The 119,219-nt window shown below is 41.2% G+C and overlaps 5 protein-coding genes and 1 long non-coding RNA gene across 10 annotated transcripts in view; 4 read left to right on the forward strand and 2 right to left on the reverse strand.

Moving 5' to 3' along the window:
* Positions 1–284, forward strand: part of LOC116722149 (kidney mitochondrial carrier protein 1) — an 8,353-nt gene extending 8,069 nt beyond the window's left edge. The window contains exon 9 of the mRNA XM_032566329.1: positions 1–284. This exon is cut by the window's left edge and continues 843 nt beyond it. The gene's annotated coding sequence lies outside the window, so the exon portion shown is untranslated.
* Positions 285–26,659: 26,375 nt separating this feature from the next.
* Positions 26,660–38,267, forward strand: ednrba (endothelin receptor Ba). The gene is made up of 8 exons (XM_032566314.1): positions 26,660–26,907; positions 28,157–28,653; positions 30,631–30,743; positions 32,081–32,285; positions 32,815–32,964; positions 34,002–34,135; positions 34,236–34,344; positions 35,423–38,267. Exons 2-8 carry the CDS (start codon positions 28,249–28,251, stop codon positions 35,558–35,560), a joined length of 1,254 nt encoding a protein of 417 aa, XP_032422205.1. The 5' UTR covers positions 26,660–26,907; positions 28,157–28,248; the 3' UTR covers positions 35,561–38,267.
* Positions 38,268–47,854: 9,587 nt separating this feature from the next.
* LOC116722133 (ETS-related transcription factor Elf-1-like) lies at positions 47,855–66,220 on the forward strand. Of its 4 annotated transcripts, XM_032566306.1 has the most exons (9): positions 47,855–47,947; positions 48,030–48,121; positions 56,264–56,621; positions 56,709–56,832; positions 60,356–60,463; positions 60,595–60,750; positions 60,837–60,911; positions 63,638–63,833; positions 64,312–66,220. In XM_032566306.1, the coding sequence occupies exons 3-9, from the start codon at positions 56,562–56,564 to the stop codon at positions 64,928–64,930; spliced, it is 1,338 nt and encodes a 445-aa protein (XP_032422197.1). In that variant the 5' UTR covers positions 47,855–47,947; positions 48,030–48,121; positions 56,264–56,561; the 3' UTR covers positions 64,931–66,220. The 4 variants fall into 4 exon arrangements, with proteins under 4 accessions (XP_032422197.1, XP_032422196.1, XP_032422199.1 ...); XM_032566305.1 differs by lacking the exons at positions 47,855–47,947; positions 48,030–48,121 and having other exon boundaries at positions 55,084–56,621; XM_032566308.1 differs by lacking the exons at positions 47,855–47,947; positions 48,030–48,121; positions 56,264–56,621; positions 56,709–56,832 and adding an exon at positions 58,622–58,758.
* Positions 66,221–69,581: 3,361 nt separating this feature from the next.
* On the forward strand, positions 69,582–102,271 carry sugt1 (SGT1 homolog, MIS12 kinetochore complex assembly cochaperone). 2 transcript variants are annotated; one of them, XM_032566320.1, is made up of 13 exons: positions 69,582–69,713; positions 69,810–69,858; positions 71,046–71,136; positions 71,737–71,806; positions 72,686–72,756; positions 76,661–76,714; positions 77,816–77,844; positions 78,036–78,058; positions 79,972–80,068; positions 81,959–82,066; positions 94,381–94,471; positions 96,645–96,817; positions 101,669–102,271. In XM_032566320.1, the coding sequence occupies exons 1-13, from the start codon at positions 69,700–69,702 to the stop codon at positions 101,768–101,770; spliced, it is 972 nt and encodes a 323-aa protein (XP_032422211.1). In that variant the 5' UTR covers positions 69,582–69,699; the 3' UTR covers positions 101,771–102,271. The 2 variants fall into 2 exon arrangements, with proteins under 2 accessions (XP_032422211.1, XP_032422212.1); XM_032566321.1 differs by having other exon boundaries at positions 69,597–69,713; positions 69,813–69,858.
* Positions 74,789–76,509, reverse strand: LOC116722160 (uncharacterized). The gene is made up of 3 exons (XR_004339718.1): positions 75,615–76,509; positions 75,444–75,522; positions 74,789–75,350 (listed from the first exon to the last, which is right to left on the reverse strand). It is a non-coding gene; the product is annotated as an uncharacterized LOC116722160 (long non-coding RNA).
* Positions 102,272–103,996: 1,725 nt separating the features above from the next.
* LOC116722145 (leukocyte cell-derived chemotaxin 1) lies at positions 103,997–118,853 on the reverse strand. The gene is made up of 7 exons (XM_032566326.1): positions 118,578–118,853; positions 118,303–118,443; positions 113,458–113,598; positions 112,897–113,010; positions 108,235–108,385; positions 107,301–107,413; positions 103,997–105,627 (listed from the first exon to the last, which is right to left on the reverse strand). Exons 1-7 carry the CDS (start codon positions 118,647–118,649, stop codon positions 105,403–105,405), a joined length of 957 nt encoding a protein of 318 aa, XP_032422217.1. The 5' UTR covers positions 118,650–118,853; the 3' UTR covers positions 103,997–105,402.
* Between the last annotated feature and the right edge of the window lie 366 nt (positions 118,854–119,219).

A 119,219-nucleotide genomic window follows, 5' to 3' on the forward strand; every position in this document is an offset into this window, starting at 1 on the left:
TGTTACATCCGTCACTTAAAAAAAAGTCATCACGTATGCAGACGATATGTAAACTTGCATATACATTTCACTGGGTCAGATCAGGCGATTCCCGTCACTGCTTCAACAGACCGATTGTTCACTCCGTGCTATTCCTTCGTACTGTATTTAAACGCTTTAAGCTTTCGTCGGAAAGGAATGTGTATGCTGCTTCTGCCAAAGTGTAAGCCGGTGTCATTTTTGTAATAAGTTTATTTCAATGCAGCCGTGGACTTGTATATTGAAAATAAAAAGCGTGAATTGTAGCCGCTTTGGTTTGGTGTGTGACTGGATGCAATTGTTGGCTATTTAGGACAGCCACTAAAACGAAAAAAGTCACTACACATGCAGATGATGTGTAAACCTGCAAGATATGTGATCTTTTCCCTCATTCTCCATGGGTTAAACTCTTCCTGTTTAGATCAATTAGAATAACAAATTATTTTCCAAAAGCCCAAATAATGGTCAAGACTATTAAATTTTTGGAGTTTACATAGATTTTATTCACTTTTGATATGGTGTTGTCCTATAAACTTAATCTTTTTTATTATTTGACAACCTTCTCGCAATAGTTTGCTGGACTCTTGGACCGTTCCTCATGACAACTAATATAACGGAGTCTGGTTTGTTGAATGCCTTTTCAACTCTATCCAAAAGTTTCCTATACAATACAATTGACTCAAATTTATTCTTTTGTCCTTTATTTGTTATTTAGTAACACTCCTCTAAAAGTATATTTACATGCAGCTTTACTGAAATCCAGCCTCGGGCATTCAATGTAAAAGGGGGGGGAAAGTGCTGTCTGTTTGGCTTTTACAGCCACCACAGTGTGGCGCTGTGGGCCCACACACACTCAGCCGCTGCTACTCGACCCAGATGTTAACACCAAGTGCTGTTTGAAGCTTTCCAAATTCCCAGCTCTCAACTTTGAGGCCACAAAACTAGCACAATTGTGTTTCAGAGGGATTACTTTTTCTTTTTTTTTCTAGTCTCTTCTCTTCAAGCACGCTCATGTTTCATGCAGCATAGCGCAAACATGAATTTTTCAGGGGGGATTTAAGATGTAATTGTTTTATTTCCGTGGTTTAAATTCCCAGTTTTCCTTCGTGTGAGCTGTTCTGAGGAGACGACGGGAAGCTCCGGGGAGCCGAGCGGGAAGCGTCGCGTGGATCCGTGGCTCGCTGTTTTATTTAGGGGTACGGTGTGGTTGGAGGGGGTGTCAGCTTGGGACTTATTACTCGTGTGCGAGCTGTTACTGTCACATCTTCCTCATCTGAGCCCCCATGGGTTACACTGCTGCTGCTGGGAGGGAGAGACTCTCAAACCGCTGCTTCGACGCCAAAACTTACTATTCACGGCACTTTCCAGCCTGTTTTCCAAACTCCACGTGTGAGCTGTGTCAAATAATGGCGGAAGAACATTTCACGCTGCCAGTGAGGTGAGCTGCGGAGGGAAAAAAAAGAGAGAGAAAGGAATTAAAATGCGTGTGCCCAGATTGGGGCGTCCATAAATAGGCAGCACAGCTTTCTGCCTGGCATCGTGTCCCTCTATGAGCTGGACCAGTGCGCCCACAGGGGATTCCAGCAGTCAGACATCCTCCATTATGGGTATTATTTGTTGCCTGGCCTAAAGGCACAAGGGAAGCGGCAGTATTGTGTTGTAGGGATCAGAGTAAGCTTTTATGTCTGAGGAATAAGGCTGTACTCTGGCCTTTTTATATGCTTTTTCTTTTTTTTTTTTAGGGGTTGTTTTGTCATTTGTAGAGGCTGGAGACGAAGCGGATGTGTGGATAAATGTGCAAACAAGGAAGTACATTTATCACAGTCCAGCTGAGGGAAGGACTGTGCCTTTTTGACTGTATAGTGCTGACAAAGACAAAAATCACTACTTAGCCTTTCCTTTTGCTCATCTTTTGAAAGTTTTTTCCATCCTCATTATTCCATTTATTCACTGGCGTTATGATGATCTAGTGCCCTATTTTTTGTTAATTATCTTTTTATAAAAAATAATTTTGTATTTGCATATTTAAATTAAAAAAAATATATAAGTAACTATTTTCAGCTGATGCTGAATCCTTGGCTGCTGGAGGAGAAGATGATATTGTCTTCCTGAGAAACGCGGCCGCTGGTAGGCCACAGACGACGGAGTTATAAAACAACTCTGTGCCACGGTCTGCTCTTCACTGTTTCTATGGTAAACATGTTGATGCCTTGCATTGCTACACGGGGCCCATGAGGACAAAGCTCAGCTGAAGTGGGGACTTTAGAAAAGAGGAGGGGAGTTGGCAGAGATCAGAATTCACGCTGAAGCAGCTCTTCAACCTAACAAAACATTCAGAAAATAATTAGTCTCCGATGAGTGTTAAATATAGTTGACGTTGGCAGCTGGTTAGTAAAAAGACTGAAGACAAAACAAAACAAATCCAGTGGATTCCAGCCTTTGTTTGTTCCCATACGAGTGTGTTCACCTACTGGCAGACTTTTCTGTGGAACGTAACTTCACATTATCTGTGTAAAATCCACCTACTGCTAGAACTTCTTGTTTAGTATTTCTGAAAAATTCAAAAGGAATCTGTAGTTAGGAAGCTATCTAGGTATTATAGTACTTGACTTTATTGGCTGGCATTTGGAAAGCAGCCAATCCAGAAGCGGTATTTATTTTCCGTGGTGCTGATTGGCTAAAGTATGAGCAGAGATAAGGACCACTATGTCTAGCTAACAGTAGTTAGTTTATCTCTATTAGTAGTTAAGCTAACTGTAGTTGAGCCAAGATGGTTTACCTTAATATAACTAGATTAAGGTAAATTGGTATTTGAACTACTAAAACAAGCAGCTACAAACATTTTTAGAGGAAATCTCAAGGATTTGTGGATTTTAGCTAACAATGGCTGTAGAGGTCCATTATTAATGCACATTTTTTGGTGTGTCGTGGAATTGCTTAGTTTGGCAAATCAACACGTAAAGGCTCAAAATGGACACTTAAGATGAATCTTGTGACTACTAGGCCTCCAAATGAATCCCAAATCTTGAGGTAGGGGCAGGTTACTTACAGGCTACCATCTTCATAGTCTGAACGTACCCCGTAGATACACCACAGATAGCATCTAAGTGAGCTGTAAGGGCAGTTTAAAAAGTCAGCTCGTATTGAAAGTCCCTCCTCTTAAACCAGGGGTGTGCAAAGTCAGTCCTCAAGGTGGCGGTACCCTTCATGTTCTAGATCTCTCCCTGGTTCTATACACCTGAGTCAAATGATGACTCGCTAACCGGCCTCTGCAGGAACATTGGCATGCAGAAGAGGTAGTAACTACCAGAGTGTTGAATCAAGAAGGATCTTGAGGACTGACTTTGTACATTCCTGTCTTAAACAATGCCATAGATATTCACCTTGCAGTATATTGCAACTTATACAAGGTGCGGTTTGTACCTCTGTACAACAGACTAGCTGCATAGACACACCATCATCTTGCTCTTGGTTCAAATTCTAAAATGTTTTATTTGATACAGTGGTACTGTGGACAACTGGACAACTACATGGAGACCCTTGAAATTCTTGCAAAAGAAAAAATTATGACTCATAATGCTGTTCATCAAATGTTTCTAAACAGACAATTAAGAAATTGCAGCTATAGGACAATGTTCCTGTTATATTGCTCGGAGACGGTACAATCCTTTAGTTTCCACGGCCAAACAAAGCTGCAAAAACAATTGTACCTCTTGATGTTCCTATGACTGAACTCAGTCCCACGTTGTTTGTTTGATGAATCCACCATAAAAGCTAGAAGCATATACCTTGAGTTGCGTCTCTTTTTACTGCTCCAACTATTTGAGAAAGGTCAACTAGGTTTTTGAATCGTGCAACCCTTAACTGTTCTCGGGACCCTAATCTCGGCCAACACCCCCCTCTTCCAAGCAAACAGCCAGCAGACCCCTTATTCACAGAACAGTCGACCTACATTTTGCACACCAGTGGCAGAGGACGGGGGCCCCCGGGGGACAGGATCACAAGGATGAGCCGCTGGTAATGCCTCTCCATTGTTTCATTAAGATGACAGCAGGCCAACACAGTGCATGCTGAAGAAGATAAAGTAAGGGGAGATTATTTGTTGTGCAGTCTGGCATTCTGCATCCTTTGCTCCCGTGATCAAAGAAGTTCCCGTTATGTTGTGTCAGACCCAGATAAAAGTGAAGGTGGTTGATGTTTCCCTTTCTCCCTTTCCTAAAGATGCTCTCCACCTTCAAGGACTTGTGGCAAGATGTGTTGAGAAAACGTAATTCCAGCAAATGAACACTAGGCAGAGCCCATGCGCTTTCTTCTTGCTCAGTCGGGCAAACAGAGACATAAAAACAACCCCGACCTCCATACACTCACTTTGCGCAACCCAACCCAGTCAACGTGCCCCTCATCAATGTCCCACCCTCTGATAGGAATCAAGCATTTAGATATTCACCGGTATTAGTTTTCTTGGACTCCTGATTTAAAATTCCCTCCCCTCAGGCACGGCACGCCAATACTTCTTGCTCAAATCGCACAATAATACACACACCCACACACACGCACGCCCTCACACACACCTACACACACACAGGGGCCCTGTGATGTGAGTCAGTTCTCCTCAGTTGGAGAGGTGAAAGACTCGTTCGGGGGATACAAATGTGCTGATGGCGCGTCACGCCAGACGGAGTCAGCAGAGAGATCAGGAGAAAACTTTATAAGAACTCGGCCGACGTGAAAGCTGTGATGTGTGTGAAGAAAGAGAATAGAAGATGACAGGAGGAGCAGGGATTGGTGGGAAAGACGGGAGCATGCAACACATGTCCTGATTCTCTGTCATATCATCAGTACAACGCCTAGCAGACAGTAGCAGAAAATGTTGTACTAAGGACTCCTTATGGGGCTATCTGATTCTGTATCACTGATTTGTCTTGTGTAAAATTTTGGTCTTCATCAATTTAATAAAACAGCATTTCAGCTGATGCGCATTTCAAGATACATATGTGCTGTTCTTTTTTCCCCCCACAGAATCCTGATTATCTGTTATATAACTTAACCAGTCGATCGTTAATAATTGTTTTTGGCCATCCAAAAGCTTCTGGCAAAGTTCTCGCTGGATATTTGACCACTTGACTTGGCAGAAATGGTATAGTTACATTTAAACTGGATGATCTCCTGGAATTGACCAGGGCACAGTCTGTACATTTCCAACAGGGTTTACATAGGGGCCATTCCAGAAGCTTGATGTTAGCCTGATTTATTCATTCAAAACCTGTGTTTTGGACGTGTGTTTTGGACCTTTTTGTGTATGTATCCAAGTATAACCCATATTTTTGGCGTAAGATGAAAGGCCAATTGATTACGATGTCCAAGAACAACTCTGGAACCATCATGCCAATCATAAACTGGAAACTGTGCCATCTTTTGCATCGAAGAGAGTTTTACATCGTCACGGTCTATGAGGATGCTGACAGAGAAAGCAGCTCCCGCTCTCAAAAGCTAAGGCGCAAAATTCAAATTGTTTCTGGAGAAAGGTTTCTGGTCAGACAAGAAAAAGACGGAGTTATTTATTTCTGATTTTCATGTCCCTTCCCCCATCCTTCAGCACATTTTGAGCACTTGTTTCATATCACACCTATGCAGTTGATATTCCGTTGTACGTCTGTTTTAGACCTCATAAGGAATTGAAACCTTATGCTACAAAATAAAAAATAAATAGACTGTGTAAAACAAAATCTCACCTAGAATCAGCACACAGCTTCAGTTATCATAGATAGCAACTAACAATCTGTCTCCAAATCTGAACATTCAGAGTCACATAAAGACTTTAAAAGTCAGCCTTTTATCACCTGAAGAACATTTCTGGGATTAAAGAACTAATGTCCCAGCACAACCTAGAGAAACTTATCCATGCGATTATCTTCAGTCGCATTGATTACCTTTGACCTCTCAGGTCTTCTGGTTCTGGTCTTGTTGCTAAATTGTACCACACAAATAAACTTGATTGATTAATTGATGCCTGTTTAAATGTGTGTATGATGTAACCGATTGTATCACTGGGTTCTACCACATCGTTTGTTTTCTTTAGAGTAACCATTTGAGTTGCACTGTAGCAAAGGATTTATTTTGCAGACCACATTTAATTATGTGGATGAGTTTGTAAATTAGAATACTAATCTAAATATTCCAGTTTCTTTGTTGTTTGGTTTCACCTGTTTTATCATGGTATGGTCTAATGGAGTGCAGGTGTGTTGCCAATTTGGTATAAAACCAGAAAGACTTTGGCTACTCAGGTTGGATGTCAGAAAACAAAGACCAAAAGAACTTGGAACTGGCTGGTGATGCGGCTTTCTTTTTTTAATTCCCCATTTTGATGTTTCGATGTTTAATGTCTTAAGTTTTCTTCTTAAGACACTTTGTGATCCATGTCTGAAAAAGTGCTGCCAAGAAGGAAAAAATGTTTCTAGTCAAGATGAAGCTTTAAATCAGACATCACAATAGCAACCACAAAACAGTGAAGGAATTGTATTGGTGAATGACACAGAGTGAGCGGAGGAATCCAGAAGTGTCTCTAAAGTCTTCTACTTAACTTCAAATAAACATGTAGACGGCTTGACGTTTGGACACAGCAGGGAGTTCCAACCAGGCGATGATCCCAAACACATCAAAACTGGGAAGAAAGCTCCTGGAATGACCCCTAACAACCTTGATGGAAATGTATTTACTGAGCTTAACAGCCAGATCTGCAGCAGTAAACTGACTGCTTTTAATGAGCGCCACCGTTTCAGATAAGAGTGGACTGGCATGCTGGCAGAAATATGCCAAAAATGTGTTGATGAAGACAAAAAAAACGTACGCAGTTTCTCAGCAAGTTGCTGGGGATGCAATTCATTGCTAGATGTTTGCACGGTTGAGCCAAAAGTGATTCATTATTTATTTGTTCCTGAGAGAAAATGAGACAGACATCTCTCAAAAATTAAAACAGTGTAAAAAGAGTATCAGCTTCAGAATGTCAGAAGTTATTGATACCCTCCTTAAAATTTAATCAGTGGGGGGCTGGGGGGAATCCTTCATTGGCAACCCCTTCTCTTAATAACTGAGCAGCTTTTGGCATGTTTCTTTGTTATTCTAATTATCAGTCTTTGGTGGTGAGCTCCAAGTCCTTGAGGTTGGAAGATATCACCCTAATTTTTACAGATTCTGTGTTATATTCACGTAAGGACTTTGGCTTACCCAATTCAAATTGGTAAAAATTAATACCGAAGAAAGATGAAATTAAATTAAATCTAAATCTTGTCAGAGTATGAATAATTTTTGGTTTAACTATTGACCCCTTGCACGTGACGTCACGCTCTTCAGAAACCTGCCCAATCCTCCATGATGGACATCAAAACAACCAACGAGCCTGCTAACTAGTAGTCCAATGTCGCTTTTATTTAGTGCATGATCGACTGCACAGACTGTCGTCTTCTTTCCCCTTTCAATGAGGACAGAAAACAACAACGGATAGCAGCCGTCAATCATAACAACTGGCAGCCCTCGGTGTTATTTGTGAATTTACAGTGAACATTCTTTACAAGGTAGGAAGATTAACGTTCACGTAAGAAAAACGCAATCAAATATCTCACTATGAAGAAACTACACGTCTAATCACTAGTAGCCATGGAGAAAATGCCCCACCGTAACGTAGCCTAGCATATACGACAAAAACTGGTTAGCATCTAGACTTTTCTCTGCTCCGGTGTACGGGAAAACATCGTTTGTGAAATATTGGTATAAACCATGTGGAGTGTAGGCGATCAACGTGATGACGGACGAGGTATGGGTCGGTTGTTAAGCTAGTTTCTTCCAATTTTTGTAAACATTGCGGTCTATGAGCCCCAACTAGGTCAACTGCCTCCACAGACAAATTAGCTCGACTTGAACAAGTAGAAACACCACAGCCATACTGGAAACGTCCATTCAGTATTCCCGTCCCTCACTTCTGACGTCCGTCATGGCGCCTCGACGATGTAAAGTCAACATAAATATTGTAGGCTATGAATCTAACATTGATGTCTCGTCTGTGTGAATGAGGGGAAAATCCACAATATGTTTAAAACACACGCAACAAAGTTTGGACTTAATATCACAGCTTTTGCTTCTATAACCCAGGAAGTGCTGTTGCCATGGTGGCGGTCCAAGTGATGTTTTCCCGTCATGGCACAGAGATTCTTCATGCTCAGAACGTGCCGTCTGGTGCATGTCTTCTCTAAAAATGCTCGTCCAACTCAACTGTGACCAACATTGAAATTTCAGTCAGGGGCTCCATGACTCGGAGAGATCCACAAAATGTGTCTCTTATGACTTTCCCATGGCAGCCGGCACGCAGGAAAATCTATGCAATTTGTCGTTTGGCTACAGTGTGTTCTGCATGTCTATTCTCCATTATGTAAAAAAAAAAAAAAAAAATCCAGTCAAAGTGCTCATCTCTTTCCCTGCGGCAAAAGAGAGAGAGAGAGAGAGAGAGGGAGCTTCTGTATCCGGCAGGAATCACTGCAGTTCTCCTCTCTTATCTTGGCGACCCAAAGAAATGAATGATCAGTCAGGAGCGTTCAGAACTCAGCTGCTCGGGGGTAAGGGAGGGGTCGACTTGGACCGCGAGGAGGGGGGAAAGACACGGCTTCTGTTTTAAGTCGTCTCACTGGTGTCTGTCAGCCTTCGTACAGATCTTTTAGAAGTCCCCGGAGCTTCTCTTAGCTTGAATAACAAGTTTTTTTCCTCCCGTTCCTCCAAAGGACACGGCGGAAGCTCTGAGCAAGACAGGAAGGAATGGAAAACAGTTTCCATAAACCTCATGTTAAATCTAGATTTTGGGTTATTTCAACACACTTTCGCATGTTGGTAACAGTTCAAATCTGTTTTTATTATTATTATTATTATTATTTAACAGTGTCTCAATGTCAGGAACCAAACACAAGCTTGTGATCCAAATGGCTTTGGTGGCCTGAGGCACAGGAAAGTAAGTAGAAAGTAAGCAGACTGGCATGCGCCATGAATATGCAGTAGCTGCAGGCATCCACAAGCGCATTTGAAAACCAGGGAGTATAAAGACGGGGTGACCTTTACGAGGAAACAGGCGAGGTGACGGGGAAGAGAAGCGCAACTGGTGAAACAATACGAAGAATAAATTGATCCTTGTGATGTGTTCAAGCTGTTATTAGGGCTCGGGACCCTAAAAAGTAGAAGTGCAGCTGTTCGTTGTGGACCTCAGAGGTTTGTTAACAGAACATTATTGGAGAAAACATCATGGAAGCCGGCAGAGAGGGCACAGAGAAAGCTGTGAAGAGGTTTAAGTCAGGGTTAAGTTATAAAACACGGAGCACGGCATGGCAGAGAGGAAACTGAAGTGGGAACATCTTGTTGGCGCAACAACTATTACATGTGCAGCCCATAAATCCTGGTGTTCATGAAAGCACGGTAAAACTATTGCTTAAAAAGACAACCTTCAACAAGATTCAAGCAGTGTAAGAGACACATCCATAAACATGCAGTCGGAACTACAATGGAAAAGTTTAAGAATATGTTCTTATAGGAATTTAAAGATTCAAAGACATATAAATGTCTTCTTAAGGCAATTGGTTGCACTCAAAGAGAAGGGGGTTGAATACTTTTGCACACTGCATTTTTCAGTTTTTTTTTTTTGTTGTAAAAAATGTTTTGAATCATGTACAATTTTCTTTCTACTTCACAATTGCATGCCGCTTTGTGTTGGTATTTCACACCAAATTCCAATGAAATACATTTATGTTTGTGGTTGTAATGAGAAAATGTGGAAAAAGGTCAAGAGGTATAAATATTTTTGCAAGCCACTGTAAGAAAATATACATATACTGTATATACATATAGGATTTCTCTCAGTGTATTATAAGCCTGGAGGGTGACCAGGCTTTACTTGTGCCCCCACCAGGCTTAGAATTGTTAATTTATCTTACTTTTTTCTTTTTTTTATTATTATTGCCTTTTAAAAAAAAAACCTTTATAGTTGGTGTTTAGGTATTAATCTTCCAGTCTTCCAAAACTGCATAACTGTCAAGTGATATTTTCAAATTTTCTGTCAACTTTAAACCTTTATTAAGGCCGCCCTAAAGCCCAGAGCTTAGCAAGTTTTCTGGGGGAACCCCTTTATTCATTAGAAAATACTGTATATGTATTTTGTTACATATATATTTGTCTAATATAAAAACAAAAAATGGCCTAGTCAAGGTCCAGATCAAAATCCAATCAGGAAATTGTGAAATGCTGTTCACAAATCCTAACCACCCCATGTAGAAGTTTGTAGTTGTGGAAAAGATCCAGAACAATCTGCAGTGAAATCTTTCAGCGTGTTTCCAACCTGCTGCTCTAAAACTGAACTGAACTGAAATTAGGAACTAGTTTTAGGTGTAAGGAGACTTATTGTAAGCCTCCTCGCTCCTCCTGTGATTCTTCCGCACAGCAATAAGTTGCGCCTTAGGAACCAGGAGTTCATGTTGGCGTACGAGATGAGCTCTGCAAGTGTGACAAGCTGAAATTGAAGCACAAGAGAGGCAGTATAAGTCTTATCTAAACCGTTATAAGAGTCACATGTTCTCCGAAGGCATGAGGCTTCACATCACCCTGTAATCTGCTGAAGGAACAATCGCTGCACTGTTGCCTTCAGAGCGTCGGGCTCATCACATCTTCTCCTCCTCTGCCTTCCCCTCCGGACGCTGACACAACCTGGGCTCGGACCGAGATCTTCCAGAGGTGACCTCCTGCAGCGACGTCGCTCCCGTTCGCCTCCAGATGACCTCCTCCTCCTCTTCCTCCTCCTCTTCCCATGGCGACTGCGCTCGGTTCGCAGGCGTCGCTTTGTAAATAACCAGCAGTCATGTGAAGCTATAAAAAAAAAAAATAATAACAGTCGTGTCACAAGTGGAGAGGAGTTTAGGGTTGCGCTGCCTTTTAAGTGGCTTTAAAAAAAAATTGATAAATAAGACGACAGCAAGAAAAAGGACCTCCTTTTTAGTCCGACACAGATGAACAAACCCTGACAGCGACGGGATTTATGGAAAACTGCCGATGAGGTCGCAACACCAATTACGCTTTTACACAATATTGCCTCAGCCGCCTGACCTCTGGGTACGCAGAGCGGAGGGTGATATTTAGGGGTTTGAGTTGCTTTTTTTCTTTTCATGATGAACACACTCGCATACACACACTCGGGAGTGTAAAGCTCAGTCTGTTGGTCTCATGTCTGCTGCGACGTTGTAATGTTTAATCGGGTTTTACAGGCAAACGGAGGCGACTCGGTGAGAGGCTTCAATGTGAAACTTTTAAGAGGCTTCACCTTTAAGGATTTTGCAACCATATACTGTAATTATCACATTACAACCCCACTTAATATGTCAACTTTGCGCTATTAGCTACGTGGAACGACCAACAGACGGTTAATTGAAGTCAGCTGTCAAATCCAACTTTATTGTTCCTTTGAGGAGGTGAACGTCTATTAAAGTAATTGTTGCTGAGACGCAAATACCAAAGTTACAGGAAGGATGCTAGGAGGCTTGTAAAGGTAGAAGGTTGAATTAATGCAATGTGGACATTTTATTTAATCTGGAAGAGAACTTCGGATTTGGAAAACATTTATTTTCCATCAACACGACGACGCCGAAGCGTCCATCTACAGATGCAATGAAATGGTTTGAAGGCAACAGGGTGGATGTTCTAGTCAAAGCCCAGATTTCAGTTTGATAAAGAATTTGTGGAAGGACTTGAAAAGGGCCGTGAACAGTTGATCCCCATACAGCAAGACACGCAAGAACAAAAGGAGCAAAACTGCAAAGTCCAAACGTGTCCATGCTGCAACCATAGGCGCCGGAAGAGGGAGGGCCAGGGGGTCATTGGCCCCCCCACTTTACGGCCCTGCCCTGCCCTGCCCGTCCGCTGGTCCCGCCAGACATTTACCCAGGCTGCACACAACTCTGACGATCTGTGACTGACATCTCTCTGTGTTTATATGCAGACAGAGGCACAGATAAAACCCACAGCATTGAGATCTGGACCAAATCTAGAGCTCCAGATCGGATAACAGTCACCCGGAGGTTTACGCACATGCGGCAGCTTCGGGTCGGGTTGGGATCATGAACCGGTCTGACAAATGAGAAAAGGCTTGGACTCTGATCCGGTCCAGGTCTGAACCAATTCTGCATTTGTCACCATTTATAGAACTGTGATGATGTTTTCTTTCTAATGCCGTTGGGGTAAAAAAAAAAAAGGACATCGGGCCCATGTCCGTTTACGGGTCCGGACCAAATGCTCACCCACACTTTGCCTGCAACTGCAGCCAAAGACGCATCAACTGAATATTGAGTTGAAGTCTGTGAGTACTTATGCAATCACTTATTTTGCATAGGCTTCCAACGTGCCGATGCACCAGAGCAGCAGCTGCACGGCTCAATGTCCGTTATCGGATCATAGGCCGATTAAGAGTTTCCAACAGACTGGCACTACTGCAAATCCACCTCATCCTCGTCGACCACTCCAGCACCAGATCACCACATCCGGCTCGTCCATCTGCGGGATCGGCTAAGACCAGCCACTCACACAGCTGATGAGACTATTGGTCTGCACAACAGACGCATCACACCTCAGACTGTCCGTAACCACCTACGAGAAGCCAACTTGGTCAGAATCAAATTCCTCAACATGACCCCTATCATGTTCAAAGGACTGTCAGTCCGCTGCAAATGGCCAGAGCACGATGCTCTCACTGCAGATCTGAAGATCAGTAATTACTGAAAATATATTTGGAGTTTCTCTACATATTGCGTAACCCAAGTGTTCATAAAACTCTTACTGACATGTTTATAGTTTTGTTCAGCGCGTAGCTCACACTGCTAAGTGACTGAACTGTATGATATGAATTCATTCAGTTTTAACATCATGGAGTGAACTTAGAACAAGTTCTTGAAAACCGTGAACTGGCACAAGAGACAGAAAGCTTCAAAGCTACATTAGCCAACATTAGCATCAATAGCAGCTAACAGTTAGCTATAGCCAAACGAATATATCATAAATTCTGCTACAAATGATGTAAAAAATTTTATGTCAAGGATTTCTCAGTGTACAATGCCTCAGGACAATTCAAGAACTGCTTCCTGTCTTACTTTAAAGGAATTATTACTTTGACAAAATGCGGGGTGTCGGGTGTAGCAACAGCTAACACTTAGCTTAACGTTATGTGCAAAACAGCAGCACGTTTCAAAAAATGAGGACAGTTTCTAGCTTTTTTTGTCACCATTACAAATGTGTTGATATTGAGCCAAAGTACAAAATACAGTATATATCAGCAAATTTGTTATTAAACTTTATAAAGCGAGGGAAGGGGATTATCAGTGTGTTCAAAACATTTTTCTGCACTGAATCACCAGGTGTTGAATTTGTCTGACATGCAGTCATATTTAGTAAATTAGATTATGCACTCCAGAATTAAAGGTTTGATAAGATCAGCATGCGTTTGACTTGAGGGTTCTTTTCATTTCAGAAATGAAAAGAACCCTTTGATAATATTCCGATTTATTGAATATGACAATAAATTGTATTGAAAGCTGCAGTTATAAATTATTTATACGGTGTCCTGCTAGTTTGCAATCTAATTGAATCTGGGTCGGAGGTTGTACTGCACAACCTTTATTTTACTAGTAGAGTCGCACTGTTAAAGGAAAAGAAATACAATATTGTCATCTTCTAGTACTTTGCATCAAAAACAATTAGAAAACCCCAGCGGTTTCCCGACTTGCAACCAGAAGCTCAACTCATGCGTGACTTTATTTTCCACTCTAAAGCGCCAGGTGGGTTCGAGAGAACCAATTTGTTTCTGTGGATTCTTTCTGCAGTTGGCCACATTTTTCCAAACCGTTTCAAAGAGAAACCCTACAAATTCAAAGCAGAACACCCGCTATCTCAGGCAAACTCTGCAAACCAAACTGGATACCCCTGATGACAGACTGTGCTGGATGTGTGCGAAACTGACAGCCGGGGACTCCTCGGAGCTGCTCCACACCATGTGAAGACCATTATGCGTTAAGTTTCTCTGCAAGGAGGATAATTAGTGTAATAACTTCTTTTTAAACGGTTTAATTCCCGTGAAGGTTTCACTAAAGGACAAGAGACCGAGATGGAGACTCAAGGAGGAATTTAATTAGTAAAAAAAAATCACATTTTCGCACAGCAATTTTTCTACACTGTAACTCCCCCCTTCACAAGCCTTAAGGTCTGGAAAACAACTCGACAGAGGGAAAAGAATCACTCTTTTGCTGCTCTCCCCCAGCCGGATCAGAGTACTTTGTTATCTCCAGAATGACATTGGCGGTGGTCTTGACCTCAGTCAAGGTGCAGATTTGTCATACACCAGCTGATAAAAATGCTGGAGGGTCTCTTGTTTGTGTTATGAGTGTCAGGGTGTTGCATCGAGTGAGTCCAGCATCTTTTCGCCAGGGAGGAAAAGGAGGAGAAACAAAGAAAATATCCTTAAAGGAGACTGAGAAGAGATTATTTATATATATAAAATATACTGTATATATATATATATACACACACACACACCGTGTTCCAAGTTATTATGCAAATTGGATTTAAGTGTCATAAAGATACTTTTTTTTTGTTGTGCTATTAAATTTATAGATGGTATTGTGAGTTAGGGCTCTTTGAATCACTATAACTAATTTTAGAGAGCTGGTTGATTAGCTTGTCTGGTGAGCTCAATTAAAGGAAATCTACTCCAGAAGGATGTTCCACATTGTTAAGCAGGCCACAGGTTTCAAGCAATATGGGAAAGAGAAAGGATCTCTGCTGATGAAAATCATCAGATAGTGTAGTGCCGTATGACAAGATATGAAAACATTAGATATTTAACAAAAACTGAAGCGTTGTCGTACTGTGAAGAGATTTGTGATTCAGAACAAAGATGGGTTTGTACAGATAAAGGCATAATGAGGAAGGTTTCTGTTAGACAAATTCATCGGATTCAGAGAGCAGCTGTTAAAATGCCCCAACAAAGCAGCAAACAGTTATTTAAGCTGCTGGAGCCTCTGGAACCTCAAGGTGGAGGATCCTCCAGAGGCTTGCGGTGCATGAATCTACTATTCAGCCACCACTAACCAGAGCTCACAAGCAGAACCGGTCCCAGTGGGCCCAGCTGTACATGAAGATTAATTTTCAAACAGACTTGTTCACTGATGTTCTGTGCAACCCTGGATGGTCCAGATGGATGCAGTGGTGGATTGGTGGTGGACGGCCACCACGTCCCAACACGGCTGTGATGTCAGCAAGGTGGTGGTGGAGTCATGCTTTGGGCCGAAATCATGGGGAGAGAATCATTGGTCGGCCAATTCAGAGTTCATGAAGGTGTGAAAATGACCTCAGCAAAGTATATGGACTTTCTGACTGATCACTTTCTTTCATGGTTCAAAAAGAAGAGCAGAACCTTCAGTAGCAAAATCATCTTCATGCATGACAATAAATGCTGCAAGGAATACCACTGTGTCATTGGCTGCTGTGGGCATAAAAGGGGAGAAACTCATGGTGTGACCTCTGACCCCAACCCTATTGAGAACCTTTGGAGTTTCCTCAAGCAGAAGATCTGAGGGTGGAATGCAGTTCATATCAAACCAGCAGCTCTGGGAAGGTTTTCTGACATCCTGCAAAGAAATTCAAGCAGAAACTTTCCACAAACTCACAAGTTCAATGGATCAAGAATTGTGCAGGTGATATCTAACAGACCTATGTTAACATGTAACTCGGTCTGTTAAGATGTTTTTGATTGAAATAGCTTTTGATTTTAGTACATGTGACCACTTAATGCTGCGCATTCAAAGAATGACCGTTTTCAGTTCTTTATTATCCATAAAATGTTTAGAAAATCTGCTGTGCATAATAATTTGGAACATTTTGCATTTTGAGTTTTTGATTTCTGAAAAAAATACTGTTCTCATGGGGAGCTTTGTTCAGTAAAATTTGATTTATACTGTAATAGTTCATGACTTGAAAATTATACTGACCATCATTTGCATTGACCATTTAAGAAGTATATACATATATATATATATATATATACACACACAGGCGCAGGTAGATTCACTAAGCTGGTGAACAAAGGAAGACAGAGTAGCTTGACCGTAAAATTAAGCAAATTGGGGCAAGAGTGTAAAGAAAATGGATGGATGGAGTTTTGAAAATAAATCACTAAGTGGAAACACGTCAATTTTCAAGAAACTCACTTTTTTTAATAAGAGGTTGGTTGGTTCAATAGGTTGGTTGGTTATGTCAAAATTAGTGTACTTCGCAATGGAGACACTTTTTTTTCGCATCACACGAGTCACTTAATCAACAGCCGGATGTTACTTCTGGCGGAAATGACGAAGAAGAAGATGACAGGAAGTGGTTGGAGGATGATGGCGCAGCTTGATTTTTAATGACTTATTTCGTCAACAAACTTTCTCATCTGTGATTTTAATTATGTTTATTATTTAATTGAATGGAATGAAATTGTAATTGCGAAATTGTGGTTTTTCCACTGTAGCGGAATATTGACAAAGCTTTGTGCACATTTGTATCGGAAACACAGCTTTGACTCGGACATATAGGAGAAGGGATGCATCCAAAAGTTGCAAGACTGATGCTCGTGAGGACCGGACTTGGGCACTGCTGGTCAAGGAGGATACATCGAGATTTGAGGTTGTACCAGAGGAACAATGGATTCTACATAAATAAAGGTTGATAAAGTAGACCACATTTTGGTTTTGGTCTCAGTTTCCTGCCTCTGTGACGCCTGATGGCATACACATGCTCAGCAGTCGCAGATGTACACAAGTAGCACTCAGTGGTTTTCATCTCAGCACCCCCATCATCAATGAGTAGCAACCGCAACCTAGCAACAGAGAAATATTGTTCAGTGATCGTTGAATTTCACGTGCTCTTCATGGTGAAGTCTTTATTTGTGGTGCCTTTTGAGACTTCGGCAGACTTCCTCGCCGTGAGCGCCGCTGTTCCCACATTCAGCTTCAGACAGCAGAGAAACTCATAGGAGTACATCGTGCTGATGTCAAGTGGGGGCATGAAGAAAGGGGGAAAAGACAACGAGGAAGATGGCTTGAGGGGGCACAAACAAAGCAACACACACGCACCTCATGCAGAGGGAAATGGCACAATGACACAAACAAGCACATCCGCTGCAACCCAGGATTTCTGGAGGGTCGCAGTTTAGTCACTTCATCTGAGTCCCTTGTTGAAGATAGGAGTTTCAAAAGGCCACAGCAGGGCCGGCCCAACCCTCCATGGGGCCCTAAGCGAAATGTGGTTTTGGGGCCCTCTAGTTCTGCTAACAATGTGGACTGGCTGCAATCAGCAGTTCGATCATTAGATCATTCACACACCTGCTATAAACTTATTGCATATCTGGCAGTGCTGATTACATTATATACATTGAGAAGTATTATTACAGTGAGAAGTTTGACTGACAGACCGGCCCACCAGGTCAGGTCTGAATGTTTACAGTTAACAATATTCACCTCACTGTTGCCAACTCAGCGACTTTCTTGCTACATTTAGCAACATTTCAGACAAAAAAAAAAAAAAAAATATATATATATATATATATATATATCAACTAAAATCAAAATCGGCAGGTCAGGTTCTTTAAAGATCCGGGGATCGGCCAGAAAACTGCAACCGGTGCAGCCGACATTCTTTGATTAAATAAATTTCTCTTCAGCGTTACTCCTAAAACTTTATTTTATACCAGGTGAGTCTTTCTCCCCTGAGAATGTGGACCGGTACCGGTACCGGTACTGGTACTGATTCTGAGCCTTCAAATGATTTTAACAAAAGTTTCACATAACTTAGAAGTTGATGTAAAAAAAATGTTTGTTTTAGCCACAAAATGACTTTGCTCAGTGGCAAACAGCAAATCACAAACTACAGCATAGAGCAGCTCATCGATGTAGCAGCCATGTAGCCTGAGGTAAAAACATTTTGCTAGACGATGTCAAACATTGAGAAGTTTTCATTATTATCAAACGTTTTCAAACACACGTTGTGAAGCCAAAATACCCCAGAAATATACAGAGAAAACCATGAGAATCAACTCATTTAAAGTTTAAACTCAGTTTCACACAAACACAAAGACCCTAGAATAAATGTTTGGCTGTTGAACTGGACCGTTCCACGTCGCTATCAAGCTAATTTTCTATTAGCAGCTTTACAAATATTTTACATTACATTACCAAGGCACATTTATCTTGGCTTTTTTTCTCCCTCCCTGAAGGATAAGTCCTTTTTGAGACATTGTTTTGCTAACTTAACTTCTGACCGGAGCTTTGGACGTTTGGATGCACTCATGTTACCGGCAATGCGGTACCTACCGCGGCCACCAGGGGCCCCCAATAGCAATTCTTTTTTTTAAAAAAACTTTTTATCAATAAAATAATAATTTCTACAAACATTATCAAATATATATTATTGTAAAAACAAATCACTTCGTGGTGAAATTGTGTGTTTTTGATATTACAATGACAGAAATTATTACCAAAAAAATAATAAATCAGCTCCCCTGAGCGGGCCCCTTAGTGGCCCTTAGCGGCTGCTTAGTTTGCTTATGCCTTGGGCCGGCCCCAGCCTCTGTTTCTGTCACCAAAAAGACGGAAGAATCAACCCCTGGAGAAGGTTTGAGGGAATAAAGACACAGGGTAGAAAGACAGGAAGACGCCATGGAAAGATAACATGTGGCAAGCAAAAGGAGGATGAGGAGATACACTAAGAAAGAAAACATAGCACCCAGTGGCAACCAGCCTATGTCGGCCATTTGTCCATATGGCTGACATATGGCCATGATTGCATGGTATCATAGGCACTTGACACCATTTGATGGATATCAACTTGATACAATTGGGTAATTACCCACTCGTATCATCAATGTGGATAATTACCCCTCTTATCAGCGTAAGCTACCTTCGTCACAACGTCTTTCACTTTTGTTTGGGGGTTGACAATGCGCACCAGAACATGTTGATCTCTAGTAAAGAGGACCTCTGATCACCGGACATTGTCATGGTGTTTATTTTAATCTACAGTAGTTTGAGCAGGTGGATGTGATGACTTCTCAAAGGTGAACCGGACATGTCACGACAACTCTTTGATACCACCTTCTTCTGGTAATATCGCGTTTTTATTCAGTGAATATTTCAACTTTATTGTTATTATTAATATAAGTTATCCTTGTAATTTCAACAAAATATATCTGAGTCTGGCCATAACACGTCACCATAATGAACTGAATATTTCATAAGGATGCTAATTTCTTTACATGACCTTATGGACAGATCTAGTTTCAGCTGTGTGTTACTTTGTGTTGGGAAATACTATAAATTGCAATGTGGTTTATTAAAGTTTATTGCTATCTGGCGACAGCTTCTGAAATGTTTTAAGGGACAGAAAGGTGTTGATGTTGGTGTTAGGGTTAGCTATTTATAGCAATATAATCATCTCATTTCAGCCAGGTATCAGCAAGATAATAAAGTAGAGATTTAATATTCAATTGCCTTTTCCTTTAGAAAAGTGGAAAAACTGTAAGTCTGTGTTTTCAAATGCTTTAAAGGATGCAAAAGTAGGTTAAAGCCAGTTACTGATCTAAAGAAGGTCAACACTGAAAACCTATTGAAGTACAAGTAAAAAATAAAGAAAAGTTATAAGAACCATTCATCTGTCATGAAGCATCCCTTGACCAATGGTGGAAACAAAAAGGACACAGTGAACTCAAGGCTAAGATAGAATAATTTAAAAAAAAAGAGAAAATGCTTCAGAAGACATTTTTCTACAGCTAAACTAAAGAGGCAGTCAATTACCTCCTATTAACCTTCCACTCAATTCACAAGGCCGCGGGGCGCAGGCCGCTGAACTTTTCCTGCCCCATAAGAACAGAAGAAGACACACACAAATACACTGCATCTAAAACACTTATAGTGCTGCCGTAAATTAATATGACCTGCTTCCAACAGAGCCGAGCTCTGTGGGTCCATTGTGTCTTACTTTTTAGCCTGCGAGATGTCCTCACGTCCACACTGACGGCTGTGAATCCCTGCTTGTTCGAAAACAATTCGCCTCTTTGTGCTCACATGGACCCAGGGTGATTTTCTGCCTTTGGAGCAGCAAGCTGAGAGGTGTTACAAGAGACGCGGGAAGATCTCTGAAGATCAACGGGGGCAAGTCAGATGTCCCAGTTTAAAGAACAAGGCGACGACTGAACCGGTCGAAGTGGAAGCGTTCTTGGCTTTCGGTTGTCAACACTGTTTCTTTCTCTTTTAAATTACGGCATTAAGGAGGCACTTGAAAGAGGATGATGATGAAAGACTGTTGTTAATATAAAAAGGCAGTAAAACAGGAGTGACAAAAGTACCCCAGTTAATCGAGGCCGTCTCTGATTTACATCTCACTGTTTCCTCGAGGTTTTCAAAAGCTCCTGGATTGGCTTTTGAGGTGCTCAAAAAAAACTTTTTTTTTTTTAATCTACCGTTTATAAGGTCAATACAGAGCTAATTGACGTGGACGTAGAGGTAATTAGTCGCAGCAAAACACAAGAACAAGAAACAAGAAAGCATCTTTGCTTAAGCGGAACATCAGAAGTGCAGTCGGGAACATTTATGTAACTCCCAGTTTAAATTGAAGTAGATAACACTGAACCAGGAACAACGGCTGCTAGCAAAGATCAGGGAACAACATGAAGCCTAGCTTAACCGTGCTCCATTTGTAAAACATGAGACCAGAGGGAAATGCTAACTGTTATGCTAAATGAGACAGCCCAGTTGCTTTTAGCAACATAACCTCAAATGGAGAGAAAAATCCAACAAAGACCTCCGCCGTCCTAAAAAGAATTTAAAGTTTTTTCCGCCTGTCCTCTCCCAGTTGCTGAGGCTGGTATAAAGCTCTTTATCCTAAGACTGTCTCCTTGGTCTTTGTGGAATAAAGTTCACAAGGGTGTGACTGAATTAATCCACAAAGTCACGATAATGTTCCTGTTATCGTTTATGTACGCTGTCCCAACAATTAGTAAATCATCCCAAATTTTCTGAAAGTAGAGGCTCTTTGAGTGGCATTGGAAATCAGACGTGGGTCTGGAGCTGGTGGGGCTCCTGTGCCGTTGAGGATCTTCCTAGAGACAAAGTTCTGCAGACGGACGTACTGTGGTTTGTCGAAGTAAGTGGACGTACATCATCGTCTTCACAATGCTCCACAGGATCCCGCTCGATCTGAATCTCTCTCCACTTCTCCATCAGGGGTTTCTCCCATTGAGCTGAAGAAGTTGCGATCTTTGAATTGTAGTCTGCCTGTAGCTTTAGCGATGGCAATGGGTGAAGTGAACAAAGCCGTTTAGTCCGTGTTGGTCACGACTCTAAATACTGAATTAACATTAACAGACTTAACAGCTTGGCACGTCTCTCTTCGCAGTGGAGGATGGTCGTTTACAGTGCAGGGAATTTTCAGGAAGCTTCTTGGCATCGAACTGGCGCATCACACATGACACGGACAAATGTTAGCGATTGGGGAACTTCGACACAGTGCATGCCTCCTGGAGTCAATCATTGTTCAATAGCTGTGGGTCCAGACTCTCTGTATGAAGCGAAGAACAAGAGACAGTTTTTTACCCGGCTAGGTGTGTGTGTGTGTGTGTGTGTGTGTGTGTGTGCGGGTGTGTGTGTGTGTGTGTACTCCTTGGAGAAAGTAAATCAGGGTATCGTCCACACACCAACGTGCTGCTGGTAGGCAAACTGCACGACCCATGTACGCACTCAGCATAGGTCAGATGTGAGTAAAGATCAGTCTTTCTGGTTTCTTTATGATTCACCGGGCAAGAAGTCACATTTCCACACGGAGAAGAGTGAATACCAGGAAGCAGTGGTGGCTGAAGGCTCTGACTGTAGGACAGGAGGAAAAACAGAGAGCTCACAGGGAATAGTGGCGTGGAAGGAATTTCTGGCAGCTTCTTTAAATCCAGGCTGCCGGACGAGGAAACACGGCCCAGGTGTGTCCACTAGCGAGCGCTCAGCAACGTCCTCCTAGGTGGATCAGGAGCTAAAGAGGATAAAAACACAGCAAATCATAAAATCATGACATTTAGATGTTCTCTAAGCTCTTTTGTCCCTTTTTGTATTATTGGGTTTCTGGTTAACTATCTTTTTTACTTGTGGTGTGTTTTGTCATCTCAAAGTGACAAAGCTAAAGTGGATACTTTGTCCTCTCGGCTCAGACGCCGTCTCAGATGTTTTAGTGTTTTAAGCTTGTTGCCTTGGGCAGCTTGAACAGGAGCCAGAGGACTGACTCTTTTCTTGCGGTCTGATCTCTGGCACGACCTTGTGATGACCTTAGAGTCACATTGTGGGAGCAGGAAAGGTAGAGCACATGTGTGAATGGAAATCTGCGACAAGATTTCCATTTAAAGTTTATTGACGAGTGTGACATTGAAATGAAACAAAGGACAAAGCCTGGAATCAGAAGATTTATTAATTTGTTTTTTGTAAAAATTTCCAAATCATGTTGTAAAAGTTCCACACGTTTCCAGTTTTGCATTCTAACTCGGCTCACAGAGATACCTTAATGCTCCTGGATCCGACTTGATCTCTCATCAAACCAAAATTCCTCCTCTGACCTTTACTGGAGGGTCGAGCAGACCCAGTTGTTTCGATGTAGTTTTTTTTTAAGCCCGCTCGTTTGAAGCCCAGCCTGGTTTCGACTCTGTTACAAGAGGCATTTGACTGGACTGTAATGGATCACAGTGCGAGATATGCTGCTTTCCTTACACAAACGATGTTTTATTCATTTATGATTTCTACGACTCTGATGTTTTAAACTTGAGAGTTTAAAACATCAGAGCGTTTCATGTTACATGAGACAATCATGTAACATGACAATAGGTCATATGGTTCATGTTGTAGTTTTGCAACAATATGAACCTGATGAAGTCAGGTCATCAGGTCTGTTGGACTTCATCAAGGAAAGTAAACGTCTCCTGTGGGACATTTTGTTACCCAAAGTCATTTTTCGTAATTTACTCTACTTGAAACTTGAAAATGTTGCTGTGTGACTCGAATTTCTTTTGATTTGATCGGGTAATAATCTTATCACATTTCCTGCTCCTGAAATGAATCCAAACTAAACACAATGTAACCTAAAAAAAATTTTTAACAAGTAATATACAGGCAAACTAAAATAAAAGTAAGAATTTTTGCGCATTTATAGAATTAATTTCTATCATATCTTAGGAACTTATGGATAAGATAACCCCCTACGTCTTTTTTTTTGGACCAACAGTTATTTTTGCAAAAAATAAACTAAAAATATTTGCCATCATCTTTTATTTCCAAAAGGTGATTTAGGTAAAAAAACAAAAAAAACAAAAAGTCATTTTGGCAAAAAAATTATTTAGTGGATCATTTTTAAAGAAGGTGACCATATTTAATTTAAATAATAGAAATTGACTCATTTCCATTAGCTTTAAGTACAAAATGATTTTTACTTTTTTTTTTTTTCTTGTTTTAAATGCTGGGGTGAAATATGAATTAACAAAGTGGTTAACTGTTTTGGGAATTTTAGGATCCTCTAAAAAAAAAAAAGGCATTCTGCGTGTCAAGCGTCCGTTAAACGCAGTCCATGTCCCTGGGAGCTAAATTCTGCTTCTACGTCATTAGTTAGCTGACCATTATTACATGATCCAGTAAATTTTATTGAACGACTGGAAGCAGGGACACAGCTGCATAACCTCTGGTGCATCGTGACTCGCTGTCCCGGCCAAATCCTGGCAGCGACAAACCCACTGCACACATTAGAGGGCTGAGTTATGTTGTTTTTTGTCCAGTCTCTTTTAAGATAAGCAAATTGGAAAGCTGCTTCATTATTTGGGAAAATTTGTCGAGGTTTTTCTGGACACTTCTTAAAATGTGTGCACTCATCGAATTCTTTTTCAGAAAACTTTGCAGAGCAGTCTTTTTTCCCTGCAAGGTCACTGCTCGTACGTCGCAGAGACGTGCTTTAACACCTGGCAACGTTATACAGTTTGTGCTAGAGGTTTATTCCCCCAAAAGTTATCAGGTGGAACTTGCCGGAATTTCCTGGCACTCTCCAGGAACTTTAAAATCACTTCTTCCGGGTTCTTTAATGGAACCCGGAAGACACAAGACAATCACATGTACGTTTCTTGGAACTTTCACAAAACTTTAAAGCTACTTTCTTGTAGCTTTCATAAACTTCACAAAGTAGTTTCCGGTAGATTTCCAAAAACCTACTAGAGGCTTTCCTAAAATTTACCAAGTACTTCCCTTGAACGTATGTTCCTGAAAATTCTAAGGTTCTTTCATACAATTTACCCTCAGTGGTGCAGCTAAGTACTTTTTTTTTTTTTAACCCCTCCAGGGGGTCTTTTGTGGGCTCTAGTGTCCCTTATATGATAGTAGGCTGACAGGAAACGGCGAAGGAGAGGGGGGAAGACATGCGGCAAATGTCACCGGGTCCGGGAGTCGAACCCGCGACGGCCGCGTCGAGGACTCAAGGCCTCCAAATACGGGTCGAGCTAACCACTACGCCACCACGGCACGCCCAGCTAAGTACTTCTTGAGGTACATCCAGACACATCACAGTGTGTTTTCAGAGGGTAAACAGCTGTTAAATGCAGAAAATGTCACTAGAAATAAAGTTGTCTGCCATCGTTTTGCGTTGCATCTAGAGCATTCCCACGTTTTGCGCCACCGTTTGTCGTACTAAACTTGAAACTTCCATGAACGTTTCAAGAAAGTAATCTCTATGTCCAAGAAAGTAAGTTCAGGGAAAGTACAAGGGGTACGTGCATTTATTCTCATGCAAACATCCAAAATTATGAAATATACATTATGTTTCAAGAATTTTCCTTACAGAATCAATGGTTGGCCAACCTACCCTTTATCATGACATCCGTGATCAATTATGGATGTAGCTACAGTCAAAACAGCAAGTTATTGTTTGCGGATTTTAAACTTTGACTTGGACTTTTGGTTTTTGCGATATTTTTGTTAGGGTTTACTCTTTTTTATTATTTATTTTAAGAGAGCGATGGAGGTTACTGCATTCGGAAAGGAAGAAACGAAGGAAGCTGCTGAGATGTTGTTGTGTCCCAGGGAAAAAAAACAAACAAACAAAAAAACTATCGACTTTGACTTTCACCACAGTGCTTCAGGTCAATAAAAAAACCAAAAAGAGTCAGAGACATTTCTCAGACCAGCATCGAGTGACTGTATATATCTGTGTGTATGGGTGTCTGTACATCTGCAACAGCTCCAGCCCGGCGGTGGATTTCTCCCTAGTTTCAGTCGATAAAACAAATCAATGAAAGTATAGAAATCTTGTTTTCTTAATCTTTTATTTGCAACAAACATTTGTCCAAAAGTAAATAAATAAATAACTGAAGGTTTTCCAGATAAATGCAACTCTTGTCAACAGAAGATCATCCACAGTCATCCTTCACGGAGGCCGCGATCCTCCCGGGCAGGAGAGACGAGAAACGTACGCGACACCGACATGCAGTGACTTCGCAAACGTCAGCGCACCGTCAACAGTCTGAAAGGTTGAAAAGGTGAAAGAGTGACAGAAAAAAAAAAAAAAAGAAGCCACGCTCCTCCTTGTCAAAGTTCAAGTTCAAAAACGCAGAGACACAGGAAGCGAGCGTCACGCTAAGATGCGCGTTGAGTTTTATCTTTAAGAGAGGAGCCACCGCGAACGCTGCAGGCGGGGAGCGAAATTCTGGAAAACGGAACGATTCTAAACGTAATTTTACTCCGCACCATCTGAGAAGACGAAAAAACAACAAAACAAAACGTGAATGCTGGTGTCATTATGACAGCATGTACGGGAAGACGTTGGGCTGACCTACGGTTTGATAAAACGATCTGACTAAAGAATTTCATTGCGACGGTGCAGCAGTGAACATTTTGTTTCACATTTTCTCCCATTACAACCTCAGGCTTTACTGTATTTTGGCGGGATTTAAGACTGAACTGACTAACTTTTACTTTTATACACATATAAAACAAATCTTTTTTACTTAATTTGTTAAGTAAAAAGACTTGTTGTGACAGTAACGCATGAGACAGATTATCTGTGAAAAGATCGAGCTCCTCCACTTTTTCCCAGTGCTACTATTGTGATCTGTAGAAATGCAGCGCTCCGGTCGAAAACAACCAATCAGAGGCAAGAGGCGGGTCTTAGCGCTGTCAGTCAACCTTGTGTATTTGCTCCTAAATGTGTTCATGGTGGAGAAACAACTTAACTTTACAGGAAAACTGTGCATCCACCGTCGCAGGTGGATATGCTAACAACTCTGATGAAAAGAGGGATGAAGATGAATACGGGGTCATGAATGTGAAACGCCTTTCAAAAGTTGGAAAGGCTTTTGTCAGGGGTAAAACCGTGACATCCTGAGCCCCTGACGCCGCTTAAGCCGAAAACCGGTCAGTATTTCAGGCCACCGCTTCCATGTAAACACACCAACTAACTCATGAACATCCCTCCTGCCTCCACGGTCCTCCGCCCCCCTCCTCTGCATAAGAATGGGAGGGCAGGGATCAAGTCATGAGACTCCGTACTCTGGGACTCAGCGGCCAGAAGCAGAGAGGAGCGACTTGAGGAGCCGCTGGAGCTCGTTACGTTGACTCGCCTCGAAAGGGAGGGTGGCTTCTGTTTGAGATGAGCGGAGCGCCGCCGCTGCTGGAACAGCGTCACTTTGATTTGGGAATCTTTCTCGGTCCTGAGGCTGGGAGTCGGGAAAGTCTGATTTGAGAAGGGGAAAGCTTTCGGAGAGCTCCTGCCTCAGTCTGAGGTTAGGTAAGTACAGGCTGGAACAGCAGTGACTGGAAAACATTAGGAACTGCCTTACAGAGAAAAGTGTCTGCATTTTGACTTTTTCTCGTTTTGTTCAAATCAGCTTCTCCTTTTTAAACCGCGAAGATTCCCTCTGGGAAATTTGCTCTGTCAAGATCAGGGTGAACTCTTTAGCGAACCAGAATTAGGAGCTAAAGAGATAGATCAGCGTTAAAAACTCTTCTCTCTAAAAGAAGTTTTTGTGCCACAAGGGAATTCCCACTGCAAACCGACAGGGAAATTTTGTAGTTTAATTTATCAATAGTTATCAAGTATTTAAAGATTTTGAAAAACATTTTTGTTTGTGCAAATATTTTGCTCAAAAGTTTCATCTGAACTGAGTCAGAGGTTTTCTCTCGTCGTCGTTGTTTGATAAGATACAAAAAAATAGAAGTAGAAAGAAAATGACACAATGAGTTGCTCTTAATAAAACATAACTTAGTATTTTTTTTTAAAGAAGTTATTATTGTCATTAATTTTATTATTCCAACAATCAATCTCAGTACACAGTACAGGTTTTTCCAATTCAGTTTTTTTCTTTTCCCTTGACTTTTTTTTTTATTTCAAAAACAATTTAGACTGTGATAAAAATTGTTCTAATTAATCAGTGGGGAAAAAAATGCTTAATGTCGCTGTTTGTCTTTGGTCATGTGGTAACCCTTTGAGGTCGGAAGGCCTCCCTGCCATCACCCTCATCTCTAAAATCCCCACATAGATTATTTAATCTTGGCAAAAATGAATAGACCAGGAATATAACTAAATCTGCCAAAGGTACGAATCATTTTGAGCAAAACTGTACGCATAAGCTTTTTGGCAACAAATATTCATAAAAACAAGTTTCGCATTCAGTGTAAAGTGTTACTAATGTAATCCTCATGACATATCAATGTTCCAGACATTTTATTTTCTCATTCCTGCTACTCAGAGCCCAAATAGTTTTGGGCGTCTACAGAGAGACTAAAAAGCTCAGAGTTTAAATAAATCAATAAACTCTTTTGTTATTCAACGGTTGGTTTGGCTTAGCTCGTCTTGGCTGAGTTTCACAATCCTAGAGAAATTCCAGCCTTGCCTCAGAATATTCCACCTCTCCCCTGACATTTTACCAAACGCAGATTGGGATTCCTTCTCTTGACAGGCAAACGATTCCTCTGCCTTCCAGAACGTTCTGGCAAATCGCCACGCGACATTTTCTGCTTCTACTTTGTGTTTCCAGGAGCACAAAAAGGAGGACATAAAGTGGGAGCGTTTCCCGGACAAAACGGCCATTCCTAAAAACGTCCAAAAATAATAATAAAGAAAAAAAAAATGACAACTCGCCTCTGCTTCCTCTTACTGGCCGCTCACATGACGGTTGCGAGCGCGCAGCCGGAGCCAAAGCACCAAATCCCCCAGGCCCCGCTGTCCGTCACTCAGAGACTCGGGCTGGTCCAGAGGAGAGCCCAGGACCCGGCCAGGCCCAACATCACCATGCCGCGCAGCCGCCAGCCGCCCATGTGCACGGGGCCCACGGAAATCCGGGACACGTTCAAGTACATCAACACGGTGGTGTCCTGCCTGGTGTTTGTGGTCGGCATCATCGGCAACTCGACTCTCCTGCGGATCATCTACAAGAACAAGTGCATGCGGAACGGGCCGAACATCCTCATCGGCAGCCTGGCGCTCGGAGACCTGCTGCACCTCATCGTCGGCATCCCCATCAACGTCTACAAGGTTAGAGATGCTCCGCGTCATTTCCGTTACAAATGTGCAGGAAGACTTTTCGGTATTTTTGAACGTTTTCAATATTGAAAATTGTGTCAAAGTTGCGGTGCTTCCATTAGTTAAGAAATGCAATTAAAATCCTGCGTGAATAGGTTCGCTCACACGGTAAGTCATTAAAAAAAAACATCCTCCTACCTCTTCCTGTTCTCTTCTTCATTTCCGCTAGTAGTATTGATCACGTGACTCGTGTAATGCGGAAAAAAGTGTTTCCAATGCAGTGTTTTGTGAAAGACGCTCATTTCGATGGAGCTGAAAAATCACCTCAACCACAAAAACATTTTATACAAAAACTTGAGTTTGCTTTTTTTTCTTTAAATTGCCGTGTTTCCATTAATCAAATTTATTCTTATTTATGTAATTATATGGTCAACGGAAACACAGCTATTGAGGCGTTGGAGCGGCAAACACCTCATACATGGTAGTGGCTACCTATGCAGCATTTTGGGGAAATTTGAAGTTGACATTTTCACAGAAGAGTTACAATTCAGGGGCGGTTTCTTACTCATAGGCAACCACCCAGGGCAACATATAGAGGGAGGGCGGCATCAGCGCCACCCCTGCTGCCCTGCTCTCTCAACCAGAGGACCTAATGCCAAGCACCCATTCCAGCCGCTGGTCAACAGCCTCGTTGAAGAGGTGGTTCGCCCAGGGCGCCAAACAGGCCAGAACCGGCTCTGTGTGCATTCAACACCATTGAATGACAAATTCAACTTTTGATGAACTTTACATGCTGCGAGAGCTCCGGCGGAGCAAATAGCTGCTTTTAAATGTGTGTAAAACTTTGTCAATATTCCACTAACATAAAAAACAAAACAAACAAAAAGAAAAAAAAAACTATTTCGAAATTGCGCCGTTTTTTTTCCTTCAAATTAGCGCAGTTGAAATTACATGTGAATACGTTTATGTCATTAAACCACTTTCTGCCGTCTTCTTCTTCTTCTTTTCCCCCAGTAGTAAGATCCGGTCGTTGATCACATGACTCCTGTGATTCGAAAAAGGTGTTTCTGTCGCAGATTTCCGAAATACACTCACTTCGATACAGCCAAAAAAATAGAAATAACAAAAAAACACCTCATCCTTGAGCAAAAACTTTTTATCCCAAAAAAATGAAGCAAACTTATTTTTGTAATTCCAATTTGAGCAATCATATGGTCAAAGAAACCGAAGCTACAAATAGATTAGCTTCCTTCTGGACTCTAAACCCTTCAGCCACACCTATTCCTCCTTATGTCCACATAATGAAGCACACACCAGTGAAAGTGGAGACGTAGTGCGTGTAGAAAGGTGTGTGTGTGTGTGTGCGTGTGTGTGTGTGTGTGTGCTCCCTAGTGCTTCTGAAATGTTATTACTCCTCTGGACTCTGAGCCTCTTCATATCCCCCCATGTCTCTCGGCATGTTATTGTGCGCCAGGCTCACTTTGCGAGAGCGAGGGCCAGAGACAACCGGAGTGTCCGTATATTTGGGTAAGCGGGCAGGCGTGTTAAAACAACTGGTGGTCGCAGTTACATACCGGAGCGTAGGCGAGGACCAGACAGGGTGGTACGGAGACAGAGAGACAGAGACACGGGGGTCACATATGATTTCAATTGATTTCCACTCGCATTCCTGTCCCCCATCCAAGAAAAGCTTTAAAGGCTTTGTGTTGTACATGATCCTCTGGGTGATTCTTGAACTCCAGGAGCTCAAACTTCTCATTCGGTTGGAAAGCTGACAGGTCAAAAGTGAGGCGTGCGGGGCCTCGCTGTGTGTTTCTTTCTTTTTTTAAAATTAAAGACAAGGCTGCGATGTTTTACCCGACAAAAACTGTGAGTTCAGGTTCAAGCGCTGGCGGCGAGCGCTGTCCTGGAGAAGACAGGCCCTTTGCATCACTCCCTGCCTCGGCTTTAACTCGCTGACCTTCTGCCCGTGTTGCAATCTGTCTGCAGCTCCTGGCAGAGGACTGGCCGTTCGGGGTGACTCTGTGCAAGGTTGTGCCGTTTGTCCAGAAGGCGTCCGTGGGGATCACCGTGTTGAGCCTGTGCGCTTTGAGCATCGACAGGTACGCTTGCTCAAAACCCACGCATCACGCAAACACACACTTCCCTCCTGTCCTGTTAGCTTCTTTTTCTCTCTATCTCTTTTTTTATTTTTATTTAAGCAGTTGGAAACTTCACGTTTTAAAATACAGAGCTGGGGACTGTTGGATACACATTTGGATATTGCTTTGATTGACCCAACACAAAGTATACAATGGCGAAATCTGTGATTTGTATTCAAAGCTCCATAGTCTGATACCTCTAAACAAAACTCCCAGCAAACAACTGCAGTTAGCAGATGTTAGCATCCTTCTGTGTGTAATTCAATCTCAGTGTCCAGCTGTTGTGCGGAGGCCTGGAAGTTTCGTTAAGTCAAGTAAAGGCAAGTTTATTTGTATAGCACATGGTTAAAGCCACACCCATGGAGAAGGGGCTTTGGAGAACCAAGCAACTTCACGAAGACCAGGGAACAATGCAGGCATGAAGTCTAAAGCGGGGCTAATCCATCTGAAGGTGCACACACCTGCAGACCTACTGAGACATGGCCGTCTGCCTACACTTACAGGTCATGTAAGGAGAGAACCCAAACGTCTAGAGGAGTTTCAGAGACTCAAAGCGAATATGGCCATTACGAATGAGTGGCAGAAGAGACTCAAATTGAAGTTTTTAGCCTACGTACAAAATGTCTAGTGGCAAACTAACACACGATCATCCCCCACAGTGAAACCTGGTGGTGGCAGTGTTGTGTTGTAGGGATGTTTGGTAAGCTGAACCTGGAGAGGAGAGACTAGTGCAGTGGAATAGTTGAGATCACTGCGTCGCCTGTCGGAATGGTCCAATCAGACTTTACATCTAACTCTAATTGAGAATGAGTCTTGTAATTAGAGATGAATCGGACCCGAGATTAATATTTGTATCGGCCCTGATATTGAAAAATGTTCGATCGGGTATTGGTAGCAATGTGCCCGATCCATAACGTTCAGTCTAATTCCATGCTTTGTGCTGAGTGACGTCATGCTTTATTAAAAAAAAAAAACAGTTTGGAGTTAGATCAGCTGTTTTTCTGTATCCGATCTGTATCGGCCGATACTAAGCCTCAGATATTTGTATCGGTATCGGAAGTGAAAAAAGTGGATGGGTCCATTCCTGGCTGTACTGTATGACAAAAGTGGGGAAAAGTTAAAGGTTGAAGGAGTGCAAATGCTTTCGCAAGGCGTTGCATTGGAAGCGAACTGCATGCCGTATCCAAACCAAACACTAAATCACATTGTGCTTTTTTTTCCCCCCCCAAAAGGATCCAACCATTTATCTGCCTAAATCTGACTTGTTTTAAGGTTCACATGCCGCTTCGGTTTTCCAGGTTTCGTGCCGTGGTCTCCTGGAGCCGCATCAAAGGCATCGGCGTTCCGAAGTGGATGGCCATCGAGATCGCCCTCATCTGGATCTTATCCGTCATCCTGGCCGTTCCAGAGATAATAGGCTTCGACATGATCACCATGGACTACAAAGGGGAGCAGCTGAGGATCTGTCTGCTGCACCCCAGGCAGAAGACGGACTTCATGAAGGTGAGCTGAGACACGCGGACCGTCTTCTCCTTCTTCTTCTTCTTCTTTCTGTCTGAAAGGAGAAGCGATGCGTGTTGACTCAGCCGCGCACGCAGCAAAAACGCAAATGTGCAAAGGTTCAGATCTGCATGCTGTGTGCAAATACGAAAGCTTTCTTAGCAAAGCGGCGCACTTAGAGTCACAGCGTGACGCCTGGACGAGGGAGCCTGGAAAGAGTTCATGGATGATGAAATAATATACATCACAGATGGGAGATAGCTTGTTTTTACTTTGCATTACGTCCCCCTTACTAAAATGTAACAACGTGACCTCTGCATATTGCCGCTGATAAGTCAGCAATTGGTAAAAGGATGTCCTGCATGACGCCAAACCCACCCCTGAGCTTCCCCCTCCACTCCGGCGAAGGTTCAGGCAGCGGCTGCGCTCCAGTAAATCAGCTTCTTACATGCTTTATCTCCAGCTCAGAGCGCTCCCACACAGATGTTTGAACGCAATCCAATGCGGTCCTTTTGTTCTTTTTTTTGTGCAGTTTTATAAAACAGCAAAGGACTGGTGGCTGTTCGGCGCGTATTTCTGCTTTCCGTTGGCCTGCACAGGCATCTTCTACACCCTGATGACCTGCGAGATGCTGAGGAAGAGGAACGGGGTGCAGATCGCCCTTAGCGACCACATCAAACAGGTCAGAGACACGGGGTTACACAGGTGAAAATTCACAGCAACATTACATTTGGTTTTACTTAGCCTTTCATAGAGAGACAAAAATGTGGGTGTCATATTTTCACCGTGTCATTCATGCATTTATAAATATATCACTCAAGCTAAATATTAGCTCTCAAATTAAATATTTAGTCAGGAAGATAATTATTTATTTTGCAAACTAATATTTAGTTCCTAGCTAAATGTTTAAGTCAGAATTAAATATTTAGTTTTCAAACTAAAGGTTTGGTTTCAAGTTTCAAACTAAATATTTGAAACTAAACATTTAGTTTGAAAAACTTGTCCGCTTAGTGGCAAGTTAATTTGCATACTAGCTAAATATTTAGCCAGCAACGTAAATGGTTAGTTAGCAAGTTCAATATTTAGTTTTAAAATTAAATACTTAGTTAGATAAATAAATCTAATAAAGTTGGCAAAATAAATAGCGAGTTTGAAAGCTAAATATTTAGCTCACACCCAAACTGAAGACCCTTAAACACTGAATTGGGAACAAAATATTTAGTCTTCAAACTAAATATTTAACTTCCTAACTAAATATTTAGTTTGTGAACAATTTTTTAATTTTGGAACTCTGATATTTATAAATGTATGAATAATAGATTTTCACCAAGAATAATAATAACTTGGTGAAAATATAACTTTGGAAAACGAACTCCCACATTGTATTCTCTGTGACCGACTAAATAAACTCAAATTAGCTATAAATTTTTTTTACTGTGTAACAGTAACATCAGATACCTACAATCCTGTTTTTAAATGCAGCTGGTGTCGATAGCGGAGCAACAGAAATAAACCTTCGGTACTAAATGTAATCAAAAGCTCCAGAATAACTGTTTTTTTTCTTTTTTTGGAATCAACTTGATCTGAAATGACGACAAATTTAGGGGAGAGCAGCATGTTTTTCTGTGATGTATAACTCCACAGAGGCGCAGTCACGTCCAGGCCAAGTCATGATGGATGTGTGTGTGTGTGTGTGGTTGTGTGTGTTTTTGTAATCAGCGGAGGGAGGTGGCCAAGACGGTGTTCTGTCTGGTTCTGGTGTTTGCTCTGTGCTGGCTTCCTCTCCACCTCAGCCGCATCCTGAAGCTCACCATCTACGATGAGGTGGACCCGAACCGCTGCGAGCTGCTCAGGTACGGAACGGGGAAAACAGACGCGGCATTTACTCAGGCCACAGCTTGCCAAAGAAAATACTCTGAAACACTGAGGCATGGCATCTATACTCCTTAACAGCTTCTTTTTGGTCTTGGACTACATCGGCATCAACATGGCTTCTGTCAACTCCTGCATTAACCCCATCGCCCTGTACATGGTCAGCAAGCGCTTCAAGAACTGCTTCAGGGTAAGACCAGCCTCTGTCGTACAAAATTCACATTTTGCACTTTTCTGTACATCCTTTTTGAGTTCTACTGCTTCCTAAAAAACAAAAAACAGACAAAAAAAACTTCCCAAGCACTTAAGAAAAACCCACCCAGCAGTATTTTGGCAATAAGTTCATTTTTTTTGGTGTCCGGAGAACGACGCATTTCAAAAACCTGCGAAAACCTCCAGATGCTCCTGCACAGAAACTCACATTTATCCAGAGAGACATGGGAGCATCAGTGAATGGCAAAAACGGCACTCCGAAATCTAAAGTCACAAATCAACAGGCACTGCCTGTCACCTAGCAACACCAGCGAATCCCGGCCCATCACCTAGCAACCCAAACCGAGTTTCAGCACGTCTGGCCAACTGGTTTTTCCCACTGTACAATGGCTGCTGGAAACCTCAAGCGTTTTTGTTGTTGACTTACTATTCAGAAGCAACTTGCTGCACTCTTGTTGGTTGTGCAGGAGGCTCCACTTCTACTTTTCAAAGGAGCTCAAAATAGACCGAATTGACCAGACTAAACTGTCATTATCCAAGAATGAATTTGTACAAAGAAAAACAAATGTAATGAACTAGATTTGTATCATTACAGTCCTATTCTAAGCTGTTGAAGGAAATATTATAGTTCAACTTTGACAGACAAGCATATACATTTTCAGCATGTCAATTTGATTCAAGTCAATTTGCTTTATTTACGTAGCTCTAATTCACCACATGTCATCTCAAGACACTTTACATAAAAGTAAATCCAATCATGCACACATTCCAACTGATCCTTGTTATGAAACAATGCAGCTAAGCTTAGTTTATTACTTTAAAAAAGGTTTCTCTCTCTAAGGACGCACAGCAGATTTTGCTTTCAGGTCGAGTCAAGTTACTGTACTTTGTTTTCTTCTGTCATATTAAAGTTTGTGGTTTTAACGTGACAAAATGTCAACAAGTTAAAGGGCTGTTTGTCGCAAAGCGATGTTTAGTAAAAACATAATGTGAATAAAATTGCTGAAAATGTGACCTTCTTTTCCTTTAAATTCACCCCCTTTCTCCGGTTCCAGTCCTGTCTGTGTTGCTGGGTCCTACCTGCCGAAATGCTGATGGACGAGAAGCAGTCGTGTATGAAGCTCAAAGTCACCGAGCGATCCTCCGAGCAGAGCCACTCCCGCATCACCAACAAGTCCAGCCTGAGGAGTTAGGACGGCGCAGCTAGAGGCGGGTACGAGGACCCAAAACCAAAACGACGAGAAAGCAAGAAAAACAAATTTGATTGACACGATTGAGTGAACGAGGCCGAATTCTTTTCTCCTTTAAGATGTCATACGAGCGCTCCAGATGCGCCTCTACAGAAACTCGCTCTTTATCCGAAGAGAGATGGGAGCGGGCAATCAGCGAATTCCAAAAACTCCACTCTGGGCTTTGTGTTTCATATTTTTTTCAAAAGCTGGAGCCAATGTTAGAAAGAATAAGAAAAAAGAAAAGCGGTAAAATTGAAGAGTGTTGCTCTGAAAAGGGTTAAAGGTCATCCCACTGCAACAGCAAATCAAACCCGCAGTCTGGACTGTAACTTTGACTCAATGAATCTCATCGTATGGACGGTTGTACGTTTGTTGCAGACGCTCTCCAATACGGCTCTACGGTGGCTCTGAGGCTCTGTTGTTCATGTGATGTGTATCCAGTTAAGTGAATGTATGTGTTAATCATCTTGCATGCTTTGCATACTTACCGCAAGGGGTGTAACGGGATCGCAGCACAAGCTCTTGCAATATTGAACCGCCATCTGGTTGCTGTTTGTCTCTGATTATGTCTGTTGAAGCAAGAGTAAGCTATTCTTCTGAGGACTTTTAACCTGGCGCTTTGTTTCTCTTATTTCTTTGCGTCTCTTATTTTGAAGTAAAGAAGGAAGTAGTTGTTGAGTTGTGTTGACAGAGCCAACTGTTTGAAGAGGCCTGTGCCACTTTTAAAGGTTTGATTTGTGTGATGTGAAAAGTGTTTCTGTTGCAATTTTGTGAAATACGCAAATTTTGATTACCGAAAAACCTCCTCATCTTAGTACAAAAATCTTTTTTAGCAAAAACATGCTTTAAAAAAAAAAAAAAAAGATTGGTGCGTTTTCATTCAGCAAAATTATTTTTGTAATTCCAATTCGCACAATTTCATGGCCAATGGAAACACAGGTACTAACACTCTTCGGTGTAGAGGCCATTAAAGAGTAACATATTCTCTAACATAGTTATTTTCAGCAGATGTGTTTCCATTACAAATATGTGCAAAACTTTGTCAATATTCAGCTAACGTCGAAAAAACACAATTTCTAAATTGTGACATTTCCATTAAATAAGAAATACAATTAAAATTATGCACGAATAAATTTGTTCACATGAGAAGTCATTAAAAAGACATGCTGCGCCATGATCCTCCAACTACTTCCTGTCGTCTTCTTCTTCATGGTTTTCGCCAGTAGTAACATCCGATTGTTGATCATGTGACCTGTGTGATGCCAAAAAGTGTTTCAGTTGCAGTTTTGCAAAACAATACAATATTGATACGGCCACAAAAAAAAGAAAAGAAAAAAAACACCTCAACCTGGTGGCAAAACTTTGTGTTGAAAGATTTTTTTTTTTTTTAATTGCCTTGTTTTCATTTTCGATACATCAAATTGCACAATTATAAGAAAAAAATGGAAACACAGCTAGTAAGGAGAAAAAATTAACATTAATTTTCTATGTGTCTAGACAGAGTTGTAGTTCATTTAGGCAGTGAGAGAGAGCAAGTGTTCTAGCAAACACCAGGAAGGCCGAACATATTGTAGTAAAGTTGCTCTGTTTTAATCGTTGAGCTTTCAGGCTGTTCTTTGTCATGTTTTGTAAACCTCAGAGTTAACGTAACCATCACACGCAATACTTAAAAAGCAGCACAACCTTATTTTACAGGAACTCTTCTTTGATGTACACAGTGTGACATCACCACTGCCCTTATTATAAACCTCTCAAAGCAGAAGAGGCAGAGGGAATTGTGTTTAAATTTTATTTTAAAACTCTTTCTTACATATCTAAATCAAACATGCTTTGATCGGTTGAAACTGGAGTGGATATTTGTACCCTGAACAGAGGTTCTTTGACAGATTCAAGAAACCTTCTCAGTATTGTTTTTGGCTTCAGCTTCCACCATTGCGCATTATGTGTAAACAAATCAAAACTCGAGTTATTTCACAAACGTTTCCAGATTCCTTGTTACAGAAACTCCCCAAAGATTGAACGGATCGCTGGACTCCAGATGTGGACAATTACAGCGAAAGCGTCAATGATTCAAAATCAAAAGGGTCGGAGAAGAATCGCTGAGCCTCTGGAGCGTGCGCACGGGTTGTTTGGTACTAAATAGTACGCACATCTATAATTACACGCATCTAGCACCGCTGCAATCTCTTCCCCTTTATTCTGTGAGTGAAATAAAAATTGGGCGTTCTTAGTTTACCCAAGAATATGTAAACTACCTAGTTTGTGATGCTACAAGCTAACTCCTAACCTATGGAGTTAGCTTGTACTGTAGCTCCATTGGTGAAGTTAGCTTGTAGCTTTACAACGCTTCAAAAGATTTGTTCTTTGTTCTTTTCTTGCTCGACTTTTTTAAAACTGAAAGTATTGCTTGTTTTAACGATGGTCACGTTGGTTTGCATGTTGTGCCATGGTTGAAAGATTTTCTGTCACTTTAATTTTTTTTATCCACTTATTATTCTATTTTTTTGACCAAATGAGTTGTTTACAAATGGAACCAGCTGATCAGCATTTCCGAAGCTGACATGTGACTCTGACTGCAACCAAAAATGCAAAGACCTAAGGTCTTTTTCATAATAACGCACTCATTTTAAAATGGAAAAAATAAAAAAAAATCTCCTCTCGTTTGCCACATTAGTGCTTTAAACTTGTTTTTTCTCACTGGTTCTTAAACTACTGAAGTCATGTTGTTCTGTGCAGTGGCTTTAATCGATGGCCAGCTTTGCTTTTTCTATAATCTTGTCTGACTCATTACCTTCGTCACTTTGTCACCGCATACCAACGTATGCGGTGACGTACAGATTTTCTTCCAACACACAAAATAATAATAATAATAAAAAAGATGCTGTTATGAAAAAGAGACCCTGTGATTTTTTTTTTAAATTAATCAATATGTGATGAGATGGATGGTAATTATTGCTTACAGCATTATATACATGTGTCTGTCTTTGACTGTGTTCTTTATGAATGCTGGTGTGTGTGTGTGTCTGTGTGGGTGGGTGTGTGTGTGTGTGTGCGTGTGTGTGTAGGTGTGTGTGTGTGTGCGTTTGTTTCTAATACCTTGTGGGGACCAGTTTCCTGACACATACTACGTTGTGGGGACCCACTGCTCCTTGTGGGGACTGAAGCCTGGTCACCACAAGGGGAAACGCCGTTTTTGGGTCAGGGGTCAGATTTAGGACGAAAGTGTGAATTGAGTTTTGGTTAGGGTTAGGTATGTAATGGGTAGGGTTTAGGCTGTAGAAATGAATGGAAGTCAATGGAAAGTCCCCACAAAGATGGCCGAGCAAACATGTGTGTGTCTTTGTGGAGATTTTCTATAGACTTCCATTCATTTCTACAGCCTAAACCTTACCCTTATCCTAACCCTAACAGTTACATGCCTAACCCTACCCAAAACTCAATTCACACCTTAGTCCTAAATCTGACCCCTGGCCCAAAAACAGCGTTTCCCCTTGTGGGAACCAGGCTTCAGTCCCCACAAGGAGCAGTGTGTCCCCACAAAGTAGTATGTGTCAGTAAAATGGTCCCCACAAGGTATTATAAACAAACGCGCACACACACACTCACAGTCACAAAAAAAGCTAATTCTGACCTGGAATCTGGCTCCGAGCTAACCAGTGTCATGCATGTCACATTAGCTGTCATAGAAGCTCTTTGTCCGCCGATCTCTCACCACCCCCCATCTTATTTCTTCACTCTGCCTTCATTTTTTTTCTCTTTTTGTGTCTGTTTTCTTTCTCTTTGCATTCCTGCCTCAGCTCCTCTCCCTGGAACCCCCCCCCCTCTCTCTCCCTCTCTGCTGCTGCTCTTCCAACATGCCTTCAATCACCGAGCTGTGGTTCCATGTTAAATCAAACCCAAAGGTGCTCTGAGCAGGTCTAATTGAACAGAATCGCATTCAGAACATTCGTCTCTGGAATGCTTTTGGCTCCCAGCAGAGGCTGAAGTAATATATCTGGCTCCGGTTCTTTTGGTTGGCTCTCCAAAGGTTTGATGGATCGTCTGCGAGAAAACAAAAAAGGAGCAGCGTGTGAGGTGTAAGTCGTCCAGGAGGACGTCTGTTTAGCGGCCTTTGAATTGTTGTTCAGCAGGCTTGGGGTCGATTGGTAATTGGATATTTTTTTTAATCAACATAACTAAATCAGAGTAGAAAACTGGGTTTTTTTTATCAATTTTTATATAATTTTACCAACTAAATCCATTTAATTCCAGGATAATTTCAGTTCTGTGAAGGTCTATGAGGTTTTTAAGACATTAGCAAACAAAAAGAACGAGGAACACACCAAACAAAAGATTTAATATCCAGATTTATAAAAGCCACGTTTCCATCTGATTTTTTTTTTTTCTGTGCCACAAGTTTCAGAACTTTTTGCATGAAAGCGACACAATCTTTCATGCACCAGAGCCATTCCCACTTTGAAACTCGGTGGTGGCAGGGTCATGCTACGGGAATCATTTTCTACGGCAGAGACAGGGGAGCTGGTGAGAGTTTACAGGAAGATGAATGGAGGTAGTTTGTCGCGCCAGTATGGCTGGGAATATTACTGGCCCACAGCATGACACTACCACTACCGCGCTGGACACTTCACACAGTGTTCCGAGGTTTAAAAAGCTCAAATTTGGCTCAAACGAAGTGAAAATAGCTACATTTTTGTCACGTCTGACAAAAAAAAAAGCAATTCTAGAGGGCGGTTTTAATTTACTAACAGCATTTTACCAATTAGGTTAAGTAAGTCTAAGCTGAAGAAGAAGAAAAAAAAAACACTTTTCTTAGGAAACGTGATAATTTGCTCTCAGAGGCATCAAAACATGTTCTGTTTATCGTGAAGGATTTCAGTAAAAACACATATATTACAGATTCTCATCTTTATTTGTCAATAACAACACCCCTGATGCGGCAGATGTATGAAGACAATGTTTGTTAAAACTAAACTAAACTTCAGGAGGAGTGGCGTCGAAGCGGTTCCGTTACCTTCTAGCATCTCTGACAAAACCCTCAGTTGTTTACTCGACACTAAACTCTGAGGGTTACTCAAGGCGTGACATTTGAGGTCTGTTGCCGCGGCTGCGGCGGTCTGAAGGGCCCTCAGCCCAGGAAAACGGGCCATCTGAGAGGAACAGGGCGAACACCCGGGGTTTCCAAATCAGCCCTTCGCAGTTTTTTCAAACCAAATCTTTCTGGGTACTCCTTGTACTGGAGAGCGGTCAACAGCGAACTTTTATTCTCTATTAGCATCGCAAATTAGAAGACTCGAGTAGCAACAAGCAAAATCGTGTTAAACAAAGGAAAATAACGCGACGGCTCTCATGCCTGCCCCTATAAACTAACCAATATATTCAATGGTTTTTTTCAAGATTGCCACTCAGTGTATATGGGCTTTTTCCCCTAAGTTTTTTTATTGTAATTGCAGATTTTATTTTATTATTTTTTTATATATTTTTTTGCTGTTTGGACTTTCAATCAGACGACAAGATTGTTACTACAGCACCGTTTTCAAATTTAAAATTCAATTTAAAAAATGCTTTATTGAAGTTCCTGTGAGGAAACCCCCTCACACTCAGACGTCTGATTGTATGAAAGTCAACTCACTTTGGATGTTAAATTATTATTTTTTCTCTTTTTTTTTCTTCTAGAAAATCTAACACAGGACGTATCGAAAACACATTGACAAATTTTTTTTAAACTTGCATTTTCTCCTTTATTTTAGAGCATTTGAGAGAGCGCTGTAAATCTATTAGGTTTCTCCTCGCCACTCAGACAGCAACACTGAGTTTTAAACATTAAATACATTTTTTCTTTAAATTAGAAAACTTGCATTTGGTTCAGTAATTTAAATCAAGTCTGGATTTTCACTAACCTGGACAGCAGCCAAACCAACTAAAATCCTCTGTAAAATCCAGCTTATTTACGCAGCAGACCCATGATGCTGCCGCCACCATGTTTAACAGTTGCTACACAGGTCATCTGGGCACGTGCAAATTTCAGCCAAGTTTGAAAAGTGTTGATTTTGGAGCAGGGGGAGGGTTCCCTCTCCGTCTCTGCTGGTGACGCTGGCGTATGCTGTAGCAACATCTCCATGTGCTTTTGTGTTTTTCTTTCCAGATTTACGTCAATTGAAAACATTTAATACAGCGGGGATGAGGTGGGGGGAGGGGGAGCTGAGTGACTCATCACTGCTAGAAAAAGAGCAGTAAATTTAGGATGAAAGGCGGACTGCCACACTCTGACTGAGGATTTTTTTTTTTTTTTTCTTTGCTCAAAGGGCGTCAAAAGAGCCATTGTGAGCATGTCAATGAGGGGAACTTCACAGCAAAGAGACGAAGTCTTACCAAGTAGGTTTGGTCTAATTTCTAGTGCCAACACATTTAGTACACTTGAAATAGGACAAAACTAGCTTACAATATAGTTTTGGAAAGATGTGGGAGCTTGTTTTAAGTGAACAATTCCTTAATGTTGATGAAAAGTGCTAGCTCCACTGGCAGATTATTTGATTTTTCACACGGAGAAAATGTCTTTTATTTGTCGATTAAATGCCCATTATTTCACCTATGGCAAGGTGGAATAATAGATTTGTTTATATCGATATTCAGGAACTATTCACTGAAAACAATCTCTTATTTTTTTCTGAAAAGTTACTTGTAAGTTTGTTTTGTTTCAAGTGTCCAAAAACATCTGCACTACGAGCTAGACCGAAAATACTGGATAAGGTTTTGGGTTTTTGCACTGTATGAAAATAACGTCCTATAAACTTATCAATAAAATAACACATGTGGGTTGAGACTGTGGACCTCCAGCGTTCTCGCAATGCCTCAGCAGAAGAAGAAAGATGTTACTAAAAAAAAAAAAAACGAATAAAAAAACACCAGATGCAGCAACAATTCTGCATCCAACGCAAACATACCTGTGGTGAACAGTTTGTCCTCTCCTGTCCTCTGACAGGTCGGGGTCTTAAAGTTCAGGTTGGAAGTTTAGCCGATCTGACTTTTTTTTTTTTCCTCCCCCAAAACTTTCCTCTCAATACAAAGTTTTGCTTTTTTTTTTTTTATGCTTAACAGCAGGCTGCGCCTGCATTAAAAATAAAATTTGAACATGATAGCAGTTTTGCTTTCCAAAAGTTCAAAAGGTGAGAGCGCAGCAATCTGAACACTTTTAATAGTTTAAAGGCAACATTCACAAATTTTCTTTATGTCACATTTTTAAATAAAATCTGCATCTGAGAAGCATGTAATAATTTAAAGTGCAGGCGGAGCGCTTGATGTTTTGCGATTCCATCTGAGATTATAGCATATCTGTGGTGGATTGATAACAGAAGGAGGCGAGTTTTCGGTCTCTGCCACAGCATCTGCTAGCATTTGAAAAGAACAAAGGAAAATATGCTTTTCTTTTAACAGAGTGAACGTGTGTGTCGCTTTGTGTTAGAGGGAAATAACGTCAAGGAAAGAACACACCGGTGAGTGTCACACTTCAAGGAATGCCCGACAAACAACACACACACACAAATGCAGCTCATTCCTCCACAGATACACGAATGTTGCACTTTTTCAGCCCGTGCATCGAAAACACCCTCTCTGGCAGCGGCAGAAGGTGAGCAGACGCGGCTAGCAGGAGGAATTCATCAGCTTGACGAAGCATCGACTCTGGAGCGTTTCCCCCATCTATCTCCTCCCTCAGATCTCCTCTCCATCAGGGGGGAACGGTGAATTTTGTGTCTCGGTCCCTTCCTGTTAGCGCACGTGGCCTCTTACTGCTTGTCTGAACTATAAGACGACAACCCCGTCGGGGCAGGATGACAAGATAAAGAGTCACTTCGAGGCCCGGAGCGCACATATGGAGAGCATGTGCGTTTGAAAGAAAATCCCGCAAGGCAAGTGTAACAATCCTCACTGAAAACCTCAACCACTTTTGTCCCAAAAGATGTTAGAACATTTTTTAACATTTAGCAAGAAGAGCCCCCCAATTAGAGGGCCTTGAAAAGGATTTTGAAGTCCCCTTTTTTATTTTTTTACCACTTTAATGCTGCAGTATGCAACTTCTATTACAAAACAAAAAAACAAAAACATATTTGTTTAAACTGTCACCATGTGGTGGCAGCATGGTATGAGGCAGGTAATCTGTGAAACAAATTGAGCTCCTCTGCCTGCTCCCAGCTAACTAGAAACAACCAATCAGAACCCGGAGGCGGGTCTTAGCGCTGTCAATCACTATCGACCCCAACCCTGCCTCTCCTTCTCCTTCTTTCTGCTACCGCTACAACTTTTCCCCGTCAGTAGACGCTGTTGTGAATGTTCAGGCTAGTTAGCATAGCCACCGATGACGGCGGATAAATGGTTTTCCTGAAATGGTAAGTTGTTTCTCTGTCATTAGCACATTTACCAGCGCGTACCCAAGGCTCAGTGACAGCTAAGACCTTCCTCCTGGCTCTGATTGGTTGTTTTTTGGTGCATTTCTTTAGATGGCAATAGCAGCTCAGGGAGGATGCAGAGGAGATTGATGTTTTCACAGACTAACAAATATATAAAAGAAACATGTTCTTTATAAAAAGTTACATATTGCATCTTTAAAGGAACAAACATCTGTAATGTATTGCTATTTAGAGCATCACAACAAGGTGCACCGTTTTCAACTGGAAGGAACTGCTTGATTGATTTTAAATGTAAAAAAAAAAGTGATTGACTTAGCCATCCAATCATTTGGTATGCCCACTTAATCCATGTAGGACAGGGGTGTCCCAACGTTTTGCCATTTGCAGTGGAGTCACATCAAATTTTGACAATACACTGACGAGTATTTGTAGACTGCAACCGGCCTAAGGCGGCTTTCGATATACGGAAACGCACTGCAATAATCCAGATGAGACTAAGCAAGAGCATGACTTAAGAATTCAATTTCAAGAGCAGAGAGGATGGGTCTAAGTTTGGCAATGTTTCACAAATGGTAGAAAATGATTGGATCAGAGCTTGGACATGATTTTCAAGCGTAAAACCTGAGTTGAAGGTCATCCCAAGGTTTCTACGAGAAAGCCAAATAACCCAGATACACAAAGATCTGCTTTATTTTTACAGTAATTTTTTTTTTTTGTGGTGCAAATCTATTTAATTCAGTTTTTCCTCTTCATTTAATCAAAGAAAACACATTATAATGAAGCTATTAGTTAAATCCAACCATTTTAGTGAAATGTGCAATTTTAAGACTTGATTTGGAAGAAAAGCAAAGCAAAACCACCAGTGGCTCCAACACAGAGCCATGTGGAACACCCAATCGAACAGGACAGGAATGAAATCTGTTGAGTAACCACCAGTGTTACTCAACAGATGGAGAAACATGCGCTTAGGTGAAAGCATATTTGTGTGCTATAATGGCCTAGTCAAAGTCCAGACCTGCAACAGACACTTTTTTATCCAGATTGACTAAACGTGAGCTATTCTACAATAAAAAAAATGTTTAAAAAAATTCATGAGGTATAAACTCTATGCTGAACAGTTTGTCTTGGTCTAAATGTTTTCTATGTATGGAGGATGCAAACAAGTCTGTCAATACTTTTTTCTTTTTTTTTGGTATGTTTTTTAAAATATCCCATTATTGACATGTGTCAACAATGTTGAAAACAGACAGAAGTAGGATTGGCATACTAGTTAGTGCATGCAGAAACAAGCGGCTTGATCAAACATGGCGAGTGTAAAAGTCTAAAACCGAAACAAAAATATTAATGACGCCCGAATTTATTTCCTTTTTTCCCCGTAAACATGTCAGCTTCGCGTTGTGTCTGTAAATTACCTCCAGGGTTAAGCAACTGTCTTTCATGCTTCTTCATTTTGACTGAAAACACAACGTGGAGGACCGTGTTTTTTGGGGGGTTTTTTTCTAAAACATGTGTTCTGCCTCTCAGTGACAGAGGAGCAAATGTAAACTCATGCTGCAATAATCCAGTCCTGCTCACTGCTGCCTCAGGAGAGCCGTCATGGGAGGTAGCCATGTTTGTTTCAGGCCAAACCGGCACATTCTTCAATCTGCTGCTGCAGGAGGCTCGATTCATTCGGATCTATCAGCCTCGCTACGAAACCGATGAGGATATTGGTAAAGCAAGAGGTGCAAGCGTTTGACATGGAAATGTTCAAACAATATTTTGGGAAATATTGATCCTGCTCCATCTAAGTGTTTCCGTTTAACAGATTGGTTTGTTATTCACTGACTTTAAAAGGTAAAAAAAACAAAAAAAAACAAAGAAAAAACTTCTGGAAAGATTTGTTTTGGTCACACCTCATAAAGTTGATGTTTTAACAAGGATTTATGAACATTTTCCTGTCTGCTGTTTGTATGTTGTGTAGAAATCCACACATTCCCCCAACTCCACTCTTCCAGTCAGACTCTAATATTCACAGCTTCTTCTTTTTTTTTTTATTTGTTTGCACAATCATCTTGAAGCCAAAAATACTTCTTTGTCACATGTACCCTATGAAAACTTTTATATCTCAAGAGATTTAAGACTCACTTTATTGTGACTCAGCGCCGCCTCATAGACACAGAGCAGAAGGAAGTGACGTTGCTCAAACTCGCGCAAAAACATGTAGAAAAAAAAAATGTTGGTACAGTTTGAAAAACAGGCATGCATGTGTGGCTGCACTGTTTATTGTTTAGGAGGGAGTGGTTTGATGCCAGGGCAGGAAAATATTCAAATTAACTCCAGAAATACAATTGTTTATTTGAGGTTTTTTTTTTTTTTTTTTAAAGCTGCAGCGTCTAAGTTTTATTTAAAAATTTAGATATGTTTTTTAAATATTTATCTGTCACGACAATCAGTGAAAAATATCAAGCTCCAATCAGAGCCAGGAGGAGGGTCCTAGCGCTGTCAATCACCCTCATGTACACGTTGCTACAGCTTGCTCTGTGCTACGCCACAGCTTCTTCCCCACACCGGATCCTGATGTCGTGAATGCTAAGGCTAGTTAGCATGGCCACCGATGACGGCGGATAATCATCTTGTCCCGTGGCGGTAAGTTGTTTCTCCGACGTCAGCACAAGTATTAGACCACTTCCTGTCTGTCCCATTCTTTCAATAGCCGACCCGAGGCTTGTTTTTCTGGGCAAAGGGGTTTAGAGGTCACAACATATTTTCGCTGATGTTCGGATGCTCATTGTTTCACACATCTAAGTAGTCATGACTTCTACAGAAGAAGGCTCGGCTGTACAGTCATCGCCACGGTGATGGTTTCAGAGACAGACAGAGAGCGGCTGTTTACGTGGATAAGCTAAACACTTAAAAGTAAGCACTTGCAGCCCTCTAAGCCTCTAAAGATCTCCAAACCAGACTCTGGACAGACAGACTTATGAAGCAGAGCTCAGTAAATTAGAACTTGTGTTCCGACGAGGCTTGTTTTGTACGATTTAAAATACATCTTTTGAAAACAGCAACTTTTAAGCTGTTATTAAAGCCCACATTTCCATATTAAGAATGTTTTTTATTGCTCTGGTAAAAGATTCTAACCTCAAGTGGTGTGTTTTTATTCATCGTAAGCAGGAAATCACCATAATCAACGAAAACAAAACATCAGTCTGCTTGACGGAGTGGAATACGTGAGTGAAATAAATCAACTTTTAATTTGAACTCTGCCTTCCTTTGTTTGTGCAGCACTTTGCTCAACATTGTGTTGTTTTTTTAAAAGGCTTTATGAATACATAAATATTGTGCAACTTTTCAATAATGTACTAATTTACTGAGGCGCACTTGTAATATCTTGTGTAAACACTCAACACTCAAATGGATTTATTTTTAAAAAGAGCAAGTTCAGGTTGTTGCCACTAGGGGGCGTGAGGGTCTCATGTAAAATGCAAACTTCTCTGAGAGTTTTGGAGTTTTTTATTATTATTATTATAAAAAAAAAAAAAAAAAACACCTGATAGCATATTCATTCATTCTCATTAAGGTGTGAAAAATGATAGATGTTTTTTATTTTTGCTAAATATAATATTTAGGGAGCGTGTTAACCTTATTAGTCTGCATTCATATAAGCGCCACATTTGTTTGCAGAAGGCCTGCTCGCTGCTTTACATTGCAAATAAGGCCGTGTTTACATTGCCTCACACCGACAATGGTCTCTATGGGTTACCTTCGCTAACAACACAGGTAGCCAATCAGATCTCACAGGCTGGGGGAAGAGGTGTGACTGAGTGTGTGTGTTCAACTAGTTCTCTGGAATAATAAAAAAAAAAAAAAAAAAAGAGGAAGCAACAACTGACAACTCTGATCTTGACTGTGTGCGTCACTCCCTCCCTGGTTCCTGGGAATTCACAATAAGGGAAGCAGATCCCAGGTCTGCGAGCAGATGAGGACTCTTTCTCTCTCTCTCTCAGTTTGTCAGATGTAATGAGAACAATTTCCGCTCCTCTCCTCAGATCCTCCAGGCGACTGCGGCTGGGTCATATACACACACACACACACACCCACACACACACACACACCCCGAAACGAGCCCAGCACAGATAAGGTAAGCATGCCTCTTCTTCAGTTTACCAGCCCTTACGGCGATTTTCTGCTCTGTAAAAGAAGGGGGGGGGAAAGAAGAAGAAAAAACGTGTGCTGGGGTCTGACATGTGCCGAAGAGAAAGTGAAAGTGCTTTCCAGGGAGCAAAAGGTTCCCAAGCGTGGCTGTTTGTGGTGTATCTTTTTAAAAGCTTTTTACCTGAGAATGCTAACAAAACAAAACAAGAAAAAACAAAAATCTTTTCTTTCAGACACAGCTCTGCCGTTCGCACAAATTGCTTGTAAAAAAAAGAAAAAAAAAAAGACAAAAAAAATAGAAAAAAAACACCTCCACTGTGCTCCAATTCCCCATCTCCAGCAAACACACACACACCATATTTCACTGTGCTCATTTAACAAGGCCCGGTTACCCAAAGCAACAAGAGGGGCTTATCATCTGCTCCCTCTCTTGCCATGCTGTTATCACACTGGCCTAGTTCACACACACACACACACGCACACACACTAGTAGGCACACGCATACTCTGTCCTATTCTGTCAAAAACACTCGCGCTCTTTTCTATCTCACTTTCTGACTCGCTCTCGCTTACACACACACATGCTGGCACAAACTGGGGAATGAATGTTATGGGTGGGGGGTGTGGGGGGGCTTATCAGTGTCCTTGGGGGCCTGGCAGTCTCTTCACAGACTCGGATCCCAGCGCCGGGGCCACAGGGACCAACCTATGTGACCAGACTGCTGATGAACAAAAGGCTCTACAGTTGGAGTGTCCTCTGTGGAGGCAGCAGGCTGCAGGCCTCGCTAACGATCAACATATAGGAGCTGGGGACAGGTCTCTGTTCACGGCAGGAAAAATGATACTGTTCTGCTGCTGGGTGGAAAAAAAAAACAGTTCTGTCTGTTTCCTCTTATACAAAATGGTTGATTTTTACTCCCAAAACCGATTGTGCTTTGACTAGAACCGTTCTGTTTTCAGAAATGTGTCAGTTACAGAAGGAACAAAGCAATTAGCTATTAAGCTAACTGTTTAAAAATGGTTAGAGACAACCAATCAAAGGTTTAATTTTACCAGAAGTATTCATACCTTTCGAACTTTTCTCATTTTGTCCCGTTTAAAGTTGCGGCAATTATGTAGAATCGACTTTTTTTTTTTTCAGCTTTACATCATGTTACGACGTTGTTTCCTCATCAAAGACATACCTGGAGTGTTGCTTTGATTCTGTTTGAGAAGTCCTTTTAATCTCCGGTGGCAACCATTCACGGGATGCCTTAACGTTTGTTCTCACTGAACGCTGCATTTTCCTTTCAGCTCCTTCAGACTAGCCAGCGGCGTTTAGCAAAACACCTGCGCTTCTTCTGAGCTCGTCAGACGAGCTACTTCTCAGTGCAACGCCGGTAAAAACGTTAAAGGCTTAATGGAGAAACGTTGCCGTGATGACGTGGTGCAGGTTGGAAAGAGCAGGAGCTTCTTAAAGAGACAGAGGCCCAATTTCGAGGTGTTAAATTGCGAAGTCAAATTTCTTTTAAATCTTGTTCGATATACCATTTTTATAACAAATGAAGTTAACATGATTGTGCTATAAAATGTCCCCATAAAGCATAATACTATTCCTTTGAAGCACAACTTTAATGTAAGTTCTTGATATTATTTGTAATAGAATGACACAAAAATCTGAAAAATTAGGCCCTTTTTTATTTAATATGGATAAATAAAATTCTGTGCAACTAATTGCCATGCAAAGTCACAAATAGTAAATGACAGTTCAACAAGGTGACATTTAATCTGAGTGTAAATCCAAAAGGCGTCAGAGCTTTGTTAGAGAATATTAACGAACAAACATCATCATGAAGGCCAAGCGACTCAGTAGACAGAACAGGTTATAAAATAATAGCTCAAGCTTTAAACACATAAACTTGCCCGTTTTCATCAGTGGAAAACAGAAATCTACCAAGCTACTTATGACTTAAACTGACAGGCTAGACTATAGTAAAATCATTTTAGGATTTACAAGGAAGTGGTGCACCTGGGCTGGAAACTGTTTTGGTGACCAGTTCACTAAAGTAAAGAATAGGGCTAATGTTAATACAAATTACAGTATATTAATAGGTAGCCTTTTGCATTACCGAATGTGAGCTGATGATACAAACTGATAATTGTAGGTTCAATACATCTCTTGGCCAGTAGCTTCATGTTGTTCTCCCCAAATATTATTACAACCTCTTAATTTTTAAATACTTGAATATTGTTTATCTTCATACAGGTCCCAAAATAGTATCACAACTTACCTGATATAGGCCCGTGACTCTTATGTAAAGTACAATGTTTGCAAAACACACATTTGTAAAATAAAAATAATAAAACAAATAAAAATCCTGCGGATCCCCCACACCCCAAAAAAAACAAAAAACAACTGGTGCCCTGGGCTAGTGCCCTGGCCCCAGGTCAGAGGTTAAACTTATGAAAGGTCAGAGACCAAAACTGAACATACAGTCTGCCAAAACTAACTCTGCACATCATCCTCAGCCATTCCCAAAGTGGCAGAAGATGGTGGCAGCATTATGCTGAGGGGAGGCTTCAATTTAGCAAGGCTATTAAGTCAGTGGTTCAGGGGAAGCTATCTTGGAGACTGAAATGGAAACTTCAAAATGTTCAATACCACTTTTCTACTGCCTTTCAGTGTTACATTCTACCCTGTGTATGTCTATAGCATAAACCCCTGTAGAACGTTCTAATTTTTTGTAGCTGTGTAACTAAATTATATAGCTACTTAATTTTTTTTAAGCAATTCATTAATTGTTGTGGGACTGAGGGGGAAAAATAAGGTTTGAATCATAGATGTTTTTTCTGATTCAGACTCCAAACCACATGAACACACTTCACTGGCAAAGCCCTCAAAAGCCTCCACTCATTTATTTCTGTTAAACCACAAGTCATTATGCATAAAAATATAATTCTGTAGAAAAAAGATGTCATCTTCTTTCTTCATATAACTTATCAAAACTCCCAACAACAAGTTGTTTTCTTTCAGGTCTTGTGGTTAAACAGTAGATGATGTAATATCAAAGAGTGTCAGTGCTCTAAACTAAATTAGCGACAGTGACATTTGATGATGGCGCTAGCATGTCTCCACAAGTACCGCTTGATTTACAAAAGACCGGTTTTCGTCCATGTACAGCCCCTATTATCTGTTCAGTTTACGCTTTCTTTTTGTACCTTTCAAAACTGTACTCATTTAGCCTCAGGTGCTTCTCAAAAACCTCTCTGTTGTTCAGAAATAATGCTGTATTCACTCCACTAATCCACTTCTATGAGCATCCTGTTTTCAGTACTGATTCCACATTTCTACCTAAGACTTGACCTGCTCTTGTTGGAGTGAGCAGGTGTGCCACACAAAGTAGAGATACACAGGGCAGAGCGGTGGCTAGCGTAGTTGATTCTCAGCTAGCAGGGCCCTGCTAACTACACACTTCAAACTGCTCTTAAATGTAAGAAGCCATGGGCCAGAGCTACTGTGTCAAAACCACAAACACTTTCCATCACTCCGGCTTCAGAGTTTGAAGTCCTTTTAACAGAAAGCTAAAGTTCAGTGTAAGCAGATTCACTGCCTGCTGGCCCTAGCTTACATGTTTCAGGTCACTGCTATTACATGTTTTGCTAGCTTGGAAGTCTAAAATGGCTGTTCAGGAAGTGATGACATGGAAACTAAAGTCACATCACCCATTAGTGATATTAATAAATTTTTTAAAAGCACAGTTCGCATGTTCAGAGGCCAGAGTGTATTAACGAGCAGAATGCAGGTTAGCAATTTGAGCTAATAGCCTGCCATACTAACTAATGTTAGCTTGTAAGCATGTCAGGGTTACTCTGTAGAGAGTCGAATTTCAAAAAGCGATAATTTTGGGCATAATAAGCATGTTTATTCCAAAACATCTGCTAAACTCTGGCGTATATTTTAGTATTCAACTGCTGTGTGCATCATTTGTTGGCCATCTGATGAACGGTTGGAACTCTTTCACCTCTTTCTATGACTGATTTATTTACTTGTTTCATTGAGTCAAATCAGAAAATGCGTTTCATAGGAGGTTTGTCATTTACATTTTTAAAACCTTTCAGAGAGATAACAGCTATAGATTTGTGTTTCTAACATAACAGATTTATTTTCTTGGTATACGTGAAAGTCTAAAGTCCCAGTCAAAAATAAATACAGCCATAACGTTATAACTGAATTGTTTTCTTTGTTATGCTTATTGCACTTCCTTTTTTTAGTGACATGACATTTCTCTTATGATTTCATTTTTAAAGACAGACAATATAAAGCCCATGCTGCATTTCCACTCAATAAAATATAGATTAAAAAGCCACTGCAATATATTTCTCACTTTCAATACTTGATTAGCTCTCATATTGAGATTAAGTAGTTTTATTTGCCTTAAACTGATTTACTGATTCATTTCAATAGTAACTTTTTTTTATTATTATCAGACCAGGTTTGAAAGCAGCAACAAAAACTGCAGTTTGTCAGTTTCCTAAATGGTTTGCGGCTGCTGGCTTGTGATACAAACTCTATTTCTGCATTCAACAAGTTTATTGTGATTGAACAGATAACAGACCATCCAGTTCCCTCTTATCTTTAAGAAAAGGAGCATTTCAAACCATACTTATTGAATACTTATTGTCAAAAAAAATTTGCAGCATCACATTATTAACAAAAATAGATTTTTGCAATTTTTAATTCCCAAAGCCTAAATTATCTGCTCAAATGTCCCCTTCTGGCCTTTCTTCTTTTCAGTGAAGATAACTTTTTAATTATATTAATCATACATATTGTCATAATTATATCCCTTAATTATGACAATGTGATCATTTTAGCTTTCGTCGACTCCATTTTGGTTTTCGAAAATGTCTTAAAGTGGACAAACATTTCAACATGATGCGTCGATGACTTCCACCTGGAGCAGCTCGTTTGGTTATTGTGAAATGCAAATTTTATGTAGACATTGTACGTTCTCTATGCAAAAAATGAATAAATAAAAATGTCAGAAATGTAACGCCTTGTTTACAGTTTACCAAAAGGCTTAAAATTTACTATGAATTAAGTCTTACATCTAGAGTGAAACATGCAGACTTTGGAAAGAAGTTGTTTTGAAATTATGTTGAAAAAACCCCCACATACACCTCAACTAAACATTTCCATTTTGAGTAAAATCTAAATGATTTGATTTGATCTACAGGGGAGACTTATACAAAAACAAGTTACTAACTTAACACCTGCAGAAAAAGATGCAACTCCTGTTACAGTTTTGATTTAAAATGTTCTTTATTTAAAATCAAAATTCAGCCTCACAAAAACAACTTGCACGCCCCGAGTGTCATCACATGCGGCATGTGGCAACCGAGCCAAGTTTGTTCCCTCTCTTTTTTTCTTTTTTTTGCGTTTTAATCTAAATTTGCTGAGTTTACTGAATGGATGTAGCACAAAATGTGACAGTATGCAAAAAACACTGCATGGATCTAAGCTAAATTTGGAGAGAAGAACCAGAGCGGACTGGAATGTAACTCGACTGCTTCAGAATCAAAGTCCAAAATTCATCAGAGTTGCTCGTCTCCACGCTGATTTTTCACAAAAAGTAGAAGTTCATGTCTTCACTTCAAATAGCTTTAAAAAGTTAGCATTTCAAGAAATGGAAAGTTAAACACAAACACCAAACTTTACTACCCAGCTGCGTTTTTATATCCAGTTTACGTCTGTGGGTGTGAGAAAAAAAAAAAAAAAAAAATTGCCCCACAAGATGATATCTTTAAATCTAACTAAAACAGTTTGCTCATTTTGGAGGCGTCTGTCTTTTCTAAAATAATGCTGTGCACCTCGTGTACCATCAGATAACAAATACACTCACATGCTGACCTGTCATTTCTCAGGTCATATTAATACCACGAAGGCTAAAAACAACTGGGAGCATCAGAAGCTGAGAGAGAAGAGGCCGCTGCTGGCAGAGGTATTGGCCCAGCGGTTTGGCCCAGAAACTCAGGAAGTGGTTCCATCTAACTGAGCTGTGCTTCCTGTGTGATAACTGACCCAAACACGCTGCGACTCTATCTCACACGTACACACCAAAGGAGAGTTTAAAAAAAACAAAAAAAACATCCCTTCTCACGTTAGGAAAAAAAAAGGACTTTTTCATCACAAATGCGGATTAATTGGATTTAAAATGTAGGAGCAGTTTAAAAGAAACTGGAATTACATCCTTGGACGTAAATTGTTCACAGAGCGAGATCCAACACAGACAAAAACCTAAATGTGGGTGGAAGAGTTTTAAAAGAAAAATAAAAGAGGGTTGAAGGTAGGAGCAGGTGTGGTAGCAATGTTTACACCTTAAATTTGACACTGGTGAGGGGGATGGGGGGGGCTAAATGGCGCCATGGCAACAGCATTTATTCCCCCTTTTTTCACATTCTGTCACATTAAAACCACAAGCCTCTGTGAATTTACTGGGATTTTATGTGATAAAACAACATAGTTTTCATTTTATGTGTCACCAGTAAAAAGTTTTTTAAAAAAAGTCTGAAGAAAAGTGGCTTATAATCGTTTTAATAGCCTGACTGAGGCACATATGAAGGGTGAAACTTTCACCCATTTGTCTTTGCCAAATAGCTCAAGGTCAGTCTTCTTGTTTATTACTTGTTTTGGATATTTCAAATGGATATCAGTTCCAGTGTTAAACGCCGTTTAGAAATTAAAGTTTATTGATCTTTGAGACGGTCCACCTGGGTTATTATTCCCCTACTGTTGTATCACTTGAACATGATCGCAAAACGACGGTATTATTGTTTATCGCAATAACCTCTACTGACAATTGCAGCAAAATTTATTGTGACAGGCCCAGTTCTAAAATATGATAATATAATTTTATATGAATAAATTCTAAAAAAAATCTACAAAACTAAGTAGATAGCTTTCTGAATTATCTACAGAACTTCCATTAGAGAAAATTACCCCAACAGCAATAAATTTACTTTTGTAATTTTGTTACCCTATGAGATGAATTGAAAGAGAATGTAATTCCTCCTTAACCTGACCCCCAGTCAAGAATTGCATTATACTGGTTGTGTAGGGAGAACTCGGTTTACTTTGTTTATTCCAGGCAAGTAATTATTAAGTTGTTATTACTGTTGTCATTTTTTTAATGCAGTGAAAACGGTTTTAAAAAAAACATTGGGTGAACAAAAAAAGAGAAGTTTTTGCACAATCTTCCCTCTGATCTGTCCACTGTGGCAGGTTGTTCCAGTGGATTTTTTTGAAAATCGGGTAAAGACAAAGGCACACCACACTTTTAAGATTTTATTTGTCAAAAAATCTAGAATGTTCTATGCATATGCATAACTTTCCTTCCATTTCACAATTATACACTCCTTGGGGTTGGTCTACCATAGAAACCCCCCCAATAAAATACATTGAGATGTGATTCCAACCTGACAAGACAGGAATAAGGTTGAAGGGACTGAACAAGGGATATTTTCGGAAGCACATGGAGAATAATTTCCCTCAGAGAACATCGGGTTCTGGTTGGTGGACTCAGGAATTTTACAGCGGCGGTTGTGTGCTGGGCAGAAGGCGGAAAAAGGGAGGGAAAAAGAAAACAAGAAACGAGAAGCGAGTAGCGGAGAGGAGCCGGGCCCCGTCGGTGTTGTTAAAATCTCCTCCTTCACGGCCATGTTGTGGGGAATGCGCGACCCTGAGGCCACGAACGTTGTGCAAAGACGTGATCTTGCAAGTTCAAACCCAGCTGCCTCCCCTCGACCCATAACACCCACCCACCCCACAGATACTGACGCACACACACATACTGCAGCGCGAAAGCTTCCTTCCTGTTGCTGGTTTAGCCCAGTTTAGAAGCGTGATAAGAGCGGAAGAATTAAGATATGTAAAACAGAGAGACTTGAGCTCAGATACCGATGTTGTCGTCTTTTTCCACTCGAGGCAAAGTATGCTATTTTTTATATCTAAGACTTGGATCAAAATTTGAGAATATCTTGAAGAAATTAGGTTTGATCCCTCGGCGGCTTTCTGCAGGTGTAGCTGTGCCTCTAACGGCTCCCCTCACTCACATTTTGTTCCCTGGTGCCTCTCTGTTGTTCTTCGGCAGGTTCAGTCAGACCACAGGACAGTTCACCGCCCCCCGCCCACCACCCCTCCACTTCCTCATCAAGAATCGAAGCAGAGCAACATGAGTTTCCTGTGACGCCGCTTTGTCTCTGGTCAATTAGTGTAGCCGTTCGCATCACTCCTCCACAAGACGGGCTCCCGAGCGCATCTGCAGCTCAGCGAAGAGTTTCTCCGCAGGAAAGATTCAACACCACCTTTCTGCTGGTTCGGATCCTCCCCGCCGGAGGGGCCTGTGATGTTGTTTTCATGACGTTGGAGTTGCTTCGGGACACGCAGCCATGCTTCAGCAGCCGGAGCTCATCTTTGACTTTGCCAGCGACCACTTCAGCTCATCACAGGTGAGATCTAGTTTGTTTTTTTGGAGTTTTTTTTTTATTATTATTACTAAAGCCAGTATTTGATTTAAAACAACCATCCGGTTTCAGATGGGGATGTTTTCAGAGTACCCTGCAGTGGTGGTGGAGGAGGTCCCCCATCAACACCTGCTGACATACACAGGTCTGATGAGTGAACACTCACAGACAGAGGATCACCATGAGCTGCTTAAAGGTCAGCCCCCCCCACACACACACACACACACACTCACCCCGTCTGCCACTCGGCCGGTAGTCACAAAGTTGTCGAAAAATGTCATTTATGTCAGTAGTTTTTTTTTTAGGACGTGGCACTCACCCACAGACTGACAGAGTTCAAGTGTCTATTGCTGTTAACTGTGACTTGCTGTGCTGCAAATTCAGTTTCCTGAAATGGAATGTGGAACAATACATATAGAGCTGAAACGATTAATCAAATTAATCAAATGTGAGTAATCGGTTGCATCGGGATTAACTGGCTACATCGTGATTAGCCGGTTTATTGAAATCATCGTCAACTCGTGCAGTAATCGATTATTCGTTAACCGGAGACTAAAAAAAGAGCCAGTTTTCTGAATCAAGCTTGACATATTCAGAGCAATAATTAATTAATGTACACAAATTATCTACACTTTGCATTTCAGATAAAAGCACCTGCGCTTGTCAAAATGCTCTAGCCCGAAATTCTTTCAAGTGGCACAGCTTTAGCTTTCACCTGGTTCAGATTTACTAAAGGAATGCCGTTTTATTGCACGTTAGGCAATAACATTTTTATTTCTTATTTCAAAAAAGAAGTTGTATTGTTTGTTTATTTACATCTTTCAATGTATTTTTAATGTTGCGTGAAAAATCCATAGAATATGCTTTTTTAAAAATCCGATTAATTGTGAGAATAATCGATAGATTAATAAATTACTAAAATAATTGTTAGTTGCAGCCATGCTTTACATAAGTTCAATAGAAAAGGATTCTGATTCTGAAATGCCAGCCTACTAAACAGTACTGAACATTAGTTGCGCCTCCTTTTGCATTAACTTGTACTGCATCCAAGCAGCCTGATAATATTTGCCAGGCTGTAGGTCTCCCTCTTGCTTATGCAACTTTTTATACTACACGTTTTCCTTCCACTCAACTTTGTAACCGTTACGCTCGGATACAACCCTCCGAACAGTCAACTTCTTTAGCAATGGCCTTGTTTTGTTGAACCTTGCTGTAGAGGCTGCCAGTGACTGCTGGGCAAAAAAAGAATACAGGTGATCCAACTTAAAGAAAAATAATTTATTACAAGTAATAAAATTAAGTTTATCCAAGTAAATATATTAAGTTGATTAAGTTCTCATGTTAAGCAGACGTGAATGAATGAAGTTTAACAAACTTAATTTGATTACATGTCACAAGCTAGCTCCTTTTTTTAAATTGGAGCTTCATTCTCTTTTGACTCAAGCGAGCACTCTTCCCCCTTACTGTGAAGAACGCAACACTTACTTTTCACAAATTCTTTTTACAATTGATCATATCTAATGTAAATTTTTTGTCTGTGTAACTGAATTGTGGGTTTTTTACGGAAGAAGATGAGGGCCACCGGAAAAAAAATAAAATAAAAATCTGAGATTAAAGTCAGAATTCTGATTTTAAAGTCAGTAATGGTCCAGATCAATCCGAAGGTCAGTTTTGGATTTCCGTCAGTGATGTCATCGTAACTTATATTTACAAGTTTGACCTGTCGCCTCTTTAAATAAGGCGACAAACTGTACTATTTGTACAGTTACAAAGTACAGTTTAAGTCAGAATTCTGAGATTAAAGTCATTTAAACTCAGAATTCTTTTTTTTTTTCCGGTGGCCCTAATCCTCTTCCGTAGTTTTTGGTTCGCTGTAAACCATAGCGCTTAATTTAAAAAATAAATAAAAAACAGCGCCTTATCTGTGCGCATGCGCACTGGGGTTCACAGCACATGGACCACCCTCCTCAAAAAAAAAAAAAAAAAAAAAAAAAAGTTCAGGAAGTGAAACAAAACATTCCTAGCGTGCTCCTGTTAGTGAAGGAGTCCCAACAGGATGCCGAGGACGCGGTGAAAGCAGGCTGCAGCTCTCCTCGTGCTGTCGTCGGAATGAAACAGTAAGGCATGTCGCCGGGTTTCGTGTTTATCTGCGGGGAGCGACAGTTATTAAAAGCGGCTCTCGGCTGTATTAGCCCGCGGTAACAGCTGGTTTAGAGAAGGACTCTGAGACAGCCGAGGAGAGTTCCCTTTAAAGTTTCTACAACATGGAGGTCAGAACCGCGAACCTAGTGGGTGTTTTTTGTTTTGTTTTGTTTGTTTTTACCTGCGCGCTGGGTTTAGTGGAGCTCTGTCCCTAGCAGAAGACAGGTAGCTGCTAGCTAGCAGATGTTCTGTTGAGCTGCTTCACAGCCTCATCACCTCATGAATAAATGCGCGCAAAACAATAGACCCCGTTTTTGTTGGGGGCTACCTTCATCGTCGTGACCATACGGTACCGTACATTATGTTTCTTAAACGTGGTTGCGTGTGGTGAGTAAAAAGTAGCGAGCTGTAGCGGGATGTTTCTTGTTAAAAGAACAGCATGTAGAGAGTTTAACTCAGTCTGTTACTTATTAACAGGTTGTACTGTAAATGAATCTCAAAACTTTGGCGCAAATATTATTTGCTGGTTTAAGGAAAACGCCAGTACACACTTTAATAAAATTACAATAGCGTGTGTTATGGTCAGAAACAATATTAAAGATAAAAAAAAAAAAAAGAATAAACCTGTAATGTTGTAGTATTGAGTTTTTATTAGTAGTAGTATTTTGTCTCCAAGGGAAAAAACTTTCCTGCTATTTTTAGATAGTTTTTGGTCAATGTTTTTCCAGACACCTATCATAGACCCTTTAGTATTAGTTGCTTGTTACTTTGTAATTTGTTATTAATTTAAGGCCATTGCAACAATTTATTTGTAATTTTGTTTTAAATGACACACGGCAGGGCAGAACACTTTTTAAGACAACATTTAGGTTTTTACCTGTCCTGCATTTCTGCATTTTTTCAGAATATCAAAAAATGTTGTCTCATGTCAAACATGCTTTATTAATCCCAAAGGGAAATTAAATGCAATATTGCACAAGTTTCTTTAAATAGCTGTTGTAGATGACAGCTTAGGGCAAGAAGGATGTCCTGTTGCAGTCAGTATTACACCAAGCCTGAAGAAGCCTCTGACTGAAGACACTTTGTTGAAGTCTCATCAAGACGATGCTAAGGTTGTCCATGATTCCATAATTTTCTGTCTTTAGGACGTTACTCGTCTGCTGTAGTCGTCACGACACAGGTCTTAAACTCCATTCATGAATTTGAGGTGGTGAAACCTGAAGAAACCCTGACGTAGCTGATCCACTCGATTGGTCCGGCACGGAGCAACTTTTTTTTTCTTTTTTTTTATCATTGGCTATTCATAATTTCTGTATATTGTAGGTTTATATCAACTCTTTCTCATACATCGATCGAGCAAAACCTATTTTGCGATATTATGTATTGCTGTCTTTTTATCGCCCAGCTCTGTGGCGTCTATGGAGATCTACTCTCACCTTAGATGAAGTTCTTTTCTGAGTTTGCGGGGGAGTCGGCATCGCAGGAAGTGAGGGAATGTTTTGGTGACCTCTCCGTCTGAATCCCAGCCTCCCGCATCTCAACGTGTTTTTCGCCCTCGCTCCTCTTTTGATCTGCAGTGGAGCCATGTGAGAGCGGCGAGGAGGAGACCATGGAGACGCTTGTTGCTGCTGACTCGCTCCTTGACATGGACTGCGTTGACACACTCTCGCTGGAACAGCACTACTGTAAGCCCACACACACGCGCACACACACACATTTTCTGATACACAAGTGGTTTGTGCTGGGAGACGTTATTTTTAGATACGATGTTCTCTTTCATTAAATCTGTTTATGTGCCCCCTCCCCGCCCCCGCAGCCCAGGCTTTCCTCCCGTCACTGAGCGATGTCATCACCGCTCCCGTTACCCAGGTAACCGTGTCCGCCGAGGGCGTTGTGGGAGCCGTTGACCAGTCGCAGTGGCACTCGTTGCACAAAGAGAGGCCTGCGGCGCAGCTGCAGTCTAGAAAGAGGAGTGAGTTGTTATCTTTCTGAGCGGAGGGGTGAGGTCACCTGGGAACGTGTGGATTAAAAAGATTTGATTTGTTTTTGTGTGAGCAGGTAAGAAACCTCGACATCGGAGGGCAGAGTCTCCTACACCGGATATCAAAGTAAAGAAGGACAAATATAACAAAGGTATTGGAAAACATCATTAGTTTTCATATATCACCTGGTGTTAGATCTGGACTTCAAAATAAAACCATTTAAAAGGGCATTATTATGTGTTTTACAGGCACATTGTGCCCTAAAATGGCACTATCAAGTACCTTTTCTACCTTCAGTTGTTATAAAAGTGCTATATCGATCAAAAATGACGTAAAAAAAATTTTACTTCTTGATTTAACGCCTTGAAATTGAGCCTCTGTCTCTTTAAAAACGCCTGCTCGTTCTGAAACTCCACCTACAGGAAGTCGTCACAACGCTCTGGATGGAGCGAAGAAAGAGTCACAAAAGATTTGAGACTCTTAGAATATAGTTTACCAATAGTTTACCCAATATAGAGCTGTGATGGAATATCTTAGGTCAGAGTGCGTTACATGCGTTACAGAGGCTCAGTCAAAGTCTACCCCAGTGGTGTCAAAACGTTTTACCACGAGACCCAAAGTCATTGAGTTGGAAGTAGTTGGGGCCAAATAAATTGTAGATATATTTTTAGGACATTTTAAAAATATCCTCAAAAATTATTACTTTTATTAAAATTAACCAAATAGTGTGGTTTTTGTAAAAAAAAAAACAGATCTGTAAATCATTATAGATTGAAAACATCAAAAAGGTCTTGTGAATGTAACAGGCCCGCGGTTTTGACATTACTTGGGTCGATTTTCTTATTTGGAAGTAAAATTTTTCCTTTGAGAAAAACTAAGTCAGTGTTTGTGGTTCTTGTAGCTCCAAAATTAAGAAAACTTCAATACTTCAATAATTAGAAATCTGTATTTTGCATCTTTATGTGTTTTTTTTATTTTTATTTTTAAAGGAGACGTTACTTATCTGTAAAAAGTGTTGCCCTAAAAGAAAAAAATGTCCATCTGGACCAACAACCATCATTGCAGGTCAGCCGTAAGTGGCCCCCGCGCCGCAGTTTCATCTGTAGCAAGACTTTCAAGCTGCTGTTTTTCTTCCAGTCTGACTGAAGTTTTCACTGCAAAGAGCTTTTTAAATTCAGATTTGCTAATTTCAAAACATAGCATGTTCTGGATCATCAAAGGTCTGGGCTTAGTGATTAAATGCACGAACCACTGCAGGTACGCACGTTTCATCTGTTTCTTTTTGATATTTCAGTACAAACACAATTAGATATGCAACACAGACTGCGGGAAATAAAAAAACAAAAAAGAATCAACCAGTCACCATCTTTGCAAAAGCAATGAACCCATGTTTTTGATTCGAAGCGCGTACCTTTGGGCTCACATCATTCACTTTCAACAATGAAACAACCAGCAGTTGCGTGGCCACAAATCATACTTCATGTACTTAAGTGGCAACAGAGCCGAAGAGCATCAAAGTGTGTGTCTGGAATATGAGTAGAGAATAAACAGCGGGAGAATATTCTATTTACTCTGTAGAGAAGATCATTCATTTTACTGCTTTGCTCTTTCTGCAGTAGCGGTGACATAAGTTGCTATCAGCTGGTTAATTAGGCAGGCCGTCTGACATGTTGCCATGCCGACTGTCGTTTCAAAACGCTCTCGCCTTATTAGGAGTGATGGTTGGTGCGCCGTCAGTTTCCACATCGTGACTCTGCTTTTTGCAACCTAAAATGTTTCCAAACAGTCAGAATGAGTCGTTTTTATAAGTGATAGAAATGTGGAGGAGCCTCGGGTGTAATTTGCTTCTGACACATGAACAAGCAGTACTTATCAAAGATTGCATGAAGGACAGCTGATGCGTCAGCTTGTCTTAAAGGGGATTCTTTGTTAAAGAATTATTTACAAAAAATGTGCAAACAAGCAGCCATTTTTTTTATTGTTAAAGGACTTCTGGTTGTTCCTCTACAGTTCAAACACGCAAATTGAGATTTGTCTTCTTCAGACCCTCATATCAACAATCTCAAAAGCCTGTAGCAAAATAAAAAGGTTCTAGAAAGAGTTTTACAGTGCAGCTCTATATTTAACCCTATTCCCTTTCATTTTGGTTCTGATCCCCATGTAGACCAGGTGGCTCTTATGAAATGTGACAGATCATGACTCCTTATCAAACCAAGTCACTTCCTGCCTGGTGGATTTTTTTTATTTTTTTTACTTGAGTCATTTAACCACATTTTCTTACACAAGTCTGTCGTCAAAGCAGGTCCAAAAATTCCCACTGGCAGGTATGCAGTGTCTTCCAAAATCATTCAGACCCCATTTTGCAGTTTTCCTTTTCGGTTGTTGTTCAGAGAAAACCAGTTCTTGTAGATTAGCAGATTATTAGCTATTTTTATTTTAAAGCTGCAGAATGTAACTTTTCTAAACAATATGTTTCATACGTGTTTGTTTAAACTGTCAGTATGCCGCAACAGTATAACGTAAGATAGATGATCTGTGAAAAAATTCAAACTCCTCTGCCTCCACCCTGTGGTCCTACTGCAATCTGCTCAGTCAAAAACAACCAATTAGAGTCAGGAGGAGGGTCTTAGTGCTGTCAAACATGCTTATGTCATTGTTGTTTAATGTGCTAATTGTGGAGAAACAACTTACTGTTTCCCACAGACTTATGTTTTAGAGAATATAAAAATAAAAAAATAAATAAAAAATCAATTTGAGCCAAATACATGTTTCCTTACTACTTCTATTAAGTCTTTACCAAAGTTATTCTCCTCAGGTTATTTTTCTTTGTCTCTTCCTTTATTGTTCTGTTTTGTGTGTGTGTATTTTCTGCTTTAGGAGGGAACACCCTCTACCTGTGGCAGTTTCTGATGGAGCTGCTGCAGGACAGACAAGTCTGTCCTCGCTACATCAAATGGACCGATCCGCAGGCGGGCATCTTCAAGCTGGTCAACTCCAAAGCCGTGGCCAGGCTGTGGGGCAAACACAAGAACAAACCAGACATGAACTATGAGACCATGGGAAGAGCACTCAGGTACAGCTTCTTTAGGAGGGTTTCGGTGAGGTTTTGGACCTCAGTCCTGTTTTAATAGTGCAGCTTCACTTCAAAAATTTAAGCAACAGCGCATCACACAGTCGTGCGTACTTGTGAAGTGGAAAAATACTACTTTTTAATTCTTTTTTTAAAAAAATGTTCCATCTTCCCTCCATCTTTCTGAGACCTCTCTAGCGCCCTCTTGTGCTTCCCCCCCCCCACCCCCCCCCACACACACTTTGAAAAACAGTGGTCCAAAATATAAAATCCCACTAAAACAAATTTTAGCTTTGTGACAAAATTTGCAGCAAGAACGTTCCGGGTTCAAATCCCAACCTGGGATCGTTCTGCACGGACTTTGCATGTTCTCCTTGTGCATGATTGAGTTCTCTCTGGGTAAATCAGATTTAAGATCCAACTTCCTCTTCAAACTTGAACTGAGACCTGATTGGATGTTTATTCCCCTGTGTTTGTGAAGGTACTACTACCAGCGGGGCATCCTGAACAAGGTGGAGGGCCAGCGCCTCGTTTACCAGTTCACCTCTCTTCCCGTGAACATGGTGTACATCACGGATGGAGATTGCGGCAAAGAGGAAGAGGACGACGACCACGACAAAAGTGGAAACGACGAGGGGCTGAGCGACGGTACCATCTCCAGCGACCAGTCTGCGGAGGACGAAGAAGTGGACGAGGCGGAGGAAGAAGAGGACGAGGAGGACTTTCAGCCGCCGCAGAAAAAAACCTCGTTGGTCTCCCCGCGAGCCGCGGCAGGTCAGCGGCCCAGACCGACCGCCAAGCAGCCGGCTCAGCGCGACACCGTCCTGCGGCCCGCTGGCGCCAGCCTGATCCAGGAGCAGCACCTGCCCATCGTGTCCGCCGAGATGCTGAGGACGCTGCAGAACCTGCAGAAGGTCCGATCGCTGCAGCCGGCCGGGCAAGCGTCCGTCTTCAAGACGGCTCAGCTGCTCGGGAGCCTGTGCGAGAGGCAGGCTGCGTCCGAGACGGCAACGGACGCCGGAAAAGGGGCGCCGCAGAAGTCGCACGCAGAACGCCGGAACGCCCCGTATTTGGTGCCTCCCACGACCTCCAACCAATAAACACATCCAGCCTCCGCTTCATACCAAACACGTTCACTCCGCTGACTCAGGAACTCTTCCACAGCTGTACTTTGCTGCATCGACGTCTGAACGCCAGGTAAAGCCGTCGATCATTTAAGTGAGGCACCAATTAGACGTTTCTCGGCGTCTTTGTTCGGACGACAATTACGGCAAACCAAAACCAACTCAATCGTCCCTTAGAAGACGTTACACCCTGTTGTATTTTCTACCAACAAGCTACTCAAGAAACCAAAGACAGACATGCACTGGAACCCACCGCCTCTCTGCACCTTCTGCAGATCCTTTTTGCTTGCACTTCCACTTCAGGCTTTCCTGGAGTCATTTATCATGCCATCACTTCTTTGTCAACTTTTTTATTTTTAATTTAATGTACAATCACAAGCTGAATCATTCCTTTGCCTTCAAAGCGTCTTGTTTGCACTATGATCTTCACTCTGCTGTACTTTTCTTCTCCAAGTGCCTAAAGGTCTCGATCCTGGCCCTGCTTTCTCTCTGTCGTTTGCTGATAATCATGAGAATTGTGAGGGAAAAACATTCCATTTTATTATTATTATTATTATTATTATTATTATTATTAAGAGTACTGTTGTTTGTTTTTGGATATGTTTGTATTGTGATATGTTAAAACAAGGGATGGCTTTTTGCTGCTGTTAAATGTTTGGCCTTTCTTTTCTTGACAATCACAAGTGAAGTGCTTCTTATAAATTTCCATTGTGACTGTAATGTCTTTCTGTTTGGACACTGTGCATATATAAGCCTCGGATGTTATATACTGTAAGTTTGAATGTGCTCCTGCTCTGTTGCCATATCCCTCCCCCTGTACCTCCAATCCCCCCTCAGGTTCATTTATTTTTCTACTCTACAGAGACCGTGTACTCCATGTAAGGAGCGTAATGGCCGACTGTTAATAATGAAGTAATTAGTCAAGCGTTTCCTCCTGCCCTGGCCTTAATGGAGCCTCGCAACGTTCACCTCGCTCCTGAGGAGTGAGGTTGCCATTTTGTCTGGCTAAACTTAGTTAGGAGATGCTTACGCAGTGACTGTGCCTTTGCCTGTAGGGAGCCGCTATGCAAAACTGCTTCTCACTTTATTAAGCCATTTGTCTCAGATTCCCCCTCAGCTGCCCGGGTGTCTCCTGACGCTGTTTATTCAGCGTAGGGCGAGCTTTGGCCGGATGAGGGAGGATTTCTGTTGCCTTATTTCTTTTACGCGCTTTCCTTTTTGTCCAGAGATGGTAAATGGAATAAAGGAATATATGTGTGAAATTTGTCCTCGTCTTCTTATTTTTTTCATGTTCTATAAAACTAAATGTGAGAATCTGCGGTTTGTTTTAGAGGTTTACATCCACAGAGTTCAGGATTGCCAAGTGATGATTATTCTTTTAGAACAACTAGTTGGTTTCCGAGTTCTAATCAAACCGTTACTGGTGGATAAAACAAAAATGTTTCCATTTTAGAACCAGTTTTTTATTATTACGTATGTGTTAAAAACTCACCATGTTGTGACAGTCTGAGACAGATAACCTGTGGAAAAAATTTCCCTCCTTATGCTTCTACTGGCCTCTTCAGAAATGTACCACTCCCAGTCAGAAACAGACAGAGCCAGTAGGAGGATCTTAGTGCTGTCAATAGGGCTCATGTACGTGTTGCTAAATGTGTTCAGTACTTGAAACTAGGATTTATGAGCCACAACATTCTCTCTTTCATTATAAACCTTCTATAAATGCTTTTTGTCAGCATGGAGGTTGCCTTGACACATTCCAGACTTGCTGAGAAAGAACATAGAAGTTGTAGCATTGGGGGGTTTTTTGTCAGTCTATTGAGGACTTTTGATCTCAGAAGATTAAGAAAAAAGTCAGATTTTTTTTTTTCCAGTGGTCCTAATCCTCTTCTGTACTAATCATATTAATAGTATATGGATTATAAATAAAAGTGAGATTCAGACCAGGAAACCAACTAGCTTAATCGAGTGCTGCCATATCTGGTATAATATTGTGAAGTGGTCTATCATCCAGAAATGATTCCAAAAGCACATCAACGGCTGCAAAAAGTATATTATTTCTCTGCCACATGCTGTCAGTAGAGGTTGCTGTCCTGCAACCTCTACTGTATCGAGCACACACACGGGCTTGAGTGTGTTGACACCTGGCTGGGTGAAAACACTGAGGAGGAAAAGAAGCAGGTCCTGATCACATCCATTGGTCTTCAAGTCTGGAGCATGCCAGCTGTCCTGGCATCTTCTTTGTCGACAATCAGGACTCTAGAAAACATCCTACCAAACTCCAGGTCTCCAACTTCAAGACTGATCCAGCTTGTCATGAAGGTTCCAGATAAACTAGTCTTGACCCATCTCAGTTCATGAGTGAAAACTGCTCCTGACCCTCTACAGTTACCCTACCAGCTGCATGCAGGGGTGGATGATACTGTCATCTACTCACCGAGTTTCACCTGGAAAGTGGTGGAGGCACAGAGAGACAGGATCACGGTGTGTGTGACAAGCTGCTCGGGACGGGTGACGGTGCTTCCACTGACTGCTGGGTTGCTGATTACCTGTCAGACAGGGCTCAGTGTGTTTGGCTGAGGAACACCGTGTCTGATGCAGTGCTCGGTAACATGAGTGCCACGGGGAACTGCTCTCTTCCTCTTTCTGTTCTGTCTTTACACCTCTGACTTTAAGTACAACTCTGACTCAGACCACCTGCAAATGTCCTCCGGAGACTCTGCAGACGTGGGGTGTACTGGTGGACATGAGTCATTGTACAGATCGATAGCTGGGTGGGACTAAATCACAGTGAGGAGTCTTCCGCTCCTCACTGTGGACAAGACTTAGAAGATAGCAGTCCGTTTGGCAGAGTAAAACATCCTCTGACTAACTTCATCACTTCCTCGACTAGAGAGGTCAAGGATGTTGGATTGGAGGACCAGCACACGTGTTATTCACAATAACAAAGTGTACAGACTTTACTCCCTGAAATCACAAGTGTTTTGACATGTTCAACAAAGATCTTCTATCAGTCTGTAGCATGAGCCTTCATCTCCAGTGTAGTGGTATGGGAGTGAAAGCAGCTGTGCCCTAGCAGATGCTAGCAGATGCTACAAACTCAAGCAGTAAGTCTTTGGACTGAGCCTGGAGACATTTGAGTGAATCAGGGACAAAATGGCGTGGCAGGAAATTGCTTAAAAAACAGCTAACGAAGAGTAATTCTCCAAAAGTTATATTAAACATTGGACCATCACCCCAAACTTATATTTCGTCTAAATGGTCCAGACTTGATTGTCTGCATGTTGTACATTGAACACAGCTTGGCTGCGTTCCTTAACTCGTGAGTCAATGTTGAAGACTTCAAAGAAATTTTGTGACTAAACGTCTTAACTGACCAAAACAAACGGCAATTGAGATTAAATTAGCTTAACTGGTGTAGGACAGCGGAGCCTCTGTTGGTTGGGGTTCATCCTATATGCAATCTGTCCTTCTTGGTCGTTGTTTTCTTGGGCAAGAAACTTCACTCGCCTTGCCTGTTAGTGGTGATCAGAGGGTCCAATGGTACTCATTAAATGCCAGCCTCTGTCACTCTTCCAGGTAAGTCGTGGCTACAATGTAGCTTCACACCATCAGGGTATGGGTTGGTGAATGACTGATTGTAGTGTGAAGCGCTTTGAGCCTTTGGTCTTGGTAAAGTACTATAAAAGAGCAGACCATTTAGCATTCTGTATTCAAGAAGGAGGTGTTCAAAAGACGTTCAATGATTGGCGCTAATAAGACTCTACGTACAATTATTAATTACTTGCTGAGATTTATTTGCAGTCAGAGTCCATGAAACATGATCTCAACACCGAAAGGACTAAACTTTCCTTACTTTGCTTCAGTAAAGTTAGTATATTGGCGAATTATTTTAAATTGGTGTTTTTTTTTCTTTTCAGAGAGTAGACTTAGGCATGTTGGAATTTGTCTACTTATGGATTACTTTCTGTGCATTGGAGAGACTTATTTCAGGGACTTAAAAAGGCTGAGCAACCTGATAAAGAAGGCTGGTTCTGGGGACCAATGTGGGATCTCTGGAGACGATAGGGCAAAAAAAGAATTCTTCATAAAATCAAGAAAATAATGGACAAGCCTGAGCATCCTCTTTTTGTGATACTGTAACACAACAAATGGGTGTCTTCAGTCAGAGGCCTCTTCAGAACCACTGTGGAGGCTGTTAAAGAAGGGCTTTTCCTGCCCATACACATACAAATCTTTGAAGAAAATGATATAAGTTACAATGTACTTTCAATCTAGGATTAATAAAGTATTGTTGAATTGAATTTAATGACCTTTTATGAAATTACTCTTAATAATTTATAGTGATTGCAAAATTTCCCACTTCTCTTATTTTAAAACCTCAAATGAAATTGTGCTGTTTTATTCAGATTGAAAATCTTCTACTCGGTTGGTGTTTTAACCTTTAATTCACACCTCTTATCTCTTTCTGCCTCTTTCTTAGTAATACATTACTTACTCGGGTACAACAACAGATTAAAACGCCACAGAGAGATGGTTTTTCTTCTTCTGTAAATTCATGTTTTGGTGATCTACTCCAGACCGATGGGAGGAGCAACGCCAGCGTCAGCGTCAGAGCTCAACGTAAACCGGATGTTGTCGAGCCTTCTGTTGCGTTCACTGACAGTCGCCGCCGACACGTTTTCTAGTACTCTCCACGTCTAGAACTTTCCTGTGAGACACACAGCACAGGTCTGCGGGCGAAACCCATGGCAGCCGAACGGTAAATTAAACCCACGTATTTATTTCTCTTTGACTCGGTTTAATGCAACATTTCCCATTCATTTAACGAAGTCCGGGTGTGTGATGTTTGCTTTAGCAGCTTCTCCGATAGCTTCATTGACGAAGATCCACAGAAAGCCCTGGAGGTAAACATTAGCATCTGTTTCCATCTATGGTTTGATTCTGCTGGTGAAGGTTGTCGGTTTAAAGTTAAAGTGATATGACTAGCTGTCCTGTACAGCAATCGGGGACATTGCATGATAATGCACATTATGTTAGCTCTGGTTTAACTTTGCTAAGTTAGCTAATGTTTCCGGCTAGCACTACTTTGGAAAGCAGCAGAGGGCTGATAGAGACTGAAGAATAATTGTTGCATTTTATTTCGCCTCCTGTTTGCTGAATAACTTTGTATTCATTAGTTGTAGCTAAATACTTCAAGTTAGCATGCTAGTTAGCTGTGCAGTCGTTCAGTATTGAGTTTAACGGAAAGTGAAAGCCAGGAGACGCGTTTAAGGTCGTTTCTGTAGCTACGGCATTTACTGACGCGTTCAGGGCCTAAAGCGATATTCAGCTCCTAACTAAAGGCATGTTAGCAACATTTTCAAAACAAACAATTACATATTACAACAGTGATATTTCATATGTCAAAAATCACTCGTGGACGCAGATACGTCGTTGGCTTCAGCCAAATATTTGAGCAATTCATGTCCCTCAATTAAAAACCTGTAAAATGTTGTGATCCAATCACAAAAATGTTTAATTACATTTTTTCAAACCTTTCTGTGAATTGTTTAGCATGTTTTTTTGTCTAGTAATAAAAGTATCCTAATTTTTATTTTTATTTTTTAGGATATTTGCCTTTAAAGGGTTTTTGCCTTCTCCATCCATTTAAAAGCAAATATCTAGTAAAGTATTGTGGCTTTCATTTAGGACAGATCACGAGTTTTCTTGCAGTAAAATGTGTTTTCACAATAACCATCAGCGTCTAGGAAATGAAACAGCTGTACTGCGTACAATATTTTTTGAAGTAAACATTATAGTTAAGATATTAAAAATTCTTTTCCTCAGGTAAGTTGAACGGTTTTGTTTGTAAAGCTACTTTTTCTTCAAGTAGCTTTACAATCTAAACTAAAATGGCTGTCACAGAATTTAGTCAGGAAATTTTATAAGGCCAACTAATGCTTTGATTTTAAAAGAGTTTATAAGTTAAGTGATGTCAGCAGGAGTTGAGGATTTTTCTTGCCTTTTGTTGCGTTTATAGTTTTATTTCTATTCTCTGTCTCAAATGGAAACCACGATAAAATAAATTGTTTAAAGGCGGCATTGTTTTCAGGTTCTTAATGAGGCTCTGCAAGGAGACTGTGACAATGCTGAGTGGCTCTGCCAGCGTGCCTATGCCCACATACTTCTGAAAAACTACAGCAGTAAGTCAAGTTCACCTTCACACAGGTGGAAACGAAATTACTCCATAGTCATAGTTAACCGCAAAATATGGTAAGCTACATTCGCACGTTTTTATTTACAAAATAAAGTCACGCACCATTTAGTATATTGAGTATCATTTAGCTTTTGCTTGTTTTAGTGGTTTTATTAAGGCGAACATGTTCTGTAAAATTTACCATTTCATTGAACAGTTTTTAAGTCAGCCACATTTTTTTTTTTTTTAATTTTACTACTGTGAGACCTTAAAAAGCACAAGAACTTTGATTCTGTTGCACAAATTTCTGTAAGTATATCGACTGAGCTCTTGAAACCAATTTCTGACGAAATTTAAAAAGGTAGTTTATTGTTGTATCACAGTGAGAAACTTAACATTCAGCAATGTAGCCTCTGATATCATTGACAAAATATTTTTGGTTTGATTCCTAGTATAATATCTCTGACTAGCCGTTAGTCCTTGACTTCTCTACCAACTCAGATGCAGGTCCCTAAATTCTGCCATGTAATTGGCTAAAAAAGTGACTGGTTACTGTTTGAATAACTGCTTTACCTCGATGATTAACCTTTTTCTTTTCTTCTTTTAGGTGCTGTTGATGATGCAAAGAAAGCGCAGCAGCTAAAACCCAGCTTACCTTTAGCCTTCATGCGAACAGGGTGCGTAGAATAAAACAACTGGTGTTTGTGTAATTCACTTAGAGGTAGAAATTAAACCGTCCCGTTGCTCAGCTGTCAAAGAAACAACAATGCTTCATTCTTTTAAGTCTCTGGAAGTATTGAGGTTGAGCAAAGATGTTTTAAGCCTTTTTTGAAAAAAACCCCAGCTCCTTTAGGAATAGGGTCTTAAATTTAGTCTGTCGATGATATGATAATGATAATGATAATTTGAGTTTTCAGGTACATTTGAGATCTTCTCTTTTTGAGAAGATCTCAAAAAGATGAATACTGAAAAAAATTCAATATTTTTATCACTCATTTCAGAAAGTAAAACTCATAAAACGTATTAATTGCACATAAGGCGAAGTATTTCAGGTCTGTATTTCTTGTATTTTTGATGATTATGGCTAACATAACAAAAACTCCAAATTCAGTGTATCATAAAATGTTAACATTGTGAAAAGTTAAATATTAGGACTTCCTGGTGTCAGTGTAATCAACTAATTAAGTTTCTTGAGGATATAAATGGTGTCTGAGTATATAGAGGTGAATTTTCAATAGCCAGACTTTACATAATATACATATTTATATTCCGTCTGATGCGCAATTTTGAGATTTTGTGATCTATAAGACATGATCAGCAAAATTACAGCGATGAAGGCTTGAAATTTCAATCCATGTTAGATTTTCACTTTCTAAAATGAAGGACAACAAATATAAAACGTTAAGCTATTCAAACTTAAAGTTTGACCCAATCAAACTTGTCACGTAGCTAAGAAGTTTCTTTCGTTAAAGAAAGACGTCCGCGCATAGAAGATGCCGCATTTTCAAAGTTATTATTGAGAATTTCTTTTTTTTTTTCTTCTTACTCTCATCCAGAATTGGAGAGTACCACCTGAAAAACTACGAGTCGGCACATTCGGCTTTCACTCAGGGTCAGCAGCTGGACGGTGAGTTCGGTCCACTTCTGCTCTCTGCTTATGCAGAATCCACTTCAAACCACCCGCTGTCTTTCATTGCCTCTGCGAATATTTATGGTTGTTTTGGATTTCTAAATATTTGTTGCTGTGTCAGGGCCCAGAAATCCCACTGGCTTGCTCTTGTTTAATGTTTTGTATATATGCTGCTGGATTCTTTAAACGCGTGAGAATGTGAATCTTGTTGTTGCGAAGATTTGTTAATTTACTGCTGTTTATGGGTAGATGTGATAATCTCAAAGTTGTTTTTTTCGAACTGTGTTCTTGAGTCCAGGCTATTGTGGCTGATTTCATCACAATTATCCAGATGAATGCCTTTTCATTCAAATGTGTTGAAACTGATGGGTAAATATCATTACAGGCTGAACTTGCTGCACTAAGAGTGAAGATTGGAACATAAATACCATGATAAAAATCATTATTACTTTCATAAGAAGTGAGGCTATTAAATAAATTGATTTGACAACTGCCTACAAACAATTTGTGAGAGAAATTACAGTCTGTACCCTGAACACACCATCACTCAGAATACACACAGAGGATACTGTAAGCTTTTTTTAAAAAAAATTATTATAAACTTGATCAGTGTTTATGCTTGAGGCTCTTATTGTGAAGGTCTGTGAGAGGTTGTCTCATTTCATCTGACTTGAACAATTGAGATGTTTTGCCGACTCCTCCTTTATTGATCAAAGCATATGTCCCGAAGCTTTTTGATGTTAAATTAAAAACATTGCCTCAGTGCTCTGTTGGTTTATCCATTTATAATCTGAAAATAGTTTGAGTTGGTTTGATTCATTTAATGAGTAGCATCAATAAAGCTAAATCGGTAACAGAGTTAGTATCAAACCTGAAACCAGGAGGGAAAGTTCTGTTCCAAAGAATCACTTCCTGAAGCACAACTGTACAGGTGACCAGTAGCAAATACACCGTTACCCACCATGTGACAATGACAAAATGTATTACCTCAAGGTAATACATAGTGTATGTATTACACTATGTATAATACATATTATGTATGTATTACATGTATTACATGTTGGTAATACATAGTGTATTACCTTATGGTAATTTATATATTCAAGGTAATACAAAGTGTATTACCTTGAGGTAATACATGTTGTCATTGACACATGGTGGGTATCAACATGTTTAACACTTTAGCATTACCTTCTACTAAATACCGTGTTGGTATATTGATTTTAGCATTAGCTTCCACTAAATGCCATGTTGGTATATTGATTTAGCATTAGCTTCCACTAAATACTATGCTGGTATACTGCTTTAGCATTAGCTTCCACTAAATACTATGCTGGTATACTGCTTTAGCATTAGCTTCCTCTATATACCATGTTGGTACAGCGTTTAGCATTAGCTTCCACTAAAAACCATGTTGTTAAAGGGCTTTAGCATTAGCTTCCACTAAATACCATGTTGGTACAGCATTTAGTATTAGTGGATCTAATGTTTATGATTAGTGCTTTAAGGTAAGGCTAGCTTTTTAGTTAGCAGTATCCACCAACACTACATGCCTGAAACTAGGAATGAAAGATAAATCATTATCATCATCGGCTAAACATGGCTAAGATAAGCATGTTTAGATAATTATCTTCCGTAACAGCAATATTAATATTGGCTCAAATGTTCATACTGATGCATCCCCAGATGAAACACATTCGAAGATTATGAAAGAGACTGCTCACAGTCTGGTTTTCTGTTCCTCACCAGAAACCTCAGCAGTCTGATGTCCTTATTTTTCTCCAGATTTGGCTTATATAATTGATAAGCTTAGTGGAACTTACTAAAGGTTTGCACAGTTGGAGATGATGCGTTTCATATTTCATAACAGCTTAGTGCAGCGATAGCTTTGATACCATTAATTGTGACAACGTTCCAACTCTTTCTTTGTATTTGGTTTTGATAACTAAAAGGCTATGAGGAAACATGAAATGTAGTCTTGGTTTTAAACCTTTTTTTATTATTCAACTGCATTTTTTTATATTGCAAATCTAATTGAAACAGATATTATAAGACTTGTCCAAAATACTGTTTTTTTTATTATTTTAATGATTAAAAAGAAAACTCACACAGAAAAAAATAGATTTATAAAGTTAAATCCTAACTTTGACATAAAATCACTCTGTTTTATGTCTCAGTGTTTACATATTACTAGTTCATAAAGACTACATTTAAATCTGATGAGCTGCACATTGACAAGTTTACATATCAGAGTCACTTTAATGAGCTGCCCACACGTCGTTGCTTAGAGTCAAGCTTTCTCTTAAAGTGCCTTTAAGAGAAAGTTAAAGGCTTTCTCTTAAGAAAGAGAAAGCCTTTGATGTGTTTGGATGCTTCAGATTTACTTTACGCCTGTTTGATTTCAGTCATGTTCTTTCGCTTCCCCTGAATGTTTCCCGGTGAGTGTCGGACCACGCCGAGACCAGCGTTCAGCGGGTCCGCCGTGTGAAAATAACAGTAGACGTTCATTGGACGAATCTTCTCAGTTCTTAAAAGCTGCGTTATTGTTACGCTGCTTTAGGAGTTTGTGTCCGACGTAAAAACTGTTGTCTCTTTCAAAATGAAAATGGAGAAGAGAAAAGCAGCTTTCAGAATTGACAGAACTTGCTAATGAGACAGATGGACCGAAACGGTCAGGGTCTTACCAGGGTGCAGACAGCAGGAGACCCAGCAGTGTTGGGAAGGAAGGAAGCACAACCAAAGTTGCAAAGAGCTGTAGAATCTCTAATAACACAAAAAAAGACTAACACATTGAATCTGGCTTTCTTCAAAAGATAAATAAAGAGAAAAAAGTGATAAGCCATTATATTAAGTACCTGTACTCCATAACACCCCTCTGGACGCTAAGGGTGCATTCACACCAGCCTTGTTTAGTCCACTTTAATTGAACTTTAGTTTGTTTACCTAGAAAATGAAGTTTGTTTGTTGAGGTGTGAATGCGCAATCAAACTCTGCTGCAGAAAAACTGCTTCTTCACTAGTTCTTGGTGCAGCGCCACCACTAGTTAGAGGGTAAGCGGTTTTACTAAGGATTTGATTCTGTTGACACAATAGAATCAAAATGCCCCGCCATATCGGGTGAGAGAGAATTGTACCAGCTGAAAATGTAACAAATGTTACAATTGTGGTCCCCGACTGAGCATACTGGACTATTCAGATGGCATCAGCTACTAGAATCACACTCAGGTGCTGGAGACTGGAAAACACCCACACCTATAACACTGACAGAGGGGAAACTTAATGACTAAGCCTGCATTATATGGGGTGATAAAAGGTGGACCAAGGTGGAGAGGGTCAATAGTCTCTGGATGTTGGGATAATATAAGTCAAGTCACATTACTACCAAAAGTACTGGTGCTACTGTCGGATCTTTGCCTTTGTGTCTTTTGTGTCCCCTTGCAAATTTTGGGTCCACCTTAGAATTAGAAAAGCATAGAAGTCAGCAATTAATGGAGCGGTCAGATCTAGATTTTGTGATTTATGAAGATATAAAATGGAGCTTTTAAGTTTCCCTCAAAATATAGCTCAAATCTTTGTATTTTTAGCCATCGATCTGATCTACCTCAGCAATGGTGTAAAAATCAGCCATTGCCCTCTTCTGCTGTCCCATCAGAGATGTTTGACTGACAGCCCAGCCCACTAGGTCATGTGTCTGCACATCCACAGTTAACAATAGTCACTTTATTGTCATATTTAGCAAAATGTAAGACAAAAAAAATCAGTGTCGGCCAAAATCAGAATTGCAGATTGTCGATTTTTTCTTAAAAATTGGTATTTAAAACTGCAATCGGTGCACCCCTACTAAGTAATGTATAACGGGGAAAACATTTAAAACTATGATCTTTTTTTTGTTTTGTTTGCAGATTCTGACAAATCATCTGAAGTCTGGATAAAACGATGCGAGGAGATGATGGGGAGTAAGTATCTCTGACTTATCAGTAAAATTTACATTATGCTTACATCTGACATTTTATTATTGTCCATTTTAACTGCACTTGGCAGCGCTGAAATGTAAAATGCCCCGCCATATCGGGTGTGTTTGCAAGCAGGATTCTGCCGAAGTTTACTCCCTGTAAATTAGGCCGCGTGTTGTGTTCGCTGCTGCCGTCGAACATGAAACTAAACGGTGCAGTCGGGGAGCGGATCAGCTTATCTGATCAAACAAACGAGAGCGCACATATTCAGGGGATCCGCTCCGTGTGCCCCCCCCCCCATGATGGAGGCAGCGGTGCTCTGTCCAATGAAAGATGCATGCCTCGTCGGGGCTGCCGTCGATGCCGCGGCCCTCCGGATTATCTCGAGTAAACAGGAGCACCGGTTATGTCAAACACGCTTCACACCCGCTTGCGCACGTACACTCCCCCGCCCCCTCAAGAGTGCCTTGATTGATCAGAGTTCACATTACTGATGTTCGAAAGCCCCCGTTGAGACGCAACCCCTTTACACAAACCCGCGCACACAGTGAAAGAAAGGCAAGCAGAGCCAAAGTTACTCACGCACACACCGTAAGCAGGTGTTTCTCCAAGCGACGGCGTGTTTACCACATGCTAACACATATGGCACGCGGTTATTCTGTCACAAGTGGCACAGAGAGTGTCAGAGTTCATGCAAGTTCTGCCTCCCTTCTGAAAGCCCCCCCACAGGCCCCGCTTTGCTTTCCATTTCAAGCTCGACCTCATTAAGGCGACATTACCGCGCCGCCTATCATCTCATCCCGCTCTCTCCACGCGCGTGCGCTACGCGGTGAAGTCGGTAAATAATGCATGATAGCACGCTGTGTAAACGGCGCGCGCGACCTCGCTTTGTGTAAACGGCTCACGGGGCTTTTAATGGGCGTAGATGGACCAGTAAACAACCCGGTGGAGAGGACGGGTGAGCGTGGAGGCGCCTCTGTTTGCCGCCCATGGTGTCGGTGCTGAGTATTTAAATATGTTTTTAGAGGCTTTGTTGTATTAAAACACTTAAAGAGGATTTAGTTGTTTATATTGTTGTTGTTTTTTTTTCTCTCCTTTCCACAGCTCAGACACAAAACGGCAGCGATGCCACGGTGAGTTTCTCTGTGGGGCCACTTGAGGGCAGTGTTGCTCTCGGCATCAGATGAGCTGAAGAAGGAGTAAAGAAAGAAGCTCGTTGTTGTTTTGTGTGTGTTTCTCTCTATCCTCACTTGTCTGTTTATTGTTTCATGATTGTGTTTTTGTCATTTCTTCCTCTCTAATTATCGTCCCGACTCGGGGGCAGACACCAGCTGCTCCACCTGTGAAGTAAGTGAGCTGTCAGTATACCTTGTCTCGGCCTCTTCTGATGTGTTTTTGCTGTTTATCTCCCATTATGCAAACCCTCTGCTCTCCATTACATACTTATCGTGTCACAGCGATGTAGGCATGTGGAACTTCTTTTATTATGGACGGTGTTGAACATTAAAATGGCAAAGATGGAATGATGAGAATCAAATGTAGTCCCTTGCAGAGATGGGTGAATGTGTTGGCACTGTTTCTTGCTACTCTCTTTTACTGCAAAAGCCTAGCTGAAAGTTTGAAAAAAATCCAACGTCTGAGTACATTTTTTTACGAAATAACATCTTGTTACGATTGTTGATTTTGTGTCACTTAAGTCATTACCGTCTTGTTTAGACACAATCACAGCTATTTTCCAGGAGACCTGGTGGACTCCTGTCAGAGTCCACCAGGTATTTATTTCTCAGATATTAATCTCTCTTGGGATTTCAGAGACGCCATGATGCTGCGCAACAGAGAAAGATTCAACTAAACCCACCGTACTTAATGGAGACTAAGGGTTGCTTTTCCAAGTCTTCATTGTTTCCACTCGGAACATGTGTTGAAAAAGTTGCCTGCCAACCATTGACTTAGTATTTAGATGGCGTGCGATGGTTGCTATGGCGACTGAGTTACCCCAACATTGCCACTTCTTTGCTGCTGTTTTCCAACAGTGAGCTTTGGAGTCTTTTTTAATCTAATTTACCATCCTGCTCACTGTGTGTGGCGTTGAGATAAATATTAGTCCTCCTACAGGCTCTACTGCAAAGAGAGCCTGATTTTGCACAACAACTATTTTAGTACACTTGAAATGAGAAAAACTAACAAGCAACTTCCCAAAAAGATACAGGAGCTTGATTTAATTCAACAATTCCTTGAAATTGATGGAAAAGGTACTGGCTCCACTTGGGAATTCACCAATACACTTTTTTTGTCTTCCGATATCTGTGGTTTAGTATCGGCAGATTACAAATTTAGAGAAACAGGGTTGAATTGACTTAAACGTTTCTTTTTTTTTTTCTTCCTTTTTTTTAAATGTAGACAAATAAATGTACCAAATTACAAATAAATCTGATAACTTTGCACCAGCACACTTTTAAACACCAAAAGCTTCACAATCTTGGTCAAACATGTAAAAACAACACAACTTTTATTGGTTCAGTCGGTGCAATTAGAAATTAGAACAGCCAATAAAATAATAAAGAAACTGAAATTGATAAAAACAATACGTTGACTACTTTGGTCAAGCATGCAAAACATAAGCTGCAACAAACCTTCTGCCTTTATTGAATGGTCACATTGTAACCAATACCTAATCTAGATTTTTCAATATTGGGACCCATACAGATATTAATATCGGGTTGGTGCATCTCTAGTTCAACTGACAGATCATTTCACTTTTAACATGGGAAAATTGTCTTGTGTAAGTGAAATAATCTGCCAGTGGTTTCAGTACTTCTTATCAATACTAAGGAAATATTTACTTAAAACAAGCTCCAATATTTTTGCTGAAAAGTTACTTGTAAGTTAGTTTTGCCTTATTTTGAGTTTACTGAGCTTTTGTGTTTTTGCAGTACAGCAGCAGCCAGAGGCTTAAAATTGGGCTTCTTAGTACCATTTAAACCTTTGGAAACTGGAAGATTGGATTATGCACCAAAGGTTTAAAGTAAAATATAAATAAACAATGATTTTCTTGCATTTATTTTGCCTCTTGTGGTTTTGTTGAACTCCATAATTCCTTAAAGTATGTCCACTAAATCAATTCACTCAAATGAAAGATTGGATTTTTCGACATTTATCAACGTAAGATGAAGCTTCTGCCATAAACAGAATTTATTTCAGAGTTTTTTATTTTATTTTATTTGATACTCATTTGTACCGGTGTCGTCCGTCTCTTCCAGGCACGACTGGTACCAAACAGACTCACAAGTCATCGTCACGGTGATGGCCAAGAACGTTCCCAAGGACGCAGTGCGCGTCAGCTTCACGGAAAGAGAGGTACGGAAGCTCACCGGCACGGAAGCCGACACGGTCTGCTTTTCTCTCTGTATGCGCGGAACAAAGACGGGTTATCTTCTGGAGTGTTTCCTCAGGGGGGCCCATTAGATGGGTCTCATCCACACACACACACACAGATGCAGACACCCACGTACACACACCCACACACCCACACACACACACTCCGCCTCACAGACCCAAACATGCCTCCAGTGGTGCCTTGTTAACATTGCCCCCAAAGTACAGATCTAAGAACAATTTACCCTCCCTAGCTTCTCCAACCCTCCTAATTGTCTGTAGATGGGAGGCATAACTGATCTCGGATCAGCTGCGGAGCCCTTCAGGGACAAGCGCTCCTTTCTTTGACTTTTTCTCTTTTCGTTTCAGTCTTTCCAGCCGTCTCTCCGAGGGGTAACTGCAGGGCACCCCAGGGAGTGGCTTTGTCTTTCCTAATAGAATAACAAACCGAATTTACCCCGTTTCAAAAGAGAGAGTTCACTCCCCCACCCGAATAACAGTCACTCGTTAAGCTCCCTTTGCGGCGCCGAGTAAAGATAAGTTCATATATTTTTTACTAGGTCAGTATATACAAAAGAAATTAAAGATGAAAGGAGGTGGTTCCACTTATTTTCCCCTCGCGACCGAGCGCGGCGGCTGTGTACCTACAGACTGCACGGAAATTCAGCTAGAAATGAATATTAAAGCTGTGATTTCTTTTCTTTTTTTTCTTGCTGGAATTGCTCAAAAGCAACTTTTATCTCACTTTCTAAGCTCTTATTCCCATTGAAGTTCTTCCGTTCATTGGTTCCAGATAAGAAGTAGGCACTTTTAGGAAAACATTCGTTGTGGACTGAGACTTGGGCACATATTGACGTAGCGTGATTATTAATGCAGAGTCTATAACAAAGTTGCTCGCTTTTTCTAAGCGTTTAGCAATGAAGTCGTGTCCTTTTGAACAGGCAATGCAGCCACAGTGTTGGTGAATGACAGGCCGCGCCCCTCGCCCCCTCCGCCCACTCGCTGGTCATCAGAGTGTAGCTGAAGGGGACAGGACGAGGTCTCCAGACGATCACAGCAGCCACATCGCATGAAAAGTCTCACAGCCTCGCTGGCGCCTTCGCTCCCGCCGTCTATGTCGTTTTGCACGTTCTCTGAGAGCTGCAGTCAAATCAAATCACAATGTTTCTCCAACAGTTTCATCACGGGGAATATTTATTTGTGTCATTTAGGGCTGCATCGATTAATCAGATTGATCGATTAGTCGTGATTAATTGAATTAATTGGGATTAATTGTGACGAGTCGATTATTGAAATAATCGTCAACTAATTTAGTCATTGATTAATCAACACCTGGAGTATACAGAATCAGAAAAGGGCAATTTGCTGGAAAAAACCCAACATATTCGGAGCGCTAATTAAGCCAAAACTGTACAAGAAAATTTCAATTTTGCATTTAATATATATATATGTAAAAAAATGCCTTGTCTGTAATTATGTTTTACACAAAACTCCTCGAGTGGCAGTGTTAGCTTCACCTAGCTCAAATTCAGTAAGGGAATGCTATGTCACTAAGATATTTACTTTTTTATTTATTTTCTTGTTAATTTGCATCTTTCACTGTGTTTTTAATAATATGTAAAATATGTAATAATATGTAATATGTAAAAGGAAAAATCTGTAGACTGCTAGTTTTTTTTAAAATCCAGTTTATCGATTAATCGTCAAATTAATTGATTACTAAAATAGTCGTTAGTAGCAGCCCTGGTTTCATTTAATAGTAACTCTTTTGTTGTTGCAGCATCACCTCATTCACACTTGGAGAGTTTACCAGTTGGTTGCTGATGAATCCTTCCAGAGATAATGACTAAAATCTATTTTTCTTTTCTGCAGCTTTCTGCACAGATACAGATGTCGTCGGGCGAGGATTGTGACCTCCACTTCCACCTCCTGCACCCGATCGTACCGCAACAGAGCACCTTCAAGATCCTCTCCACCAAGGTAACGCTTTCAGGGTAGCTAAACACACAGGGGTGGGCGTGTGTGTGTGTGTGTGTGCGCTGAGTGGAGCTTAATGTACAGCACTGCTTTATGAAAACGGTTTTATCCTTTGAACTTTTTCACATTTTGTCACAACACTGACACAAATTTTAATATGTTTTTGAGAATTTTGGTAAGTTGAACGGGAAGAAAAAGGGCGCGTTGTTTTCATGACTTAATAAATCCAGCAGTTTCTGCAGCTTTCTAGGTGCGCGCTCAGATTTGGAGTGGAGTTTTTTCACTTTATATAAGTTTTGTTTCCTCAAAGAGTGCAGTGGGAGCTAATGTTTTTGTCGCCATTACAAATCTTTGTTGATATTCCACTAATATTGAATTTCACTAGGACTATTGTAAACGAATATTTTAGTAATCGAGTAATCTATCGATTATTCTTACGATTAATCGAGTAATCGGATAAAAAGAAAAAGACAAAGTAAAACATTGGTAAATCTTAACATATCAGCAGAGTTACTATTGCATATCAACATCGGTCCAATTTTTCACAATTGAGCATCCCTAACAATAACTTTTCTGTAGTTTAGAAAATTAACCTGTAACAATAATAGCTCACTTTCTAAGTTAACCTGAAGAAAAGGTATACAAGATCCTGAAGTTATATTCAGTTCAATAATAAAGAGGCAGGCTCACAAATACGCTTATAAAAAATGTCAATACTCCAGCTTTTGGTTTCTGTATTCATCTTCATTCAGTTTAATAGATGGACTCTCACCTTGCCCAGACATTTATAGCTTTGTGTTCATGTTAGCGACGGGATTTGACCCCTTCGTTCGGCAGCTACGTGCCGCCACGATGAGCTCCGCTACCCATTTGTTGAGACCGGGATGATATGAAATAAATTTCCTGGTTCGTCCGCAATGCTACTTGTTAATTATTTAATGCACAGCCGGCGCAGTGTTCAGTCTATTCGCTCACCTGTATAAATACACCTGTGGCGCTCGTCCCCGCCGTTCGCTCTGAACCGCCACCAGGCAGCAGCTCCGGGAGGAGAAAAGCTGCCGTACTCCAGGCATCGTGCCACTTATTTTAAAGATGCTTATTGGTCCCCCGAAAAACGACAAAGACCCGGGAATTATCTCCAATAAATAAAATCCTCCCATTCCCAACTTCAAAACTTGACATTATCCTGCTAACACTTAGCTTTCGTCAACAACTCAGGTGGAAGTGAGAGCGCTGCGCTGCGCAACGCAAGTAATAATCCGGTCGGAACACGGTGCGCTAAATAATAAAACATAATTGAACGAAGCTTCGAGGTAGATGCATTTTCCTCGAGGAATTTTAATAATCGAGGTACTCGAATGACTCGAGGAATCGTTTCAGCCCTAAATTTCCCGTTAAGTGAGACCTAAAATTAAAATCACATGGGAATAAACTTGTTCGCACAGTAAGTCATTAATGGCTTTAAGGCAGCGACAAATTTAAACAGTTCCAAGAGAAATATTCATAATTCAACCACTCGCTAGAATCTTCTCTCAGCCATCAGAGGAGACGTTGGCACCTTATCCTAGCATGAAAACTTTTTTTGATCAAAAAACGAAATTGGCATGTTTCCATTAAACAAATTTATTCTCATAAATTTCAATTTGTGTAATTCTGTGGATGATGGAAACGCAGCTATGGACTCAAACTAATGTCGGTTCTTCCAAGCATTAAACGCTGCACTCTCCCACACTCCATGTTGTCTGTTGTCGATCTTCACAGATGTCTGTTACCATGGCGACACACGCTCGTAAGTGATTGCCATGGGACACTCGCATACAAAATCGCGGTTTCGTAATGCAGTCTGCTCGCATGGAAGTAATTGTAATCTAATTACTTTTTTTGTTGGAATTGTAATCCCTTACTAAACTTGTTACCTGAAATATGTAATCAGAATACAGTAGGGCGTTACTTCTACCAACTATGTTGTCCTGTCACATGCATCCTCAATCAAATTCATCCCTTGAAGGCCTTGAAGATTTTTTTGTCTTTCTTTTATTAAAGGGCACACAACCCCTGTTGTGCCAAACTGTCACCTGCCAACCCAAAGACACATTGAGATTTTGTAGTGTGCCGGAGAAGAAAGAGGAAAAGAACAGCCCACTTTTGTTTTTTATTTATTTTGTTCTGGGTCAGGGTGACCACAGCCAGGCGGCATTCATACACGACATGATGAAAAGGCTTCAGACCGAGCAACGTGAGAATTTGACGCGTGTCACAGAACGGCGGTGTCGCTTCGGCAGTATTTAGAAAAGCAAATAAAAGGCGCGGACAATTTCCAAAAGAAAAAAAACAAAAAAACATGACGCTCGCACCGATTCACGCAAAAGTGAGGAATTTCTCCGATTAATCAGATCTTTCATTTATTTTTCCTGTGGCCTTTCATTTAGTTTTATTTTTCTGTGAGGTGCTTTAATTCCTTTGTCGGGTAAAACAACGTTAAAGCGGGAAAAGAGCACCCTGATTTGAGTCTAAGCTGCTTACTGGGACCACGGCTGATAATTACTGGGGCTGCTGCGCTGAGATCAGCTTCTTAATCTCTTCAATAAATTAAAGCAGAATAAAGCAGGCTTTCCTTACCTTTAATTCCTTAATGCTGCTGAAGCTTTCGGAAGCAAGAGTGGAAACGGGGAAATCCACTCTTACTGTATACAGTGCAGCTCCTGTGCAGACATCAGTGAAGGTGCAAATTCGTCCTCCCTCACACACACACACCCCCACACACACACACACACACACGCGCACACACACACACACTAGTATAATCTACCCGTTGAATGTTTCTCTGCACTCTTTAAGGTGATTACTGACCTAATGAGGAGGATGGCTACTTTTTTTTTTAACTGTGCGCTAATTAGTGTGTGTTACCGATGTGGGCTAATGAATGTGCTGATTCAGGATTTATACCACTGTCAGGTTTTAGCCCCACAGATCAAGAAGCAGATTTTATCCAGCTTTTTTTCTTTAATCATCAAGGCTGTGAATGTTGGATCTTTTGCCCTCCCCCCCCCTCCTCTACCAGCGCATTGATCTGCCCAACCCAGCAACATGGAGCTCTACTCTCTACTACAGAATCTTCCTCAACTGCATTTTTTTAAAAAGGCATTCCACTCCCACATACAGATTTGCTTCTTTTTTTGCTGCTTTGGGTGTTTTCATACATGATAGTCTGGTAGACTTGGTTTGATTCGAGACCAAAATTGCAACATTTGCAAATTTTTCAGATGGTTCGGTTCGCTTTCGCACTGTCAAACAAACCAAACCTTTTGAAAAACCCGTCCACCCCTCACCTGTGGTGGCGCTGCACCAAGAACCAATGAAGGAAACGACACCAAAACCTCTGAAGAAGACACTGTCCGAAACTTTAACGGTTGTGGGATTTCTCATTTGTGGTTAGTAGCAGACTACAGGCTATTTGTCCTGTTAGCGCTAGGCTCTCGCGTTTGTTTTGGTTCCGTTGGTTGCCCTGTTTCGTCTGCTGTAATCGAACTCTAGTTTGTTTGCCTGTTAAGTCCGGTTTGTTTGACTACTGTGTGTATATATATATATATATATATATGTATATATGTATATATATACATATATATATATATACAGTAGTAGTAGTACTATTCCTGTAGTTTCACGCTGGAAAACTACAGCTAAAAGTTCGCTGAGAATATTCTGCTCATTTTGACAATCCCACACCAAGTTATACGGAGGAGAGGAAAAAGTAAATTTCTTGCGAAAGCATAATGTTACGGACTATATTAAGACAGGCGACCTTTATGAGAAATGAAAAAGGGATTTGTCTGAGATACACAAACCACCTACGTAAAGGAAAGCGAGTGCATCAGAATCTCCTTTGAAATGGTTGATTATAATGAGAAAACGGGTAAATCAAGTCGTGTGTGTATGTGTTTTTTAAATTTTTTTATATATATATAATTGTCAAAGCAGTGATGTTGAAGCTTTGTGTGACTTATCGAATTGAGCGTCGTTCTACATCCGAGCAGCATGAGCATCAGCCGTAGAGGGGTTTGTTTTGCAGATCACAAAGCCTTTGAAGCCTTTTTTTTTTGCTTCACAGTGAATTTGCAGCAACTCATTACTGACGCAATAAGACAGAAAACCCCTGTTCTAATTTGTCCATAAAATGGACTTGGAATCGTCAGAGATCGGAGATGTGTCCAAGTCTATATTTGCTTTTTTACTATTATTATTCGTCAAGTCAGTTTCTCACAGAAACTGTGGCAGTGGGGTGGGAGAGAAAATGGGTAAACTAGCCTCCGATACGGAGTGAGCCTTAAAGATGCGGGGCGGCTTGCACTAATGTGAGACGTTGTGTGGTTAAACACGCCAGGTCTGCCTCTTAACTTGTCTCGCGCTCGATTGGAGCGACGATTACCGTGCTGCCCAGCAGACGGGAAACGGTGACTAAGACTCTGTGAGCGCCCGCGGGCCACGCCGCTGACCTGTAAACATCAAATCTCTTCCCAGCGAACAGATTCCTCCCCACCGGCGAAACACCGCCAGGCAGTCACACACCGGACGGCACGACGCGTCTGTAAACGTCAGGGGGAAATCAATTTTTGCTCGCTTTCTGAAATCTCTCCTCATTAGAGAGGACTTCGCTTGATGTGGTCGCGTGTTCATCAAAGCCCGCGAACCCAGCCGAGGATTGAGAATTTCACTTGGATGCACCGTGCCGAGGAAAAATCGTTTAGCGGATTTCTATGCAGTTTGCTTCAAAGGCATCAGGTTTCCCGTTGCAGCAATCTTGATCTTTACTTTTCCGGGCCTTCGAAAGTTTCTCTTTTTCTTCCTTTATTTTCCATTGCACACACATTCCCTCCGGTCCTATTACAACAGCCATCACAACGCATAAGACACTTAGTAGCTCAGAGGATGACTTTACAAATAAAAAAAGATCAAGGAGAGCTGAAAGGTATCTGAAAGTTGTGGTTTAAGAAATAGAAAAGTGAGTCAGTCGAAACAAATATAAGTTTTTTAAAAATTTATTTATTTTTTCTCTTATTGCCTCAGATTCCATTTTCTCATCTCATATTTGAAGAGGCGAACCCACCCGAGTAGCTAAAGCTCAGAAAACGTCATTTCAAGTTTCAACGGTGTTCAAAAAGTTCGTGGGTTCAGCAGACTTTTGTGAGACGAATAAAATTCAATTCAGTTTATTTACGTAGCACCAATTCACAACCACAACAAAAAAAAAATCATCATTTTACTTAAGTCACACATACATTCCAGTTGATCCTAGTTATCAATCAGCGCATCAAGCTCAGTTCATTGGTCAAATTTAATGAACTCATCGACTTGCAGCATTCACTCCGCCTGGACGAGCACGTAGCGCTGTGCGCTTGAGTTGTCATTGACTTTACATACTTAGAACATGCATGTAGCGACAGTGGAGAGGAAAAACCTCAGCAGAACCAGAACCGGGCTCAGTGCAAGTGGCCGACTGGGGGGAGTTTGAGAGGACAGACTGGATACTCAGAAGGAAACGGATGAACCGATTTTCAGTTATTTTTCAAGTTTGTGAAACGGTTAAAAGGAGAAGAGGCAGAACGATTAGTCGTTCCCTCATCCAGGAAGTCAAACAGAAGATCAGACCAGAGGCACCTTCTATGGAGAGGAAAAAACATGAAGGTCGCAGTCAAAATAACAGCAAATGAGGCACGTTGGAGAGTAGTAGAAGAAGAACACGATGCAGAAGAGGGTAAGGGAATCACACACTCGCAAAAATGTCACACCACTGACGACTCTTGATTCCTCTCCGGCAGACCTGCATGAAATGTCAAACCGGTTGAAGCCGACTGAATTCAACAAACTCTTGCACTGGTTTACACACCAGCTGGCGGCGCTAGAGTGTCAAATTATTTGTTTTACTTCTGCCAGCAAAAAAAAACAAAAAGTCTTAAGAGAAAGAACAGAGGGAAAAAGAAAACAAACACGACCGACAAACGGGCTCTGTTTTCCACGTGTTCGCAGTTGGTTTGGTTTGCTCGGCTGCGACGCAGGTCGGGTCAGGTCTGTACCTCCCTCACACTAACTACTCTATTTTTGTGCCAACTTATCTGGCAAAAATAGATATATTTAATGTAGAGCAGACCACAGGATGGATGATGGTTTAAAGCCTTCTGTGAGGAGCAGGGTCAGAAAGCAGAAAGGAGATTTTCCTTTCTTTCTCACAGAATTATTAGTAAGAATTGTCTATAATTTGTGTTGTGCGTCCTCAGCTCTAGATGCACCACATGTGATATTAAAGAAAGCATGCCCTAATAAAAGAATTATTACTGAAAACCAGTTTTTTTTTTTACCCTACAAGTCAAAACCCAGGAATGATGCAAGTCCTACAACTTGGTTCTGTTGCAATCAATCCATTGATCTGACTCTGGATTCAGGTCAGAGCACATTTCCATCTTTGTCAGTAGAATCTTCTATCCGTTATGAGAAATTAGAGTAGATTAAGTCGTCTGCTAGAGCTTAGGAGCCTTTTTAGGACGGCTAAATAGCTCAGAGTTATGCGGCTCAATATGCATTCTTCAGAAAATAATCAGGTTGTGAACAAAAATGTTAAAATCTGCCAGCGTTCAGAGAAAGAGAGGAATGTCTGAATGAAGTCTGGGTTCTTGGAACTGAATTGCTAGAGATACAACAGCGAGGCAGTTTGAACTCATTCCTCAACACACGTACACGTGTCTAAGGCCATCATAAGGAGATGCTGTTAAATATGATTATTAAGTCAGTTATGTACAATTGTTACTCTTGTTACTTTAAACAAAATGCATAACCTGATCACGTCAATAATAAGCAAAACAAGCACATTTGACAATCATTTAAGGTTTTGGCTGCTCAGTCAGCTCAGTCCTCTCGTTGTTGTAGTTCATTCATCAACGGCTACACCCTGTAGCCTCTGTATTAGGCAGTTGTCTAATCCTGTCTAGACAACAGTATTAAAAGAATTTTTTAATTAGTTTTTTAAATTTCTCCCAGTCTGTCTGTGGTGGAAAAAAACCCTTCCTCCTTCCTGAATCCTGGCTGCACTTTTCTTCATTTTCTATGTTTATAGCAGAAAACGATTTCTATTTCTGTGTCATACTTTTGTTATTACTTTCAAAACCAGTGCATTGTGTGTGTGTGTGGGGGTTTTATTTATTTTATTTTTTACCGGTGTCAAAATTTTGTTCTTGGTTCAGAAATGCACAAAATACCAAAAAGCAGGTGCGTAGATAATAACTCAAACTCTTTACAACCCTGGTGTGCTGGTATTCATCGCCATGGCTACCCTATACTTTCCATGAAGATATGTTGTTTCATATTGATAGCTTGTAAAATCTCACTTCTCTTATAGATGTTTGATCGCGTTATACACTTTGATAGCTGGAAATGATTAACTTAGGAGAAGTGAACGCTACACCGCTGCATCTACGGTACAGTTCTAGTCCTAACGTACAGGCTGAAAGCATTTCTGACAGTTCAGTCTGACAGCAACCCCACCGGAGGAGCGAAAGGGCAAGTCGGGGGGGTACGAACTCAAAAGCACGCACTGTATGTGAGGATGTGGCAAATAATAATAATAATAAAAAAAGTAGAAGCTGTAAAGAAAATCGAAGCAGAGCGTTGCGTAACCCGACATCTATATACCGTGTGCTCTCTATTGGCTGTGGCTGACCCGCACAGGAGCTGGCCCTTCTCAAAAAAAACAAAAAAAACCCCACTTCCTTTTCACTCATTTCCTCACTTTTCCATGGCAACAGCAGACACTGCATACCAGAGGTGCACGTGGGTTGCAGCTTAAACAAGGGCTCAGTCTTAGAGAGGCTGCAGCTGAGGATGGACTTAGACTCCTTCTATTTAGTTTGCTCCCTCGCCCGTCTTTCTATATTTTGTCAATTCCCTGCACGCCCACGGTCATAGCAGCGCAGCTCCGGTCACTCCTTATGTTTCTGGCTTATTTAAACACCTACAGACTCGCCGTCGAAGCCGTTCTTTTTTTCTTTTTTTTCTTCTCTCCCTGGACTGTTTGTCCACAGGTCCAGTGGGCTCCTCAGGCGCACCTTCCCCCCTCACACTCACCGAAACACATAGAATACCACTTGCAGGTAATTGCAGCAGTCAAACTCCTCAAACTTCCCCTCAGCTCGTGCAGGTGGAGCGCTGTAGACCCTAACCGACCGCGGAGCTTTCTTTCTTCACGCGTGTCTCATTTAACATTTTTGGTGCCCCGTGCGAAGCGGCTGGGTGGGGGGATAAAAACACTCAAATGAACAACGGCATCAGCAAGTCGAGTTTCCCTAGATTGACGTGCATCTCTAATGAGCCCTTTAAAAAATAAATAAATAAAAGAAGAAGAAGAAAAAAAATAGAAAGCGTCGCCCTCAGAGCTGTTGAGTCTCAACCAGTGTCTGACTGTAACAGGCTGCCCTGCACTGTGTTTACGCTTCATCTCCTCGCTGTCTTTAAAGACAACTTAGCAGGGGGAAGCTAAGCTGGGCTTCAGAGTACACACACACACACACACACACATGCATGCATGAATGAATGCAGAAGCAGAGCTGTAATCTTTCAACACACTTGTGCTATTTAAACTATTTTCCTTCTTTCTTTATGTGTGTGTGTGTGTCAGTGGCGTCTGTGGCACGTTATCGTCAGCGCGACCTCCTCCCGTCCTCCCATCACAACAAACATCCCAACCGCAGGGGTCACCGCGACAACGGGGAGCCAATTACACACTAGTGTGTTTGATCAGAACAGACGGCTGATGCGCTCACACACATGTGCACACACTCGTTCTACTCTGAAATCATCTCTTTCCTGCAAATAACTAAAGTGCCGTCTCCCCGCTTTAATTTGCACGCCTGTCAGTCTCTAAGAATGTTGATGTTTCTTTTTTTTTTTTCCCTTTTTTTTTTTTTTTTAGGGAGATTGTTTGAAATCTTCCCAACATCTGGGGAGGAAAAAAGAGGTTAAAGATGTTGGATGAAGAGTTATGTTAGAAACTCGGTGGGGAAGATGCTTATAAACACATGCGACAAGTGACACGGGTCCCTTCTGTAAATAGCCTGTATGGGTGTGTGTGTGTGTGTGTGTGTGTTGCATAGTCCAGCCCCTGGGGTCCTGTGGGTGGTGGCCCCCCAATTGTGGCTGTGCTGTCACATCCCTTTAAGGACTGTCGCCTCGCCTGTCACACACACACACACACACACACACAGAGAGGCACACGCACGCGCGCGCTGCTCGGCCTGCCACGTCCCTTGAAAGGCAGGAAACTCGGATGTGGCAGGAGATTAATGTTGTATGGCCCAGGAGCACGCATGGCAGCGCACACGCCTCCACGCAGCCGGAGCCGCGGCTTGACTCCTGCCAAACTTAAAGCGTCCTAAATATTTAGGGAACAGAAACGGCACCAGCTGGTTGTTTCAATGCGAAGAGTATTTTTTTTATTATTTTTTAGGCGACAAAAGATGACAAAAAAAATGAAATCTCTTTATGTTGTTGCTAGCGCGAGAATTTCGAGCACTGCTTGAAATATCTACCGCACCACGTCGGTTTGTGAGGATTGAAATCTGGATTTTTTTTCCTACGTCGTAAAGTTCTTAAAACAACGTGAGATCAGACGGGAACCAACGTGCCTTCTCAGGTCTGCGTCTGTCGAAAGCTTTAATGAATGTTTGATTTCCCGCGTGACGCTGCTTCAAAACCCCAAGATTAGCTTAAGTTAGCTTCTCAAACACACATTGCTTTCAACAGAGATGGCTCCTGTCAGATTACTCTTTAGATTGATTACAAGTTGTTGCTTTATTCGTTTTGATTCTTTTTCTTGTCATTGTTGAAACACCAATGTCTAATTCAAGCAGTTAAAAACAATAAATCACAGCACTTCTTTTTAATGGGAAATTAACCAAAGTTCAGTTTGTACAGTCAGTGACCAATCACTGCAGCTCGGCTGCCCATCTCCTTAGCCCCATTCTGATGTAACCTCATGTCTCACGTCGTCTCTTGAAAACCAAACTTTGAAGATAAAAGCGTAGACATTACAGGGTTTCCCCCAGTGTATTATAAGCCTGGCAGACCACCAGGCTATACCTACACCCCCACCAGGCTAAGCATCGTTTGTTTTACATACACCAGAAACAGTAACAGTGATGACGTAGACGGGTTATAGAGTGTCTTTGATGAAATGGTTGGAAGCACAATAGCAAGATGGTATGGTCAGTATGTGAACATATAGGCAGACTGAGGTCAGGTGTTTTTATTTTTCTAATTCTCCGGTACCACATAACCACTGCCTGTCTTTAACCGTCTACATGGTAACAACTTCAGCGAATAAAATTGACCAAGTCAAAGAAATATATATTTATTTTAATTGCATATTTTTATCTTTGCCTTTTTCAAGACTTTGTCGTTTGTGTTTATGTATTAATAATGTCTTCCATGTCGTTCTGTAGATTTGAACGCAGTTCCTGTTAAGTTGAATGACCAACTTTGGCAACTCCTCTGGACATGATTGTATTTTAATGAAGGGGGGTGTTTCAAGAAGGCATTTGAAATGGTTATTTGCACTACAAGTATTAATATTAGGAAGGTTATTTGCAACGTTTTGAAGAAGGTGTTGCAAACATAAGTAGTTTCAGGTCACAACAATCAAAAAAGCATGGCAACATCCCGGAGGAACTGATCTACTGCGACGAGCAACTCTGAAACGCAACCAGCGAATGAGTCGGCAACCTCGGTTATTCAAATTTTTATCTGGATATATATTAAAGTTGAAGCTCTATGTTTAATTTTTTAGTTCTAAATTAGTCTCTGTAGAACTAGCAACCTCTTGCTCCTCAGTAAATGGTTGATAATGAAGTAACACCTCATTAAAAACCAGATTTAGCTCTGTAGCCTGAACGCTACATGAATGCATATTTAACACCTAAACTTACAGGCCTCCACTGACCTACGCTCAAGTTTTTTTTTTCTCCACATCAGCAATTAAAGTTGTGGATCTGTCATTTATTGGTCAAAAAAAAGAAAAAGCGGCTCATGTTGATTTGGAGATTTTGACGCGACTGTGTCGCTAGCTGGGCCCCGCTGCTAAAAATACTTATTGCTGAGCTCAATGGTTTCCAACCAAGTCGTTCCAGGGCTCTGTGTGTTTGCCAGAGTTATGAACAATATTTCGATGCATTAGAGTCGTGTGGGATGACAGCAGTCATTTTATGTACCAGTCAAGTCCTCCAGTGTTACCAGGGAAACCAGGATATATATGACTTGTGAAGAAGTTGAGGCATTAATTGAGAAACTCGAAGCTAAAAATGTTACTCTGAACGATTTCCAATGTCTATATCACTGTTTATTTAGCTAAAGATGAGGTGCTATTTGCATTAAACATTTTAAATCAAATATCCCATTTAACAGTTTCACAAACCAAATTCCCTGTAAAGTGATTACTTGAGCAGATCCGGGGGTTCGTCGCGGTAGATGTTCCGTTTTTAGTCCCTGCGTGGAGCAGAAAGTGATGAGGCGTACCGAAGCAGTCTATCGGCGTACAGCCACCTCGCGCACGCTCGCTCATCACCTCTAACAGCTACCGCACCGCCCGGTTCCCCTCGATCTGCTCGCCTCTAACCCCCTCCATGTATACACCGTCTGCCTCCACCCTCATAAATGAATCATCATGTCGCCCAGCAGAGCAGAAATGTTCCTTAATTGCATCGGAATCACCGGATCTGTCTTTCGTGTGTCAAAACGCGCACGGCATTAATAGGAGGGGAGAGGGGTTTCTGTCTTCTGCCATGTCAGTGCAACTCAGTGTCCGTGTTCTTTTCTTTGCTGCATTGTTTTCCTCCTCTACTATGTTCTCCGTGTGTAACGATTCGGATCAAATGCTGCTGTGTGGAATTGGGATCCGCCGCCTCTTCCCCTCTCTCTCTCTCTCTCTCTCTTTCTTTCTTTCTCTCTGTCTCTCTCTCCCGTGCCCCGTCTCTCACACCGGCCCTCTGGCTGACAGGCGTCTCGTTAGCGCAGTGTGTCTGTCAGTGGGGTTGGAGATTGAGCTGTGCCCCCGCATATCCCCGATGTCTCTCTCCAACTCTCTCTCTTCCTTTGTTTCATTCTTTCTTTCTGTTTCTCTCCATCTTTTCTTTTCTTTCACTCATTCACAGGCTAAGTCGTTCCGTGGCTCCCCCGAAACAGGCCTCAGTAATGATCCGATGTGTTATGCTTATTTTCATTCACTTTTGGTCAAACGTTGTTGTGTGTTTCTCTCTCTCTCTCTCTTTATTTTCTGTTAGGTGGAAATCAAGATGAAAAAGATGGACGCCATCAGATGGGAGAAGCTGGAGGGAGAAGGACAGGAGTCCAGCATCAAACACTTCAATCCGAGTCAGTCCTCAGCTTCGGTGTTTACGCTCTGTTTCTTTTTTTTTTTTTTTTACTCCTCTAATCTATCTGTATCTCTTCCCCTGTCTCCACTGCCGTCAGTCCATCTCACTATCTTCCTCCTGAACCACTACTTGTTTCTTTCTGTCTCTGCGCGAAGATCAATATAAGCTCCTGTTTGTCTGTTCTCCACTAAAATGAGAGTGGGCAGTCGGGCCCTGCTAGAGTCTTTCATTAGCGTGACGGCGAGGGAAAGGAAAGGTAGCGGTGGCGGCGCGCGGCTCGGTATTTCAGCCCACGCGTTCCTGTTATGGACGGGATTAAATACGTATGTAGTTGTGTCGGTGAGGAAGGCAAAGTTGTCGTTAAGTGGGCAGCCTGACTATTTTTCCTCTGCCCAGTTTTATTCCCCCCTGTTTACCAGGGCACGCTTTTAACTTGTGACGCCTTCGAACATGATATTTGGGAATTTTTTATGAAACGTGTCCACACTTGGCCTGAATCTGTCTGCTGCCTTATTTATGGAAATCTGCGTCTGGATTACGTGTCCTGCTCTGCCTCTCCATCTCTTGCTGGGATTACAAGCGGATGTTTTTACATCTGGAGAAAACAGAAATCAAATCTTGGGGTGATTGTTCGCCAAATGAGTTTATTCGTTCAGCCTTGCTGGGTGTGTTCTAATGAAACCATTAATGGTGAACTCCAGTAAAGATTGCCATTTTTTGCCTTCTTCTTATATGGTCACATAACTACAAGCTTCAGTGTAATTTGTTGAGTTTTTTAGGTGACAGACCAACTAAATAAGGCATAATTGAGAAGAGGAAGGAAAGTATAAGAAAGAATTTCTTATTTCAAATTGGAATCTACTTGTTTCATCAACAGGGAAGTTTCCAAACCTGGGCTTTATGGAAGAAAGGCAAGAAGAAACATTTTCTGGGGGGATAAAAAGAAACATTTAAAATGTTATAAAATTTGCCACAAGCAGGCCCGGCGTAAAAGGGTGGGCATGTGGAGGGCCGAGCCCAGGGTGGGTAATTGAAATTCAATTAAAAATTTTTTTTATTGATCCCAAGGGAAAGTTAAATAACCTAAACATGTGCGCCTTCAAAATGATTTTGTTTGACATTTCTCTTAAAAAACAAAAACAAACAAACAAAAAATTATATATTTTTCATTTTCATAGCACCACAACAGACCCCGGCTAGAAAAATTGGTAAAAATGGATTCAGCCAGCATCATGTTTCACTCACAGATTATTTCTCACGCAAGATTGTCTAATTTTCCCTTAAAGAAATAGACTTAAGAGATTGGAAATACAAATTTCCAAGGTTTTTGCGACATGTGAGCTAAAGTGTATGCTAATCTTAGCATAATTCCTCTTACCATCGGTAATTCCTCTTTATGATTTATCTTAACAAACAACATGGTTATTTCATTTGAAAGGTAGCAAAGATGTTTCTTCAAACATATGAAATAAAAAAAAAAACATGCTTACTGGCAAACAATTCAAAGAAGGTGCTACGATCAGATTTTTTATTTAATTTTTTTCCCCTGCAGGGGATCTTTGGTGGGCTCTAGTGTCCCTTATATGACAGTAGGCTGTCAGGAAGAGGGAGGAAGACATGCGGGAAATATCGTCGGGTCCTGGAGTCGAACCCGCGACGGCTGTGTCGAGGACTCAAGGCCTCTGCTACGATCAGATTAAACCAAAATTATACTTTCGACTCTACATGAAAGATGCTGTTTGGTGGAAAACTAACTGTTAAAACGACGGCGCAGTCAAAGTCCAGACCCAAGTCCTATTGAGAATCTGGGACAAGATTTGAAATGTAAAGAGAAATGAAGTGGTAGAGACAATCAAAAAAAACTGTGGTTGTATTCAGAGACTGAATACAAAATGAATGCCACACTTTTCAGATTTTTATGACGAAAGCAAAGAGTTATTTTGCTTCCTCTTCAAAATGAAGGACTACTTATTGTTGGTCTATCTGGTAAAAACCCAGTAAAACACTCTGAGGCTTCCGCTCCCAACCAAACGTGAAAAAGTTAAACCGTTCTGCTTTCTCTTGTCTCCAACCTTCTCAGATTTTTCCCACTTTAACACTTTTGATCCTCAGTAAACTAACATTGCGAGTTCTTCTCCTCAATTTTTTTTGTTTTTTTGTTACCCCTTCAGATCAGTACCCAACGTCTTCCCACCACACCCATAAGTGGGACAAGATGGTGATGGACTTAAGCGAGGAGGAGAAGAACGAGAAGCTGGAGGGAGACGCGGCGCTCAACAAGCTCTTCCAGCAGATCTACTCGGACGGCTCGGACGACGTCAAGCGGGCCATGAACAAGTCCTTCGTGAGTACTCGCTCCTGCGGTGACGCGGCTTCACGTTCACTCGTTCACTGCTGTGAGCGAAGTGCAAACTGCAAAAAACTTAAGCAATGCCACGCGTTGCTCTTTACAGGCTTTTTTTTTTTTTTTTTTTTTAAGTGTGCAGAAAGGAAGCATTTTTTCTCATCACTCTTGTATTGATCTTTCTGAGAACTGAAAATAAAGAAAATAGAGTTTCAGGTCCACTCTATATAAAAATGTAATAAATCTTGTGGGCTGCGGATGTTTCCTCGTCTGCATTCATCCGATGAAGGTCTTATTGTAGTTTAGAGGCAGGAAGAGCTTGATAAGTGTCCAAGTGGCAGGAGTCCGGGTGGGGGGGGGGGAAACAAATAATCGCGACAAAATTCTCTGAAAGTCTGCTTTCCCTCTTCTTCTGTTTGTAGAGAGCAGCTGTGTAGATGTTTGTGCTGCCGAGACTGAGAGGAGAAATGGAGAAATATCTTCTTAAATAAAGGTGGCTTAGAGATTACACACAATATTAAAAATGATGGGTTTGACTGAGTCACTAGAAGTTTTTGTCAACGCCCCAAAGTTGTTGTTAGGCCCGTCGCAATAAATCAATTAATTGCATGATAAATTAAAACAAACTCAATGATTTCCTTTTGCATAATTTATTGTTTTTGTCTTTTCTCTCTCTTTCTCCCAAAAACCGGACGATCGAAGTATAATTCATTTTACTTTTTGTTTTTGTTGTTTTGTGTATTTATTTTTGGATATTTAAAACGTCTTCCAGTGTTAAATGTTCATTAGAATTTAAAGTTTGTTGATCTTTCGAGCATGTGTTCTTTCATTATTATCACCCGTACCGTGATATTACTTTAAAATGGTCTCGAAACAACAATTTTATCGTTCATCGCTGTGACTTCTCTGAGAATTTGTCGTCCGGCAAAATTTGTTACGGCGACAGACTTAGTTGTTTGGTGTAGAAAAAGGAAAATCAAACCAAAAAAAAAGTCGCAAACATCAGTAAACTGTTAACGTCACGTTTTATTGGACCGCACTTCTCTGCATTTCTCTGTTCGGGTGCATTTAAATTCCTTTAAGATTAAACTGCTGCTGAAAAAAAAAACCCAACCCAGTCACAACTGAATGACATTGATGGTAGTCATGATGAACTGCTGTTTTTCCTTTTCATTTAGGTAATTGAATATCTTGATTTTTTTTTAATCCAGTCTATATAATTTAGCTGCATTAAGCAGACCTAGAGAAGCTGTTTGGCATTGAACGCAACTAAAGGTTAATTCATTGCACAACCTGAGGAACAAATACAGAGAAAACCCAACTACTGCCATTATTAGGGCATCAAGGTTGTTGACCCAGCCATCAACAAAAGTGCTGTGTGCCTCCGTAGGCAGTTGCCATATCAACGGCCTTTACTGCAGACAAATACTTCGGTGCGCTTTTAAAGAAAAGCCCAGGCGGGTGTTGAGATCCGTCTCTGCTGCAGCCATGTTTGAATCGGTCGATTTTTAACCAGGTCTGTTGCACAATCCGCAAAACTGAACGTCAGGACGCTTGGGGTATGTCGTCGACAGAATACGTTGTAATTCCCCCACGTTGTAATTAAGGGTTTTCATAATTTATAATGAAAGGTTGCAGCATCTCCCTGTCTGTGATGTCACTTCCTGTGTACAGATAGACTTCAGATAGTTAAAGATGACTCTGTGCAGAAAGCTCTGCAAGTTTTGTTCACATGGGATTAAGTGGAACCACACGGAAATATCTTACTTTCAGAATGATCAACAAGTCGTATCAAAACAGAGAGGAAACATGCTATCTGTTAGCCTAGCACTTCAGCAAACTGCTTTGCGTGCTACGCTCTGTCAGCAGGAGCAAAGACATGAGTTTATTAAAACCTGTTAATGTCTCAGAAATAGGCTTTTTTTTTCCCCTCCAAAGAGATCCGGAGCTTAACCAGAACCCGTCCTAGAGCCGGTTCTGAGTTGGTTCTTTTCCACAGCCAAAGTTATTCAGAGGTTTTATTAAGAGGATTTGGAGAAGATCGTATCGTAGTACAAGGGCACTTAGCCACACAAATTATATTATTTATCTCGGTATCCATGGAAATAGATGTTGTATTATAGATAGATGGATGGATCAAACGTCTTTCTTTGTCTTTTTTCTGTCTATCTTTCTTTCTGTCCTTTGTGTTTTGCTTTTTTCTCTTTCTGTTTCTTTCTATGTTTCCTTCTGCCTTTTCTTCTTTGTCTTTCTCCCTGCCTTTAGTTTTCTTTCTGTCTTTGTGTTTTTGTCTTTCATTTTGTCTTATTTCTTGTTTCTGTCTCTTTCCTTCAGTTTGTCTTTCTTTCTGCCTTTATTAATGCCCACAGGAGAAATTCATGTTTATTAACCCTGTGGTTTTTATGAACCCCTCATATTTCCTATCAGCTTGGTCTCCGAGCCGATCGGAACCAGCAGCTCGGTTTATCACCACCACCTGGCAATAATAAAAGACGGGCGGCGATCGGGAGACGAGTCTTGAAATAACATTAAGGGATTTGGCTGAAAATGTCAATTTTAAGCGCAGATCTGTGTTAACGTATTGACCCGCACAAACGCTGCGACATCAAAACAAACATGGGAAGCAAAAGAGACACTGATGCTTATCTAACTTTTCTCTGTGTTTTGATCTTTGTCTTTTTTGCCTCGTGTTAAATTAGACGACACAAATGATTTAGCCGCTTTGTGTCGCAGTCGGTAGGATAGGCGTCCCTTGTTTAAAAGCCACTTAAAAGAAACTGATGTTGGAGTTTTAAATATGCTCAGAGTTTTGTTGATTGGGTGTTGGCCTCCATAAGCTGTCATTAGCTCCTATAAAAAACGATTCTTTCATCTGACCTAAGAACCAAGCTTATAAATGCTGTTGATTTGATGACTGAGACTTATTAACAAATCCCTAATTGGATCCTGATTGGATCATTCCTAATTTAGCAAAAAAAAAAAAGACTTGTGTTTTTCCCTCTTGGACCACTTAGCTCACCTCATTCTGCCTTTTTAGCTCTCATTTGTACATCGGTAGAGTCACTTCTTACAGGCAATCTACAGATACACACAACGAAACAAACACTGATACGTACAGCCTGATTTTATTGGTAATTGCGGCTGCACAAGCAGTCGTCTGCTGTTTGGGCTCAGGGTTGGTTTTCCTGCTGGAAACCCAGCAGATCGATGTGAGTTTTAACAATTTAAAGGACCCGAGGAATTCCAAACACACTCCGAGCTTGTGCAGAAAATAACCCATTGTAGTCCTTTGAAATAAAACGAAGAAGAAGAAATCTCTAATGTCAGTCTCTGCGCGTTTTGTGGAGAGCTGACCTTTTGATAGAGGCAGCTCTGGTCTTTTCACTCTAATAATCTTAAGTAATGTTGATGCCGGCCGCAAATGGACCGTCGCGAAATGCGCGTTAATGACAGAGACCCGGGCTAATTTGGATTCCGAACTCGAGACAAAACCCCCCAAAAATACAGGCTTTCTCGGTGGATGTGTAACACGCTCACACTCCTGAACCGACAGCGACCCAAAGCCTCTTTAAAGAAGACATCCATCTGCACTTATCTACAGGCATTGATTTGTCACCGGCTCTAAGAGAGGAGCTGAGTGCAAAGTTTACACGCCCCAAAGTCAGAACGACACAAAAAAATGGAAAAGGGGGGGAAACTCCGTTTATAGAACGTTATTTTATTTGAGGGAAGCTGCACATGTCCCAGTGATCAGTGTGAGGTTTCAACCTTCAGAGAATCATTCGCCGTCTTTCCCAGCAGAATTGACCTGCGACTCTTTTTAACATTCATGCCAAGTAGGCGTTTGCTCCAACGTTTACCAGCGCTAGAGCGGCGTAAGCATCCGTCTACGTTGCGCCGCCGCCGCTCAATAATAAACAAAAAAAAAGCCAGGAAAAGGAAGGGTGGTGGAAATAAAGATGCAGCAGGGGAGAGTGTTTCTTTAGTTGCATTGATTACTGCGAGAGCATCTTCACAGGTCTGCCCAGAAAGACCCAGAACACGTCCTTCCACTGACTCCCTGTAGCTCAGAGAGCAGACTTTAAAATACTGCTGCTAGTGAATAAATTGCTGACCGGCTTGGCACCGCAATACATTACAGATGTGTTGTCGTCATACTGACCTTCCAAATCACTCAGGTCTTCTGGTTCTGATTCTGGTTCTGCATCCCCAGAACCACATCCAAACATGGAGAAGCAGCATTCAGGGTCTTTGCTCCTCATATCTGGAAGGAACTTCAAGAAAACCGCAAAACTGCTGAAACACTGTGCTACTTTAAATCAACTCTAAACCCTCCTGATTAGAGATGCCTTTGATCGGGTCACATAATTGGCAACTTCTCTATATTTTGTTTTCTCTAATCTTCTCTAATTTATTGTTTTTTTGTTTTATTTTATCACTTTGTAAAGCTCTTTGAACTGCTTTGTTGCTTAAATGTGCTATACAAATAAACTGGCCTTGTGATTTAACATCATTTCCACATAGAGACAAGTTGGTGTGGATTGTCAACGAATTATCAATTAAATTCTCAATTCAAACTGTTTAGTATATATATATACGTTTTCTCTGGTTGTTATTAAAATCAGATTGGTGCACTTAAACATTACATTGTGACAGAAAACAGTAAAAACAGGAGAAATCTACCACAACTGATGGCGATATTATATTTATGTAGTCAGCTCCACTTTTACCGGAGTAGTGTGAACCTTTGTTTTTTGCATATTTTGGCACATTTTAACAAACCTGAAAGAATAATAAGAACTTTAAAGAGAAACAACTTATAGTAATTATCTGTTTCTCCTCCTTGTGCAGATGGAGTCTGGTGGTACGGTCCTGAGCACCAACTGGAGCGACGTTGGCACGAGGAAGGTGGACGTGAAGCCACCAGAAGACGTGGAGTTCAAGAAATACTGAATGTCCCCCTGCGTCCCTTTTTTTCCTTTCTTTTCCTTTTTGTTTATTTTTAAACATCATCTGTCTACACTCTTGCCCACCTCAGCTCCTTCGGGATCCCTCGTTGCTCGGCCGTCTGCACCGCGGTCTATTCTTTAGCCTCCTTCCTCCAGGAGGCGCTGCATTCACACCACCGCTCCACCGAAACCAAGCTAATCAACTGATTGGGTTTGAAATGCGAATGATCTATTGTTTTTTTTTTTTCTTTAGAGGCCGACGGACTTACAAAGGTAATCGGTAGACCTGAAATGCAGCGATTCAGCCTTCAGACGAGTTTTCTCTAAACAACCACAGCCTTTCTGTTTGGAAGCCTTTTCACAATTTGCCATCTTCAGCAGCGTGTAAAAAAATGTACAATTGCTTAGGATAAGAACTATAAGTGAAACTTGTTTTTTTCTTCCTGTGAAGAGTCTGCACCAGTGCTCATTGTAAATAAAAAAGATTTCTTCTTTGGGCTGTAAATCCGTGTACTGTGTTGTTACTGTCTGGAGTCTGTTGCGAACGGGACGGGAAGTCCCTGAACGCATACCTCAAGACTCAAAGACGGCAGCGTATTGGGACGGGGAGGGGAAGCCGCGTGCTGGGATTGCACGCCGGCAGCGGTGAAATGTGGTATAACTGATACGAGAGCAGGCGGTTGAGATACGGCTGACGCCTTGAGGACAGGGTTTACTTACTGCAGCGTGATCGGTATCGAGACGGAAAAAGTTCCCCCTCACCTCAGGTTGTTTGTCCAAGGACGAGGATGCAGCTGAAGACGAGGGAAGCGTTCGTACTGTAAATGCGCAGCGTGTCGGTGCATTTTTAAGAAGTCTTAAATTAAGGCTTTAAATTCATTTTTAAAATTAAGGTGGCCTTTAACATGTTAATTGCAGCTATTAAATTTTGTCTTGACAAGACTAATACATCTTGTATATTAGAGGTGGCCAAATCGATAGAAAATATCGATAATGTCGATACCAAGACCATATCGGCTCGATATTAGAGTGGTAAGATCAATGCTTCAGTTCCAGCTTCCCTCTTCAAATTTAGTTTTATTTTTGTATTGCAGTTTCTAACCTGCTCTACCTGAAAGAGTCTGTTGTGATTTGCTGGAATTCTCTTTTTTTGCACTTTATTTAGGAAAAATGCACACAAATCAAGTTAATATTATTAAAGTATTTCATAGACACTTATAAATTGAATCCAAATTGTGTTAAACCAGAAAACCACCAGTAGGTCAGACGTTTGATATCAAACTTAAATAAAAAGTATCGGTATCAGTATTGGTATCGCCACTATGGAGCGATACCAATATGCAGTATCGCACCCCTCTGTCGTATATTCCATGTATTTTATTTTTTTTTGTCACACAGGTTTGACTCAGATATCTTCATTGCGTTCTGTGACTCGAGACGATTGAGGCTACTGCTAACTAGCTGCTAATACTCCCTTGCTAGCTAGCTACCGTTTGTGTCCATCATGGGTAAGTTCAGATTTATTGCCAGTTATATAAATGAAGTTTGGATATTTCTGTGGAAATATAGGTCTTAAATTTTATTCACAGTGCTCTCAAAAAGGTCTTCAATGTAAGTTGGTGAAACAGGCAGAAACCTGGTATGCAGCAGCTGCAACTGTGGTGGTGGGGGGCGTCCTACCAAGCCAGGAGAGCATTAATATGGATCAGCCTCCCTAACCACATCATCAAGCCTCTCACACTGAGTTAAGTGTTAAATTCATCACACATCGTTTCATCTCTCCTGATGATCAAACAGCCATTTGTGACTCTAGATGGAACTCTTAGCTCCGTGACACTTTACTTTTCTCTCTCTCTCACTCACTCACACACACACACACTCCTCTAGTATCCTTCACACACAAAAAAAAAACACACCGCCCCATCCTTACCCCCTACCCCTGCCCGAGGCGGCTCTGCGACATCAAAAGGAGCTAAGCGCTTTGCATCGTGGGTAAGATCTGGGAGCGTGACGGCTGCAGAGTCTTTAGTCTCATTAAAGAGTTCTAGATCTTCGACTCTCACATTAAAGAACTCTGGAAAAACTTTCTGCTGGGGCCTTTGGAGCAGGGACCAGATGAGACGCTTCTCAGAGAACACTGAAGGAACCCGGCGATACACACAAGACGTGTGATCAGATAACATATATTCTTTTGATCTATAACGGAATAAAAATGCTTGAAACCTAGAAGTTTACTTTAAAAAAAAAAAAATTTATTTCATGATATTGCACTTTGAAAAGTTTGGAATGGAGGTACAGCTACATTTGTTAAAGGCAACTCGTGAAAAGAATTGAAGCTAATTTTATCTGAAACGTTAACAGTATTCACCCCCCTGGAGCCTCTTCCAATGGGTTTTATTTGGGTTTTCATTCAACAAAATGGCGCACGGTTGTAAAGTGAAACGTGTTTCTTAACAAATAATCTTAAAAGTGTGATGTGTCTTTACTCTGTTACCCCCTATTACAAGTACAATCCGTCACCTTCAATTCACCTGGCGTGGTGGTGGAAGCATCAGGCTGTGGGGATACTACAAACATCTCATATTTTTGCATCTATTTGCTTTATCTCTGGATCTTGGGCGTTCTAGCATGAAAGTGTATCTGTGAATCTGACCGTGAGAAACGGTGACATTGTAATGTTACTGTGATGACTGCTTTGATTACGACAGAGCCATAAATGACTTCTCTTCCTGATTGTTAGCATTTTGGTCACCAAGATGTAGGAAAGGTTGATGCCTATTAATATTGTATTGCTAATCAGAGCCACCTGGAAGGTTATAGCCAATCAAATATGGCCTCTGTTTTTATTATTTGTTATTAAAACTAATTGAATTTCAGCTTGTTTTACATTTCTAAACCAAGTCCTTCCATATGCAACTCTGGTTTCTGGTGGAAGGGTTTCATAGGGGCAGTTACCCAGGGCGGCTTCAGAAAGGGGCGGAGCGCCCAAAGACAGGTTTTCTTCCACCATTGCCCTGTATTTAACCCTTCCCTCCAACTCTGCCCACGTACCACGTTCATGGCGAGTTATCACGTAAAATCCTAAAATAACAATAAAATGCATCGAAGTTTCTATTATTCAACATCGGAAACCTCCAGATGTGCGGTCCTGTAAATCCACCGACTTCTTCTGGAGTTCTTTGTAGATATTTATGTACAGAATTTTAGGCAATGTCAATCACTGGCTCTATTAATGCAAGCTTTTCCTATGCGTTTACATGAAGTAATGTCACTATCTCTGTTTTCTAGGTAGCATGTTGCGCTCTAGCTCAGAAGACCCCAGATTAGTAGCTGCAGTGTGTGTGTGTGTATGTGTTTTAACAGCATGAAAGGATGTGCTGCCACTGCGTTTGCCTTTTAGTGTCAGATCAGCTTTATATGCATCTAGAATTCATAAACACAGCTACTAATGCAAGTTGCTTTTGAACAAATCTGCTTAGACTCAGCTACCTACAGTAGATGTTATTAAGTAACTCCCCCCACTCCCTCTTCTTTTTTTTTTTTTTTTTAATAACTTTTCCCTTCATCTCACCTCCCTTTGAACCCTGTCCCTCCCTCCCGGGCTCTGCCACGTCTCGGGCGAGTGCGGTGGTTTTCTCACACCAGCCCCATGATGCGCGCCACCCACCATTTGCAGGGCATGATAACTCTGCAGGCCACCCTGCAGCCTCGGTAGTGGTACGGCCAGGACTGGTGGCCGCCGAGCGGCTCGCAGATCCTCTGACAGTGGGTGTAGCCGCGGCGACACTCGCTGCAGCACACGCCCTGGTGGTCCAGCATGGGGTCGATGTCCATGGCGCCCTGCTCGCCCTCCAGCCCGCGCTGCAGGGGGGGGAGGAGGGAAGAGGGGGGGGAAGCAGTCAGACTTGAGTGGCTCGTTTTCCTCGTGGGCATGTTTAGCAGTGAAAAAGATCTCATTTCAGCCCTGTTAAATATGGATTTTTCAGCTGGCAGGGTTGGGAGGCAGGGAGGTCACACGTGGTTTTTTTTTTGGTTTTTTTTTCCCTGTTAGTTTTCAGTTTAATCCTGCCTGTCAGGGCTGTGATGAAAGGAGAGGAGGCTGCAAGACTGAGCAGCTGGAAAGGAAGGGAGGATGTGTAAGGAGGTTTGTAGTAACTAGCTACATTTACTCGCTTACTTTTACTTGAGTAATATTACTATGAAGTATTGCTACTCTTACTTGAGTAAAAATTCTGGATGCTCTACCCACTGTGAGTAACTTCACTGAATGAAGAACAAACACGTTTTAACCAAAAATCCATCAGACACGCACCTGAAGTTTTTGTTAATGTTTCAAAAGCTTGAGATAGAAAGAAATTGATTTGGAAAACTGCTTCTTTTGCCTGATTTTGCTATTTTGTAATTATGCTATTTACATGAATTATTTTTCATTTTGGTCCTTAAGGGGGTAGTATTACATAAAATCTACTTTTTTTTAGCTTTAGATTATGTTATAATGTTGCTCCATCATCAAAAACATACCTGGAGTGCCGTCTTGATTCTTTCGTGCATGTTTGAGAAATCCTTTAATCTCCATGGCAACCATTCAAATTGTGCAAAACGCCTGGGGGGGACCTAGCCCCGCCTTCAACAACAAAGTTCCTCCTCAGAGCTGCAGTTTCCAAGCTCTCCTCCATAACCGCCTCCACTCAGCTCCTTCAGACTAGCCAGCAGACATTAGCAAACACCTGGTGGCACTGCACATGTGCAGAGCTCAATAGAGGAGCTACTTCTTAGTGAAATGTTGGTAAAAATGCTAAAGGATTAATAGAGGAGCAATTAGTCTGAAGGTGGAGTTTCAGAAAGAGGAGTTTCTTAAAGAGACAGAGGCCCAATTTTAAGGCACTAAATTACTAAGGCATGTTTGATATATACAGCATTTTTATGGCAACTCAAGTTAACGTTGTACTATAAAACGGCGCTATGCAACTAGAAAACACATAACACTGCCCCTTTAAAATACTAAAATTTCCACATAACACATTTTGCTCCGTCTGATGTAATTTTTAAATATCTAAATGATTCGTGCTTTGATCAGTTACTACAAAGTAGGCTTCTTTTTTTTTTTAAACAAAATTCTTCTTTTTACTCTTGAGTACTTTCTTGGACGGCTACTTTGTACTTTTACTCAAGTAAAAACATGTTGAATAGACCCAAAAACCTCTGCATAAGTATGGGGACTGTTTAACAGGGCAGAGGGGGCCGCGGCGAAGAAATGCAGCGGTGTTGGGGGCGATGAAATTATTCATACAGCCTCATTCCTGAAAAGGAAAGCTTTAGACAGCCGCGCTCGGAGAAAACACATACACTAAAAGATGTGCAGTGACGTGCCGGGCCCCTCCGCCGTGACCCCAGCATCTGCTGCGGCTCCCGTAGATGTGAGAAACTCTCCGCGGGGGAAAGGCCTTCTCAGGTAGCGCCCGTCGTATCCGAACGGACAGCTCGGAGCGCTCCGGCCGGATGTAAACACCGCGGAGGGAGCGCGTGTGACTCACCTGATAGGGGTTCTCCGGGTTGAGCTGCGGCCCCCCGTCCTCGTCCTCGTGCTCCGCCGCAGCAGCTGCCTGCCGGCGCTCGCGAGGAGCGGCTCTGCTCTTCCTCTGGCCGCCTGCACACATCACAGCGTCACCGTCTGACGGCGGGCCAAATTTAGGAGAGGAGTGACACTAATGTCGCACGGCCGTTTCCCGGGCAACGGTTTTCAAGATTATCAGACGATGAAGTAGGAAGATAAACAAATGGTTTTATATATATGTATATATAGCCATATAGTACAGACCAAAAGTTTGGACACACCTTTCTAATTCAATGGGTTTTCTTTATTTTCATGACTATTTATAAGGCAAGAAATCCCACTTATTAACCTGACAGGGCACAACTATGAAGTGAAAACCATTTCAGGTGACGACCTCTTGAAGCTCATCAAGAAAATGCAGAGTGTGTGCAAAGCAGTAATCACAGCAAAAGGTTGCTACTTTGAAGAAACTAGAATATAAGGGGTATTTTCAGTTGTTTTACACTTTTTTGTTTAGTGCATATTTCAACATGTGTTATTCATAGTTTTGATGCCTTCAGTGTGAATTTACAATGTCAATAGTCATGAAAATAAAGGAAACTCATTGAATTAAAAGGTGTGTCCAAACTTTTGGTCTGTACTGTACATATATATATATATATGTACAGTACAGACCAAAAGTTTGAGAGAGAGAACCTTTGACCTCACTGCATGCTAAAAATTCTCCATTCACGCTCTCTGAGAAACTTCAAAAACACGATTCAGATCAAACGGCTGCGATGTTAAATAGAAAAATACTTCAACCCATTTGACCCATGTTGTCTTTGTTCCGTGTAAGCACTCTGTTTGGCTGTTCAAATCCTTTCTGTGTCAGATCTGAAATGTTTTTGGGTTGTTTTTTTTTTTTTGCATACCCGGTGAGTGTGTGGGACGGAGCCAGAAGATGGGCAGGTCTCCACACAGGTCCATGATCTTGCTGCTGAGGAAGGAGGAGTCGGACAGAGGCGGGCCTGCTGCCACCAGGATCAGGTCGTCCTCGAGTTTGGCTGGCATCACCTCGTCGCCCTGCAGGGAACGAATGAAAATGAAACGCACTCAGAGCCACAGCCAGTCGTATCCGTACTTGTATGTTCTTCCTCGTCTTTAGATAACCTGCTCTCCACGACGGGAGCTTCACTTTCTTGCCATAAATATGGCGTCGAATTTACGCCAAAAACGTCATTAGCTGCACGAGCGCCTTGAACGTCCCATGCGCGCACCATTCAGGGACCCGTAGCGATATCGTTTAATGACGTTTTTTCGGGGGGGAAATTAACACCTGTAGATGGCTGTGCGCCTTTTATGAACTTTATTATTACTGTCTGTGATCTCAAAATATCAATCTGTCAACGTATCAACTCACCCAGTTAAATAATGGACAAAGTGTAGAAGAAGAAACAATAACTAGTCTATGATTGGCCAGTTTTCCGCTATCGCCGCCCCGTGACTCCGGTTGCTATGGCTTCCATAGCTAAAGTATGGATGCATTATGCTAACGCGGCTGAGTCGAAGCTTGTTTAGTAAGAGTTTTATGAATTTTTCATAGAAACATACATGTTTCATAGTTACAGGGATGTTATGTATGTATACATTACAAATCCACAATACTACTTGGTCTGGAAAAAGACACATTTGTAGTTTAACAGGTAAGAAAGTTTGATAGTTTTAGCCAACATTTAGCTCCCCTTATCTGGGGACAATAAAAACTGTAACCCATCTTAGATCAAGGTCACACTGGGTAGCAAATAACCATTCAAATAATTTACAGCACGAGAAATAAAGTGAGACTTTTATGTATTAATTTACTTGAGATGAACTTACTATATTACTTGCTACAGAATATGTTGATGTGAGAGTCCATATTAAGCTTAAGGTTTCAATATATTTTTCTGTTTGTCTTTCAGCCTACTTCTCAGACCTGGTAGCTGCCAACACTTAGCCGCCACGGGGATCCTAGAAGGTCCCACAGGTGATGACATCCATTGTTAATTATCTGGAGTGGCAATCACAAATAGTTCAGGCAATTAAAAACTCCAGCCGCACATTTGCTTAAACATCTAAAATAGAGCTGTACTTGGAAAGAAACACGCCGAAAGGTCAACAAAACGTATCTGTGGAAACACAAAGAATTAGACCCAGTCCTTCAGCACGATCACAGTGGACAGATTGCATTTTAATTAAGTGACCTATGAAGCCAGCTTTTTTTTTCTTCTTTTTTTGTTGTTGCAGGGTTTCATTTGCACTGCAAACCCCAAATCTTACCAAGTATTTTTAGTCTAGTTTCCAGTGCAAACAAATGAGTACATTTGAAATGAGACAAAACTAACTTACAAGAAGCTTTTCAGCAAGATATAGAAGTTTGTTGTAAGTCAGCTATTCCTTAATGTTTATGACAAATTATCAAAGCCAGTGGAACTAGTACTTTGTCATCAATATTAAGGAATTGATGACTTAAAACAAGCACTTGTTTCTTGCTGAAAAGTTTATCTTAATTCAAGTGTACTAATATATTTCCTCTAGAAACTAGACCAGAATTACTTGGTAAGATTTTGTGGGGGTTTTTGCAGTGTCATCCTTCACGTACTTTCAAAACCGTGTATCATTTTCCTTCCATAATTATGAACCGGCTCTGTGTCGGTGTGTAGCAAATATCCCATATAAAAAAAAAAACGTGTACCTATTTTAAGGTGCATCACTACTAAAGCCATTGCCAAGCAGACGTAACAAGAACAAAACAATAGTTTGCTGCCGGGGTTTTTCTGTATCTCGTCACTCCCTTTTAAATAACCCACACTCTCCGCATCATGTCCCAGTCTAATCCTCATTATCGGTGCCCCGTTAACGCTCCGTTTTGGAATTATAAAGTCAAGCCCGAAGGCACTCCGGGCTGCAATATGTAGATTTTGCTTTCGCGCTGACATTTAGTCGCACGCACGTAACGTCGGGTCTCGTCAGCGTCCGACGGGGGGTAGAGGGGAAGTTTGACGTCCTGAATGGACGGGAGTCTGCGTAAGATCCAAATGAGGTCTCGCCACACAAACATACGTGTTGTGTGTATCCACGGCCCGCAGGAGAGGAAGAGGGGAAAGTCTGTTGGGATGATCTCGCCCACAGGCTGCACTGCACCAGCCAAAGTCACGTTTAGGGAACCGTTCAGAAATTACTTCTTTTTTTTTTTTTTTCTTTCCCAGCTCAAAATAATTTGCTGGAGGGACAAATAAAAGCAGGGGGTCCTTCTTCACTGCTCGTCTGACTGATAAGAGTTTATCTGACCCGCTCCCACTGGATCAGGGAGGGGGTTTTGTGTGTGTGTGTGTGCACTTATCTAACCCATATTTCCCATCATTCTAAATTATAGCAAATGACCAGCCTGCAGCAACCATTATAACGACATCTCCATGTCTTCCAAACACACGTTGGCTTCACACATGGCGTACACACACACACGCGGCGCGCCCACGATCATTTATGAGGCAATAACGCAAACACACACCCGAGCACAAATGTGAAATAAATGATCGTTTATGAGGCAGACAGAGGCAATAAGAGCAGCCTTGCGTGATAATTAATTGTGTTGTTGTTGCGTTCACGTGGGAGTGTTTGTGCGCGTCTGCGTCGACGGGGAAGCGGTTGGTGCTGATGCGGATTTACGCGGATGCGAGGCTTACCCAGAACTAAATGATTTTAATTATCACGCAGCCTCAATTGAGCAATCACACACTATGGTGTGTTTTTGTGATAACAATCCTCACACACACACACACGACGTGCAAGTCCTTCTACTGTGTGTGGGTGTGTGTGTGTGTGTGTTACTAGTCACTTGTGTGGTCCTGATAGGTGACTTGCTTAGATTTCTGAGCGCACATTAGCGGTAATTAAAACGTGGCAGCTGTTTAGAGCAGTGATGTTAAGTATAGAGAATTAGTTTTCATAAATACCTGTGAGCAGCTTTAGGATTTGTAATTGCAAGCGTGCGACACGGGCTACATTTATTAATCCCTTAGACTTCAACAATGGTCCACATAAACACGCGTTAAGGGTAAAAATAGGGCGGCACCGATTGCAGTTTTCTGGCCGATCGGCGATTACCGATCTTTTAAAAAGCTTAATCTGCCGATTCCAATTTTGCCCGATATCACTTTTTTTTTTTTTGGTCTGAAATGTTGCTCAAAATAGCAAGAAAGCTGTTGAGTTGGCAACCGTGGGGGTTGCACCGTCTGTCGGAAAACTCATCAGCACGACAGTGTTAGACCCACGCAACAAAAATTAAAATAATAAAATTAAGAGAATGAAGTCATACAATTACAAGTTGTGTTATTACGAGAATAAACTCATGCGAGAATGAGAATAAAGTCGTAGTTCGTGAAATCACCAGAATAAAGTCATAATATGATTCTCGTATTATTTTGACTTTATTCTCAAAATATAACTTCATTCTTAAATTATTGCGACTTTATTCTCATTATTTCAACTTTACTTTCTTAATATTATAGCTTTATTCTCATAACATTGTGGTTTTATTCCTGTGATATTAATGACGTATTTTCATAATTTTATGACTTCATTCTTGTAATTACGTTTTTGTAATTTTTTCTTAGTATAGCCCTCACGCTCCGTTGCGCATCAGGACTTGTGCAGGGCTAGCTGCTAGCATTTCTGAGGACCCCACACATCCTGGACACAAACTGTGAAGACGTTTACCGTCGGGTCGGCGCCACAGAGGCCTTTTCTCCTCCCAAGTCATGCATGCGTTTCGAGGGAGGAGGGACTCGTATCTCATTCTTGCTGCTCTGATTGACAAAACAGAAAACATTCAATCCCAAAAATAATCAGGAAACTGCGTGGTGGGAAAATGTTTCTGTTTTGGAGCTGCTATGATTTCTACATCCCCTTTTTACCCCAAAAATTACAACTTTATTCAATTGAAGTGTAGGTGAAATTAATTGAAATTTGAATCTGAATCACAGTTTTTAATTGGGGGGCAGGTGGGGGGCATAAATCATAAGTCCTTTCAAGTTGGCCCCTGTAGTAAAGCGTTTGAACACCACTACTGCAGAGGAACCATTAGCTTCCAAACTGAGCGGTACAGAGAACTGAATACCTTTTTGACGATTGTGCTGCTGGCTGAGTTAGTTTTAACCAAAGCACGATTCATAATTAGGCTGAGGAATTACAGATACAATTTTCCATCTCTTGAATAAACGGAATGCAGGCTGAAAAGCATTTTGAACAAAGACAAAGCGGATCACGCCCAAGCTGGGCACACATCTGACTAAATATTTCTTTTTAGATGGGTTTCCGTCTCTTCACAACGGATGGAAGCGTGTTGGTTACACAGCATAGCCAGCAGATATGTTTGCAACAGAAGAAGTCCAAGCTAAAAATGATAACAATCAGCATGTTATAAATGATTTATCACCTGTTTTTGACGAAGCAAAAGAAATTCACAGTTCATCAGATATTAGCTCATTGCGGGGATAAAGAGCAGCAAATACTTCAATGAAAAAAAAAAAAACACACAAAGAAATTCATCTCACCAGTTCAAATGTGGTCGGGTCCTTGTTCAGAGGCTCCACATCCGGGAGCTGAGCTTTAACCTGGGTCCTGATGAAGCACTTGTCTCCCCCCGAAAACCGGATGCCTGTAATTCCCTGAAAAAGTTTTGAAAGCGCGAGTTTCTATCTGTTCACCTCACCAATAATGTCACACTTGAGATCTGATGCATTTGTGCACAACTTCAAATATACATGGAAAAAAAAGGATCAAAGGGACTGTGATTAAAGGTCAAAATTTTAATATTCAAAGCCGTCAACCGCCGCCGCACTTCTCTGATTAGCCTGATTGGGGCTCTTTAATTAAAGGTCAAAATCCACCAGTCTGAATGCGCCGGAAATCAGAGGGCCGATGCATCTTGACACTGATTTTTCCCGAGGGGATCCGATGTCTACTTGTTCTTCATTCCTCCACCGGGTTAATGAGCCGATCTTCCAACCCCTGACCCCCAAGAGGAGCCGTCGTCGTTCCGACCAATCTCACTGATTCCTCCGAGACAGCCAACGGCGGCGCGATGTTCTCCGATCGCTTCGCATGAAACTCACAATCTCAAAGTCGTGGACCTCAAGCGCCTCGTCCGCGCCGCTGCCCGTGCTGAACGTCTCCATGTTGTTGGCAGAGTCGATCTCCATGGAGCCCTTCTCCACCTTCCCATTGATGCTCATGGTGTAGTGGACATTGTAGACCTGTGGACACACACGCACACACACACCCCACACACACACACACACACCCCAACGCATGCAATGAGCTACGAAGAACATGCTCCACAAACTTTTCCATGTTTTTTTTACGTTACCACAAACTTCGGTGAGTTTGTTTTTTTAGGATTTAATGTGACAGAGCAGCACAAATTAATGCATAACTTAAACCGTTTCTCGTAATCAGAATGATAAACTTTGACTTTGGAGAATCTCAAGAGCAAAGTCCATGTAATAGAAGATTATTGCACTGCAAAAACACAAAATCCTACGAAGAATCTTTGGTCTAGTTTCTAGGGCAAATATCTTAGTGAACTTGAAATGAGACAAAAGTTAATTCCAAGCGACTTTTTAACGAGAGATAAAGACTTGTTTTAAGTAAATAATTCCTTAATATTGTTAAATACTTTTACCATTGGCAGATTATTTAACATAACTTGACATTTTCCCTTTGTTATAAGTTCATTTTATCTGCCAATGGAACAAGTGCTTTTTCATCAACATTAAGGAATTATTTACTTAAAAAATGGTTACTAGTAAGTTTGTTTAGTCTTATTTCGAGTTTACTAAGATATTTTCACTAAAACCTAGTCCAAAACAATTCTTGGTAGGATTTTGTAATCTCGACAGTTTTGGTCAGTATCTGTGAATGCTACCTTCTTGCATTCATTGTTTCTGAAAGGGGAACTATTATGTCTTTTCCATCCTCACAGTGCCATTTCATAGCACTATCAAGTAAGTATGTCGCCTTCAGTTATTATAAAAATGCTGTATCTAAAAAACATGCCTTAAAAGAAATTTGACTTTGCAATTTGACTCCTTGAAATTGCGCTTCTGTCCCTTTAAGACGCTGCTGCTGCTCTTTCCGACCCTCCGCCTTCAACATGTCATCTCATCAGTGCTTCTCATCATGCCGCCTACAGCCGTTCATTGGACTGAGAAGTTCTTCCCATGATGAGTCGCAGATCCACCAGGTGAAACCCTGGAAATACCACCATTCATTTCTTAAAAGAAAAAAAGAAACTAATTTCATTATTTTTCCCCAGTATATCATACCATCAGTCTCTTTTTCACCAAATCTGTCGCTATGTACTTTGTGTCTTAAACTGGTAATTAGCGCAAATGTTGCACCATGGTAGTGCAAGGTCACACACACACACACACACACACACACACACCCACACGCCCACACACACACACACACATTGACTGTTCCCTATTTGTGTCTCAGTTCATTAGTCAGGCAGTTATTACGGGTTCATTTCTTCGTCAGAGAAATGCTGCTTAGACTCTAGGAGCAAAAGTTTCCTCCCGTTGCCACAGTAACAGTGGAGCTGAGCTGACACCAGCACTCCTGGAAGCTTCATTATGCTGATCCGAAGTGTTTTGTCACTATTCACAAAAATGTACTTTTTAATTACCATTCATTCGAAAATCAAGTATATACCCAGAGAACCCGGTCATTACCGGTCAAGACTCACCTCATCATGTTGGTATAACATATTTGAAAATCTTGCGTCGCAATTCTTACCCTCGCAGTAGCGCACACGTTTTAGTCGATCTACTGCATGAAATTTTGCAAATTCATGCTGAACTGTGTCATTGTAACGTAAAACGTGGGAAAGGCCAGAAGGTGTGAGGACGTTTGGAGGCTCTGTGGCCGACATCCACCTCACACTGATGTGTAAGTAAATAAAACTTTACTCATATAGTGCTGTTCAAGATTTAAAAAAAAAAAAAAGTCTTACAACTAACAAATACACAAAACAAATGATATTGGAGTCGGAGGAGAGGAACCTCTGTCTGCTGTAGTATTTAGGTTTGAATGGGGGGACAATCGGCAAATCGTCACAGGACCTCAAGGCCCTGATGGGGGTGTAGGGACGCAAAAGTTTGTGGTACAGATCAGTGTGTGTCCATGTAGAGCTAACCAGTGTCTTGAAATGCACTAGAGAATGAGCGGGGAGTCGATGAAGTAGAATTAGAAGTGGAGTTACATGACAAAACTATGAAGATCCAGTCAGGAGCCCAGCAGCAACATCCTGCACAGACTGCAGCTGATCTGTGGAGGTTCTGTTTAAACATGTGCGATGTAAAAAAAAAAGTCCGAACTGGACGAAACAAAAGCATACATTAAGATTTCCATTTCTGGATGAGAGACAATAGGACTAAGTTTGGCAATATTTAGCAAATGCTAGAAACAGCAACAAAGCAGAGATTTGACTTGATTTTCCTGTGAAGGATATCCGAAGGTTTAGAACCGATGATTTAGCCACATAACCAAGAGGCCCAAGAACCTGCTTTATTCTTAATTTTTTTTTTTTTTTTTTTGTCTGGCGCAAAGATGTTCACTTTGAAGAAAACTTTCAGTCCTCCAGCTTATAATTGAATCCAGAAAGTTTAGCAAAATAGTCTTTATTTGGAAGAAAAGAAATATACAACTGGATATCATCAGCATATTAATAGCTGCGTTTCCATATAGTTGCGCAAATTGGAATTGTGAAAATAAATTTGCTTAATTCGCCAATTTTGCTGAACAAAATAGAAACACGGCAATTTTGGAAAAAGACTAATATCTTTTTGTAAAGATTTTGTGCTAGGATGAGGTGATTTATTTTATTTGCTGTATTGAATCTGGTGTATTTTACAAAACCACAGTGGAAATACTTGCTTTGCTTCACTCAAGTCACGTAACGAACAGCCGGATGTTATTACTAAACCACGAAGAAGAAGACAGAAAGAGCTTGGAGGATGATGGTGCGGAATGTTTTTTAATGACGCCACAATTGCAAAATTGTGTTTTTTATCACAATTTTGCAATAATATCAACAAAGTTTGTAGCTCATTTGTAATGGAATCTCAGCTACTAAGACGCCGACGTCTTCTGTGACACCTGATGATGAAATACTTCAGCCACCCAAGAGCCGTGGCTGAAATATGAATATATGTTGTGTAGATGTTTACATCCGTCACCGCCAATGAATTTTAATAACCTATTGCCAGAGCTAGCTTACTTAGATGTGTTTCTATTCTTATTTAATAGAGATGCTGCAATTGCGGAATTGTGTTTTCTTGACATCAGCAGAATGCCGACAAGGTTTTGAGCACTTTTGTAACGACAACTCAGCCAGTGATGGGAAATATTCTCAAAAAGTGACGGTATCGGACCAAGAGGGAGCAGGTAGGAAAAGCAGTGGCCCCAAAACAGAGTCCTGTGGAACGCCGAAATTAAAGGGACAGGAACGTTTTCTGTACATAGATGTAGCCAAGAAGGACAGGAAGTGGTACGAGGAAGAGGGCGTGGGATTTATTTAATAACTTATACTGAGAGCAAACTGTGATTTGAATTGGATTTCTTATTTAATGGAAACGCCGCAATTACAAAATTGTATTGGTCTTTTTTTTTAATATTAGTGGAATATTAACAAAGGTTTGCACACTTTTGTAATGGAAACACAACTAGTGATAGGAAATATCCTTGAAGGAGATCAGTATATCAAACCAAGAGGGAGCAGGTGGAGCAGAAACAGCGACGGCCCTCAAGCAGAGACCCGCTCGTTTTGGCGTTCCAAAACGAGCGGGACACGAACGAGATCTGTACGTAAATGTAGCCGAGAAGGTTTAAAGAAGAACCCGAAATACCAACCCAACTCCTCAGTCTGTCTCGCGATGTCGGATGGTGAACGGTGTCTTTTTGTTCTCTCACAGTCACCTCTACCCTTCTCTAAGTTAAACCTGACACTTTTCCCACAAACGTCCCACATTACTTCCCTCTCGTCCTCTTTCTGAGACACACGTTCTACACCCGGTTTAGTCTGGCCTCCCGTCTATCTCATCTCGTCTCATTTCCTCGCCACAGACCCTTTCAGTCTCTCGGGAGCAGAAAGCGCTCGCGCCGCCGACTGCATTTGGCCGATCGTGTTTTCCACCTCTTGCCCCCGGAGCTTCGGCCGGACCAGAGAGAGAGAGGGGCGGGGGCCAGGGGGCCTCACCCCACCCCTCTCCACCTCGTTGCACCAGTCCAGGGTCCCACAGCACAATGGCTCCATTCATTTGCCTCACACTGTACCACAGAGAGGAGGCGGATGATTTGCACTTCTCCTTTTGCCTAAATACCAACAATTTAAAAAAAATGTTTTTTTAAAAAACTAATTTTGAACTCCTCCGTCTGTTTTGATCTGCTGGGACTTTAATTCAAACAAGTTGGACATCCCAACACCGATGACTAATGAGCTTTTTTTGCTTTCCTCCTTCATTTTGAACATATTCAGCCGACATCTTTCTAGATTGCCATTTTCTCCAAAGAGAGCTGTTTTTCTTTTCTCTTTCTAAGTGGATGTAGAGAAGCAGAGAGGAGTGTGGGGGTATTTGATCTCTATTAAACTGGTACAAACTGATCAGTCACATCCCTCCCGTTTTTAATCTGCGCTTTAATGGAGCTGCAGCAACCAAAGGACCACTGGATACAACCCTGAAACAAAGACACGAAGTGTAAAAGAAAAAAGAAAAGAGCCCGTGCCCTTTAATACTAACGAACACATTTCGATATGCACACAATAATAAACCAGAATCTCTCATCGGGCCACACTATGTCCTTCCAGCCTTCTTTCTCACCGACCCACATTACGTCTCAGGCGGGCTGGCGAGTTTCTCCCGCACAGAGCCGCAGGTGTGAAACGCCACTCTTACGTGTTTCTCGCTGTTGTTCCAGAAGTAGAAGGCGCCGGCGGCTCCCAGCAGCAGCAGAACGGCTCCGGTCACCAGCACGGCGATCCCGGCCTTCAGCAGGCGTCCGGCGGAGGCCGGCTTCACCGCCACGGCGGAGTAGGCCTGGACGGGTTCGACACGAGCAACAAAACAAAAACCCCGCGACACGTGAGACCTCTGTGGTTTGACTGACCCGGTCACCCTTAGGGGGATGCACAGCAGGGTGCCACGGCTCCGTCTTGCACTAAGCAACTCACCGGCGGCATGAACTGATGCTGGTCCTCTGGTTCCGCTGTCGCGATGGGTATTTTCTCTGAGCTCCCGGCCATGACTGGAGGCAAACAGACAAATACCTTTTTAAGCCCCAGTTCACTCAATCCCCCCCCCAAAACCCCTCTGTCTCTCTCCTCCTTCTTAGAAAAGGAGGAGGGCACTTCTCGGCCGACCTTTACTTCTTAGCCCAAGCTGAGCATTTTCAGCTCTTAGAACTTTTAATAAAAAAGGTAAAGTTAAGGTTGTAACTTCAAGCTGATTAGCAGCCAGAGAAGGCATTAATGTAACTCGGAGGGTTTTTTTTTTTTAGGCTTTCTTCCAGAAAAAATCATTAACCATTTTTTTTCCCCCCTTTTGAAGCTTCCATAGGCTTTTGCTCATGCAACTTACATGAGTCTGATCTCGCTCTGATCCGCAGGATTTCATATCATTAGGTTTTATGACAACCTTAGCAAGGGCCAACTTGGACCTGTTCAGTAATCGTGAGGATAGGGGAGTTCTTTCTTTCTTTCTTTCTTTCTTTCTTTCTTTCTTTCTTTCTTTCTTTCTTTCTTTCTTTCTTTCTTTCTTTCTTTCTTTCTTTCTTTCTTTCTTTCTTTCTTTCTTTCTTTCTTTCTTTCTTTCTT

Source organism: Xiphophorus hellerii, chromosome 6, assembly GCF_003331165.1.
Source record: "Xiphophorus hellerii strain 12219 chromosome 6, Xiphophorus_hellerii-4.1, whole genome shotgun sequence".
Lineage (NCBI taxonomy): Eukaryota > Metazoa > Chordata > Actinopteri > Cyprinodontiformes > Poeciliidae > Xiphophorus > Xiphophorus hellerii.

Excerpts from the sequence above, each read along its gene's own strand:
- ednrba (XM_032566314.1), top strand. The coding sequence starts at position 28,249 with ATGACAACTCGCCTCTGCTTCCTCTTACTGGCCGCTCACATGACGGTT. Across the intron at positions 28,654-30,630 it reads TCCCCATCAACGTCTACAAG|CTCCTGGCAGAGGACTGGCC; the intron begins GTTAGAGATGCT and ends ATCTGTCTGCAG. Across the intron at positions 34,136-34,235 it reads AACCGCTGCGAGCTGCTCAG|CTTCTTTTTGGTCTTGGACT; the intron begins GTACGGAACGGG and ends ACTCCTTAACAG.
- LOC116722133 (XM_032566306.1), top strand. The coding sequence starts at position 56,562 with ATGCTTCAGCAGCCGGAGCTCATCTTTGACTTTGCCAGCGACCACTTC. Across the intron at positions 56,622-56,708 it reads ACCACTTCAGCTCATCACAG|ATGGGGATGTTTTCAGAGTA; the intron begins GTGAGATCTAGT and ends ATCCGGTTTCAG. Across the intron at positions 63,834-64,311 it reads ACCATGGGAAGAGCACTCAG|GTACTACTACCAGCGGGGCA; the intron begins GTACAGCTTCTT and ends GTGTTTGTGAAG.
- sugt1 (XM_032566320.1), top strand. Across the intron at positions 71,807-72,685 it reads TTAGCCTTCATGCGAACAGG|AATTGGAGAGTACCACCTGA; the intron begins GTGCGTAGAATA and ends ACTCTCATCCAG. Across the intron at positions 77,845-78,035 it reads AAAACGGCAGCGATGCCACG|ACACCAGCTGCTCCACCTGT; the intron begins GTGAGTTTCTCT and ends ACTCGGGGGCAG.
- LOC116722145 (XM_032566326.1), bottom strand. The coding sequence starts at position 118,649 with ATGGCCGGGAGCTCAGAGAAAATACCCATCGCGACAGCGGAACCAGAG. Across the intron at positions 107,414-108,234 it reads CCGTCCCACACACTCACCGG|GCGGCCAGAGGAAGAGCAGA; the intron begins GTATGCAAAAAA and ends TGATGTGTGCAG. Across the intron at positions 105,628-107,300 it reads ACCCGGAGAACCCCTATCAG|CGCGGGCTGGAGGGCGAGCA; the intron begins GTGAGTCACACG and ends CCCCCCCTGCAG.